Below are 144,179 nucleotides of genomic sequence, written 5' to 3' on the forward strand. Positions count from 1 at the left end.
TAGATTCATCCATGTGGTAACATATGGCAGGGTTCCCATCTTTTTCAATGCTGAATATTATTCTGTTGTATGTATATATCCATTATCTTTATCTATTCATCCACTAATGGACCTTTTTCGTTCTTTCCACATCGTGGCTATTGTAAATAGTACTGCAATGAACATGGGACTGCAAATAGCCCTTCAAGTTCCTGATTTTAGTTATTTTGCATAAATACTCAGAAGTGGGATTGCTGGTGTTACCATGCAAAGGGCTCAATCTGCTTGCTGCAAGAGGAAGCTGAGTTGTTGAGAGGCAAGATGGTGGTAGAGAAAGGACTTTATTAAATGGTGAGCTAGCTGATAGGAAGATGGTAGACTAGGATCCAAAAAAAAAAAAACTTAAGACGGCACAGAATCTTGAAGCAGTCATATAGGATCACTGGGCTATAGAGCAAGGGGTCAGGAATGTTGACCATCTAGCACTGCAGACTAGGAGCCATCACACCAGTCCTTTCAGCTGTCATTGATGATACATACCAGCATAGAGTTTCTGCCCAAAGGTTATTACATTCCTAAGGAACGCAAAGGAACAAAGTTATCTCCTTTTTGTAGCAGAAAGGTTTATAGTAAACAGAGGTCAAGAAACCTCCAGAGCATGCATATTTCCCAGAAGATGGTCATCAATTCATCTAGACTATATGCAGACTCAAGTATTCCCTATGGAGGAAGAGAAGCAAAGGTTATGGAGAGTTATAAGATGGCTTCCCTTAGGCCAAGTCTGGTTTGGCTGATAACAATGGCTTATATGCTAATTCTATTTTTATTTTTTTTTGAGGACTCTCCACACCGTTTTTCATAGCAGCTGTACCATTTTGCATTCCCACCAACAGTGTATAAAGTTTCCAATTTCTTCACGTCCTCATCAATACTTGTCTTTTTTATTTTTATAATAGTCATCTTAACAGGTATGAGGTGATATCTCATTGTGGTTTTGATTTGCATTTTCCTAACAGTTAGTGATTTTGAACACATATTCATATACTCATTGGTCATTTATATGTCTTCTTTGGAAAAATGTCTATTCAAGCCTTTAGCCTATTTCTAAATAGGGTTGTTAGGATTATTTTGCTATTGAGCAGTGAGATTTCTTTGTGTATATTGGAAAATAACCCTTTATGTGATATATGATTTACATACATCTTCTCTCGTTTCACAACTTGCCTTTTAATTTTGTTGATTGTTTCCTTTACTGTGTAGTTTTTAAATTAGATGTAGTCTCACTTATCTATTCTTGTTTTGTTGCCTGTGCTTTTGGTGTCATATCCATGAAATCATTCTGAAACCCAATGTCATGAAACTTTTCCCCTGTCTAGAAGTTTTATAGTTTCAGGTCTTATGTTTAAGTCTTTAACCCATTTTGAGTTGAGTTTTTGTTTATGGTGTAGGATAGGGTCCAGTTTCCCTCCTTTGAATGTGACTTTCCAGTTTTCATTACAATTTATTGAAGAAAATGTCCTATCCATATTGTATAATCTTGTCTCCTTTAAAAAAAATTAATTAAACATACATGTGGGTGTTTTCCCTGGAGTCCCTATTTTGTTCCATTGCTCTCTGTGTCTCTTTATGTTCCAATACTGCATCATTTTGATTACTAGAGCTTTGTAACATTTTGAAATAAGGAAGTGTGATGCCTCCAGCTTTATTCTTCTTGTTCAAGATTGCTCTGGCTATGCATGGTCTTTTGTGGTTTTATATGCATTTTAGAATTGTTTTTTCTAATACTTTAAAAAACACCATTGGATTTTGAAAGGGATTGCATTGAATCTATAGATCGCTTTGTATAATATGGACATTTTAACGATATTAATTCTTTCAATCTATGAATGGATGTCTTTGCATTCATTTGTTTGTGACTTCTTTAATTACTTTCATCAATGTTTTGTAGTTTTTAAGTTTACAAATGTTTCATCTCCTTAGTTAAGTTTATTCCTAAGTGCTTAATTCTTTTTTGTGTTGTTTCATTTCGTTTTATGGATTAATAATATCCCATTGTGTGCATCTACTGCAACTTGTTTAGCCATTTATATGTTGATGACCACTTGACATCATTCTATGTTTTGGCTATTGTGAATAGTACTGCATGTAAATATCCTTGTTTGATTACTTGTTTTCAGTTCTTTTGAGCATTTATCTAATTTAGCATTGTAGGGACATATGGAAAATCCATGTTTAACTTTTGAGGAACTGCCAAACTGTTTCCCATAGCAGCTGAACTATTTTATATTTCGTTTTACATTTTCACCAGTAATTAACACATAAATCAATTTCTCCACATCCTCTCCAACGTTTGCTTTTTTCTTTTTCCCATCCTGTTTGGTGTCAGGTGGTATCTCAATGTGGTTTTGATTCACATTTCCTTTATGATTAATGATGTTGAGCATCTTTCCAGGTGCTTATTGGTCACTTGAATATCTCTTTGGAGAAATTTCTATTCAAGTCTTCTGCCCATTTTTTAATTGTTTTATGTGGCTGTCTGTTGTTGAATTGTAGGAGGTTATTTTGTTGTTGTTTTGTTTTGGGGGAGGAAGATTGGCCCTGAGCTAACATCTGTGCCAATCTTCCTCTATTTTGTATATGGAATGCTACCACAGCATGGCTTGATGAGCAGTGTACAGGTCCACACCCAGGATCCAAAGCCATAAACCCCAGACCACCAAAGTGGAGTGTGCACACTTAATCACTACATTACCAGGCCAGCCTGTGTAGGAGTTTTTTATATATTCTAGATATTCAACTCTTATGAAATATATTTGCAAATATTTTATTATATTCTTTAGATTGTCTGTTTACTTTCTTGATAATGTCCTTTGATGCACAAAATATTTTATTTTGCTGTTGTCCAAATTATCAATTTTTTCTTTCCTGCTTGTGATTTTGGTCACATTTGTAAGAATCCATTGCCAAATCCAGTGTCGTGAAGATGTACCCTCCTATTTTTTCTAAGCATTTGATAGTTTTAGCTCTTATATTTAGTCCGTTGATTCATTTTGAGTTCATTTTTGTATATGGTATAAGTTACGAATCTGATATAAATTGGTAGAATCAGTTTAAAGACATCTTTGTTGTGTCCACTAGATTTGAAAATATTTATACCAGATGATGTAATAATTTTCAAGTATTATCCAAGTATATAGACTAGATATATCATAAATATGTGAGCAAAGTGCAGAATGAAAATACATGAACTGCATTATTGTTCATAACAAAGAAGACTCAGAAGCAACCAAAATGCCTGTATAGTTTAAATGCATGAAGAAAATCCATAACAATCAAGATTTCAAAATCTTATGTGAGCAAAATATAGATATATATACAAGCCAACCACAAAATGATGTAAACATAATAAATTCACTTATACAAAGCTTATATAAAATTTAAAACCACATAACTAGCAACAGTGTTTATGATTTATGTATCTAAGAACATAACAGTAAATTCATTTTATTTACAAAAAAGACAATCTGGATGAAACTTGAGCACATTAAATCAAGTGAAATAAGCTAATCACAGAAGGACACTTTCCGCATAATACCATTTATGTGTGGTATATAAAACAGTGAAACACATAGAAGCAGAGAGTAGAATGGTGATGGTCAGGGACTGGGGGAAGGGGAAAATGAGAGATGCTATGCAATAGGTACACAGTTTCAATTCTGCAAGATGATTAAGTTCTAGAGATCTGTTATACAACATTGTACCTACTGTTAACATTGCTGTATTGTATAGTTAAAAAATTGCTAAGTGTGTAGATCTCTTGTTAAATGTTCTTATCACAATAAAAAATCAAAAGATTCGGAAAAACGGAAAACGATTGCAATAATTAATAGTTGTTGCCTCTAAGACGGGGTTGAGGGAATGGGAATGGGAGAGTTTGTATCAATGCAAATTTAGCTTACATGTAATTATATACTATTTTAAAATAATGAATTCTATAAGGTAAAACTAGTGTTTAATGTGGATGATGGAAATATGGTCTCTAAATGTCATTTTTCTGCATATATATGCATGCATATACGTGTATGTGTGTAGACATGTGTGTGTGATTTCTTACAAATATTTTGAAAGGTGAAATTTTGTGATCCATTGATGACCCCTTGTCTTAGAAATTTCTCTGCTTGACCAAAGTGAGCTCATTAAATAGCATGCTGAAACTTACGATGTGAGGAATACCTTTTGTACAATAAATAATAAACTTCAAATGAGAGATCAAGCTGTAATATAAAGCATCAATAAAAATGAAAAGTGTAAAAGCAATAGTTTTAAAAAAATGTTGACAATGTAATGGTAATTCTAAATAGATAAGGAAACTGGCAGAGCTGATGAAGGAATTGAAATATTGTTAACTTAGCATGGAACAGACTGCCTTTGGTCACGTACGAGAATTTACAAAGGAAATGACAGAGGAAGCAATAACATAAACTTCATGTGGATATTTGGACTCTGGAAATAACTTCAAGGATTTATATCCATTGTAATGAGTAACAAAGTTGGTAAAAAATCTTTGCAATTTCCTCTTTATTGTCCACAATTTTCCGTTGCTTCATTAATTTCAGAGCCTAGAATGTACCGCCCCCTTATGGATATTAGGAACATCAAGATAAAGAAGGAAAAGTTGTATTCTTCCATAAAGTATTGAATATCCTAGAGAGTGATGTTCAAGTTGTCACTGTTTCTTTATCAAAGTTAAAATCGTGTTAAAGACAGATTATAGTACCAAGAATGAAAACCTCGTATTTTATTTCAGAATTGTAGGATGGATATTGTATTCATAGATTCACTCATTCATCATTCATTCCATCAGTCAGTCAGTCATATCTTTTGAGCATCTACTTTTTCCTGCATATTATTTTAGAAGCTGTTAATAGAAAGGCAAACTATTTAGGCATACCCTTTTCATTTATAAAGCTTATACACCATAAAATGCCACAAAAAGTAAAATAAAAGTGTTATCAGTTTTTAATTACTTTATTTGTATGCTTGAGTTAGGACCACAGGACTATAGGAGAAAATATATTTCCATCCAAATAATTTTAATTAAAAACTAAAAATAGGACCAGGTATATGATGGCTGCTTTATGAAATTCAATTAAAAATTGATATTCAATCTTTACAACCATTCACATTTTGAGTTTATGTTATGTATCATCTGGGGTTTATGGCAAATAGACCAGGGCCTGTTCCTGACACAAGAATGGAGGGTTTGCATTCAATTTTATTGCCCATATTCACATTAAAATTGAACATTAGGGCCAGAATCCTGTGATTTCTAACTGCTGGACTTTCTTCCATCTGGGGCCAGCAACAACACTTCCCAGCAAATGTCGGGGTACAATTCAAAACAAACAAAAGCTGGAGTCATTGTGTGTGATTGTTAGTCAATATGATCATCTAAGAGAGTCCCTGATCTATCTCCATGTTTTCATTCTTTGGATGAAATTTTGATTGGAGCCTTGACTAATGAGCATTAAATTTGTCTTTCTTTCCCTAGGAAATTAGACTTTTACCTGGAAATTCTAGTTTTCCTGTTCATAGACTGGGGCCATAAACAAACATATTTCAGTGAGAAGGTCTTCAAGGACTTCAGACACTTGTAAACCTCTTTCACATGCTTCATGCAGCAACCCTAGGAGTGGGTCTCGGCAGATTTCTGTGTACAGGTAGGTTAATTTACTTGTTAACTAGTTTTGGATTTGAAGACCAAGTACCTTGGAAGCTTTATTAATTCAAAACAGACTCAAGACTGAAATGATATCTGCTCTGCTGTCTTTTCCTAGACTCAAATCTCTGTCCACTGATTGCTAAGTGGAAGTGATGTTGATATGAGTTAAATAATAGTCTCCATTATCCTTATCGATAATTTAGACTGATTGAGTATTTATACAGAACAAGGAATAGTCATTACAGAGAGTATATTTCACCTTAGTATAAAAAGGAATATTTTCTGCTTTCAATACGGAAAGAATTGATGTATGTTTTAGAGCAGATAAGAAGTTTCTTAAGTGTTTTTAAAATATAAGATTCTATGTCTCCAAGAAAGACCTCATAAATCACTTAACATGAATAAAAAACGTTTTTATTTTCTCCAGGGTGATAAATCCTAAGATAGAAAGAGTCCTGCTGTCAACAGTCATTGTCTATGTTGCTGATGGGCACCAAGAGCTCATGTCGAGATGCAGTTTATACCTAACACAACCCAGGTTCAGATAAGTTTGAGGCAAATTCTAAAGTTAAAGACTAAAGGAAAATATTCTTGAAACAACTTCAGAAACTATTTAAAAATTAACTTGCAATGTTATTTCTCATCTGTCTTTTAATATAAAATGATGCAAATTAGTTAATAGTTACAGTTTTATTTACTGAGAATTTATTATTTTGGTAGACCTACACAATATTTCTTTTCAAAAACACACTCAAAAAAAATTATGTGTAAAAAAATGAAAATAACTCATAACAGGATCAAATGCAAAATCAAGAAAGATTCTGAAGAAATGGGAGAAAATTGGAACTGTTCTACAGATATTTTATTTCAGTGTCATATACGTACTGAAATAAAAAGAAGCAACCCTAGATTTGCCATCAGTTATATTTTAGTAGAAGAGGGAATTAATAACAGGCAAGGATATATGCAAATAGACCTAGCCCTGGTGGTATAGTGGTTAAGATTCGGTGCTCTCATTGCTGCGGCCTGAGTTACTTTCCCAGTCAGAGAACCACACCACCTGTCTGTTGGTTTTCATACTGTGAATGCCAGTATAGTTCTCTTTAGATGCAGTGGTTGGAACCAAGAGATATGGGATGACTAGGGTAACACCATGAGATCAGCTCAAGATACATATTTGATGTACGGAATAAAGCATCTTTAAATTAAAATAAACAAACACGACAGATTTAAGAGGGAATCAGGTTGTGGGAAAGTACAACGTGATTTGTTTGTTAAACGTATAGCTAGATATCATGTGTCTCAGATTTCTGAATATGCAAAATTATAATTCATTTGCTATTTCTGTTTCAACTCTAAAAGCCCTCAGATAGGTAAAATGAGTTATTAGGACTGAAATAAGAAAGCATATTAAAAAATCATTCAATATATGCTGATAACAATAACTACTGATACCAATTACTTTGCATTCATTGTTACCAGGCTCTGTGATAACTAACCTATACATATGCATTATCTCACTTCATGCACACAACACAAGAACACGAACACTTGATAGGAATCACACAACTAGTAATTGATGGACTAATAACCAACAAACCAACTAACCAACCAAACAAAACCATAAAATCATACCATTAACCAACATCCTTTGAACAACTTCATCAAATTGAGTCTCATTTGTTTCATCAGACATAGAAGTAGTTATATCCATCTTCTAGGACATTCCTGCAGAATAATGAGATGATTATTTCAAAGTGCCCAGCATAGTTCTGAGAGAAGACAACACTAAATAATTAAAACTTTCTCCACTCCTTTCTGGTATCCAAGTAAAACAAAATAATCAAACTTTTACAAATAAAAACTATAAGTAATAAATTTAAAAAATCAAAACAGGCGTTAAGCAATTTAAAAGAAAGAGGTAAAATCTGGGAAGGAAAGGAAAGGATGCCAGAACAAAATAATAGGGAACACCCTGAGCAAGTAGAAGTCAGAATGATAGGACAGGACTGGCTTATTTGGCAGATGAAAGGCAATATGGTTAAATAAAGAGGATTCAGAGTTTCTGAACGATACTAAGAAGGAACAGTATTGAGGTGTTGTGGGTTTGTGGGCAGCTGAAGCAGACTGATGTGGTAGAAACTGAAAAGGAAAAACCTAAGGTACTAAAAGTATTTCCCAAAGAAAAACTGAAATTCTGAAGGATGACAACAAGTTATGGGCTGGAGAGAAAGCCTGTGACAGCTAAGGAAAAAAATACTAGAAGTCATTCTGACTCATCAATTTCTTATAGGCAGCTCTCTTTTATCATTGGAAACACACACAAAGGCATGTGTGTACATATGTAAATGTATACATATACATATATACACATATTATATATTCAAGCAATACCATATATTAATAAAAGGATCAATGCATATAATAATATAAAACATGGATGCATATTCATCCAATGTAAAATTTATCCAGCAGTGGATAAAGAAAATAGTATCTTGTCAAACAGTTCTAAGAGTCTGAAATTGGTCTCTGGAGAGTTTGTATTTCCGAATTTTATGAAAGGATGGAGAGAAAAGCAACTATGATCTGAAATTTTTAAGTGTTTTTGAACAAAAAGTAACTGATTTTAAAAGAAACATTTAACAATCTAGTACCTAACAGAAAAGCAATTTTACCACCTAATAATCTCTTTCTATTTTCCCCATTAAAAGATGAAAGCAATAATATAAATGGCCCCAGGGAATCTCAGCCAGGTGACTGAGTTCATCCTCATGGGAGTCTCAGACCATCCAGACCTCCAGATTCTGCTCTTCTTTGTTTTCCTGGTCATCTATGGGCTGACTGTGGCACCGAGCCTGGGCATCGTCACTCTCCCAAGTGTTGAGTCTCGACTTCAAACTCCTATGCACTTTTTCCTCCAGCACTTGGCTGTCATCAATCTTGGCATTTCTACTGTCTTTGCCCCTAAAATGCTGGTAAACTTCTTGGTTTCAAAGAGAACCATATCCTACTATGAATGTGTAGCCCAAGTGGGTGGATTCTTAGCTTTTACCGTGGCTGAGATTTTCATGCTGGCTGCAATGGGCTATAACCGCTACGTGGCTGTTTGCGACCTCCTGCTCTACATGCTGGCGGTGTCTCCATATGTCTGCCTTCTGCTGGTATCCCTCACATACATCTCCAGTCTGACCACAGCACTGTTTCTTCCTGTGTCTTCTCTGTCATATTGCTCTTTCAATATAATCAAGTGTTTTTACTGTGATAACACCCCTTTGTTAGCATTATCCTATTCTGATACCTCCATTCCAGAAACAGCTGCATTTGCCTTTTCAGGGACCAATTTGTTTTTCTCTATGATTATTGTTCTAATATCCTACTTCAATATCATTCTTGCCATTTTGAGGACATATTCCTCAGAGGGATGACAAAAAACCTTTTCTACCTGTGCTGTCACTGTATTCGGGACTCTTCTCTTCATGTATTTGCAACCAAGGACCAATCACTCATTAGATACTGATGAAATGGTCTCTCTATTCTACACCCTGGTGACACCAATGTTGAATCCCCTCATTTACAGCCTAAGGAATAAGGATGTGAAGGACGCATTGAAGAGATTCCTCATAATCCATGTCAATCACTCAAACTAATGTAAATTTAAAACTACAACTATCTTCACTTGAAGGTTCTCATTTGCCCCTGAAAATCCTACTGTTAAGTGAAGAGGAAGCAAATAGTTAAAAATTCCATTAATTTCAATGAGGGAAGATTTTAATCCTTTTTATCTCAACTTCTAAAACCCAAATTTCCCTATAGAAAAATGCATTAATTGGCCAAAGATAACACACTTATATAATTAACAAACAATAATTTGAAAATAATCACATTTTAAAATAAAACATAAGTTACCAAAGGGTTTTCCTGATTTCTGAACAAGAAGAGAAAGCCTGCTGGCTAGTGGTGGACATATACGAGAATCTATGTTTGGAAGGTGCTCAAGAGTTAGATCATCTTCCTGGCCACGGATAACTTTTGCTCAACTTATTAAAAGTTTTATTATTTTTTGCAGCATTTTATCCATCAATTTCTCAACTATTTTGGACCAATTTTATCTTGCAATTGAAAAAAATGTATATCACAGAAAAAATAAGCCTTTAGGGAAAAATAAAAACTAAGCAAAAAATGCTTAGATATACATGGAAATAAGACGTGGCAACATAGACTTAAAAAATACATAAAAGGCGATTCTTTTTATCCCTCTTATTTGGTGCACGTACATAAAAAATCATAATATTTATCCAAATATCATATATAATTAATTTTTCCACATGATATTCTCATCCTAAGAAGTGTTGTGTAGAGTTGTCTTTGTTATGAAGTCATAAGAGCAATTACTTCTTTCAGCATTTTTATTTAGTGTTTTTTTAGAATGAAAAGTTATTAGACAAAAAAAAATGTCATTGTCCTCAAAGTGACACCAATTCTCAAGGACACTCAAGGCCAAAAAAAGTTAACAGTCATTGTATAACGTATCTCTGACTGTACATGTAAAACACTACTAACATACAGTGGAGTGAGGGAGAGTGGGCATAACATGCAAAATAAAGATAACAGCAATTGGAATGATTTCAGAATTTTTTTAATTCAAAAGTAAAATAAATCTTGAGGTTTCCAGTGGAGATTTTTCTTGTCCCTTAACATCTAGATAAGTTTAGTTTGAGCAAATAATGCCTTCTCCTTGGAAGTCCACAGACATTCACTCCAGTTGTGTACATTGTCATGGGTCATACCTGTCATCTTTGCTTTCTGAAGGAAGATTTCTTCAAGCCAACTCCATGGAAATCAAAATGTTCTTTCAAATAAATCATTCAAAATGAAGTAAACTTCACTGCAGATAAAGGTGGAAGGAGGCAAAATATAGGTATATGTCATAGTATCAGGCCTCCTTATTCTTAGAGTATCTTAATTCTGTGCCACTAAAGTTTCTCACATGCCCTTATATATTCCCCCAGCCTTAAACCATTATACTAGCTCTTCTCTCTAACCCCTTCTTTCCTCTCCTTTCTTTCCTCTCTGCATATCAGCTAACAGCTATAAAATTTTTCTTTCCTTTTATTAAACAAAGTTATTAGATTATGAAGCTTAAGATCCTTTCATAAATCATGCCCCCAGTTGTCACCTTCTATTCCAATCTTCTGTCCAGGATTGGTTATGCCCTTTCAACACTTACATAGGCAATTTTATAAACAAGCGTTTTCTGGGTTGGAGCAATTTTGTTGACAAAAACAGCTGAGATAACAAACTCTATACCTCATATCACAAAATGTACATGAATCTGGGTTAACTAAAATATCAAACTAGATATTATAATATATCATCTATAGTTATAACTAAATATCAAAATATCTTCTTTATTTTTGAGGAAGATGAGCCCTAAGTTAACATCTGCAGCCAATCCTACCCTTTTTGCTGAGGAAGATTGGCCCTGAGCTAACATCCGTGCCCATATTCCTCTATTTTTTTATATGTGGGATGTCTGCCACAACATAGCTTGATAAGCTGTGTGTAGGTCTTCACCCGGGATCTGAACCCTGGGCAGCCAAAGCAGAGTGTGTGAACTCAACCGCTGTGCCACCAGGCCAGCCCCTAAAATATCTACTTCTTGACAAGCAATTCTAACTACAAAAACTGTTTGAGATATAATGGTCAGAAGAGGTTACTAATGGTTTAAACAAACAAAAAACACTTCTTAAACTGTATATTTCAAAGATCTAATAAATATATTACTGAATATTGAGGGTGGTTAATATTTACATAATACAGATTTATGAGATATTATATTAATTTAAAACGCTTTATGAAATATTTAAGTTAGAAACTTTCCTATTAAGATTTGGAGGCTTAAAATATTGCTTTTTGATCACTGAATAAGCAATATGGCTACAAACAGTTCCTTGATTGTGGTGGTGGCATCTTCATTTCTGTTGTAATCACTTTTCTTACTGTTTGCTTTCTGTATCATAATTTTTAACATGTTACCAACATTCTGTGGTTCAATAGCAGGAAACTACAAGCTCTAAAACAGAAAGGCTCTGTGGAAAGCTTTTCAGGACAAGCTCACAGCAGTGAGAAAATATCTTACAGAAAGAGGCTGTGATACCACCCCTAACTGCAGGAGGGTGAGAAATAGTCTCACCATGTGTGTGTCAGTCCACCTCTGCCACAGGGTGTGTGTCAATTTTTTGAGTCACTTCAGCAACTATTTCATCCATATTATTCAAAACTGTCAATCTTGTCACTATTATATACAATCAAATATTAAAACTGTGCTAAGATCATGAGTTTGTCTCTGTTATAAGCTCTGAAAGTTTTGGCTGTCATAGATTGTGTTTAGTGCTTCTTTTTATTTCAAATGCAAACCAATATTTGGACTATTTTAAAAAGAAATAATGTATTAAAGAAAATAAAACACTTTTAGCTCTATAATATTAAATCTGATTTAATTATTTATTACATTATCTTATATATGCATAAGGAGTACCTATTCATAAGTTGGATTTCCAGAGTAGGAAATTCTTGTGTTCTTATGGTGGACTATAAATAGATTAAAAATATCTAGATCCATACTTCTTTAAATAAATTAAGTGTGCTTATTTTTCCACATCAAGGTCCCACTCTCGGAGATATTTCACAGACAATTACATTCATGGATCAGTGGGGACCAAGAGTTAGTAATTAGCTAAATGTTTATTACTGTGGGAACAAACATATTAAATGAAAGCAGACCCAGATTATAACAGAAGACAGCAAACTATTGATAGTAAAATGAACATACTTTAAAAACATTTAGTTGAGTGAGAACCTTTAGGTTTCAACATGAATTGTATAACAACATATGTGTACATTAAGGCATACATTATATTTAATTTATAAGACTGTGTTCCTTTTTAAGGGCATATATCAACTTTCTGGAGGAGGTACCCATGTGGGAAAGGGAAATTGAAGTGGGGATGTGGAATGAGGACTGCTGTTGATTCAGTTTAGTTCCTTAAGGCCCCAAAAGAAATAAAAATGAGTTATACACATATTCATAATTTTTATTCCTTTCAAATCTTTTAAAACACCATAGAACATGTTTAAAGAGTTTTGTCTTCATTGTCAGGCATAAAATTTAAGAAGAAGCCTTTGTGGAAAATGATGAATGTTGAAGTAATTTTGTGGGTGATTAAAGCACATACCCAACAAATAATATACTTACATCTAGATATTTGAGTGGATGTAGTAAAAGTAATAACAGAGGAAAGCAGATGAATTGTACATAAAAGAACATTTCCTTAATGGGAAATTCAAAGTTAACCTGGACAATTAACAAAAATCAGTGGCATCATTTCCTTTTCTCTCGTGCTTTGGGAATAACCAAGAAATTGCATTCAAGCCTCCAGAGGACACTCAAGCTCCCAAAGGAGTGTCTCAAAGGGGAGAGACACTCTTAAATTCTTCTGACTGCAGTTTGGTTATTAATGACATGAGGGAACCAGACTCATCAACATTTTAGGTGAGTAGATGACACTGATTATCACGATTACTAGATGACTATTTTTGATGCCTGACTTCAATTTACATTGTAGATATAAGTATAGTCACCAACACCAGACTCAATATATTATACCGTGCATATTAATAATCTGTTTTCATAACTATGTTTTCTGGAGTAATGATATTTTTCTACCATTATTATTCTGTTCTTTGAAGGTAGTAAGGGACCTTGTTTCCATTCCTTCTTATTTCTATAGTTATACTGGGATTCTAGACAGTAACCATTCTGAATGGGGGAATGAGCATTTTTTTTTTTTAAAGATTTTATTTTTTCCTTTTTCTCCCCAAAGCCCCCCGGTACATAGTTGTGTATTCTTCGTTGTGGGTCCTTCTAGTTGTGGCATGTGGGACGCTGCCTCAGCGTGGTTTGATGAGCAGTGCTATGTCCGCGCCCAGGATTCGAACTAACGAAACACTGGGCCGCCTGCAGCGGAGCGCACGAACTTAACCACTCGGCCACGGGGCCAGCCCCCCCGGGAATGAGCATTTTTTTTTTTTTTTTTTGCTTGGTTTTTTTTTTTGTTTGTTTGTTTGTTTTTTAAAGATTTTATTTTTTCCTTTTTCTCCCCAAAGCCCCCCCGGTACATAGTTGTGTATTCTTCGTTGTGGGTTCTTCTAGTTGTGGCATGTGGGACGCTGCCTCAGCGTGGTCTGATGAGCAGTGCCATGTCCGCGCCCAGGATTCGAACCAACGAAACACTGGGCTGCCTGCAGCGGAGCGCGCGAACTTAACCACTCGGCCACGGGGCCAGCCCCAGGAAATGAGCATTTTTTGAAGGCTCCAGCAACCATGTTGTCTAAGCAAACATGCTGTTCATCAGATCAGGGTAATTGATGCCTAGAGAGTGTCTGTGCCTCAGATAGTAATAGTTTCTCATAGTGCTTCCAGTTGCCCAGTCATATGATACTGTCATTATCTCTTATTGTCATGCATCCGTACAGTGTCATTTGTGCCATAGATATGTGCGGCCTCATTTTACTAATACCATACAGAGATGGGATTATCAGAGTGTAAATTCTCCCTAGACCTGACTCTGAGGCAAGGACTTGATGTTTATTTGGTAGATGTTTATTTGCTATATGATATTTATTTGGTAGATGATTTCTGGAAGAAAAAGATGAGGGAATAGGGAATGTGAGACCGAGAAGGGAGAAAGTTAGAGTGTGCAATAAAGTATAGATGATTGCTGTAAGCAGCCAAGGTTCCATCACTCAAGATACCTTGAAGTATCCTTCAGACCTCTTCTAAGAATTGTCCAAAAGAAAGCCAGGAAAGCTTGGTGTTTATTCATTGATTCCTGTCACTTACCAGTTAAGTACTGCTCTTTGACGCATTAAATCTCAGGCACTTCCAAACTGCCTTGCATATGGTCTGAGCAAGCTCTTAAGACATTTGCCCTCAAAAAAATAAATAAAACACTTGAGCTGGGAAGCTGCCAGTATGCCAGAAAACAGCTACCATGGCTGTAGGCCAAGTCACAACTGGCCCAAAGTGACAAGGGGTGGGGAGACTGATATGTCTGACCCAGTGATATTTGCAATAGCAAGATGATGGCAAAGCCAAAGTAATATAAAATATACTTTTTGTCTTAGGCTAATAAGTCCATGACAGCACAATACTAAGATGTCTATGTCTCTAGTATCATTGTGTTAAATTTGTTTTCATTTGGATAGTGAGGCTAAAGACTTGGAAGCATCTCTTAACATCTTTCCACTACGTAGGGACAAAACCAAGTTTAAAATCATTGCAATTAAAGGGTCAAGGAAGATCAAGCCTTGGAAGAATTATTAGCCAGGTACATGTGTTTTGCTATCAGTGTTGGCGAACTTGCCATACCTTAAACACTTAATTGTTCAAGGCTTACATATTCTCTTTCCTCTCTCATAATGTGCCTACATGGAGTAAGGGAAGTTTTTCTTCTTGATCTGTTGTTCTTCATGTTATAAATTGCACATGCCACAAGTGAACAGGGAAAATTATTTTTGAAGGATGGGAAGAGGAGGGTAGAAGTCCTTCCCATACCTCTGCACAGGTCCCAGTTATATGGCACAGGCATAACGCAAACCATGTTACTCAGCACATAAAATCTGGTCCACATGTTTGAGACTCTAGCATAATGGGATATAATTATAATGAAGTGCAGTTTAAAAAAAATTTTAATGACAAGCCACATAGCAATGGTTTGGGAGTTGGCACTGAATCTTACAGCTAGTGAGCATAATTCTGCACATCTTAAGTTACAAAATTTTGGTATTCACCAAATAAGATTGTCCAAGCAGCACATTTTATCAGATTCCAAAGTTGTAATTAAAAAAGTTTTATATTGACTTTACATCCTCACTAATGTCACTTTATTGCAGAGTTGGTGTTCCCTTATGGAGATAATGCAGTGTATTTTACGAAATAAGGAATTGAAATATATATAAACACTCATGGCCTTATTAACAGTGTTGAATGAGAGAAGCATGGGTATTTGTCCTTTTTCTATAATCAAAAAAAAATGTGTACATAGCTCTGCAATGCTAACTCACTACAAAGACTGCTGAGCCTGACAAATTTTTAGAGCCATTCAAGATTCTTTCTTTTAGTCTTTCTTTCTCTCTCACCTTGGAATGGGAAGACAATGTTCTCAATGTTACTAACAGATTTGTCTCAGTTGAGGCTATTTGCAAGACCTAATAGAATACTAAGTTGAGATTGGGTGTTGGCATTTGCATAGAAGGACATCCTTGGGCCTCAGATCTACTCCCCAAGTCCTGGTTCAGCTGTGGAGTTTGCACTTCCATCAGGTAAAAGATTAGTTGTTCAGTTTCCCTGTTTCTTTCCAGTCAGTGCTTGGGTAGGGGTGATGGGAGGAAGAGTACAAAAATGATCAACTCATTTGTGTTTCAGAAGAACTCAAGGAATTTGTAAAATCACAACACTGTGATGTTGGGATGAAGACGTTGGCCAAACTGTGCAACCTACTGTGGAATATTCCTTACTTTGCGTATAACTTTTGGTAGTTTAAGGCATTAGACTTTTCCATTCTCCTGGTTTGGTTACTACTAATGAATTTTATTTTTACATTTTTCTTTTTACAAATATTTTGTTAATATTGTGAATAGATTTTTGGATAAAGTGATTTTGTGGGGTAGATTTCATCTGCCAAATTGATCTTGAATTTTTCTTCTAATTTTCTTGAAATTTCTGCTTATTTAGAGACATCCAGAGGTTTTAATTTTTAAAGCCATATGAGTTTAAACATTTTCCTATAACGTTAGGTTCTTGATTAGTCTGTGATTGATTTTTATATGGATCAACTAGACATATAATTTCATCATCTTCTATAAGGATAATCGTTTTATCCAACTCCACTTACTGAATAGACCATTTTTGCGTCACTGTCCTGGCATGCCACCTCTGTCATACACAGCAGTTCTATACAATCATGGCTCTTTTTCTGACCCATGATTCTGTTCGACTGATGTATTTGCCCATCACTGTGCCAATTCCACATTGTCTCAATAACTGTGGCTTTATATGTTTTAATACCTGGTACCTCAGGTCTTTTCAAAAGTATGTTGCTTATTCTTTATAATTTGTATTTTCTAAGCACATTTTAAATCAGTGTAAAATTCTACAAAATCTCCTAGTGAAATTTTGAGTGGAAAGGCATTGAGTAAATAGATTAATTTGAGCAGAGCTGGCATTTTTATAACACCGAGTTGTGCAATCCAGGAACATAGTATTTCTACCAATTTATTTACAGCTTCTATAATGTTTCTCAGTTAAATTTTAATTATTCTCCGTTGAGAAGTAAGTTCATCTAACTTTTATAAAGTTTTCTGTCAAGTTATGGAATTTCCCTATTAATTTTTATTGTTTTTGTCCCATCTAAATGGTATTACTTCATCTCTTCAAATGCTTACATTTTTTTAGTTCCATCTGATAATGTGGTGAATTATATTTATAGATTTTCCAGAATTAAAACTATCAACCAAATGTGGGATCAACCCAGCTTGAATATAATGTACCGTAATTCTTATACATTTAAAGAATTGATATCAATAATATTTTAATACTGATTAGGATTTTTACATTTACATAAGTGAAATGATAGATGTGAATACACTGTTTTCTATTATATACATATATATTTTTTAATCAGGACTTTGCTGACCTCCTAGGATGAATTGCAGTGTGGTCCACATTTTTTAAACTCTGAAAGAGTTTGTACTAAATATGAATGATTTTCTTCCGTGAAAGTTTGGAAGTGCCTGCGTTTACAACAATCTGAAGAGTAAAGGGGAAGCAGAGATAGACAAAATATAACCCTTACATTAAAATGTACTGATTAAAAATATTTGATGTATTCTTGATGGAAGATGAAATGAAGGTATAAGGATAACCTTCAGATTGAAATATAGTGCATATACTCCAATTCTATCAATGCCATATCTAATTGGATTTATGTGGATTGAATAATTATCTGTCTTGTTAAAGCACATTTAAACAGGTAAAATGTGAGTGAATTTCAAATGAAGCATGCAATATCTCATTGCCCTCGTTCCCTATCACTTTCTTTCTCTTTCGTCTTTAGACTTCATGCAATGGTATTGTTTCCCAGCACCTGAAGCATTTGAGACAGTGTTCTCTACTTGAGATTGATGTTTCTTTTTATACGGTAAGTATATTCATAGGAGTTTACCAGAAGATTTTAGGTGTTAATTAAAAAATATGTTTTAATAATTTTTTACTTGTCTTAAAATATGTTAGCAAAATATAACTACAGCATTAAATCCATCATTTCAGAGATACTAGTGCTAAGGTCGAAGCAAATGTGGGAATGCCTGCTAATTGTTCTTTTTCAGATTGAATAAATTATAGACACAGGCCTTACTTGATATGTAACATAGCAAAAATCAGAAACTTCAAAAATCAGCATGTGCTGAAAATCAGCATAAGTGCTGAAGTTTCAGATACACTGTTCTAGAAGAAATAAAGAAGAAGTTATTTATGTGCACTAGAGGGGTATGTTGGGGACTTCTGCAAGTTAGCTAAATTATTTTCTATCATTATAAAAAATCATTAAACAATGTTTAAAGTTCATAAAAGCATAGTGGGATGAGAATACAATTTTTTAAAAGATCAGTTGAACAGTGGAATGAGAATACAATTTGGACATGTGGAATCATATGGAGAGAAGTAAATCAAAGTCTATTAAATGAGTTAATTGTAGTTTTCTTTGTAGAGTGGGACTGAAGTTGTGGGGACAAGAAGCAGAGGACTATTACTTTTTATTACAATTAATTCTAAAATTTACTATGTTTTAACTAATTCTGTATATTTTAAATGAAAAACATTTTGAAAACATATCAAGATTCCCACTCTTGGCCAAACTTTTCTAATGATAAGTTGTTGACAGAACCATAAAGGTACGGTATATACCTTGTAATGATAACCAATATATTACACAAAGAATAAAATGACTACTATATATCTCAGGTTGTAACGGTTTCTAAATTGGGTCTAGATTTAATGACGAGGATGAGTCTTGTTCTAATCACTACATCTAAAAACGTTGGATTTATCTTATACATAATGGCTTTGCATACTAAAAGTTTAACAGATGATATTTCCTGAAACCCAATGACTCTTCTGATGGTTTTTCCCTCAGTTATTTTTCATAATGGCCTGGATGGACAAACAAAATATAACAGTGCTAAAAGAATTCATTTTCATGGGAGTCACAGATCATCCTGAGCTGCAAGCTCCATTATTTGGGCTCTTCCTCATCATCTATGTGATCTCAGTGGTGGGCAACTTGGGCATGGTCATGCTCACCAAGATGGACTCCAGGCTACAAATACCCATGTACTTCTTTCTCAGACATCTGGCTTTTGTTGATTTTGGTTATTCAACAGCTATAGGACCCAAAATGTTGGTAAATTTTGTAGCTAATCACAATACAATCCCCTATAATTGGTGTGCTACACAGCTAGCTTTATTCATCTTGTTCATCATTAGTGAACTTTTCATTCTGTCAGCAATGGCCTATGACCGCTATGTGGCCATCTGTAACCCCCTTCTCTACACAGTCATCATGTCACAAAGGGTATGTTGGGTGCTGGTAGCAGTCCCCTATTTCTATAGTGCCTTTCTCTCTCTGATAACCACCATAAAGATTTTTATTTCATCCTTCCGTGGCTCTAATGTAATTAGTCATTTCTACTGTGACAGTCTTCCCTTGTTAACTTTGCTGTGCTCAAGCACACGTGAAATTGAATTGATAATATTGATCTTTTCAGCATTAAATTTGGTTTCATCTTTCCTGATAGTCCTTGTGTCCTACATACTGATCCTTGTGGCCATCCTTAAGATGAACTCTGCAGAGGGCAGGCACAAGGCTTTCTCCACCTGTGGATCTCACCTGACAGTGGTAGTTGTATTATATGTGACTCTATTATTTATGTACTTGCAGCCCAAGTCCAGTCATTCCTTTGATACTGATAAAATGGCCTCCGTATTCTATACTTTGGTAATACCAATGCTGAATCCCATGATCTACAGTTTGAGGAACAAAGAGGTAAAAGGAGCCCTTCACAGGATATGGAAAAATCTGTGAAACTCCCTATATAAAGTTCAGTAGGTAATGTATATAGAATAAATTAGGTTATAGATAACTGTTTATTATATATAATAAGCATTTAGAAGCAGTAATGTATAAAAGGCATGAGAAACTAGAAATGTTTTTCTTATTTTCAACTTATAGCTGTTCAAGTGGTGATCATCATTCTGTTATTAACTTTGATTTGTTCTCAAGTTTCAGTGCAACAGCCTGAAATCTGGACCACTATTCTCACATTGCCAAGTGCTTATGATATAATTAAAGGGAAGTCTTTCTTGATGCATCTCCCATTAGATAATCTTTATTTAAATATTTACTTTACTAAAATATTTGCATTGTGTCTCACACACCATTTAAATCCCAGTGCCCATAATACTAACATACTGACATATAGAACATGGTAGTCACTGTTCTATGTTCTGGACATATATACAGCCATGAAGAATACATCGAAATATCTGTCTTAGTGATGTTTTAACTCTATCTCCCTTGTTGTGGACGGAATCTCAAATTTCTGTTAAATTATGATATGTGAACATGCATATGCTTGGGGAAGCAGAAATAAAAGTCTAATTATTTTCAAGTGGTATATTGTGTATATGAAAAATCCAGAAGAATCTTCAAGCTAAAACATTGTGAATATTGAGTTTTGTGAAGGAGGTTGATATAAGGTCAGCATATAAAATATCAATAACTTTGCTATATAATACAAAAAACAGGTAAAAGTGAAACTTTAAGCTATTATGCAAAAAAAAATCTGTAAAATATTTAGGTGAAAATCTAATGAACAATTTGCATGATTTCATTGCTGTAAACTATAAAGACTTTAATGAGTTATTAAAGAAGACATACAAGTAGCAATATATCATGCCAATTGGTTGAAGACAAGAATGTTGTGATGAGGTCAGTTCTCCCTAATTGTCCTATAGATTTAATGCAATAACAATAAAAATTCCAACAGTATTTTTTAATATGCAAGTTAATATCAAAATTTATGTGAAAATGCAAAGGATCAAGAATAGCCAGGGCAATATCTTAGAATAAGAAAAAATAGAGAAGACTTCCAATAACAAATATGAATTCCTTTAATAAAGCTATATTATTTAAAAAATTGTGCCATGAGGCTGACCCTATGACATAGTGGTTAAGTTTGGCATGCTCCACTTTGGTGGCCTGGTTTCATGTGTTTGGATTCTGGGCATGGACCCACACCACTTGTCAGCCATGCAGTGGCAGTGAACCACATACAAAATAAAGGAAGATAGGCACAGATGTTAGCTCAGGGCTAATCTTCCTCAACAACAACAAAAAAATTTAAAAAGGACAAGATTGGTGACAGATGTTAGGTCAGGGTGAATCTTCCTCAGCAAAAAAAAAAAAAAAAAATGTCGTGAATACAAGTATCGACAGACCAATAAAAGAGGTAAAAATAAAGCCCCAAAACAGACTCACATGTGTAATTTCACTTGATCTTAAGCAAAAACTCCGTTACAATGTAGTGAGGAAAGGAGAGTTTCTCAGAAAATTGACCTAGTTCAACTGGGTTTCATATGTAAAATATGTACCTAATCATTTGTCTGAATTATATGTAAAAATTAATTGAGATATATTATGAATATAAATATGAAAGCTAAAAACCACAAGGTTTCTTCACAAAAAGTAGAATAATATCTTCATGACTTGGAAAAGCAAAAAGTTCTTAAACAGTGTACAAAAAATAATAACATTAAAGTTGGATAACTAGCACTCAGCCAAAAAATACATGAATGTGTTTAAAAAAATCATTAATCATTAGATAAGTGCAAGTTAAGATTATACTCTGATATCTCTACTTAACCAACAGGATGGCTAAAAGTGACAAGCTTGTTTCAACAACAATTCCAAATTTTGATGAAAATGTGGAAAAACTAAAGTTCTTTTCCTTTCTTGCAGGAGTGTACGTTGCTATAAAATAATGGGGGAAAAAAGGCATGGTAAATACTAAATTTTAGTATGTGTATCCTCTATGATGCAGCAATTCCATTCCTGAGTAATGATGCCCACTGGAGGATAAGTGACAGAATGTTCTTGGCAGATGTAGTCATGATAGATGTTAAATGCATATCAAAGGTAGAATGGGTAAATATATAAAGGAACTTTCAGAAAAATGTATTCTGCACAACCCTTTTAAAAAGAAGAGGGAGAGAAGGAGGAGGAGGGGTAAGAAGATGAATGGATATAATATTAAGTGAAAGTCATCAGACTCTCTAAAATTACCACTATATGTACAAATACAAATGATTCTGAGTTGTACTCATCAGATCTGGGCATTTTACATGTTATATATTTTGTTTTAGCAAGTGTGATACAGTTAAAGAAGTACTTCATATAAGCAAGAATGCAAGGTTGATTTCATATTTGAAAAACAATTGCATAAATTAACATTGCTATAAGTTAAAAGAAAAAATAAAATAGGTTAATAATAAAATTTGACTCCACTTTGTAATCAACTATTTAGCAGAGCAGAATAGAAGAAAACAGTGTTATAAATGATATTTTAAAAATCCTAAATATGGGGGAGAGAAGGAATAGTTTTACACAGAGGATTTTTAGGGCAGTGAAAATACTTTGTAAGGTATCATGATGATGGATACATATCATTACCTTTAAAAAACCTCTATAAAACCAGTAATGTAATGTTGAAAAATTGCAAACTTCCCCTCTGAGATTGGTCCCAAGACTAGGAGACCCAGTCTCACCATTTATATTCAGTATGTATTGGACTTGTAGCTGGTTTGCTATGATAGGATAATAAATAAAAGGTATAAAGATAGGAAATCACAAACTGCCATTTTTAAATAATTTTGGTATATGTTATGGTTAAATACATAGAGGAAAACCTATAAATAATTTATTATAAATAATAAGGGAATTTAGCAAATTTGCTGGATGCAAAATAAGTTCAGAAAAATCACGTTTATTTCTACATCCTACCCACGATTAGAAAATAAAATTGAAGGAAATACATAAAATTTATGAAACCATTAAAAAACAAACTCAATTTAGGACTATGTCTAATAAAAAAATCTAGGTCTTCATTAATGATATGTATAACAAGGCATTTAAAACAGATAAATTGATAAAAATTTATACAAAATATGTTCATGCAATGGAAGACATGCTATTGCAACAATGTCCAATATCTTTAGATTGATCTATAGATTAACTATCATCCCAACATAAATCCTTTCTTTCTGCTTTCCTTCCACCCTCCTTCCCTCCCTCCCTCTTTTTTTCCATCCTTCCTTTTTTTAATGCCTTTCTTCTTCCTTTTGAAGTTTGGAAGCTGACTGTAAAATTTATTCAGAAAAGCAAAACACCAAAAATAGCAAAGATAATCCTGAAGAAAGAGAACAAAGTTGCAGGAGTTACACTACAGGTGCCATAGACTATTATAAAGATATAGTAATTAAGAAAACATTTTCCTGAGGACGGACAGACTGATCAATGGAACAGAATGGTGACTCCAGAAACATTTACACATTAACTGATACCTAATTTATAATAGAGGTCTCACTATTTTACAAAAGATAAAGAATAATCTTTTCATTAACTGCTATCAGATAGCTTGTATATTTATTTTGAGAAAAAAATAATCTAGACACCTACCCATACCTTATACAGAATCAATTCCACCTGGATTAAAGATCTAAATGTTCAATGAAAACAATAAACATTTTAGAGGAAAACATAGCAGACATCTTTGTAATATAGGAATATGTACAAATTTTCAAACAGAACACACAAAGCAATAAATATATAAAATTTATAAAGATTGATCGAACAATTTCAAGAAATTCTGTTCATCAAAATTAATGGTGTGAAAAGGGAAACACTCAGAGCGAGAGAGGATATTTTTTTATCAGACCTGCATAATCAGACATAATCTGAAAGAGAACTCATATGCAAAATATAAAAATAACTTACAAATCTTTGAATAATTTACATGAAATACAATACAAAGATGACAAAAGACATGAGCACTTTTCAGAAGAAAATATCTGTTAAACATATGAAAGTTTCTCAGTTTTATTCCATTTTATGAGTATACCACAATGTCATGTGGTTGATAGACATTTGGAGTTGTATGTTGTTCCTTTTATCTGTCTAATCACTGTGGTGGGCAGACTTTGAGCATTTACTTGAATCAGGACAATATCCAATATATTGTACACCTTTGGGGAGATGATTTTCACATCTGTATGAATAGCACCCTGTGGGGGACTGGACTTGGCCACCCCAAGATATGTCTCTTTGGCATGAGGATTATTTTGGGCTGGTTACTTTTAAAAACTGCAGACAAGAAAGAAACTCGGAAAAGTGGAATTTCTTTACCCTTTGTTAAGAGACGTTTACATTTGTAAATAAATCTCCATCTGTAAATGTGTCTCCCTCACTGCACCAGGAAGAAGGGGGGATGACCTTATCTCTAGAAACTCTTAATCAAGTCTTTGCAAGCAAGGACTTAAATCTGCATAATAACCTTATTCTTGTTTACTGTGCTTTTCTGTAATCTCCCATAACTGACTCCCCCTACACCCAACATCCTTTTTTGTCTTTAGCTGTGGGTGGTATTTAAGGTGAAAGCCTCTGCCATTTTGGCAAGTTGCTCAGTTTGCCTGAGCCTCTCTCCAGTATACCTGTTATAAATCTTTGTTTAATTTTCTCCTGTTACTCTGTCTCATGTAAATTTAATTTCTTGTCTGGCCAGAAGGACCCAGAGCAGGTAGAGGAAATGTCTTCTTCCCCTACAACACCCTAAAATAACATGGTGCCCAACCTTGACAACTGCATTGGCACTGTGCCTTTCCCCATTGTATCACTTAGGAATGCTTTTCCCATGCATGTAATGGATCACTCAACAAATACCAGTTCAAGGAATGGGGTTTAATTTTTTAAAAGAATGATCAGATATTGGATCTTCATTACAGGTGGACAGATACGAGAGTTTGAAGACCACAGATGGTTTCTACTGACACTGCAGTGGTGGTGGCCTCATTACCACTGGGAAATGCCCTCACTTGACACCACTCTAGCAGACATGGGGAGGGGCACCTCAATACTGCCAAAGAGTTAACTTCCAGGCTCTATACTTGGTCTCCATTTACATCATATATTTGAGGTGACATATTCATTGCCAGAAGGAAGAAATGAAAGTCCTGGCTCTCTGCTTGACCTTCTCTGACATCATTCATTCCTATAGTAGGGTTAGGACACTTCCTTACAGCTTTATGTGGGTGGAAGTCTAGGCTCCCCCTTTCACCTTTGCTTCTGTGATTGGGGATGTGGCAGCAGTTTGTGTGTGTGCGTGTGTGGTGTTTGGCTGGAATAGAGAGAATATTATCTAAACCTTTCCTGCCTTGCTAGTCTGCCCCATTCCTGGTCCTCTATCTTGAGGAAGCTGGGTTTTTAGGGGTGCTTTTCTTTGTCTGCACCTGTTGGAATGTCTGTGTTTCTGGTTTCTTCAGCTTCAAGTCTGGGATATATATCATAAAAGAAAATGTAGGGATGTCACTACTGTGTTATTCCTTGAGTTTCAGAGTCCCTAGCATGTCTACCTTCTTCTTTCCACTTTTCAGTGTCTTCTTAAGTTTGCTTTCTGTATTATGTCTAGGGTCTTTAGTGGTTGAATAGGGAAAAGTAAAGTTGCTTGATCTTCATGGAAGCAAAATTCTCTATTTCTGAGTTTTTTTATAAGTTGTGTGAATGTCAAATGGTGAGCAATAATTTTCACACATTTTTGTCCATTCCACTCATTTCCACTACTCATCTTAATGAAGTAATGCTCACGGAATACTCATTGAGTCCAGTATTTCAGTAACTTAGCAATAGGAGTCAGACACAGAATTGACAGTTTGAATTCCAATCTGAATTGTTCTACTTCTGAGTTGTTTGATTTTGAATATCATTTTTTGCATCCTATTTACTAAACTGCTTTGCTACCCATATAAATTCTCAAGATAAATATTAGTAGCTCGCTTTAGATGTAAGAAAACTGAGACAAAATTAAGACAACTTAATGTATATGATCACATCATTCTGCGGTGAATTTTCTCCAGTCACATACACCACCGGAGGACTGAAATGTTAGCAACTCATATAAGGTATGCTCTGCTTGGTCAAGGAAGCCATGTAGTTGCCATGACTCCCAACATTATACTTACACCAAAATATTCATAAATATTGGTATCATAACTTATATGAAGTAAAACATAAGCATAAACCACTATAAGTACATATTGTTAAAAAGTCAAGTGATTTATTTAGGCCATTAACAGTATACACTGGGAAATTAATTACTGATGTCCCCATCATTAAAGCATCACTATAAGCACCAAGTGAGAAGATCAATGTAAAGAGCCTGGCCCAGAGTAGGTGTTCAACAAAAGTGTGCCTCACATCCAAATGAATGACCATCAACTTAATCACACAGAGAGTAGACAGCAGTTTATTGTTTGTTTTATAATATTTATATATAAATCACTTCTTCTTTCTTTGAGTGTTACTGAATATCTCTTGCTTTACAGAATAGATTTTTAATCACCCAGACGTGTATGAAACTTTTTCCTTTTGGATTCCTTTATACATATTTTACCCTTTTGTCAAACTATAGTTTACAGAATCAATGGTCCCTGGAAAAACTCATAGAATGCCCTTGTTTCTGTAATCTGATTTGATGAGGCATTCTTTTTTTAAAAAATTCAATCAAATCAGTAAAGTATTTACAAAGTGTGAAAGTATTGCTTAAATGACCATATTTACTTAACTTAAATGTCAGGGATATCAACATATTAAAGAGCAGGGACATCAAGATATTTAGTAAGATGGTTCAGGAACCTACAGTAATGACATTTAAAAATACCAAGCAGTCTGGCTTCTGTGACCATGGGAGACATTGCGTGGCAACATCTAATTTTGAAGCTCGTGAAGTAAAAGCTTGTTTCTTGCCCATATCTATTAAAAGTAGCTGGAATTTTTCCTTTGGGACAGCCTTCCCCAGGTTCATGGTGGGAGAGCAGCCCTAGAAGGTCACTAACTCTGACATTTTCTACCTTCAGAACTTCATTACTTCTGGAAAGAGAGAGAGTCCAATATCTTGTATACCTTGATGGAGGCTTCTTGCATTTTCTGAGATCTGAAATAATTTTAGAAAATTAAATATTAATTCAGAATATGACTATATGTATATATACACACACACTCAGAAAATGCTCTGTGGCACTTCGTCACATTCCTTACCCTATAATAGACAGTATAGACAATTTAATGCTTCCTAAAAGTACAATTTCCATTGGGTGGTTGGATACCTATACTTTATATTCAAAGCTGTTCACATTTGTTTCAGAATTAACTGTCTTTCTCTTCTCAAAGTGTCATTTTAGAAATGATGAGAAACAAATGATGATTATTTTGGCTCATCTATAATTTATACCACTTATTTATTTTAATGAAAACATTTCAATTGTTACAGTGGTGAGAAGGTAGGAGTCCATTACTCCTGGGTCAAATTCTCTTGTTGACAATAACTAACTTTATTTCATTGGACAAGTTATTTAACTTCCTGGATCCAAAATATAATTGTGTTTGCTTTTTAAGATTGCTTAGAGTATTGAAGGAGATAATTCCAATAAAGTATTTAGGGTTCTTTGACTATAAATTAAACACAACAAATTAGATACATAGTTGCATAGCTAGATAGGACTGTGAAATACATTTAGTGTGTGATATCTTTTGGTTCACAGTGATCAATATTAAACTTTGAAAACTTTGTAATTGAACTGTTTCTATTTTGGAGCATTTCTGTCATGGTTATATAGTATTTATTTTTAATAATTTGTTTACTTTAGTAATCAAATGGACATCTCAAGTTTTCATTTACAAGCTAGCCTTGTTAAAAGTGAGACAAACAAAATAAATACCTATATATTTTTTTGATATCTCCCATGCTTTTCAGAGATTATCAGCAGATTTGACAATATTGAGAGCACTTTCAACAAATATTGTCTGAATATTTCAAAACTACATTTTTACAGATCTGTCTTATACTTGCTCTTTCTTCTGCTACTCTAAGAGAATTAACTGAAAATTTTTTCTTAATAAAAAGATCGCTTATAAATACGAAACATTGTAAAGTACAATTTTACTTAAAATTATGGAAACAGCATATTTAAGAATAGAGAGTAAATTAAATATTCAAATATAAAACTATATAACTTTAGTAGAAAAATTTGATGGCAATGTTGTAAATTGAATTACATAATAAGATACAGATTTTACTTACATGAACTTTAGGATTCAAAAGACTGATAGGATTCTATCATATTTGAAATTTTCAGTTATCTGCAGAATGAATGCTAAAATAAAAAATAAAAGAAATAGGAAGATACTAAAAGAAATTAATTTACCAAAAATGAAAAAATGTTTAGTATATCAGTTTATTTAGAATACTCATATCCATCTCCATGGTTTTTTACCCTTTTCTTAGAAATGAAATCAGTTAAGATTTTTTCTGAAGTTCAGAATGACCAATATATTAATAGCAGATAACTGAAGATCCTTTTTAATGTAGTGAAGTTTACTTCGTGAAAGAGAGTTGATCTTAAGTGTTCTGATCTCAAAAAGGGAAAAAAAAGATAACTATATGATGATTGAGATATTAATTAGCTTGATTTTGGTACTCTTTTCACAATACATACACATATCAAAGCATCATGTTGTACACCTTAAAGATATATAATTTTTATTTATCACTTGTAACCTAAAGAAAGCTGGAAATTTTTTTTTAATTGCAGTAACTGGATTATAACATTATATAGCTTTTGGATGAACATCATAAAATATTTCGAATTCTGTGCAGATTACACCATGTTTACCACCCAAAAACTAATTATAGTCCATCCCCTCACATGTGAGCCTAATCACCCCCTTTGCCCTCCCCCCTTCCCCTTGGTGACCACCAATACAATCTCCAATGCTATGTGTTTGTTTATCGTTTTTATCTTCTACTTATGAGTGAGATCATATGGTATTTGACTTTCTCCCTCTGACTTATGTCCCTCAGCATAATACCCTCAAGGTCCATCCATGTTGTCACAAATGGCCGGATTTCATCATTTCTTATGGCTAAGTAGTATTCTATCATGTATGAATACCACATCTTCTGTATCCATTCATCCCTGGCTGGGCACCTAGATTGCTTTCAAGTCTTGGCTATTGTGTATAATGCTGCAATGAGCATAGGGGTGCAAGTATCTTTATGCCTTTACATTTCCAATTGATTGGAAAATATTTAAATCAAAAAATAAAATAAAACATACATTGAACACAATAAAAAAATACAAAATTACATTCCCTAATCATATAAATTTGTTTACCACATTAGTATAATTTTCCCCAGATTCCATCATTTCTATTACTATTCACAAACCAGAAGTTAAGTTAAATAATATTAACAGCATTTTCCAATATTATCCATATAGAAAGGGCTTTAAAAAATCATAATACATCATCTTCCTGGTAACTTACTTTTCTTACATGAGAATTCACCATGAACATCTTTCTTAGCCAACAAACATTAAATATTGTTTTTAATATCAACATAAATGTCATTTTAAAAATACAGTTGAGCATAGATCAGTCACTTTGTATTTGGCCATCCTTTGGTTGATGAACATTTGATTGTTTGCAGCTTTTTAGTTCTTTTGCCACTATAGAAAATGCTGGAATGAATAGCCTTGTGATTATAACAAGATATACTATTGCTTTTTATGTCTGAAATATATATATAAGATTTATTCCACATGCTAATGATGTGCTGTTGGTTCAACATTTTAAAAATATCTATAATAATGAAATAAAAAAGAAAACGTTGAGAAAAATTTCTATGCTTTGTGATTTTTTACCAAGTGATATTTCCTGTTTTTTTTTCAAAGAAAGGATACTAACATTTGCTGACACATCATTTTCATTGTATGATGATAAAATTGCAAAATGCTGATACTAGGTGAGTAGCATCACTTATTTGATATCATAAATACAAAAAGAAGAGTTCTAAAACATTACCTTCTTTTCAACAGAAAGCTTATGGTATTCCCAACTTTACTGGATAGGGCCATTTTCCCTTATTGCCACAAAATACATTTTTTCATCATCATTGTATTGATGAATAGTTTAGAAATAATGCTGCCAACCTATGTGAAAATCCTTTAGTATTTGTACACTCTCAAATTCTTCCCAGAGCAAGAAACTTTAGTTTTCTTTTGATTACTTATTTTGACTCCATATCTAATTAATGGCTTGATATATCAAAAGCTTTTAGTTAGCAAATTGTAATATATTTGTATTAATTCTTAAATGGAAATGCTTGCAAAGCACTAATGACTCAATTGCATAAACTCAACCTCTGATTATTTACACAAATCCTCAGTGTGGATTTCCTACATGGACTCTGCAATGATTTCCTCAATTCATATCCCATGACTTCCTTGTGAAGATAGCAAAATATATTCTTTCTTGAAGGGATTTTCTCAAAGACTTAAAATTTTCCACATGGAACAGGAGGCCTTCTGGCTTTAAGGTGATGGAGAGAGATTGCTTAGAAAAGAATTATCTCTTTTAATACCTTATCCTAAATTCCCAAGTTGCTCATCCCTTAATTTAACACCACAGTGTTGAGACCAAATTACAATTTTTAACAAGACTCAATGTTAAGTTCGAATCAATTTTTTTTCTTTTTCCATTTGAAACATACCTTTTTTTTTTAGATAAAGTTAAAGTTTATTTTGTTTGAAGATGTTTCTGAGAATTTTGCAGCCTCCTTACAGATAAGTAGAAAACATTCATTTGCAAAACCAGGGTTAAGAGAGCTGCCTTTGAGACCTCCCAAAAGGATGGAATGTTGTTTGTCATGCAGCTGGCGGGTGTATGACAACTTGTGATTCAGTGGAGAGGGTGGTTGAGTATGCTAATTTTAGCACCTGCTTTTCTTCATAGACGAATTGTCTCTTCTTCCTGCCTATTATCCCTGCCAAATGACTAATCCACAAGGTGCTTTGGAACATTTAGGTTGGTGTGTTATTAAAAAAAGAAAAAGATGACAAAAATGTTGATTGCCTTAATGTACATATGTGCTCAGCAGCATTTCTCAGTAGATGCACTTTTCCTGAGCTAATTTAAGTAGATCAAGCTGCTTCTAGCTGATACCTTTGCTGAAGTCTCAGGGTCATAACTTGATTGTCTTTTCTTTATATAGGGTAATAAATCCAGAGGCCTAAAGGAACATTCTGCCAGTCTGGATCTGGACAGCTCTGTGTCCAGCACTTTAAGTAACACCAGCAAAGTAAGCACAGTTTTCTTTATATGACACCTTGAAGAAACCAGCAAATGGGTCTTGTTCAGTTCCTATTGTGGGGACCTGAAATTGGCCACCCCAAGATATGTCTCTTTGGCATCAGGATTATTTGAGGTTGATTGCTTTTGATAAACTGGGACAGGGAAGGAGGCTCTGAGAAATGGAACTTGCCCTTCCTTAGGACACATTTACATTGTAAGGTAAATCTCTATCTGTAAAAGGTGCCTCCCTCTCTGTACCAGGAAGAAGAAAGGAGATGACCTTCTCTCTAAAAACTCTTAATCAATACCAAAGGCAAGGACTTAAATCTGCATTTTATTGTGGTAGTCTGGTAACCTCCTGTAACTGACTTCCCTCCCCCTCCCAACTTTGGCATTTCTTTAAGGATTAAGCATCTTTCTTTAGGCTGGGAACCCATTGCGGCGCTCATCTGTGACCCCCCCAACCCGAGGCAACACACCTGCCACCCTGCGGCGCTCACTGAGACAGCAGACCTATCTGCCCTTTCCTTCAAGCGCTGTGCTGACAGAGCAGCCTCGTGACTATTGTAAAAGGGACTTTTCAATCACATGTGAAACACCCCGTTTGGGGGCTATATAACCACTCTGTGCACCCCACTTCTTCAGTGCCCTTTCTTCCTTCCGGAAGAAAGGCCCCGGGCCATGGTTCCTCATAAAGCTTTGTTTAATTTTCTCTTGCTATTCTGTCTCATGTGAATTTAATTCATTCTCCAGCCAGTCGAACCCCCATTTGGGGAGAGGAAATGTCCTCCTCCCCTACACTATCTATAGAGGTGATCAAAAAGAACAAAAGAAACCTTGTATCTCCAATCATGAAAAGTTTGGTGCTTCCAGACTTCTTGGTGCAGATGGAGGGCTGGTCTGCAGTTCTACTGTAACATAAAAGTTTTACATAACAAAGCAGATGGCCACTCCATAGGCAAAGAAACAAGACCACAATTTTAGACCACTAAGATCTAATTTATTGCAAGCAACCAATTGAATTTTTTTCACAAGTTGATTTTCCAACATTAAAAATAATTAAAATTGGGAAAATCTTAAAAGTGGGTTTGTGAGGGGCCGACCCCGTGACCCAGCAGTTAATTTTGTGGGCTCCGCTGCAGCAGCCAAGAGTTTCACTGGTTGAGATCCTGGGCGCGAACATGGCACTGCTCCTCAGGCCATGTTGAGGTGGCATCTCACATTCCACAACAAGAAGGACCCACAACTACAAAAATATATACCTATGGGCTGGGCGGATTTGGGGAGAAAAAGCAAAAAAGAAAAGAAAAGAAAAGAAAAGTAGATTGGCAACAGTTGTTAGCTCAGTTGCCAATCTTTAAAAAAGGAAAGTGGGTTTGTGAGTTCTGAGAGGCACTCAACTTCCTGAAACTTACTTTATCCAGGAATCAAATTTTAATATTCAAATAATTTAGTAACAGACACCAAATGTGATTGTTCTTAGAGTAGACAGGTCTGGACCTAATCACATGAAATACAATTTTGGGGGCTCAGGGCAGACCACCCTAAAATATCTCACAATGTCATATTGATTATTTTGAATTAAAATTACTTGAGAAGCAGTCAGTGAAAAAAAAGAGGCATTTTGACTCTCTTCTCTCTCTTCTTCCTGAAAACAGGAAGTAATTCCCCCATGTGAAAGATAATTTCTCTACATTTTTTATCACCAAAGTGGGAAAGTGAGAGCTGAGAAGCCTAAATAAACAAACATTATTTCTTTTCTAATTTGTTGCCTCAAACCCAAACTCTGCTTAAATTCCTTAATAGTTAAACACTCAAGCCTACGTTTCTTCGTCCTCTCAAATCCTCACAAGTTTATTGTTACTTTGTGTAAAAAATATATATATTAGCTGCCTGCTTTGTTTACTCTCTGAGCATCATTTTTTATGCTCTCCCATGTACACATATTAAATTGTTTTCATTTTTTCCCATAGATGTAGTCTTGTGTCAATTTTGTTATTAGTCAAGCCATAAGAACTCAAGAGTGGTAGAGGGGGAAATTTCCCTTTCTAACACAAACAAGGTCTCCCATGTATGGCTTTACATCTGCTTCTGTACAGTAAAGAAAAGATCCAGAATAGCTAAAGCATCTTGAAAAAGAAGAAAGTTATAGAATTTATAATACTGTTGTGGGGACCTGGAATTGGCCACCCCAAGATATGTCTCTTTGGCGTCAGGATTATTTGAGGCTGATTGCTTTTGATAAACTGGGACAGGGAAGGAGGCTCTGAGGAATGGAACTTGCCCTTCCTTAGGACACATTTACATTTGTAAGGTAAATCTCTATCTGTAAAAGCTGCCTCCCTCTCTGTACCAGGAAGAAGAAAGGAGATGACCTTCTCTCTAAAAACTCTTAATCAATACCAAAGGCAATGACTTAAAATCTGCATTTTATTGTGCTAGTCTGGTAACCTCCTGTAACTGACTTCCCTCCCCCTCCCAACGTTGGCATTCCTTAAGGATTAAGCATCTTTCCTTAGGCTAGGAACTGATTGCTGGGCTCACCTGTGACCGCCCAGCTCCAGACATAGACTTGCCTCCTGCTAAGCCCACCGAGATAGCAGACCATTACCTGCTGTGTCCATCAAGCACTGTGCAGACAGGGCAATCTTGTGACTATTGTGGGAGGGACATTTCAATCACATGTGAAACACCCCGTTTGGGGGTATATAACCACTGTCTGCACCCCACTTCTTCGGTGCCCTTTCTTCCTTCGGGAAGAAAGGCCCCGGGCCATGGTTCCTCACAAAGCTTTGTTTAATTTTCTCTTGCTATTCTGTCTCATGTGAATTTAATTCGTTCTCCAGCTAGACGAACCCCCATTTGGGGAGAGGAAATGTCCTCCTCCCCTACACTGTTTTCAAGACTAACCATAAATCTATAGTAATCAAGATAGAGTAATATGCTATAAAGATAGTAAATAGATCAATGGAAAAGAATGAAGAGACTAAAACGTGTGCATATATATGTTCAACTGATTATCAGGTAAGAGGCCAAAGTAATTCAATGGGATCCAACACCTATATAAATAATCTCTACAAATCAATAATGAAAAGGTGAACAACTTAATAAAAATAGAGGAAAAGAACTGAAATACATTTGTGTGACAGGAAATTTATAGACATGTTCAAATATAACAAAAGAGTTTCATTTTTAAATATTCTGTTTGGCTCTTCTCTAGTAGTTATATCCTATCTTTTTCACCTAAAATGCAATCATAAGGAAAAAAATAAAATAGTGTTTTCATTGCCTGAAAACAGTTTTTTAGATAACACATCCTCCTTTTAACATTCACTTTACCCCATTCCTTGAAATAATGACTATGTGAAATGCTGACCCTTTATTAACATATTTGATTGAAAAAATATATACTACTCATGAATTTATATTCCGAATCCTCACCAAATATGATTGAAATTATTTTATTCCAATTAATATAATTTATATGACTTTTTAATGAAAGACCCAGAGTACCAGCATAGAATATGCTTTCATGTTAGCTCATACACTTAGTGGATTCTCTAAAGATTTTCCTATCTCCCTACTATAATATCAGTCTCCCTTATTGTGTGCAATAAATATATTGTATTGTGATATCACTACACATTCAATGGACCATGCTTGTGAGAGTTCCTTATATCATTTGAGAACACATTTAATTGTTTTTATAATAGTCATTGTTCTATTTTCTGATAGTTTTTGAACAGAAATGTACTCTAAAATCTGTTGTACAATTTTGAATAGATAGAGGTGACCAGACTATATCTCAGACTTAGCAAATGGGAATCACTAGATACAGGTCAATAAATCTACATTTTAACAAGCTCCATGAGTGCTTCTGACATTTAGCCTTAGGAATGAGTCTTGACAAATAGTCAAAGAACTCAACTAGAAAAGGTATATGAAAAATCATATTAACATTCTATGAATCTGTTTACTTTATTTATAAATGGATTACAGTTTTGAAGAGCTTCAAGTAGAGGCACTAAATCTTCAGTCATAATAGTTATGATATAAGAAAAGAAATGTAACCTACAAGACAAAACTAGACTCATAGACATGGAAAAATTGTTAATTAAGATATCCTCAGATTACCCCCCCAAAATCTGTTTCAAACTGTTTCCTACTAATTCTCTTGCTAGTTAAGTTATCCAAAGGGTTGTCTTCTAAATTATTCATCTTAGGGAGAAGGAATATGAGGCATGTCAGAGGATGTTTTTTTCTCAATTACACTAACATCGTGATAAAGCCTTTAGTTGAACTTTGCATTGTCTCTTGTTTCCTTTAATATTTTATAAAATTATTAATAATTTCAGAATGGGCAGCTAGAGAATATGCTTTAGTAAATGAGGAAGCTACCACAGTTCTTTGGAATATTTTTGTTTCCCTGAAATTAGATATGAGAACTCATATATCCACTAAAAAATAGTAAAGAATGAAACTATGTAGCATCTTTTAGTATACAGGCTCTTGCTAATCACTGTTAAAACACTGATATATTGATGGAGTCTAATGTTGCAAGATGGAAATCCTTAATTTATTACTTTCCCTTTGTTTGTCTGAGCAGCCAAGCTGTGTTTACTGGGCATGGTCCTTACTACATGTTTATTCACCAATGCTATGACCTATAAATCTTGTTAGTGATGAGACATGAGAGCAAGGAAATGGATGTTGCAGGATGAACTAAGCCATGCATTACATTTGGATGCTTGCAGTGGTTGTTACATCTCTGAATAGAAATCTATGAATTTACACTGCACAAAACCATGAGATGAAATATATGCAGGACTCACTCGCATATAAAATGTATTTTGAGTTTTCCATGGCCCTCTATAAAATGTCCTCTATCAGTTATGCTTTATTTAAATTTTTAACCTGATATGGTATTTTTATATAAAGAAACAGAAAAAGAATTGGGAAATCAAAGGGACTCAATATTTCTAATTCATCAGTAAGGGTTTCCTCTTAATTACATTTAGTGTCAAATGGCTTGTCCAGGGACAATACCCGTGCTCCTAAAGACTGTTTTGCTTGTTGTTTAAAAAGCATTGTACTGTACATACACAATGAACATGCATTGCAATACCAAACCACAAGTCATGGCATTTTATAACAAACAAAAGCAGAGATGGGACATTTAGCCAAGCGTACCAGATGTGTTTCTCAGTTGGAAAAAAAAGAGAGACATTGTATATTCATAGAATAATTAATTAATATTGAAAAAATATAGTTCAAACATATTTAACTTCCTGTTTTGATCGCCATTTACGCAATGTAGCCAGGTTGTGATTTCCAAGCTTTTGCTATATTTTCTCTTTCTGTCAGTGTCCTGTTCATACACCATAAAAAAGAAATCTAAGATTCCATCCCCCCTTCGTTATATTGCAACACAGTGTTATAGTTAAAAATTTATTTAATTTGAAACTAAAGACAAATTTTAAATTCATCATCAGTATAAAAACACAAGTCCACCCTTCTTTCTCCACACACTAAATTGATGATGTATTTCTTATTCATCATCTGGTTCAGAGTGACTAGGATGTAAGCTAATGCCCAGAGATTTTACCATACATACAGTACATACAGTGTTGGGGAGTAGGTACTTTAAGGAATTGAATGCACCTTTCACAGAAAGCTATTTGTAAGAATTTTAAAAATGTAATTCCTACCTGCCTTTAAAAGCCAAATGAAAAACTGACACTAAGAATCTACAACAACAAAAGTATTTTTAAAAAATAAACTAATGATAATATTTGAAGAGTTAGGAGAACCTTAGACCAATAGTATGCTAAAGGCAGAGCTACAGATATGTTCTTCAAAAACAGGGAATCAAATCAATATTTTCAGCCTACCTTAGGATCTAAACTGAGCACAAACTGTAATTTTTCTCATAATCTTACTTACGTCATGCTTTGAGGTAAGTCCTTTGGGACAGAGACACTGACAAAACCATGCAATCAGCTGCTAATCAGACTCATTATGAGGATAAATAAGAGCACCCTCTACCTGGGTAGATTACAAGAGTATATTTCAAAATGGACTTTGACTCATTGATGTCTGTTAACATCGCTATAGTACCTCAAGATAAGAATTTTAAAATGTAAGTAGAGTATAACACAATGAACTAGAATTAAAAAGTTTGGAGTACATTTTGTAAAATAAAGTGTTTTAAAGGTCTTTCGGAGTATTGAGGTGATGATAAATAAAGGTCAGAGTTCAGCCATCAATAAGCTTACTTACAGTCTAAAGAGAGGAAGATAGCAATCAAGCAGGTTCAGAATGATGAGTTACAGTAATGTGATGGAGTTAAGTACTGGATACAAAGGGAACACATGAGAGGAGATCCTGTAACTAGAAGAATTTGAGAAAGGGAATGTTATGAGAAAATTTCTCTTGGTAAGCATTATCAAAACCAATATGGAAAACATTAAAGCAAAGAAAGTTTCAAGCATATTGATTGAAACAAACAGAAAATAACTAAATGCATATTCAATAAAGTAAACAATAGTTGTAAGGACAAAAGAGCTATTAGTAAATTCTGAAGAAAATTTGAAGAAACACAGACTATTATTTTATTTGTATATTTATTCTCGGTGTACTTTCCTGACTCTATAAAGTAATTTGTATGATTTACCTAATAAATCTTTGTTTTCATTTTTCAAGTATAAATGTGAGACAGAGACACAGAAAAGGAAAAGGAGTAGACGGGAAACATGACATTTGACATTAATAAGAAGAACCTAGTTCTACAATTTTTACACTTTCCTAAAATAAATTTAGTTTTAATATTCAATAATTGAATTATTAAAAACAATGAAAATGAATAAGAATAAATAGCAAGATATCCAACTTAAAGAAGAAAAACAAAAATTAATACACACAATAAAATTCAAATCTATGTTTTTTTAATAAAAGGTAAAATATTGAAAGAGACTTACAAACTGGCTTTTATTTCCAAATCTTTTGGAAAGAAAATATCAATTTTATTATAAATGACAACATATTATAAAATTATATGAGGATGGGGCTGGCCCCGTGGCCGAGTGGTTAAGTTCGCGTGCTCCACTGCAGGCTGCCCAGTGTTTCGTTGGTTCGAATCCTGGGCGCGGACATGGCACTACTCATCAGACCACGCTGAGGCAGCGTCTCACATGCCACAACTAGAAGGACCCACAACGAAAAATATACAACTATGTACCGGGGGGCTTTGGGGAGAAAAAGGAAAAAAATAAAATCTTTAAAAAAAAAAATTATACGAGGATCATTCTCTTTGATCATGTAACTTCATGTTCCAGAGATAAAATGTGAGATATTTTAGCAAGCAAAATCAGGAAATAATTTAAGTTTCTAACCACAGAATAAATAAGATATTCTATATTGAGAACATAATGATGAAGTGTGGACTCTTGACTCAGAAACACATGGATTTGAAATCCAACTAATTGCACTCATCAGCCATCTGATTTTGTTTTGGATGTTTCTGTTTCAATCTCCTATTCTTCATCTGCAAAGCCAACAAATAATATGGCTTTTACATAGAGCTTTAGTGAGATTAAATGAGGTAAATAAACACCTGATTCTACCTTCTATACTCACCTATTTTCAGTATTTGCGTTATTAACATAACTATGAAGATCGTTTTGCAACCTATAGTGACCGTTATGTGATAAATTATTAAAGTAAAATAGAAAATACACCCCAAAACTATATTTCTGCTACCTTTGGGGCAATGTGGAGTTATGTCTGTACAGGTACAATGACAGATCTGTCAAAGTGATGCCACTGCAGAAGCTCTGTTTTCTTTTAAGTTATTAATGTTAACATCTTTTCAGTAAAAGCAATAGCTTAAACATTTTAACAAGTCAAATTACAGTTTTAATTAGCTTAATGCACAAGACATTTGAACAGAAACCAAGGCAATGTGGACTGTTCCATAGTTCCCATCTTTGTATTTTCAGTGGATTTCAGAGTAGAGAAATATGCCTTTTCCACATATACCTCTTTCTGTTCTCCCTCCTATTCCCAGAATCTCAGTATGCTAATGATCTCTATGTTAGCAAAAAAAATTTCTTTACAAGATATTAAAGTGTAAAAACACCACTTATAGGAATGGCAACTTGAACTTAACACTTTTCTCTACTTCCTTATGCAGATGCCTTGAAGAGATATGACTCAGACAAATTGCACCTCCATAAATAAATTTATTCTCGTGGGCCTCATGATTCAAAAGGAATTGAAGATGCCCCTGTTTGTAGTATTCTTATCCATCTACCTCTTCTCAGTAGTAGGCAATCCAGGTTTGATCCTAGTCATTAGAACTGTTACAAGACTCAACACACCAATGTACTTCTTTCTAAGCAATTTGCTTTTGTAGATTCCTCTTTCATTTCTGCCATTACACACATAATGCTTGGGAATTTCTTGTAGAAACAAAATGTAATCTCTTTCAATGCTTGTGCTGCTCAGTGAGGCACTTTCCTCACCTACATGTTATCTGAGTGCTTACTCCTGGATTCCATGTCCTATGACTAATACATGGTCATTTGTAACCCTCTCCATTACATGGTCACAATGTCCCCATGAACCTGCATTCACCTTGTAGCTATCCCTTATTGCTATAGCTTCCTGATGGCACTGTTTCATACCATCCTCACCTTTCACCTCTCCTATTTCCTTTCTAACATCATCAATCATTTCTATTGTGATGACTCTCCTCTCTTGAGGCTAACTTGCTTAGACACTCACTCCAAACACCTATAGGTTTTGCTCTGTGCTGATATCATATTCATTTCTTATGTTCTGATGATCTGTGTCTTCTACAAGTTTATTATTTCTGCCATCCTGAGGATGCACTTAGCTGAGGGAAGATGCAAAGCCTTCTCCACATGTAACTCCCAAATGCTGGCAGTCACCGTATTCTACAGTGCCATAATATTTATGTACATACAGCCAAGCTCAGACCATTCTCTCAACACAGATAAGATGACATCTGTCTTCTCTGCAGTTATCATTCCCATGTTGAACCTCTTGATCTACAGTCTTAAGGATAAGGATGTGAAAGACGCCCTGAAAAAAGTCATCACCAGTAAGAACCAGGCTTTTGTGTTCATGAAATTTAAAAAATGATTTGAATAAATAAAAGTGGACTTTCCTTCATGATCTGATTTTTCTTCTATTAATAAAACTAGTAGAGTGGCTTGATCTTATTTGGTGGTCAATAAAGTTTTGTTATCTGTAAAATTAAACCATTCTCTGAATCTTTGTAAGGAAGTTTGACTTAGAATTATAATTTATATATAGAAAGTATCATAAGTTACATTGTGTTATCTCTCAAAATAAAACATATATTTAAAAAATCTATTATCTCATCTGATAGCTACATAACTAGGAACGGGCAACGCAGAGACAAAAGTAAAGATACCATGAATGACCGTTTTAGAATTATGAGTGCTTTAGTAGTATATTTTTAAGAGTGTTTTAATAATATATTCCAAATTAAATGCTAAAAGACAACTATAAACCAGTGATTTCAACTGGGAGTGATTTTCCCTCCAGGGCGCATTTTGCAATGTCTGGAAATGTTATTGATTTTCAACATTACAAGGTATCATAAAGGAATACTATTTCTATCTAGGGGGTTGAGGCTGGAGATGCTGCTACATAACCTACAGTGCATAGGAAATTCCCTCACACAAAAAATTATCAATCCAAAATAGTAATAGTTTCAAAGCTGAGAAAACTTACCCTAAATAATTGTTTCCTAAACAATCATAGGTTTCATATAACTCTATAACAAGCTGGTGAATAGCGTTGCTCAAGTTTTCTCTAGCCTTGCTGGTTTTCTCTTTCTTCATTCTATCAATTTCTGAGTGACATTAAATCCCAGTTGAATTAGGTTTTTATGTTTCTTATCTGTAAGTTTTTATTTCATAAACTTTGAGGTGCCCTTGTCAGTTTTACGTGAATTTGTAATTGATAAATTTACTGACATTTTTTCCTGTTATGATTATTAAATAGCCCTCTTTATTCCTAGTAGCATTTCTTGTCTTAAAGTCTATTTTTTCAGACTTTAATAGAACCATCTCAGATTGAGCCAGGCAGCTCAAAATTCTTTTGAGTTTATGCCAGGCAGCTGAGCTCCCTCAACCTTCTGATATCAAACTTATACCTACCCCACCAAGGTGGGCAGCAAATAAGGGAGATTTAATTTAAAAAGATGTACCAATTTTAAGGCAGTTGTTAGTTAGGATTTAAGTCACTATAATCTCTGTAGTAGTTCTTTAGCAAGATAGTATTTTCAATGGGTACTGCCAATGTTTTTTCCAAACTCAAACATGCATTAGTCTCATCCAGAGGGCTTGTTAAAACAGATTTCTTGGTTAAGCCTCCAGAGTTTCTATATCAGTAGGTCTAACATTGAGCCAAAGAATTTTCATTTTTGGCACGTTTCCAAGTTATCTTGATGCTGCTTGTCCAGGGTTGTACTTTGATTATTATTACTTCATATGATCCCTTGACCATATTTGTAGACAGATCCTGGTGTGTTTTCCCTCTCAAGAGCCAGTGCACACATCTCTTTGATGGAGAACAGTATCAGTCTTCCTGAAGCTATTTTCTCCATGCCATGCGTGCCAGAAGTTACTGAGAATTTACACCCAACATGGGACAGCCCTTACTCAGTGACTGATATGTGCACAGGAGTATAAATACTCAAACTCCTTCACCTACTTATTAGAATATTTCTGGGGTTTGATCTGTCAGTCTCCAAAACTCTTCCATGGGATTTAACCAAAGTTAATATCATGAAACTTTGATACTACACCCTTGCTTGGCTTACCTTTTTCCAGGTTCCACTTCTCGCTCAATCAAATGACTGTTGAGGAACAATTCCTAATAAATCCCATTTATCCAAATCATTGACTTAATGTTTCTTTTATGGAAACTTAAGTTAAGAAGGTATTATAATTTCTATACTCCACATTATTTGCATAATTTGACAGAAAACAATGTGATTTTAAAATAAATGTTTTTTTTTAAAGATTTTATTTTTTCCTTTTTCTCCCCAAAGCCCCCCAGTACATAGTTGTATATTCTTCGTTGTGGGTCCTTCTAGTTGTAGCATGTGGGACGCTGCCTCAGTGTGGTTTGATGAGCAGTGCCATGTCCGTGCCCAGGATTCGAACCAATGAAACACTGGGCCGCCTGCAGCGGAGTGCACAGACTTAACCACTCGGCCATGGGACCAGCCCCTAAAATAAATGTATTTTTGAAAGATTAAAATTGTTTGACATTCACCAATCTTTCTCAGTCTGTTGAGTCTTACTGGAGTACTTCCAGCAATTCTTTCTGTCACAAAATGGACTTAGAAGTTTAAAAAACAAAACTTTAGTAAATTAAAAGTCTGAAGAATTATTTAGGGTATATAGTCAGGCTTAGTTTGGTCCTTACCACAAAATTCTGTGTACTTTTTCTCCTGGGCGAAGGAAGACAAATGTATAGATGTGGATGTCAGGAGACATGAACCTGACTCCTGATAGAATGACTGGCTGAATTACATTTGGAAATTCATTACTTCCCTCTTTGGGTGTGAGTTTTCTCATTGGTAAAATGATGAAATTGTGCTAAGTATATGGTTTTAAGTTTTTTCTTTTACAGGATTATTTTGCTCACAAGTGAATTCTTAATATTATTACTACTAATAATAGCAACAATAATAACTACAGCTACTCTTGTAGAATGAGGTGGCATGCACAAAACTTTGCCCAATTGTTCTTCTTAACATATTTTCCAGACTTCTTCCTTCAGGTCGCTCAGCAACACTTGAGTCATCTTCACAGAATCATATTACTATTCAAAACACTGTCTGAAAATTGTGGGACTAAACGCAATCTACTACTCCCTGAAGCCCACTAATTCTCTGATTTTCACTTTCTCATAGGCATCCCAGGAGCACTGCTTTGCCAGTGGAGGTCTCTCTCACCAGTACTATTCCAGACCCGTGCTCGAAGCCCCTTAATTCCTTATGACAATCATGTCTACTTGGCTCGCCAATTGTGAATAATTGTATTAACTGCAGTAGCCCTCATGAGACTCTAAGGTCCACTAGGGGTTCTAACATCCTACAGTTTGTAAAATCTAACACTGAAAAGGAAATGCTGTCCTTTGGAAAATTTGAGATCTGAATGTCTTGAAATGTGTTTATTCTTTTCCAAATGTTAAGAAGTAAAATTTTTCTTTAATAATGCTGCTAGAGAAAACATGAAATTGTAGTGTAAGTCTGATTTAAAATTTTATTTCTTATGTTATTGAAATGAGGATAATTTTAATGAAATGCTTGGAGATCCACGGTTTCCATTGCCAAAATTGATCATAATTTGTTATAATTTATTCCACAACGTGAAGAATTTTCTAAATAACTATATTAACATATTTACTTTATTTGTAGAGGCTGAACCCCCAAGTTCTCACAGATCACTCTTTAGTAATAACTCAGGAAGGAATGTGAAATAGAAGTAGCCCGATGATACTTTCTCATTGGAGATGCCATGAAACATTCTTTTAAGTTCTCCTGGGTTTTCAAGTGAGAATGGGAGAAAAAGCAAAAAGAAACTCCCAAACTCACTCTACACAAGTGAAAAACACAATGTTGAGGAACATTTTCCAGGGGAGGATTGGAGAGAGCACTGTGTGTATGTTAAGCTAAACGTGAGTTCATTCTGATAGCATCCACTCTAATCTAGTACCACAAGCTTCACTGTAGACTTAATTTCATGCTAGTCTGTAAAGTCCCTCTCCAACAGTGAGTAACCTGGATCCTTCCACATAAAAAATTTAATTATTTGTTCAGCTCAAATATACATGTACAACAATTTCACAGTTGTTAGCTAACACCACAAAGAGAAACAAATCTACAAACGAGGATACAGAGTTTGTGTACAGTTCCTTTTGTTTATAATTTTACATTTTCTGATCAGAACACCATTGTCCAAAGTTAGTTAGGTGAGTTAATCCTTCAGTGTGGCTATATCATGCATTTAGATACAGTTACATACATTTATCATAGTATGCATTTCTTCCTGACATTTGCCAACAATGTGGTTAATTTTTCATTACATATAAAATTTACTCTTTGTGATGTACAATTCTATGCCTTTATGGAAAATGCATAAAGTCAAGTAACTACCACCTCAGTAACATGTGGAACAGTTACTTCACCCTCAAAGTTTCCCTATGTGTCTCCTAATCAAATACTCCCCTGTCCCCCAAACTTTGATCATCCCTGCAGAACTATTTTCCCTAAAGATTAAGAAATGGAAAGATAAAACATTCATTGAGAAGAGGCTGGAATAACTTACATAAAACTAATGTTGAAAAAACCATTATAAAAACACAATCTTAATAAATTGTGTTTAATAACTTCTTTTCATTGTTATTTGAATTCAGTATAATTCATTTACATGCATTAATTTACATAGAATATTTCTTCTTAGTTATTATTCCAATATCTCAATACCGAGTACCAAATCATGGCATTTTACAGCAAGACATAAACAAGGATAAAACATTTTACCATCTGTATTAAGTATGTTTGCAAACTTAAAACAAAATCAAGTACTGCCTATTTATAAAATAACTTCATTATTTCAAACATAGTTCATGTTTATACATATATTCTGATTAACTGTGACACAATGTGATCATATCAGGCTCTTATCACTAAGGGATTGCTGCCTTTTCCTCTTCAATGAAACAGGTGTGTTAATGCATTATTTGTAAACCATGTTAGATACCGACTCTCCTCCTTCATTATACTGAAACCTAGAGTTATAATTTGAAATTTATTTCATTGGAAACTATGTGGCAAATAGTATATTCAAAGCTAGTATATGAAACAGACAAGTCCACTCTAGCCACCCCTGACACAGGAAGGGTTAATAATCACTGGAAAAGGCTTTCCAACAAACTGTGACCCATAGGTGAGAAGGCTGGTTAGCCAATGACTGGAAAGACCTCCAAGGCGGGGCAACCTAAGCCAGGTGTGGTCACCTGGGGGCACAGATGGAGACATGATATTGGGAACAGGAGGGGCCATTGCCTAGGAGGCCTTGCATGCTCCAAGATAAAAATATAGGAGCACAGCAATAACATGATAATATCAAAACAGAGGCCGAGGGAGGGTGCCTTGAGAAATCGCTAAGAATTCTTGGCATTCACTAATTACATTGTTCAGAACAGCCGTGTATGTTTAACAGCTGTAAGCTATGTATATATTGAAACGCTGGTTATAATAAACTCAGAGTGGCCATCAGCCCTCTCCACATCTATCCTGATGTGTACATTGGATTGTGACACCGACAGTCCACCCTATTTTCCCACAAGCCATATTCACATCCTTTGCTTATCTATCATCCAATTCAGTGTTCCAGGGGATGTAAGCTTCTCCTTGCTTTGGATCCCAGGATTTATACCAAATGCGTTACTTACTTATATATTTTAAGGTCACTGTGTATAAGCTCAGTTGTGTTTTTCACCTCCTGTCTATTTGAAACCTCTAGAAGATATCTCAGGGAAATCTGTTTCACCCTTATTTAAATGCTGGTCTCCCTAAATTACTGAGAAGACAACAGAAAAGGCAGTATATTGCAAAAAAGGAAATAATTCCATAATTTCTTTCCCCTCCCCTACCAAAAAAGCCTTTTGTAGTTTAGAGGATTATTTCATTTCCATGGAGATGCTGTCTTTGTCATCTTAAACTAGCATAACGAAATTCAAAAACTGGGTAGTTTAAACCACAGAAATTTATTTTTTAACAGTTCTGGAGGCTGGAAAGTCCAAGATCAAGGTTCTGGAAATTTAGCTTCTGGTGAGAGTCCTCTTCTTGGTTTCTAGGCAGCCACTGTCTCATTACGTGTTCACATGATATCTTCTTTTTCAGGATGTGTGTGGGGAAAGAGAGAGAGAGAGATTGAGGTCTGATGTTTTTTCTTATAAGGGCACTAATTCCATCAGGAGGGCCACATCCTCATGATCTCATCTAACCCTAATTTCCAAAGGCTCCAACTCCAAATACCATCACATTGGGGGTTAGGACTTCAACATATGAATTTTGGGGGTGGCAGGTGGAAGTGAGGGGTTACAATTTAGTCCATAGCAGATGCATTGCTCACTAATAACTATTAAAAACATGTCCTTCCTGCACACCCTTGCTATGACCACAGATTGGCTAGAAGAATGCTCCTTAGACGAAGTAACCAAGGAAATTAAGTAGTAAAAGTTAGAGACAACCTGGAAGAGGAAACAAATACTTCATAAGCATTTCAAAGAGTAAGACAAAGAGAGAGCATTATGTATTAAAATGTTCAGGGATACGTTCTTGGGAGTATTAGATATTCAGTTCTTTGAAAGACATGTTGGAAGAAAGCTCACAAGGCAATTCTTATTTTTCCTTCAAAGATAAGTAAAACTCCTGTCACTAAGCAACAATAACACTACCACTATGAATAATTAAAGCAATAATAAATAAATAATAGCACTTCAAAAATTAGGGAAATTTAGGGGGCCAGCCTGGTGGTACAGTGGTTAAGTTTGCACGTTCTTTTCCACTTTCATGGCCCAGGGTTCAAAAGTTTGGATCCCGGGTGCAGACCTAAGCACTGCTTGTCAAGCCATGCTTTGGCAGGTGCCCCACATATAAAGTAGAGGAAGATGGGCATGGGTGTTAGCTCAGGACCTGTTCCTCAGCATAAAGAGGAGGATTGGTGGCAGATGTTACTCAGGGTTAATCTTCCTCTAAACAAATAAATAATTAAATTAGAGAACTATGGGGAAATAATGTCATACTAAAGAAAGAGCTGTAGATGTCTGGTTCTGCAAAAGCAGAGAATAGTTAATTGATAGTTAATTGATCTCCAGGCTGCCTTTAGATTCCTATGGGGTGTGGACTGTAATTTTTCTGATGATCTTACTTGCATCATATCCCTAGGACAGATTCCATGGGATAGAGTCACTGAAAAACCCTGCTGTATGTGGTTGCCCAAACCCACTTGGAGAAGAAATAGGAACACCCTCTACCCAGGTAGTTTTATAGACTGTAATTAAAACTTGAGATCCAAATGAGTATTTTAAAAATGAGGTAGAATAGAATACAATTGATTCTGGAATAAAACATTTTACGTGGCATTTCCCTAATTTTATTTAATAAAATAATAAATAAATAAATAATTTTATTTAATAAAATAAAATTACAGACTCAATTATAGATTATAAGATAGATTCTATTATATGCTCCAAGAAGACTCTAGCAGACCATTTGGAAATGTCAGGCGCTTAAATGACTAGATTGTAATCTATGTGAAAAATTCCTTTCCCATTTTTGTGAAAGCTAGACATTTTACCCAGGATGAGAGGTGAGCACATTAAAATCAAGTCATCAATACGCCCCTCAATATATCTGATGTAAGCAGCGTTTACATGGGCAAGGGAAATAAGTATCAAAATATTACTCCAAAAATTAATCTTTGATGCCCCATTACCAAGCATCTAGAAGGGGCTACATTAGGAATAGTTATCAGTCATTAGAAAATAAATTGTTCATCACAGAAATGCTAAATGTGCTAGAAACTCCAGTGCTTTTTCTTTCTAACAGGTGTAATAGAATGAGTGAATGCACATGGAAATTTTACATTTACTCTTTAAGAAGGAGATTGCCTATGTTTTATATTTCAGCACACAAGCCAAAAAAGTTTGAATAATTTGACTAAGGGACACTATTACTAATATATGGCATTGCCATGATTTAAATTCTAGTCTCATATTCTTTTAATGCTATAGCACACTGCCTTTTAATGTGAAAGATCATTATCATCATGATTACATAAAATTGTTTGTTTGTTGTATTTTTACTTTCTTTTTTTTTTGAGGAAGTTTATCCCTGAGCTAACATCCATGCCTATCTTCCTGTACTTTATATGTGGGACACCTGCTAAAGCATGGCCTGACAAAGGGTAAATAGGCCTGCATGCAGGATCCGAACCAGTGAACCCTGGGCCTCCAAAGCAGAACGTGTAAACTTAACCACTGCGCCACGGGGAAGGCCCTGAAGTAAAGGTTTTAATGTAGCATTAGGATAAAAGAATCTAAATACATGGGCCAAGTATTGTGTAAGACTATAACTGATGATGGAAAGAAAGCTTATTGATATACACAGTTACGATAGAAAATTCAGTCCAACTCAGCAGGCATTTTCTGAGGACCTTCTGAATCCTGACTACAGACGACCTATATAACTTCAACGTAGACAATGAAGACATTGAATTGTTGAAGATTTTGTCTACCTTTGTTCAGTAATAATTTACATGTAGACTGTAGCCGATAAATCAAGAGTAGACTGAGATTTGGAAGGGCATCAGTAAGAGAATTAGGAAAGATCATCAAATGTAAGGAGGTAACATTAGAGATTCAGGCCCAGATTGTCCACACCCCCGTATTCCCAATTACTATGTATGGGTGCAAAAGCTGGACAGTGAATCAGGCTGACAGGAAAAAATTGATTCATTTGAAATATGGTGTTGGAGGAGAGCTCTAAAGATGTCCTGGTCTACTAGAAAGATGAACAAGTGTATGCTAGAGCAAAGTAAGCCTGAACTATCACTACAAGCAAAATGAGAAAACTGAGGCTGTCCTACTTTGGGCGCATCATGAGAAGAGAGGATTCTTTGGAGAAGACAACAATGCTGGGAAAAGTAGAAGGCAGGAGGGAAAGGGGAAGACCAAATATAAGATGGATTGACTCCATAAACAAAGCCACAGGCATGAGTCTACAGAAGCTGAGTAGGGTCGTTGAAGACAGGACGTTGTGAAAATCCTTGTCTTTGCATCCCTAGGAGTCAGAGCTGACTTGATGGCAATAACAACAAACTGAAAGCTTAGTGGTGTGCTGAAATTTCTAGAGGGACAAAAGGAAATAATATGGATTTCTCCAAAGATAATCAATTTCGTTTTGATTATATGTTAGCAGATACTTGATAATCAAACATGTATCTCTGTGTATATTTATGCATATATATGTATATATACACATACATACATTTACATACACATAGGTACACGTATTAATATAGACATATTTCCTCATAACAGAAGTATAGAATAAAAATGTTTGGTGCAAGTACTAAGTGCAAGAAAAAAGTGACACTTTATTTCAGAAAAGGAATAAAAGAAATGCTGTAGGAGCAAGCAATATTTCTGTTAGGAAGTAGTTGTAGGTAAGCAGAATATATTTGCATTTCTGAGCTGGTGGCTGTGAAAGGTAGCTTTGTGTGGGGGGAGCTAAACTACCCTAAGGAAATATTATTAGATGGTGAATGTGCTTTAGAATATTGTAGCCTGAATTTTTTAATGAAATTGATTTTTTAGAGAAAATATTAGTGCATTCTGTTAATCCTTCTGGATCTGTGCATTCACATATACAGACGTGAGACTGTCTTTTTAGATATGTGCATGTGCTTTATGACATCTGATACACATATTTCTTTCAGTAGGTCATGGCCAAAAATGTCTTAAAGCCACTAGTCAAGAAAAGGATGTTACTCCGAGTAGCTCTATAAACAAATGCATACTTTTATCTTCCATATTTAATTTTTTTCTCACAATGGACTTTAATTTCTTTGTATATAAGTTAGAATAAATTAGAATGAAGTTTTCTAGGTCTATATTTTCCTCCCCGCCTTTATTGCTATCATTAGATACTGAAAATCTATCTCTGCATTAGGGTCCCAAGATGGAATATAAAACATAGAGAATAAACTTTCCACAAAGTTGTTGCTCAATAAACATCTTAAATTAAAGGAAAAGAATAAAAATAGCAATAAAATCAAAACTTTTTGACGTGACCTGAGAAAGAGTTGTGCCATATAACAGTCACTAATCATTAAAAAGACAGAGAATATGAGTTATCTGTGCAATATTTATGCCCTCTAAAGTCTAGTGTGTAGAAAGCAATTTATGTTTTCTCAAAATTGTTTTTAATTTTTTGAATGGAAAAATAAAGAGAGAAATATGGCAGATGACATTATGGGATTTATTAACAATAAACTATATTTCTATAGACGTTATCTTGTCCTAAATTAAACCTTTTATTGATATTCACATTCCAATTATGAACAAGAGTTCAAAACGTTATGTAAAACATATGAAGACATTCCATTGAAAATAATACAGTAAAGAAAAAAGTAACACAAAAATAGACCAAATCTATATGTTTTTAAGTGTAAGAGCCATGCAAATTGGTTTAAATCTATTAGAAATTAGATATCATTTTTATTTAAATTAAACAAAATGTTCTAAAATTTGGAGGTATTCATTGGATTTGATCAGGTAAATTGATTTTTTACATATAAAGATGTTGTGAAACATTGTGTCAAGAAATGGTTGGAAAAATTTAGGCATGCGACAATGAAATATATTGGGTATATTGAGAACATAACAGTGGGTGAGCTCCTGCATCAGAAAAACGCAAGTTTGAATAACAGCTGTACTGCAGACTAGCTGTCTGGGCTTAATACAGGTGCTTAACCTCTCAGAATTCTCTCTCTCATTGGTAAGATGGGCATGTAAGAAAAGAAGTAAATAAACACCTATAAAGCATGTCATCATGCCTTTCATAAAGTTACCCATTCCCAGTGTGTGTCTTATTAATGCAACCATAAAGATTGTGTAGCAACCTATGGTGACCTCTCTGTAGTAAATAATGAGTGCTGAATAGACAGAGCCTTCAATAACTGTCAGTATTATTTTGTATCACACAGGCTCGATGACCCGTCTGTCAGAGTGATGTTACTGCAGAAGATTCATTTTCCTTTATGTTACTAATGTTAAGATTTTTTTCAACAGAAACAATAGTTTTGAAGTTTTGAAAACTAATGTGAAATTTTATATAATGCACAAGAGTTTTGATCAGAGAGACAATGTGGACTGAGTCCTCATACAATTCTTAACTTCATAAATGCAATTTATTTGGGCAAGGGATGTAAGCCTTTCCCACAAAATATCTTCTTTTGTTCTTTGTCCAATCCCCAGACTCCAAATAATTTTAATATTAGCATGTTCATATTAACAATAAAATTGTTTTTCAGGATATTAAGATTTAAATTTAATTTAATTAAGCAGAGCTTCATTCTTCTCTCTTTATCCAGAAACACTGAAGACACATGGCCCAGATAAATTATACCCGGGGGTCAGAATTTATTCTCATGGACCTCACAGATCATCAGGAGTTGAAGATGCCCTTGTTTGTGATATTATTATCCATCTACCTCTTCACAGTAGTAGGCAATCAGGTTTAATCCTAATCATTAGAACAGAAACAAGACTTAACACACCAATGTACTTCTTTCTTAGCAACCTGGCTTCTGTCGATTTCTTTTATTCTTCTGTCATTACACCCAAAATGCTTAGGAATTTCTTGTACACACAAAATGTAATCTCCTTCAATGCATGTGCTGCTCAGTTAGGCTGTTTCCTGGCCTTCATGACAGCTGAGTGCTTGCTCTTGGCTTCCATGGCCTATGACTGATATGTGGCCATTTCTAACCCTCTGCTCTCCATGATTTAATGTCCCCAGGAATCTGTAATCAGCTTGTGGCTGTCCCCTACAGCTATACCTTCCTGGTTGCAGTATTTCATGCCATCCTCACTTTTCACCTCTCTTATTGTCACTCCAATATCATTAATCATTTCTATTGTGATGACATGCCTCTCCTGAGGCTAACTTACTCAGAACCTCACGCCAAACAGCTGTGGATCCTTGCCTGTGCTGGTGTCATGTTCATTTCTTCCCTTCTGGTTGTCTTTGTCTCCTACATGTATATTATTTCTGACATCCTGAAGATGTGTTCAGCTGAGGGCAGGCACAAGGCTTTCTCCACATGTGGCTCCCATATGTTGGCACTCACCGCATTCTTTGGGACCCTGATCTATATGTATTTACATCCAAGCTCTAACCATTCCCTTGACACAGACAAAACAGCCTCAGTATTCTACACAGTGAGCATTCCCACGTTGAACCCCTTAATCTATAGCCTTAAGAACAAGTTGGTGAAAGGAGTCCTGAAAAAAGTCATCTATAAAAACCAGGCTTTTGTGTTCATGAAATTAAGAAAGTGACTTGAATAAATAAAAATGGGATTTTCTTCATGGTCTAGCTTTATTCCTCAAAAAACTACCAGGATGTCTATTCATAATATGCGATTTCTGTATATCTGTTCACTATATAATGAAATTTTCTAGATTTACACTTAGAATGAGATTTCAGATGTAAAAGTAACTGTAAAAATTTGCTCCCCTTCTTTCATTTTTCAAATGGAAATGTAGTAAAAGTAATTAATTCTCTGGCCCTAAGAATTTATACCAATTCTTTTCATCTCTCAAAATGAGAATTACACCAAAAACCATCATCTGGATATACAATTAGTTATAAGCAGAATATGGACAAAAGTTCAGACTCTCCACCCCTCCAAAATCCCCAGTTCAGGATTTTCTGGCTGTATTAACAATATGTCAGGAGAAAAGTAAAGATGCATAGTCTAAATATTTTCTTCTTGATTTGCTAATTTCTTGAAAACAATTATTACAGTGTAAAACTGTCCCATATTCACATTTCAAAAATTGTCTTTATTAATGAAAATTGTACTACATCTTAACTTTATCTATTTCACAGATTTAACGTGGCCTTCCACTGGTCTGGAAGTCTGGTTTGCTCTGGAATGACTAACTCTTTAAGTTAACTGCCTTTTTTATGCCTATGAGACCTCATTATATTTTTTCTGGTTATCTAAAATAAATTAACAGTGTAATTCAGAGATGGAATCCCATAGGGTATCATACATTGGAAAGAAACGTACTCAAGATAACTGAACCATGAAAGACCATTTCACCAGTAACAAGGATTATATGCAGTTACACTAGGAAAATCTTGGGTAGATTGATCATTATTGATTAAGGTACAGTTTATACCACAGTGAACTCAGCTGGCAATGTATCCTAGTGAAAAGAACATATGCTTTGTAGTCAAAAAACATGCTCAAGTCCTAAACGTGGCATCGTGCTATGTGTGGGCTCTGATCAGTTTATTTATCTGTTAAAGGAGGCCAATATTTCTCAATTTGGAGTATTTTTAGGATTAAACAACATGAAAAAGGATAATAGACAGTGGTAGATATTTGCGTATCATCTCCCTTTCTTTCATGAGCCTAAAGACATCAGTTCTAGTCTCAAATCTACTGATGAACTTGAGAGTACAATTTATAAATGAGAATTACCATACACAGCTGATAACTGTGACATAGATAAGATATAGATATAGGTATAGATATAGCTATAGCTATGTATGTATATCTTTCAAATAAATGGAATAATTTTACACGTTTCCATTACCCAGAAAATGGTTTTGAGTTTGCAACTAAAACATATAATTTGATATATTTTTTCCATCTAGGGACTATTAGAATACTAAATAACAAAATATCAGGAAGAAGCTATTAATGTGCAGGGAAAGGACATTATATTCAAGTAAAATTATTCCTTACAAATCTTGCCTTAGGCCAAGGCCCAAAATATACTATACGTATATTTTGATGGATCATAGAGACACAGGGCTAGTCTGATCCACAGTTTTCAAGTCTCTTTCCTCATCTTTTCTTTAAACTCATTCACCTACTATTTGAACATTTCAGTGGCTCTCTGTTTTCCTACAAAGCTCCTTAGCATGTTTTAAGTCTGTATTCTACATACTGAAAGATTGTCATTAAGGTGCTTGAATTCACAACCTCCTGTCTCGGCAGGGTGGCACATTTACTGCGCCACAGCTGTTTCTTTTAAAGAGCACAGATTCCTTGGAGTCTGGATACCTGAATGTGAATGCTGGGTCTAACACTTGCTGAGGCAAAAGCTCTGTATTGTCATAGGATCAAAAAAGAAAATGAAGGGGCGGTCTCGGTGGCGCAGCGGTTAAGTGCGCACGTTCCCCTTCGGCGGCCCGAGGTTCACTGGTTTGGATCCCGGGTGCAGACATGGCACCGCTTGGCACGCCATGCTGTGGTAGGTGTCCCACATATAAAGAAGAGGAAGATGGGCACGGATATTAGCTGAGGGCCAGTCTTCCTCAGCAAAAAGAGGAGGATTAGCAGCAGATGTTAGCTCAGGGCTAATCTTCCTCAAAAAAAAAAAAAAAAAGAGAACAGATTAAAGAAAATTTGAGTTAAAGACTTTTTAAAATGATAAATTTTAGATTTCTTACTCTCAATTTTAAAATGTTGAACATTTAGAAAACTATCTAGTCAAAATAAAATTTAAGAGTTTCAGGTTAAAACAAAATTTGCTACATAATTATTAATACAGGCTAAAAGATTTATCATGATTTTTATTTAAAATTTAATGATGATTTTGTAAATTGGTCCTGTTCATTTTGAATACAATTGCTTTCAATTAGACAATTTTTTAAAATTTGTTAACAAATTAGTCCTCCTGAGGAATATATCACAATGAAACGTTTTCCTCAAAAATGTGGAATTATGAAGTTATTTTTAATGGTAAATAATTAGGAATACTTCAAATATTCATATGGGCACTAGATAAGCTCAAATTGTATGTATCTAAATGTGAAAAATTATCAATATTCATAAGCATGGAATCCATTGAAAAATGGAAATATATGTATGAAATTAAAATCAAGTTTGTTTGAAGTAGAGTATAGCACAAAATGTAAAGAATCAGTTATTTATTTATTTTTTAATTTTATTTTTAATTTTTTTTATTGCAGTAACATTATAACATTATATAGCTCTCAAAGGACATTGTAATATATTTCAGATATTCTGTAGATTACATCATGTTCACCAACCAAAAACTGATTATAGTCCATCACCTCACATGTGAGCCTAATTATCCTTTTTGCCCTTCTCCCTGCCCCCTTCCCCTATGGTAACCACCAATCCAGTCTCTGTTGCTATGTGCTTGTTTGTCATTGTTTTTATCTTCTACTTATGAATGAGGTCATATGGTGTTTGACTTTCTCCCTCTGACTTATTTCACTTAGCATAATACCCTCAAGGTCTATCCATGTTGTCACAAATGGCCAGATTTCATCATTTCTTATGGCTGAGTAGTATTCCATTGTGTATATATACCACATCTTCTTTATCCATTCATCCCTTGATGGGCACTAGGGTGCTTCCATGAAACTTCTAGAAGAAAACATAAGCAGTATGCTCTTTGACATAGGTCGTAGCAGCATCTTTTCAAGTACCATGTCTGACTGGGCAAGGGAAACAAAAGAAAAAATAAACAAATTGGACTACATCAAACTAAAAGTCTTCTGCACAGCAGAGGAAACCATCAACAAAATGAAAAGACAACCTAACAATTGGGAGAAGATATTTGCAAACCATATATCAGAGAAGGGGTTAATGTCAAAAATATACAAAGAACTCATTCAGCTCAACAACAAAAAAACCAACAGCCCAATTAAAAATGGGCAAAAGATCTGAACAGAGACTTATCTAAAGAAGATATACAGATGGGCAACAGGCAAATGAAAAGATGCTCAACATCATTAACTATCAGGGAAATGCAAATAAAAACTACAATGAAATATCACCTCGCTCCGGTCAGAATGGCTATATCAACAAGACAGGAAACAACAAGTGTTGGAGATGATGTGGAGAGAAGGGAACCCTCATACACTGCTGGTGGGAGTGCAAACTGGTGCAGCCACTATGGAAAGCACTACGGAGTATCCTCAGAAAATGAAGAATAGATCTACCATATGATCCAGCTATTCCACTGCTGAGTATTTATTCAATGAACTTGAAAACACAAATGCATAACGATACATGCTCCCTTATGTTCATTGTAGAATTATTCACAGTAGCCAAGACTTGGAAGTAAAGAATCATTTAAATGAATAGAAAGGAAGGATGGAAGGATCAACCACAATGTCACCTTATAGGCATAACTACTATTAACATTTTACCATATACAATTTGAGTCTGTTTCCTGTGTGTGTATATGATGTACAGGTCATAATATGTGATGTGAACATTACAGAAATAATTTCTTACTACATAATTTGGTTAGAATGCTGCTCTTTTTAACTTGCTATATTTTTAACATTTTTCAATATCAGTAAATGCAGACATTTCAGCTTTTTTATGGCTATTTAGTATTTTAATAAAAAGCTGTGCAATAACTGAACAGTTATTATATATTTAGACAAATTCCATTTTTGGTAAGTAAAAATTGGATAATTTATATATTTGCATATTTATATTATTTCCCTGAGTAGCTAGCATTAAATCATTGTATCAAGTGGCAGGCATATTTAACACTTACTATTACACTGCCTTCCAGAAAGATGAAGACAAATTATATCTCTATTAGCTGTATCTGTTTTCCTACAACTTTACCAACAGTGGGTATTATCATTCTTTTAATTTGATCAGTCTGATGGACAACTTATTTCTACCCAGTCCTTTCATATTAATGAGATGGATGTTTTCTCTTTGTAATTACCATGTAGGCTGGGGAGAGAGACCCATAAATATAGGTATAAATATGCTGTGGAAAGAGACGCATCATAGATTTTAAGTGCTGCTCTAGCATACAGTATACTCATATAAATATGTGTGCCTCTTACTAAACACTATTTTCTATTATTTTCCTTATAATACCAACCTACTTTTCATAACTACCACCAGTGCAGCTCCTACTAACTCATAAAAGCCACATCTGCACATCTCTCCCCATCTCCAAATTCAGATAGGTTTAGATCAGCTGTGGTAGGAATATTTACCCTATAGGAATCAGTAAATCAACTGATGCTACAAATCAGCAATATTTTGTTTTTCCTTTTTTGAAAGCCAGTTAATAAACATTCACTGGCATGCCACTGATTCTCACTTTGTTTTATATTATGTAGTTTATAATATGGTTTACTATTTGTAAGGAGTAATAACCCTCCATTACATATTATTTTAAGAAATGCCCTGACTGTTCTTGCAAGTTTATTTCATAGATTTATTTAGGATTATCTACCATACATTACATGGTTGAATTAACTTGTGAAGAATTTTGTTGTTTCCTAAATGTCATTTCACTAAGAAATGTGAAACAATAAATTTATTCAACTTAAACATAAACAATGTGACCATGTAAAACCAGCATTTTGCCAAGTTTGATAGTATATTAAACCCTAGGTTTTAAATGTTTTTGTTTACTATTTTAAATGGAATCTTGAAAATTCTATTTTCCTATTTCTTTGATGTTACATTTTTATTATGGCATCATTTTCAATATATAGCTCTGTAAGAGAAGACTTTACTATAATCATAACAAATCTAATAATATCTTTTTACTGACCTTATTGGTTCAGATACAGTATCATATATTTTATAAATAATGATGTTTTTACCGCTTCATCCCTTGCACTGACTAGCACACTAAAATAATGTTTAGTCTGAGTCATGGTTGTCTTAATCTTGAGGTTAGTTGAAATGTTTAGTATTTCATCTTTGTATATTACTCTGAAATATGCTGTCATCTCTTTTATCATTGAAATATTTATTCTTCTATACCCGTTATGCTGGTTTTTCATTGTGTTTATGAGATTCCACATTTAATTCAAAAAATTCTGTCTTCTTTAACAATCCACCAGATTACTGAGTATGGTCAAATTTCTGTCTGGAGCAAATCCCTTCAGATCAAAAGCAGGCAGAATAGAAACATGAGAATGGCCCACAGGACCAGTGAGAATTATCTTTCCAATACAGTCCTCATAAAATAAGCATGACTTAAGTTCTTAATCTAAGAAGTGGAAGATTATCCAGAATGGGCGTTCTGGAGATAACAGTCAGATATGCTTGCACATTCCATGGCCAAAGACAATAATTCAGATGTGACTGAATTCATCCTCTTAAGACTGACAGCTAATCCAGAGCTTCAAACCCTTCTTTTTAGTATCTCTCTAGTGGTCTACCTTATGAGTGTTATAGGCAATCTTGGATTAATTATGTTAATTCATATCAGTCATCATATTCACATACCTATATATTTTTTCCTCAGCCACCTGACTTTTGTTGATTTTTGCTATAGCTCTTCTATTACTCCTAACACTCTGGTATACTTCCACCAAGAAATTAAAAGGATATGCTTCCTTGCTTGTGCCACTCAGTTGTGTTGCTTTATAATGTTTGTGGTTTGTGAGATGTATATGCTCTCAGTCACGGGTATGATGAGTATACGGCCATGTGTAACCCTTTACTTTGTATCATTGTCGTGAACGGAAGGGTCTGTATTTGAATGGTGATTAGTACATATTTGTATGGGTTTCTGCGGACTCCTGCAGGCAACTCTTACATTCCACTTGTCTTTCTGCAATTTAAATATAATAAATCCTTCTACTGTGATGATGTTCCCCTGGTTGATGTGGCCTATCATAAAACCCATTACAAAAATATCAAAGAACTGACATTTATTCACACTTGCTGGTTTCCCGTCTTTTTGTCATCCACATCTCCTACATGGTCATTCCATTGGCTATTCTGAGGATTAATTCAGCTGAAAGAAGACAAAAGGCATTTTCTACTTGTGCCTCCCACCTGATTTCCATCACTATATTTTATGGTGCAGTCATTTTCGTGTATATGCAGCCCTAAACAAGGCTGTCTTTGGATACTGACAAAATTGTTTGTTTTCTATATTGTCGTAATTCCTATGCTAAATCCTTTAACATGCAGCCTGAGGAACCAGGAAGTCAAAAATGCTTTGAAGAGAATTATGGAAAAGGTATGTTCTAGTATAAAATAAATGACCTGAGGTCTAACCAAAAGCCCTCAGAGTTAGGATGCAAAAAGAAAGGAAATGACAACAACAACAATAAAAAACAGACTTCAAGTTTTCTTCATTAGCATTCTATTAGTAATATGCTTTCTAATATTACAACACAAAAATGTTAATATTGAGGCAGAGAATACATTACTTTTCTGATTTTATTTTCTATTATATGAAAATAACTCTCATTAATCTTGAAAAGACTTGAGAATGAAATAAATTGAATCACAAACAGTACCTTAAATTTTGATTCATAGATCATTTAAAATCAATCTTTTTTTATAGCACTTTAAATTGAATGCTCCAATTCATGAAAAAGAAGAATAATTCTCTCCTGCCTCTTCTTCCCCTGCAGCCCTGACTCCAGCTGAGAAAGGTTCGCTGCTTTTAGGAGTTCACATAATTAGATTAGGCCCATTCAGATAATACAAGATAATGTCCTCATCTCAGTGTCCATAACCTTAGTCATAGCTGCCAAGATCCTTACACTATGTAATCTAATATATTCACAGGTTCCTGTGACTAAGATGTGGACGTCTTTGGGGTGTCATTTTCTTTTTTTTTTTTTTAAAGATTGGCACCTGGGCTAACAACTGTTGCCAATCTTTTTTTTTTTTTCTGCTTTATCTCCCCAGACACCCCCTGCACACAGTTGTATATCTTAGTTGCAGGTCCTTCCAGCTGGGAGACGTGGGACGCCACCTCAACGTGGCCTGACGAGCAGTGCCATGTCCGCGCCCAGGATCCGAACCCTGGGCCACCGCAGCGGAGCGAGCGAACTTAACCACTTGGCCATGGAGCCGGCCCCATGGGGTGTCATTTTCTTGCATACCACAGTAATATCCAGCTTCAACTGACAAGCCAACACAGCCAACTTGTTGAAACTAAAAATCTATACATAAATTAAATGAAAACATTATTGTTTTCCCTATGGGAAGCAGTCTTTCTTTGAAGATAAAACCTATAATCCAGCAGAGCACAAAGTTATGGGTAAAGGAGGCAAATGTTTTGATAGAAGATCCTTGATTTTAATAGTGAGATAGACAATTATATTAATGATCTTCTGATTTCTAGACCTGTATATTCCATCCAAGAGAAAAATTGCATTATTACAGCTATTGTACAACTGCTACTTTTATTTAATCTTCAACAAACTGTTGTAAAATTCTATCACATCAACTCATTTCAGTAAGACAAGTGAATTCCATGTGCACAAAACTATTTTCTACTTCATTTCGTATAAAATAAATTCCTTGTCCAGAAGTAATGTTGCTCAGAATATAATAATATTAAAGACAGTACTCCCATAAATTGATTGTTTTAGCAGAAACATAGCAAACAGGAAAGGAAAATCCATGACCACAGAAAGTGTCCATTTTAGTGATGATAAGTTGCTGCTTTTTCTGTTTTGGAAGTGGGTGATATAATGAACCTGGCACCAGAGGTCTGGCTGGTCCCTCCATCAAACATTGTCAAATTGGACATACGCTATTATTATCTGCTGCTGACAGGTTGGATTCTCAGCAGTTTAATATAATAATTGGCAATATAAACTGGAAGCCCATGTTACTGAGTCAAAGAATAACCACCATCCATCCTGCCATGGCTACCTTATTCAGGAGCACATGGCATAAAGGCAGAAGTGGCTAAAGTATACCATATCCACAGTATGATGTTCCTACTTACCTGATTATTGAGGGCTTCTGTGGTAAGGATGCTTTTAGGTGAGCAAATACCCTCCCACCCACATTTTACATTCAGAGGAATGTCTCCACATACCGTTTATCCAGAACTACTTGTATCAAGTTTTTATTTGTCACTTCCAAATCCCTGATCATCAAACTAAACTATCATCCAATAACCATGAATTACTGTAGAGTCATACTTCTGGATATCTCTCCTTCAAGAAAAGTCAACAGCCACATGCATTGCTTGGAATTAAGCTTCATGAGAGGATCTCTATTCTCCGTTGTCTTTTATGGCCACCTCTGATGGAGCACTATCAATGAAAAAGTCCCATATATCATGGTCTGCTTGAGAAAGGCAGGTGATTTTCTCTTGAAGGTTTTGCAATGACGTTCTCACTTGCCCCAAGGCATTAATCTAGGTACAAGAGGATGTATTAGCAATTATATAGATTCCACCTTAGCTCACTTGGAGAAAATCTAAGACAAATTAATCAGCAACCATTATTTGCCTCCATCATTTGTGGCAACAAAGAGATGTGTCTTTAATCTACCTGTATGAAGCTTTCCAAGTAGCAGAATAAACATCTAGGCCATTGGCAACAGCACAAGGACCAAAACTATAACATACATAATAAAGATTTTTTTTAAGGAAGTTCAGAACATTTCACTTAAAATCAGCCCCATACCTTGGTCATCAGTGTCTCCCCATGGCTGGGCCATGTCCCTCCATTTCTCTGTGGGCAGGGAAACCCTGGGGACAGATTACCACCCCCCATACTGCTTGCTGTGGGCTCTGAATGCTTCACCTGCCCAGCCTCGAGGCAACTAGGTGCCCTCCCCTCCTCTGGAAAGAGACCACCAGTGGACCAGGGCATCCTGGACCTAGCAGGGGGAACCCCAGTTAAAGAACTGAGGAACACAGGGCTGACAAGCAGTCAGACTGTTGCACAAGCTAACATTAAAGCCTGCATGAGTAGGATCCTCTGGGCCTCAGAGATCTTGGCTCAGGTGTCCATCTGGACGTACACACCCACCAGGAAGGCCCGGTGCAGCAAGAAAGCCAAGGGATCTTGTTAGAGGAAGGTGAACTCGGCACTTTCCGGAGGGCCATCTGCACCACCTCAAATTTCAGGCTGCGCAGACATTACATGAACATGGTCAAGAAGTTGGCTGAGACGCTAAGGTTGTTCTGGATGGAGTGCATGGCCTGGTTAAAGGCCTAGTTGCAGCAGGACTTCTTAGTTTAGCTTATCAGCTGCTGCAGGTTGAGAAGTCCAGGAAGAGAGTTTTACTTTTCTACATGGTAAATTCATTATCATACTCTCACATTCCTCAGTCTTCTCCCCTTTTCTTTATTACTATGCAAAGGATGATCTGGCATATCTATCAGATATGGAACCAGACATATTTGAGTATAGGCTTTAAGGAGCCATCCCAGCAAATTGTTAGGGCAGCCTTCAGGTGGTGTTGCCCAAATAGTGCATCCTAAATGGGTGAGCACCTTATGTTAATGAACTTTCCTCTATCCACTCATATATTCTATACTGGTACAAAACTCCCCAGATGTACTTTTACAAGTATCCCCTAAGTACCTACTAGTACATGTCAGTGCAAATCCATTGCCTTAGGGATTATTTCTCCACACAGAGTTGCTTACAATTTTATACCCAGACTGTGCTAAATTCCTCACTATTTATATAACCTTCCTGTTTTTCAATTGGATTATCTGTAAAAGATTTTTTTTCTTTCCCTTTTTCTCAGAACTCATTATCATCTCTGGAAGCCCCTTAATTCCAATATGTATCACATTTTCACTTGCTCTGGTTTATATATTTCATCTTTGACACTAACATTATTACATTTTCCCATTTAAATCACCTCTCTTTATGAATCCTCTAAACATAAAAATAATATTATCTTTTATGATTATTATTCAAAAACATTCAGTGTATTCTATAGCAACAATTTGAGGGTACTTTACGAAACAATTAAAAATCTCACATATGCTCAAGATTTTTTTTGTTTTATTTTGTATTACTAACATTGAAGAGAGAATATGGAACATATGAAAGATGATCATATTTAGTTTTGTCTGAACTTAGTGAATATTTCACTGTTTTACATATTTTTACTTTTCTTTTAAATACCTCACTCAAAGCAGTAGTCAGATTTCTTGAAAAATGTGTCCATGTTCATTGTTTCCACTGTTCACTTTTGATTCTCTCTTTAGCCATTTCAATATAGTTTCTCTATTTATTACTGTACAGATAAGGTCTAAGTTCTCAGGTTTCTTCCATCTTAATGAGTTCAATACACATTTAAAAATCTTCCTCTTACTGAAATATTCAACAAGAAAGTGTAAGAAAAACTTATGACTTTGCTTTGGGCAAAGACTCCTTACACAAGACACAGTAAGCACAAAATATTAAAGAAAAGTTTGATATAGAATTAATTAGTATTAAAAATGTTGGTCTTTGAAAGATAGGAAAATAATAAGGTAAGCCACATACAGGGAGATAAATTTTGCAAAACATATATCTATATACAGTATGTAGGAAGAATTCTTACAACTCCATAATAAATATAAAGGCAACACATTTAAAACTAGACAAAAATTTTGAATAGGCACTTCACAAAAGAAGATATGTGATTGATTGGCCAAGAAGACGATAAAAAGATGCTAACATTACCATTCATCAGAAAACAGAAATTAAAACCACAATGATGTACTGTTACTCACCCATTCAAATGGTAAAGTTTTAAAGACTGACAGTATGAGTTAATTAGAACGTGGAAGAACTGGATCCCTCATATATTGCTGATAGGAATCCCAAATATTACAGCCACATTGGATTTGTCAGTATGTCATAAGTTAAGCATATATTTGCTACATGACCCAGCAATTCCAGTCACAGGTATTTACCCAAGAGAAATGAAAATATATGTTCACATGAAGATGTGTATGTAAGTGTTCACTGAAGCATTATTTTTTATAATCAAAACTGCAAGCAACCATGTCCTTCAATTGGTGAATAGATAAGCAAATTGTGACATAGTTACAATATAAGATACTACTCAGAGATAAAACTCAAATATTAATATTTGTACATGCAATAACATGGATGAATCTCAAAAACATTGTGTGAAATGAAGGAAATCAAACACAAAGAGTGCATTTAGCTGAAATTCTGGAAAAGATAATACTATAATGACAAAGCAATTCGGTGATTGCCTGAAGCCATTTGGTGGGAGAAGTTTGACAACAAAAATTCAATTAAGGTAGTTTGAATAATGAATAAGCAGAGAGATCACAGAAGTTTTAAGTCCAGAGACAATCATAAGTAGATTGAATTTTTAATATATAAATAATTTTGAAATTTACATTTATTGCTAAAGTACAAATTGTGTTTGGTATTTTGTATTTATTTAAAAATTAGAGAAAAAGTCTCACATAATGATATCGACCCTGATATCAGTTTCCCCACATTAAACCCAGCATATATGGGGTTAAAACCAAAACACTTATTCCCTGCTTACTCTCTGGCTTCCTGGCTCCAGAATCCACTATCTTGCATGGAGACAGACACTGTCAAGGACAAGCACCTGGACTATCTCCTCCAGCAAAGAGATAGGGCCGGTGGGAAAGCTGCTGACCAGCAAGGTCATGAGCTCCCTCCTCTCTGCAGGTAGTCTCAAGGCCAAAGACAGGCTGGTGGGAAAGCTCTGACCAGCAAGGCCATATGCTCCCCCTCCCCTACCTAAAACCCCAAATAAAAATCCTTCCTTTTAGCTTTTCTGGGAGTTTGGGATTTCAGCATTAGCTGCCCTCTCTCCTTGCTCAGCACTGTGCAAAAATAAAATTCCTACTTTCTTCCACCACACCTGGTGTCAGAGATTGGCTTGCTGCGCAAGGGGTGAGCGAACTCACTTCAGGTTCGGTAACAATAATACGCCATGTGTGCATTCCAAAATATCAATGCATTACTAGTACAAAATTATACTACATAGAACTAGATGTAAGTATAAACAATTACCTACCCACTTTGTGGGTTGCCGTTTGATAAAAATTCAAAATTATAAAAACTGAGAATATCTGTTGGAGACAATGATTGAATAGACCATATGTGAAAATATACAACACACAAAATTAAGATAGAAATAAATCTGGTAAAATATTGTCAACATGTTTTACAAATGAATATTAACACTCATTATACAAAAATGCCTCAGTATTAATAAAAATGATTATTAATGATCGTTAAGAAAAGTGCCAGCAGCAAGATAATTCATCAAAACTTTGGCATCCAATAAATTTGCTTTAAAAATGAGAAGAGTAGATCCTTGCTAATCATCAAAGAGGTTTTACTTTAAATACTATCTTACTAATACTATCTTATACTATCTTATCTTTTACACATAAAACAAATAAATCTATATGCTTGGAAAATTGGTAGCATTTGTTTCTCTCTTTCAGGTGTGATTGGACAAATTTTATTATCATGATAGTGCTCCTCATCTGGCTACCCGCACTTTGAGATCAGTAAACAATCCTTGTACATCCAAATATATCCTTTTCTGTCCTAAACAGGAAGAATTCTTTCTTTCTGTGAGAGAAGGAAAAATTATCTCTATAATAAAGCAGTAGGAAGAAGTTAAGGAAGAGTAAAAGAGAATATTCTAAGAGCTGGAGATGACTGAGGTTTTGATAAAGGTTTTGAGGAGAAAAGGTATGTAATAAAACGTCTGACTTCGTTTTGATGTTTGACTACTCACAGCTTTCAAGCTCTACCACTTCCCCTCCCCCTTGTACCCTACATATGGATAAACTGATAAAAAACTCACTGCCCCACCTTTTGGTGCCAAATGGAAGGTTGAACCATGCAAGCCTTTTCCTGAACGTGGGAATCCTCACCCACTCAACACAATACAAATCCCAAATCCGACTACCATTCCCTGCTCCCTCAAGCCATTTTCAGACCAGCTTGGGAGCTCACACTGCTCACATGAGAAAGCCTCACTGTGTGAGCAGTAATCTTTTCATCCTCTCTTGGTGAGTGTGTGGCTTTGTGAATCTGGACATCTAAAGCAAATTTATATAGAAAGCTTCATCCATTTCTGTGGAGTGGCTACAACAGTGTGTCAATCGACCTAGGACTTACATGCATTCAGTTTCCTAGAAACTGAAAAGGAAAATGAACATTAAATTAAGCCTTGCTATTGAACTGGAATATCAATCATAACAAAAATTCAAGATATTAATCTGAGAAGGAAGGTTTGAATGCTAGTGATTGGAAAATTCATTTTTATCTAATGGTTTCCAAAAGCTGTTACTAAATCTAAGGCCCATGAACTGAAGATTTATTTTAAATAAATACATAATTTTAATGTGAAACCATTGTGACAAATATTAAAGCAAATATAGCAAGTAAAGCAGAGATGGCAATTAATCAAGCTGTTTTCCCAAAAGAGATCATTAATATGTTCCTCTACTCTAGATTTTTTAATTGACTAATAACTGAAAAAGTGATCTACCATTTCAAGAGATATAATTTGGTCCCCAAACACTAGCCATCAAATAACTGCATATTCTTGAATAGAAAACTATACTGTTGTTCAATGTTTGCTAAAAATAATGTAGTAAAAAAAAAGTTTCCTGAGGGATCACATACACACATTCGTCAAAATGCAAAGTTGTCTCATAATATCCAGGTGATTTTAAACTGTACTGGCTTCATAAAGATTCCTTCCAGGTTCACTAGATCATTAAGGAATTTCTGGTTGAACTTTATGACAGAGTATTGAACACTGAAAGCATCAGGTAGTAGAAAAAACTATACTCAATCTCTCTTGGGTGGGAAAGCCTTTGGATTTGCAGAACTATAACTTTTATTCACTTAATCATTTAACAGATAGTTATGGACCATCTTTGTACTGTATACTATTAGAGGTAGATGATTAAATTGTGTATAAAATAAGTAATATTCCATAAAAATAGCAGTTTTAAGTTTAGAATTGATTACAGATAAGTTAGCAGTCTGTTGCATTATGGTGTTGTAACAAAAAACTCAACACTATAAGTCCTATAATAAATAAATCCGGGGATGCAAAACCATATATATGAGGAGGACTTAATCTGGCCTGAAAAATACTGAAAGCCTCCAAGAGGAAGTGATTCAACAGAGTACAGAGAGTTAACTAGAAGGAAAAAGTTCTGTCTCACATTTGAATAACAGTGGTAGTTTGGAATATCTGCAACGTGGTGATTATATGAAGAGTATTGGAAGATAGCCTGATCTGAGATGCAGGAACTAGATTTTTAAGAGTTATGTCAGCCATGTGAAAGAAGTTAGAATTTATCTGATGGACAATGGGAAGACATTGAAGGATTTCATCAAGAGTATAAAAGAATGAAGCTGTGTCTGAAAAAGTTTATATAAACTGAAATGTGAGGAACAGAGAAAAGTAGGAGAGATTGGAGGCAAAAGTGAAAGGTAGGTGCCATTTGCAAAAAATGTCCAGCAAAACAGAAAGTCATTGTGGTTGGATCAAGGAAACAATATAAGTAAACAGATTTGAAAAGTGTATAGGTTATAAAATTGGTAGGAATTGGGGACAGATTGAATATTGGCAGGAGGAACAGAAAAGTACAGTAAACAAAAATTTGTCTCTGATTTGAAAAACTGAATGGATAATGGCCTTATTCATTGAGATACAAAGTATATACTCCAGGTCTTGAGTATCAGGTCCAATGTGCAGAGACACCAAGGTCTTTTCTGAATGCAATACTTTCGATGAACACCTAGAATATCTAAGTGGTGATTTCTGGGAAGCATTTAGATATATAAAGCTGGAACAGAGAAAATAAATCTGGAATAGAAATATGTACTTGTGCATAATCAGCAAGTAGATACTTATTGAGGACATTGGACTGGATAAGATTTTTGAACAAGAAGCTGTAAAGAAGGAAAGCTGGAAGGCTTTGGAGACGGCCTGAAGAATGTGTCATCTAAAGCATAGATAATGGGAGCAGAGCCGCCAAGGTGCAGAATCAAATGGACAAATAATGAATTCAGAGATTGCTTTCTTCTGGAATCCAAAGGTATATCCAATAGAGTTCGGTACTACAGAGCTGCCAAAGAAAAGGAGGCTTTATTGGATTTAGGAATAGGGAAGATGACAGTAAACTTGGTAAGGGGATTTCTTGATTGAATAGGAAAGGAAAGTGGATTATACTTGCTTAAGTTGTAAATATGGTTGAAAAATTGGGAGTAGATGCCCATTCTAAGATATTTGCTTGAAAAGTGGTGAAAGGAAGAGAAAAGATAAAGGAGTAACAAAAATAAGGTTTACAAGGAAATGTCGATCAAAATTTAAGAGGGCAGATGCTTTTTCTATTTTATTGTTTTACATGTCTTGACTGTCTATAAGGTGCATGCAAAGTAACCTGAGACAATGTAGTGATAATGTCAGAAAATCAAGTTGATTTATTTTCTGCTTTAAGAATGGAGGAAACGGGGCTGGCCCCGTGGCCGAGTGGTTAAGTTCGCGCGCTCCGCTGCAGGCGGCCCAGTGTTTCGTCGGTTCGAATCCTGGGCGCGGACATGGCACTGCTCGTCGGACCACGCTGAGGCAGCGTCCCACATGCCACAACTAGAGGAACCCACAACGAAGAATACACAACTATGTACCGGGGGGCTTTGGGGAGAAAAAGGAAAAAAATAAAATCTTAAAAAAAAAAAAAAAAAAAAAAAAAAGAATGGAGGAAAATGGGTTCAACTCTGCTAACTTTCAAGTGTTCAGAATCCAGCTTGGGTTTATGGAAATGTTCTCTGGAATTTAGATGTTCTAAATGCTGCCCAAATGCTATTCACTTGAGACCACTTAGTTACTGAAGATAGAGGCTAAAATGAAGTCTCTTAAACATTTACAGCCGTTTTACAATCTGGAAAATTATTCACTGGTGTGCATTTTGCCAAAAGACAAAGCCAACAAATTCACAACCCTATTTTACCTTAAAGTCAGTATTATATATGTATTAGAAAAAAAAGTAGAAAATGGAGATGAGCAAAAGAAAATTTTAATGTTACATCAAACAGGACACCTAAAGATAAAGTGTTAATATTTTGCTTTTGACTTTCATTTTACATTTTTGCCACATAGTTTTGGTAATTTTTAATATTCTGATGAAATTATGCAATAATTTTATTAGATAAACTTCTAATTTAAGAAAGTATTTTGATATGCATTATCATAGGCACTTGCATTCTTAACGTTGCTTTTTTCTTTTGTATTTTAAAAAAAGTACAACACAGACTTTGATTATAAAATTTTAATTGAAATATTCTCTGTTTTTACAGCTCTCAAGTGGATTTTATATCCTGGAATTGATGCTTGGACCAAATCCTTTCATACTGAAAGTATAACTATAATCCTCACATACTTCAGAGTGCTTATCAGGATTCTACTTTGACTGAACTTAATATAACATCCTGGTGAGCCAGGGCTATCTTCTCACATTTAATTGACTATTTCCTACAAAGTCAAGGGTATTCAGAGACAGTGCTCTGAAGGAGTTTATTATAGAATTGGTTATCTATTTCATGGCAAAAGGCAATCATTCAGCAATCACTGAGTTCATCCTCTTGGGCCTCACAGGTAATCCCAAGCTTCAAGCCATTCTCTTTTGTGTATTTTTACTGATTTACTTAGTTACTGCTTTGGGTAATCTTGGTTTGATTGTGCTAATACAAATCAGTTCTCAGCTTCAGACCCCCATGTACTTTTTCCTCTGTCATCTGGCTTTCATTGATTTTTTTGGTACCTCTGCAATCACTCCAAACCCCCTGGTGAATTCTTTACGTGAAATTAAAAGTACGTCATTTTATGCATGTGCCACTCAAGTGTGTTGCTTTATCACATTTTCAGTTTGGGAATTATTAATGCTCTCCATCATGGCCTATGATCGGTATGTGGCCATCTGCAAGCCTTTACTCTATGTAGTTCTCATGCCTAAGAAACTCTGCATTCAAATGGTCACTAGCTGTTACATTTATGGATTTACTGTGGGACTCATACAGGCAGTGGCTACATTCCACATGTCTTTCTGTGACTCTAATGTGGTCAACCAGTTCTACTGTGATGATGTTCCCTTGATTGCTCTGGCCTGTTCTGATACTCGAGTCAAAGAGTTGATGTTGTTAACTATTGCTGGGTTTAATGTTTTTTGTTCTCTTATTACTGTTCTCATATCCTATGTATTCATTGTCTTTACCATCTTAAGAATCCATTCTGCTGTAGGAAGACAGAAAGCCTTTTCTACCTGTGCTTCTCACCTGTTTTCTATTACTATATATTATGGGACCCTCAGTTTTATGTACTTGCAGCCCAAGTCAAAACACTCGCTAGACAAAGACAAATTTGCCTCAGTGTTCTACGCAGTGGTGATTCCCATGCTAAACCCATTGATCTACAGTTTGAGGAATCAGGAGGTAAAAAACGCTTTGAAAAAAATTACTGAAAAGTTGTATTCTAGTAATCGATAATGAATTGTGTTGTTATCAAAGGAGTACTGGATCCTGAGTTAGGAGATTTTAAATCCAGGCATGTACAATGATGCCAGTAAGTGTCAGAAAGTGCCAGTAAGTATAGGAGCCTTTGTCCTCTGGGGCTTAGTTTCCTGATGCCTATTTCCCTGAAAATCCCTTGAAGGCATTCCTTGAAAATTCCTTGAAAATGTTTTGACTTACACATAGTAGGAATTTCAATGTCTGTTTGTTTAATAGTCGAATTATAAAAAAGAGATAAAAATCATTCATTCTCTTTGAATGTGAGATGCTTCCACAATAGAGACAAAGAACAAACCACCTTAAAATCATAATTTTATCTTGTTTCACTATGATATTGAGATTTTTAGGTCATCTTGAAAGACATGAACTATGCAAATAACATTACAAATATAAGTAATATTCTCTTTCATAGTTGAACTGAGGGAAAAAGTAACAAGGTGCTTTGTTAAAAGGTTTTGGATTTAAAGTGCCTGAAAAGTGACCTTACTCTTCACTTTACAATGTCGTTATTGATATGGTTGAACATTTTTTTAAGACATTATTTTTTTAGGGCAGTTTTAGGTTTACAGAATTATTGAGAGGGAGGTACAGAGATTTCTCATATACTGCCTACTGTCTCACACGCCTAGCCTTCCCATTATCAACATCACTCACCAGAGTGGTACATTTGTTACAATGAATGAATTTGCATTGATGCATCATTATCACTCAAAATCCATAATTTACCTTAGGATTCACTCTTGACGTTATACATTCTATGGGTTGTGAAAAATGTATAATGACGTATCCATCATTGTAATATTTTTTTAATTTTTAAAGATTGGCATCTGAGCTAACAACTGTTGCCAATTTTTCCCCCCTTTTCTGCTTTTTTCTCCCTAAATCCCCCTAGTACATAGTTGTAAATCTTAGTTGCGGGTCCTTCTAGTTGTGGCATGTGGGACGCCGCCTCAACATGGCCTGATGAGCAGTGCCATGTCCACGCCCAGGATCCAAACCAGCGAAACCCTAGGCCACAGAAGCACAGCACTCAAACTTAACCACTTGGCCACGGGGCGGCCCCTCATTGTAATATTACACAGAATATTTTCACTGGCCTAAAAATCCTCTATGCTCTGTCTATTCATCTCTTCCTCACCACCTCTACCCCTAGCAATCATTAATCTTTTCATTGCCACAATGGTTTTGCCTTTTCCAGAATGTCATAGAGTTGAAATTATATAGTATGTAGACTTTTTAGATTGCCTTCTTACACTTAGTAATATGCATTTAAGATTTCTTCGTGTCTTTGTTATGGTTTAATAACTCATTTTTTTTTTGGCTCTGAATAATATTCCATTGTCTGGATGTACCACAGTTTATTTATCCATTCACCTACTGAAGGACATATTATTGGAAACACAAGCTAGACACATGGAAACATCACAAGGATAAAAGAAAGCACTTTGGCTGACAGCCTCACCAAGTGTCAGTCATGCGACTGAGGTCAATTGGATCACACAACTGTCCTACTGCCCCAGCTGCCACCACCTGGAGAAGGATTATCTAGTTAACCCACAGAAATATGAGAGATAATAAATCATTATTGCTTTGGGCCACTAAGGTTTGGCGTTGTTTTTTGTACACCAATAGATAGTTGAAACAGTCATGATCACAGAATTAATTCCAAATTAATCTGTGCCAGTCTTCTTCTATTTTGCATGTGGGACACTGCCACAGCATGGCCTGATGAGCGGTGCACATGTCTGTGCCCAGGATCTGAACCTGCGAACTCTGGGCCACCAAAGTGAAGCATGCAAACCCAACCACTATGCCACTTCCAGTTTTGATTTTTATAACACCATCTGTCTAAAATAATAATAAAAACTCTTAAATATAAATCATACAGAAGTCTCTGTATTTTTTTGCATTTTTATGTGTATCTAATCTGAAATGATTATACTAATTGCGATTTTCCTCAGAGACTTGACAGAAATTCAAGTAAGCTTGAAAGACATCTATCAGCATGTACACAGCCACAGGCCTCTGAGATTATGTTCATCAATTGTTTTAGAAAGATATTTTAAGTTTTTTCCTTCTGTCAAAAATTATAAAATCTATTTTTAGAATTTCTTTTTAGAGATAATTTAATTTTTAAAAATTTGCAATTAATGTGGAATCAAGTAGTTTTGTGTAACTGGTGACAAGAAGTTAAGAAAGGTCCAGTTTAGTTCTTTGTCTTCTTCTGATGTTGGACTTGTTAGCAACTACTGAGAGAGTATGGAAGCATCCAAAGAGTTTAAATAGCTACATACAGACTGGGAAACAAAATACTGGTTTGGGAAAAAGCAGTTCAAGTAAGCGACTACTTGATTTTCAATGTAAGTTTGTAACAACTCACTTTTACCAAGAAGGTGTTCTTGATAGTTCAGGACCAGTTGCAAAGAGAATAATATTTCAGAATACCTAGATTTTAGTATATCTGGGAGGAAATAAGGCAGGAAAGTTTTGGATGTTGGAAAGAGAATTTGTAGTAATAAATCACAGAGTCTAAGCTGTCTAGGGTAAGAATAGAATAAAGGAGTAACACAGGTAAAGGGTAATTAGTGGAGTGAAAGGAATAGTGATTTGAATAGGTTAATAAAAAGTTAGAGTGTCTTAATCAAGGTGAAACGGAAAGAGCGGAGAGTTGTAGTCATCAGATAATGTTTTAATTTTGGATACTTAGCATTTGATCAGTTTCCAGATGAAACAAGTTTCAAAATGGAGCCACGGGAATGAAAGCTCAAGTCGAATTGTGGTGGGGTCACTGATATCAAGATCAAGAATATGAGAAGCCATATTATTAAACAGGTGGTCTTCATGGGCACTGATGACAACTTTGTGGAAGAGGAACAGAATAATCTTAGTATCAGCATCTTCAATGAATCAGAGGGAGGGACCTAGCAATTCATATGACAACAGTGAAAATGAATATAATCTTGAAAGCATAAGGGGAGTTTACATGAACACTAGATGTAACAGTAAATAATGACAATGCTCAAAACATGAATAATGCTTAATCTCACATGCTAGACTTGAAGAATGTAGAGTTTCAAATGGAGCCACACACAGAGAAGTGACCTAGAGAGAAGTTGGTTTTCAAGGAGAAGCCAAGTTTTAGTTCAGAGAAAGGAGAATAAAGTGATTGAAGATGTGGAGGAGTTTGCTAGTATCAGGAAAAGAGCTACACAGGTTCCAATACATCAGAGAAATGCAAGTACTAGAAAGAATAAGAGCCCAGACAGGCCAGGGATTTGAGATCACAAGTTAGCGAGGTGATGCAAGAACACTTGGAAATATTTCAAAGAGAATAACCTCCTACAGTTATCAGCACGATGGGATTACACAGAGATTTCTGCAGTGGAAACCTCAATCTAAATACTATTAATACTATTAAGAGCTAAAATTGTTTTATTTAACACAATATATAAGATAAGGACTATTCTAAACCTTTGACAAAGACAAAGTCTTAGATTGTCTTTCCAAAATTGCCCTCATCTCTGGTTAATGGAGAAGTTCTTGCTTCTCTGAAAAGTGATCATTTCTATAAACTATCAATCAATGTTAGGGAATCAAGGACTAGTTTAATGAGTTATTCTGCTTCATCTCACACTAATGCTGAAACATAAAGAGGGCTGAAGCTCTCACCGTCCATTTCCATATCTGAAAATGAAGATGATAGCCATATTGCCAATCTATATGGTTGGTATAAAGACGTTCTGAGATGAAATAGTGAAAAAAGAAAATCAAGTTTATCTCTCTTCTGTTCACGTAAAGATCATGAAAACCTGCTTCTTTTTTCTACAAATTCGTCCTTGAATTTTTTTTCTTTTCCTGCTTTGTATTTAGATGTTTGAAAGTTCACAATAAATATGTTTTCTGAATCACTTATGTATTTTTAATCATATTATGCCTCTTTCAAAAAAACCAAGACTATCTATATTCCTAAATATTCGTTTTCTCTCTTTAATTTACAAACACCACATGACAACTGAAGGAAAATTAGAAATCGTAACTAACATAAAATAAAATAAAAATTATCCTGAATACTTGGTATAGAGATAATCAGTATTCAAAAGTTTGTTTATGACCTCTCATATTACTTCTTGTGGAATCATTTTTTTTTAGTAATTTGTCACTTCCCGTTAAGTAAAAATTTTTGAAGGGATTACTACAATTTTTTTTTTTTTGAGGACGATTAGCCCTGAGCTAACATCTGCTGCCAATGTTCCTCTTTCTGCTGAGGAAGACTGGCCCTGAGCTAACATACATGCCCATCTTCCTCTACTTTATATGTAAAACGCCTGCCACAGCATGGCCTGACAAGGGATGCCACTTCTGCACCCGGGATCTGAACCAGCGAACCCTCGGCTGCAAAGCAAAACATGCAAACTTAAACTCTGCGCCACCGGGCCAGCCCCACTATAATTTTTTAAGGTATTCCAAGAATGTAAAATATTATTTTTATTATCTGTTTTCAAATAACTCTCCATATCTCTTATTAAAATAGTTATGAGATAGACTATTCAATCATGTAAAATTTTAAATAAAATACCATCCTTCTATTTTTTACGTATCTACATAGAGTTTCATGCTTTGGAATTTCTGCGTGGAAAAAATCACTTCACTCTGAAACCAGAAGTAACATGAAGATCCTCCTTTGATTGTGTTCACCATAAGATCATGGTGAGTCAGCCAGCTCCTAACATTTGCTTCATTATTGCCAGTGGAGACCAAAAAACTCAGCAGGTATGGAGGGTTTTAAAAACAAACAAAGAAAAATAAACTTTTAAATCTATTCCATGGCCAAAGGCAATCCTTCAGCTGTATCTGAGTTTATCCTCTGGGACTCAAAGATAATCTAGAGCTTCAAGCCATTCTCTTTGGTGATCTATTTAGCTAGTGTCCTGGGTAATAATCTTGGTTTGATTGTGCTAATCCAAATCAGTACTCAGCTTCATACACTCATGTATTTTTTTCTCAGTCATTTGGCTTTTATTGATCTTTCTTTTACTTGATCTGTTACCCCAAACACCTTGGTTCATTTCCTGTGTGACATTAAACATGAAACATTTTATGCATGTGCCATTCAGGTGTGCTGCTTCATCATATTTATAGTTTGTGAACTATAGTTGCTTCAGTTACGGCATATGATCGGCATGTTGCCACCTGCAGCCCTTTACTCTATCTCATTCTCATGCCTAGAAAAGTTTATTACCAAATAATTGCTTAGCATATATATTTACGGATTTACTGTGGGTCTTGTCTAGAGTGTGGCAACATTCCACCTGTCTTTTTGTGGTTCCAATGTGGTCAACCACTTCTCTGTGATGATGTTCCCTTGGTGGCTCTGGATTGTTCCGACACTCATATCAAAGAACTGATGTTGTTAATCATTTCTGGGTCCAATACTGTTTGCTCTTTACTTATTGTGATAATTTCTTATGTCTTCATCCTCTTTGCCCTTCTGAGGATCCATTCTGCTGGAGGAAGAGAAAAAGCTTTTCTACCTGTGCTCCTACTTGACTTCCATCACAATATTTCATTGGAAACCGTTTTTATGTATGTACTGCCAAATTCAAGCCATTCTCTAAAAACAGATAAATTTGCTTCAGTGTTTTATGTGGTGGTGATTCCCATTTTTAACCCATCGATCTATAGCTTGAGAAATCAGGAGGGAAAGAATGCACTGAAAAGAATGAAGGAAAAGTTGTGTTTGGCTATAAAATAACTGAAGAGTCATTGGACACGGAGTGATCAGAGGACTTAAGATTGTGCTTTATTTAGAGTTGCAATGCTGATAAGTGATGGAGCCAAATTCCTCACTTCAAGTGCTCACATTCACTCAGAATATGTCTCACCAGCTGTTTCATTCTCAGAGATTTCCACATGAAAGACGTTTTGTAAATTTTGAGGTGTTGAATTGTAAAAGGAGGTAAAAAGAGAGAGATGTGAATCCTGTTTAACCATGATTTTGTCTTCATAATTAAAGAAAGAATTGGGAAATATTGGCTTTATCTTAATTCTGTGTCATATTGAGAAATTTGGGTAGTACTGAAATCAATCAACATCCGGTATCTTCTACTTCAGGCTTGCTGCATAGATAATCTAGAAAACATGTCAAGGTTTGGTAACAAGGATTTTTGTTTTTAACACTCTCGGTAATCTCCCTAACACTTCACTTTCTGCATTTAGTTGATAGGATAGCACCAGCAGAGCTACATTGGCATGGAGCGTTTATTGGCATCAATTCTGTGTCACTTTAGTTCATTGGAGCCACTTCACACAATTATAATTCATTGCCTATTAATGTAGGTTAGGAACATGGACTCTTCATTCACACAGCTTGATGAACAATTTTAGCTTCTCCAAATAACAGCTATTGTCATTGGTAAATTATTTCACATTTCTATATGTTAGTTTGCTCATTTGCAAAAGGCAGTAACAGTTCCTTTCTCTTGGACTGATTGTGAGGATTAAATAAGACCATAATTATAAAAGGCATTGCACAGTTCCTAGGACACAGGAAGCACTTCAGAAATGTTGACTATTATACTTCATTATTAACATTGTTATAGGAGCCATGATCTCTTTTTTTATTTGGTTTCAGGTAATGGGGTAATAGCCTTTTTAGAAATAGTTGGCAGCATGATATGCTTCATTTTAAAATCAGCAAAATGAGAATATAAAAGCTAGGGAGTTATTTTTTGGAGATCTTTAAAGTAATTTAATTATTTCCTATTTCTTTTGGGGTGTGTTTATGATCATGTTTTAAGCTAATTCTTTTTAGGGTCTCCATTACTGTTATTAAAAAAATCAGCTTTTTTCTTGAAGAAAGAAGACACTTTTGCTACATTTAATAAAGATTACATTAATACATTATCAATTTATTTTGTTCTAAACTTTTCAAAGTGAAAATAGAACCAACATCTATTTAGTGTTTTTCTTTGTGTCACATGCTGGGTGATGTAATTTACATGGACTGTCTCAGTTAATTTTGTAACCCCTACTAAGACGAGTATTTAAAGAATAAAGAAATTCAAAACAGTTTATGTCGTTCATTAACACACCATGACTGATAACTAGAAAAAACAAGATTTGAGCTCAATTTTGTCCAACAGTAAAGCTAAATTTTTTTCAATGCGTATCTTATATTTCCAGTGATACAAACTGTACAACACTGGGATTTAAAAAAAAAAAAAACATGAATGGTGATTCACAAAAATGTCTGCCCCAAACTAGATTTAAATTAAATTTTTCATAAGTTGGAAAAGTAATTGGAAAGATATGTGAGCCTGAGTATGGCACAGAAAATGGATCGCCCACGTTGTTCATATACTCTAGAGAAGAAAACAAAGGAAAATTCACTACATATGGGGTAGAGGACGCTCTGCCTTTATCACCCCTTTGCCTATCAGTGGCCCTAACTTCAAATCTTTCTAAGAATCTCCCATTTCCCCCAAAAACCAGATTCATAGCTGTTTCTGTAAAGGCTAATCACATTTCACTTTGACACTTTGATGTCACAGGGTCCCATGTGCTATTACAGTCATATGTCACTTAATGATGGAGATACTTTGTGAGAAATGCATCATTAGATGATTCCATTGTTGTGGGAACAACATAGAGTTTACTTACACAAACCTAGACACTATAGCCTACTACATACACAGCTAGGCTATATGGTACTGATCTTGTGGGACCACCATCATACATGCAGTCTGTCGACCAAAATATCGATGGCATGCATGACTCTGTATAACCGCCTTTGTTTAGAACCTAAGGAAAAGAACTTAATAAACACACACACACACACACACGCACGCACTTTTCACATCTATAAATGGAAACTTTCTTGAGAAATGATCTCTGGTTGTCCTTAATTTGTGTGATTACTTATATAATAAGATGCCAACATTCTATGCTAATTTATTACTTACAGACCAAATTGAGTGCCAAGAAGAAGCCCTGAGGAAAAAAAATAGTGTATAAACATGTAATCTCTAGAGGTTCTTCTTCATAGATTACTTTCTACTATTACTTTGATGAGTCAAAACATGTAGGAAAAATACAATCTCCTCTGAACTTATACATAAATAAAAAATATAATTGATAAAATATGAAGGAAATGCAACTAAGCATCCAAAAAGTGTAAAACTAACTTCATCAGAGTACTTACATTCTAGATATATTACTGAAAATCTTATGCTTCTAAAAAAATGAATTTTTAATTAAATTAAAGCATATTTTCAAGTTCTTTCTTTGTTTTGTGAAGAAGATTGTCCCTGAGCTAACATTTGTGCCAATTTTCCTCTATTTTGTACATGGGGACACCACCACATCATTCCTTGGTGAGTGATGTGTAGGTCTGCACCCAGGATCTGAACCCATGAAGCCGGGGGCACTGAAGCAGAACATACATGCGCAGCCACTACACCACTGGGCCCGGCCCTAAGTTCACATATTTTTAAATGATCCCTTTTTGAAAGTAAGATGGGTTAAGGATCACTTGATTAATCTATTTTTTGAATCTTGATTTTCACGTATTAAACTTGAAAATGTGACATTTCCTAGTATTGATAAGAGCATTAAATGAGTTGATAAATGCTAAATACATAGAATTAGTCCAAACAATGGCAAACATTCAATAAATGTTAGCTATCCTTATTCTTATTCTTGTTACTGTAGAATATTTTAGAACTAGGTGGTAGTATTTATTCAACTAAAGGATTTAAAAACAACTTATACAGAAAATGTGACGTCTTCTTTAGAACATTTCAGTCTTCATTCAATAAGCTGAAAAGAGTTGAAGAGTATCTAAATCAAAGAAAATCTAAAACAAAGTCTAAAAGCTTCTAATATCAATATGCAAAGACAACTGCTTGGACTCTTATTCAAAGTAGACAATTAATTGGCTGTGGTTACAGAAGAAAACTTTATTGACAAGAAAACTTCTTCAGGATTGTCTACATCACTGACAATAATGATAATAAAGCTGATATTTATCAATCCTATGTATTAGATGCCAAGAATATGCGACGGCCCTTACATATATTTCTATCTAAATGCTTATATACCAGTTTGTGAGATGAGATTTTCATTATTTTACAAGTAACTGGGGTTTTGTATGCAATAAAACTAGGAATTGAAAATCCCAAATTTGGGGCCAAATTTTTCTGAAATCAGTCACGCTCTTCACTAATCTTGGACATTGAAGAAGTTGGATTATTTCCTACTTTCTTTTTCTTCACCCTCCCGATTCTGTATCCGGATAAAGACAAAAAAAGGAAAACATTGTTGAGACCACGGAAGGAAGGGTGAACATACAAATATTCTATTTAGGTATACCTGCAGACAAAATGAAGAATGTTTTGACTGCGGGACTGGTGTTTCAAGAGATGAGCCCAGTCACCTAGAGCAATTGCTGGAGTCCACTTTTAGAGGTTGCATCTGCCCACGAAGAAGTTGGATGACATGTCTATTGATTACACTTGAATTTCTTAGCTCATTTCCCTGAGAAAAGCCAATTTTACCTTATGAAATGATTGCTAATAGTAAAGAATTAAAATTGTGTAAATACATGAAAACTTCAACTCAATTAGTGTCTAAGCCTTCTGTAAATAAATACTTCTGTAAATAAGTTTATGAAGAAGAAAGGCGCAGGGAGATCCCAGATCAGTGTTCCTCAGGTGAGGTATCAAGACTCTATAGGACTGGGGGCCGGCCCGGTGGCACAGTAGTTAAGTGCCCACATTCCACTTCAGTGGCCCTGGGTTCACCGGTCCAGATCCTGCTGCGGACATGGCACCTTTTGGCAAGCCATGCTGTGGTAGGTGTCCCACATATAAACTAGAGGAAGATGGGCATGGGTGTTAGCTCAGGGCCAGTCTTCCTCACCGAAAAGAGGAGGATTGGCAGCAGATGTTAGCTCAGGGCTCATCTTCCTCAACAAAAAAAAAAGACTCCATATGTCTTATTTCTTTACCTGTTAAAAAGGAGACTGTCTATGATTCTTCCATGCATTCTTGTATGTGATGTGAAGATGCATGTGTGCATTTATCCACGTAAACATACTCTCAAAAGATAAAGTGTGGTGAATAGAAACACCATGTTTCCCTCAAAACTACCTTAAAAATTTGAGAATTCGTTCCACTCACAAGGTCCCCAAAGCACCTCATGGCAGCACATCTGAGTTATTTACAAATTAAGTGCAGAAGAGGAAACACTCACATGCATTACAAACCTCAAATTGTATTAAGTATAATGACTGCCACCATCACAATTTCCTTCTAAAATAGGGATGATAAGATAATACTAAATCACTAATTTCATCACTTTTCATGAAGTATCAAAATAATAAAAGCATAACAAATTTCTAATTTTTAAAGTTTATGTCATGATCCTATCAGGGTAATTGAATAAATAGAAGACACAGACAAATGACGTTGTTACAGCCTCTTAACACCAGCCCTAATATCAGTTCCCCCACATTGAACCCAACATATATGGGGTTAAAACTAAAACCCATCATCCACTTTCCTGCTTCTCTAGCTCCACTCATATGTAAATACCTGCTTCTTTAACCTTGGACTCCTTGAGCTTTACAACTAAATAGGACTTACAAATTGTCAAAAGCCCAGGTGGCCTGGAGTTGGAGGCACACTAAAGTTTGGCTAATCATGTGTACTTGAAGTTTGCCAGGAAAGCTGCTGTCTCAAGAATATCAAGGAGCGGAGGCTTCCCAGACCTCAACTCCTCCACTCCCTGCACTTGAACTGCCTCAAACAGGAAGGCAAGACAAAGGCAAAGGATGCCCATCTGCCATCCTCCTATCTCACCATCTCCCTGCCTCCCTGTAAGCAGCCTCTGAAGGCCAAATGCAGGCTGGTGAGAAAATGCCAAACTGCACAGCTACATGCGCCCCCTCCCCTACCCAAAACCCCAAATAAAAATCCCTACCCATTCCTGATTGGGGAGGTAGCAATTTTTGAGGCATGAGCCGTTGCTTTGCTCCCAGGGCCTGGCATGGTAAAAAAAACTTTCCTCTTCCACTCAAGACACCGTTCTCCTTATTTGGATGGCATTGGGTTCAGGGACCGAACTTTCAGTTACAACATTATAATTTAAGATTTTTCTATTTGAACAAATGTACAGATGCATTGAACTTATTCATTTAACAACACAATTTCTTAACAAATGTCTTTCAATTTTATTTAAAAATCTGATAATGACACGTTTAAGTTTATATTATCTATATTACAACCTTCTTTATTCTTAACACCTATAGTATTATGAAAATAAAATTTAAACAGACATGAATTTGCATTTAGAATTTTCATATTACTAATTATGTGACCTTAGACAATTTATAGATAATTGGGGCCCAGAGTAAAATCTCACACGTCTCTTAGGTTTGTTTGATTTTATTAAGTTAGACTACTTATTTAAGTACCTTGCAGGTAGTAGAAACCTAACTAGGCTTTGTCTTCTTACTTAAAGACTGATAAACCTTTGAGAGATGAATGAATTAACCTTTAATTATATATAACAAACATTTATATAACAAGCACACAGCACTTATTATCACAGTATATTGTTCTAAACATTTCATAAACATTAACCTGTTTAGTCTTCAAAACAAACTGATAATTTGGGTCCTATTATTCTCCAAAATTGACAAGAGAGTCACATAGAGTTCAGATCAAGGAGATAGAATTCAAATTCAGGCAGTTCCAGGGTCCTAAGTTCTAACAAAAACATGCAGTTGCCATTGTTTGAGATACACATATGTGTGTGTGAGAGTGTATTTGAACATAGTTTCAGTGGTCTGTAAAGGCTGTAATGGCCTGAATGGGACTTTGTGTCATACAGACTTTCCAGGTTTGGCTTAGGTCCTTGTAGAAAGTGTCAAGCTCTTTGAAGTAACAGTCACATTTTCAGTCAATTAGGGAAGAATTACAAGAAATTTCAGCAACAGAAAGCTTGATTGCTTTCCCTTCTGGTATTTAATAAAGCATTTATTACTATTATTTTCTTAATTTTAATATCTTTGAGGTTTCACAACCTTTATCCATAGCTTTCTTAAAGGCATCTTTCACCTCTTTGTTTCTTAGACTATAGATTAAGGGGTTCAACATGGGGATCACCACTGTATAAAATACAGATGCCATCTTGTCTGTATCCAGGGAGTGGTTTGATTTGGGCTGTAGGTACATAAAGATGAGTGTCCCATAGAAAATAGTGACTGCCACCATATGGGAGCCACAGGTAAGGATGGCCTTGCATCGCCCCTGGGTGGAATGAATCCTTAGGATGGCGGCGATGATAAAGATGTAGGAGGTGAGGACAATGGAAGAGGAACAGATCATATCAAAACCAGCAAAGGCAAAGATCAGAATTTCCTTCATGTGTGTGTCTGAGCAGGACAAAGCCAAGAGAGGGAGGTCATCACAATAGAAATGGTTAATTACATTGGGGCCACAGTAAGCTAGACGGAAGGTGATAATGGTATGGAATAGGGCAACCAGAAAGCTGTATATATATGGAACTGCCACTAGCTGAATGCAGACTCGTTTTGACATCAATGTTGAATAATGCAGGGGACTACAGATGGCTACATAGCGATCATAGGCCATGGAAGCTAAAAGAAAACACTCGGTGGTCATGAAGGTGAGAAAACAGCCCAGTTGTGTTGCACAAGCATGGAAAGGAATAGTGTCGTGTTCCACAACAAAGTTCACCATCATTTTTGGCGTGATAGCAGAGGAGTAACAAAGGTCAACAAAGGCCAAGTAACTGAAGAAATAGTACGTAGGTGTGTGGAGTCGAGCATCAATCCTGATTAAGGTAATCAGTCCAAGGTTGCCCAGCACTGTGACCACATAGAGCACTAAAAACACCACAAAGCATGGGGCCTGAAGCTCTGGCCGGTCTGTAATTCCCTTGAGAATGAATTCAGTGACATAAGTGATATTAACTTCAGCCATTTATTCTGATAGATTTTGTGGATTTTGCTGCAATTGAAAAATAAAAATGACACTTCTCATGGCCTCTGCCAGTGTTGGGGGAAATTATCACTGATATTTTATCACCTTGAATCATGCCATCATGTGGGCAAAAAGGGCACCTTACCTCTCTGATGACATGCCATTCTTGCCCCAGAGAAAGACGTAATTTACTCTCAAAATAGTTTTTTTACAGTTACGTAGCTTTGTACTTTTAGAAAATATGAGAGAATTATGATTAAAAGTTAAATAGTATCTGAAAGAAACCACTTGAGACAAACAACACTAATATTTTAGTGTTTTTCCTGCCTCTATCATTTCTATGCATATATAAATATGGTAGCACAAAAACATCTAATTCATAAATAAAACTAAATTTATTCTTCCATCTTTTCAATTGTGTGCATGTTCCCACAAACTTAAAAAAAATACTAAAATAATCTATTATGACTGACTGACTTTCCTATATTCCTTCTCCCACTTATAAAGAATAAACACTTGATGCTATAGAAGCCAAAAGAAAATTAATGAAAAAGAAGATAAAATGTAAAATTTTATTTGCATACAAATTAAACAGAATTATGATTTTTCCAATTCAACATTCACCACATTTTGAAGTTTATTGCCCAAGGAGTTAACATGAAGTAATCTACCAGATAACTTACTACTCTAAACTATGTGTAGATAAACATCTTTCCCCCTAAATATGTGTCAATACATTTCAAAGGCTTAAAATATCCAAAGCGTTTACTCTAGTATTCACGTTTTAGCAATGCATCCTAAGGAGGTATTCAGTTGTAGATAAAGTTTTATGGAAACTATGCACAGGTAGGTAGAGTTCTTGATGTGTTTCAGAATAATTGTAATTATTTGTATACCTGCCAAAGAGGCAGAACTTATGTCTGTAAAAGACTCATTAAACCCAATATTATCCCATTTAAACTTTATGTTTTTCTCCTGGCTTTATTTTCCACAAAGTGGAATCATAAAATGTTAAGAAAGAAAGGAGTGTTGAGAGATCATCATATGTAAATTCTTCATATTTCAAATTGTGTTTATTACTATCATTAATATTTATCTGTGGCAATTGAGTGCTGTTCTTATCAGATACTCTACTTAGTGCAATATGTGAATTCACTTATGATAGTCTGTTCCTAATGTTATGAAGAAGGTTCTATCCCATTATTCCTGATTAACAATTGAAAAATCTCAGGGTTTTGGCTGTGGTCACAGAGAATAGATGGTATAGTATGAGTGTGACAGTACAGCACATATTCGTTTTCATCAAGCTATGCTGTCCAAAGTCTAGTGGCCTGCTTGTTCAGCGTCAATCACTAAGATAGAAAAATAAGGTTGGCTAATGCATCCATTTTGCTATAGTATCAAGCAAAAGTTTTATAGCTTAGAGATGACAAACATGAAAGCTGTAGTTTACCGAAGATTGCTAAGCTTTACATAAACTTTGCCAAGGTAAAATTGCAGGAGCCTGAGCTTTTAAAAAGTTATTATGCAATGCTTTCCTGCCTGGTGAACAACTGTTTCATTCAAGAATATTTAGAATTAAGGGTTATCTTACTTGCATATGGGACTTGAACATACTCAATTTTTTCTCACAAAGTCTTTTATATCAATTCCAGCTGTGAAGACATGTGAAAATATAATGGAGAATAACAGCAAGGCTACTATACAAAGTAAAAGTAAAGCAGACCACCTTCACTGAAAAATGGTGTCAGATGGAAAGGTTTATTTATGATTTATCATAATATTTTACTTAAAATAACAAAGACCATCTATGCATTACAGGTTCTTTTGCTATCTCTTTTATATAACTTCAGGATTTATGGTGGCTCCAAAGTACATGTCAAACCACCTCAGAGGGAACCATATGAGAAGATAAATGCCTCAATGAGAACATTAACTATGGAGGATATTTACCATCAAGTGGAATATACAGGCACCAAATTAATGATAGAAAAGCAAAGTTTACTGTGGAGTTGCTTATTGAGGTAGAGTTTGGATTTCAAAATTCAAAAAACTTAAAAATCACGTGAAAACAAAATTGCCTATGAATGTCTGTTAAACTACTCATAAAACACATCACTTACGGCTTTGCATCTACCTTATAACTCTCTACATTATTTTATGAATTCTTCTAGTTTTTTAAAAGTAGTTTTTCTTCATAACTTCCAATTAGTTTCTGTAGGTTGTTCTGAAGCGATAGCTATTCCACAGTCTAACCATTTACTCAATCATTTCCTCACCTCTTTCAATTGTGAGGGAAAATTCTTGAAATCACTGACACATTTTACTCAAAGATTTCCTTAATAAGCACGATTGTTTCTTGTGAAACTTCATCTTTCCTAACGCAAGTTTTGACTCTAATTTTACTGCACATTGGGATCATCTATGGAGTTTTTAACATCCTAGTGTCCAGGTACCCTCTGCCAAATTAATCAGAAGGTTTGGGTAGCACCCAGGCTTCAGTATTTTTAAAACTCCCCGGGTGGATCCAGTATACAGCCATGTTTGAGAAACGATAATCTAAAGAAGAAATTCACTGATTAGAATGACAAGCAGAGCACAGCCATACTTTCAAACTTATTTATTTATTTTTTTTAGTTTTGTTTTCTTAACTTATGGTTGAATTAGTTGAGTACATGACTCTACCGTGCTGGTGGAATTCAAACTGGAGTATGCCTATCTGTGTTCATATAAAAAGACCCATCAAGTGTTATGAGGACAAGAATAGTTTTAAAAAATTACTTTACAGTTTCTCCATTTCCATACTTATTTCTTTCTGGAAATGATTTGCCTTGGAAGGCACCTGTGCTCTTGTATTTTTGCTTTGTTTTGGTCTCCCCTTTTCAAAATCCACCCTTCTCCTACTTTACAAGTAAAAATATTTTTAACTCATCGAATCTCATGATTCCTTGCTCCAAGTTGTAAAAATATTCAGAGTTCTAAACAATTTTGGCATTTAGATAATTCCTTTCATCAAGAGACATTCTCATCTCAGTAATAAGACAAATTTCAAATGAAAGTTAAAATTATATTTAAAGATTATTCATCAAAATTAGAAATACATAGGTTATTTTAATCATTTTATACTAAGGAGAATTGTGATTATACCTCAAACAGAAATATTTTAATATTATAGCATATAGAACCTATAGATCTTTATGTTTACAAGAATAAAATTCCAATCAGCGTGAACATATATGTGTGTGTGTGTGTGTTTGTTTTAGAGAAATAAGGTAAAGAAGGTAAAATAACCAAAGAAATAATTTCAGTAATAAAAGTATATTACTTTTGCACAGAAATACTTTGCACAGAAAAAATGTTCAATCATAGGGAAGAAGAAAATGGTCCTTAAGAAACCTCCCCTCTCCTATCCTCTGCTCTATTAGTCAAGATATTTCCCGATTTACTCACTGCCTAGTGTTATCCAGGTCCTGCTCTGTGCTTTATCAGACTCTACGAGGCTTTTTGAAGCCAAGTATGCTTCACTCCAGGACTACATAAGCTTGGTCTCTCTACCAGAGCTTACCAACCAGACCGCAGAGGCACACTGTGTACCACCAGTGTACTCCAGGTGTGCAGGCATCCTGACTTCTTAAGCCATCAGATGCTCCCTCCAAAAATGTGTGTATGTTTCCCAAATACGTATAAATAATATCCATGACATGAAAAAAAGTTTAGGATGAACTGGTTTGAGTCTGATTGCCTTAAAGTCTTGTTTGAGACCAAACTCTTTTCTGAGAAGCAATATTAGAGAAGTGAAATACCAATACATCATGCTTTGATATCCCCCTGGGGATTGGTTCCAGGACCTCAACAGATACCAAAATCTGGGGAGGCTCAAGTCTCTCATATAAAATGGAGTAGTATTTGCACATAACCTATGCACATTCTCCCATATAATTTAAATCATCTCTAGATTACTTATAATACCTAATACAATGTAAATGCTATGTAAATAGTTGTTATACTATATTATTTAGGGAATAATGATTATAAAACAATTCTGTACATGTTCAGTACACACAGAACTTTTGTAGGTCTTTCAATCCATGGCTTGTTGAATCCAGGGGTGCAGAACCACAGATACAGAGGGCTGACTGTAGACTTCTATTTTATTTCAGGATTCAAAAATTACAGTGAGTATCCAATCTTTATTTAAGAGGGAAACTCTTACCTTATGTTTGTGTCCAAAGACCAAGGATGGACTTTAAAAAAACCCAGTTATCGACACTTATGTGTGGAGTCATTCTTGGTGACCCATCCTCATAAGAGAATTTTAAACAGAAAATCTCACTTGCCATATAGTAACAACTCACTTTTGTAGGTATAACTGCAGGAAGGAGGGTAATTCTAGGAGATTATCTAGTTAAACCAGTTTGAGGTCATTAAAGGAGTGTGTGACAGAGAGAGAGAGTTGGAGATGAAGTAGAATTTTAAGTACAAATCGGTATCCTTTAGAAGCTGCCAAAAAGCAGAGAGCATGAAAGTGGGAAATACAATCAGGATGTTAACAGTAGTATCACCAAAATCAGACTGATTCCATTTAATACCACAGTTTACCAAGGAGGGAGATTTCTAAAGGGAAGCCAGATTATGGGTGGAGGATTGGCGATTCATTCCACATACAAACTCCACATGACTCACCTGTTTAGCAATGATCCTGGCTCCCAGTGAGCTCATTGTGAAGTTGTTTGGATGATATATTGGTTCTAAATCCCTTCGGATCTTAACTTTAACCTCTAGAGATATCAAAGGTCTAATTTTTCCCTCCATGTTTCTCTCAAAGTGAGATGAGATGGACAAATTATATTGTGGAATTAAGAAAACATCTTTTAATTACCTATATTCCTGAAGGAACCATGCCTGAAGTGTACCAATCAGACAATCTTCATGAGGGCAAAGGTAGTCTATACTGTTGGAAACATCATAAAAAGACAACGAACTTTGGTTCCTTTGAATAAGAACTCAAGTTTTGTGAAAGGATAAGACCAGCTGTTAAGTTATGAGTTACTTACTTATGAAACATTGGCCACTGTCCATATTCTTTTTAAGCCTCAATTTCCTCACTTGTAAAATCAAGTAAAAATGGTACATCTTGTATGTTTTCATGAGTATTGAATGAATGAATTTACGTAAAGGACTCAGTAAACTCCACTGTAAGTAGTAAGTGTTCAAATATACTTGCTTAAAAAGTAACACAAATCAGAACTATAAATCGTATCAAGATGCTCCAAAAAACTCCCTGAGAAAACACAACTGTTTCTACTACAGTTTCAGATTCTAACTCGATGAATTTACACAAGAAGGGAAATGTGTTGTTATTAATGGTAAAATCCATTTCTTTCGCAAATTTCAAACTAGAATTTTTTTTCAAATCTAATATATAGAGAGTAGATCTGTGTGTGTGTGTGTAAAACACAGCTCATATCAATAGCCAAAATTCTTGAAAAAGTTGTCTAATCTTTCTATTTCTCATAATCTTTTGCCTTTTCCAATGCAGATTTTCCCTCCACCATCGGAGCCAGTCCTTCCTAGCTTAACTATCATACTTTGATAAATACAATGAACAATTTTCAAGTTTTGGTTGGGTTTCTTCTGAAATTTGACAGTGTTGTACACTGTTTCAGTCTTTGTCATTTGTGGCATCACACTTTCTTTTTTTTTGGTTTCTTTTTTTAATTGTAGTGAGAACACAACATGAGGTCTACCATCTTAACAAAATTTTAAGTACACAAAATAGGATTGTTAACTATAAAGAAAGTGTTGTACCGCAGATCTCTAGAACTTATTCATCTATTATTGGCCCTTCTATCCATTAAACAATAACTTTCATTCACTCCTCATCCCAGTCCCTGGGAACCACTATTCTACACTGTTTCTTTGATTTTGACTATTTTAGATGCCTCATGTAAGTGAAATCATGCAATACTTGTCCTTCTGTCACCGGTGTATTTCACTTAGCCTAACCTCCTCCAGGTTCATCCACATTGTCACATAGGCCAGGATTTCTTTCTTTTTTAAAGTTGAATAATATTCCATTATATGTGTATATCACCTTTTCTTTATCCATTCATTCATTGATAATTAGGTTGTTTTCATTTCTTGGCTATTGTGAATAATGCTGCAATGAATCCAGGAATGAACATGTCTTATAGGTCCTGATTTTAATTATTTTAGATATATACCCAGATGTGGGATTGCCAGAATCATATGGTAGTTCTATTTTTACTTTTTGAGGAGTCTCCAGACTGTTTCCCATAGAGGTTACACCATTTTTTATTCCCACCAACCATGTACAAATATTCTACTTTCTCTACATCCTTTCCAACACGTGTCTTTATAAATATCTATCTATATATGGGGCCGGCCCAGAGGTGCAGCGGTTAAGTGTGAACGTTCCGCTTTGGCGGCTCTGGGTTTGCCAGTTCAGATCCCGGGTGTGGACATGGCACTGCTTGGCATGTCATTCTGTGGTAGGCATCCATGTATAAAGTAAAGGAAGATGGGCATGGATATTAGCTCAGGGCCAGTCTTCCTCAGCCAAAAGAGGAAGATTGGCAGTAGTTAGCTCCTGGCTAAGCTTCCTAAAAACTAAATAAATAAATGTATAAAGATAGATAGATAGATAGATAGATAGATAGATAGATAATAGCCATCCTAACTGGTGTGAGATGATAATTGAATTGTGGTTTTGATTTGTGTTTCCCTCATGATTAGAAATGTTGATTGTGTTTTCGTATACCTGTTGGCAATTTATAGTCTTCTTTGTATAAATGTCTATTCCAATCCTTAGCCCATTGTTTGATTGTGCTATTTGTGCAGTTTTTTTGTTATTGAGTTGTAGGAGTCTCTTACATGTTTTGGGCACTAACCCCTTATCAGAAATATGATTTTCAAATATTTTATCCCATTCTGTTGGTTTTCTTTTACTCTGTTCATTTTCTTTGCTGTGTAGAGCTTTTCAGTTTGATAGAATCCCACATGTCTAATTTTTATTTTGTTGTTTGTCCTTTTGATGTCAGATCCAAGAAATCATTGCCAAACTCAATGCCGTGAAGATCTTTCCCTGTGTTTCCTTCTGGGTGTTTTATAGTTTGGGGCTTATATTTAACTAATTCATTTTGAGTTGATTTCTGTGTATGCTGTAAGATAAGAGTCTAATTTCATTCTTCTGCATGTGGATTGCTTTGGCTGTACGAATTTTAGGATTGTAAAAAATGTCATTGGGATTTTAATAGAGATCACATTTTCTTTCTTTTTCTCCTACTGTACTGATATAAGTTCCAGTCTCTACTTTGCTCCTGGTATTGTTTTCAGTTCCTCCGTATTCTAGATCTTTTTTTATGCCCACAACTTCAATAATCAATAAATCTCAAATTTATTTCTCAAATTCCATAGAATTTTTTTGCAGGATTCTGCATGATCTGACCCAGGTTTTCCTCTCTAGCCCTGCTTTGCTCTCTCTTTTGAATTCACTTTTCTTCTAACCCACACTAGTTTTATGTCAGTTTGTCTTATAGGTTTATTTCTGCCTAGAAAACTTGGTATATTGTCTCTTTTTTCTTAAATGCTGTCCTTACCTCACATCCCATAAACCTGAGCTATGTTGGGTTCCTCTATATATTCTAATCATCATGTACCTCTACTTGGAAGGCATGATCACAGTTTATGATTATGATTATGCTCCCTTGTGTAGCTAATTTTTTTTTCAGGTCTCTCTCCCAAAAGATTATAAGCTCCATGAGACAGGGACAATGTCTGTCTTGCTCACTACTGAGTCCCTGCCAACTACTGCAATTCCTAATATTAAAAAAAAATGTTAAATAAATATTTGTTAACTAAACTCATATAATTTATAAATAAGTACTCGGAAAAATATGTTATAAGCAAGCACAAACACAGCTTAGTATCAGATGGCAAGAATTGTGTTCTAACTCTCGCTTTCAATTTCTCAATGTTTTACAACTAATTATTTGCATTACCCTCAATCTAGGCATTTGAGGTCCTCTAGTTTAACGTGATGATTTAAACAGATGAGGGAAGTAAGGCTTCTCAATCTTATATAATTCTCTCTCAGTTTCTAGCTATGAGTGAATAAAAGAGCATCACAGTTTTTAATAACAATAATATCCACAAATACATATTTAGGGTCACTCATATTGGGCAAGGCACATTTCCAAGCATTTTATATATTAGCACCTCTAATCCTCATCACAGTCCTGTGATATAAGTAGTGTTATTATTCTTATTTACAAAGGAGGAAACTGAAGTACAGAGAGGCCGGGAATCTTGCTCAAGGTCACACACCAAGTAAATGAAAGACCCATGCTTTTGACTTACTGCAGAGGTATAACCACTAATGTACATTTCTCTTTCATGCTCTGCTTTAAGCATAGGCATATTGACTGCATCCCCTTGGGTATCAAGTATGCCCGGATCCAGTCAAATGCAGCCAATAGGCAATTATGACAGGAGGTCATGTGGTACTAGGAGATGGTAGGCACTTTGTCCCTGCTTCTGCTCTCTCTCTCTGCTTTGGCAGCCTGTCTCTGGCAGTAGATGCATCCCTCTATCGAGATTTCTTCAGGCAGCCTTTCATCCACAGCCCTGTTCTCATTAGACTCCTAATTTTCTCTACGTTCTTTAAGTCCTTGAGTCGTGATAAGTTTGCACTCTTTTTAGATGCTAGGTGCGTTACTATTCCTTTCTTGTTCACATCTCTTTATTTGAATTATATAGGTTGATTCTCAGGAATCTGATCAATAATTCTCTGACTCCTTTGCAATACATCCCATTTTTGCTTGACAATTAAATGTGTTGGAAATTTGTTACAAAGAAGAATCACTTCTATGTATTTAAGAGAGGGTGGGTGTATTCTAAGACATTGGGAAAAATGAAACAAGCCAGAACTTAAAGAATGGACAAGATAGCTATTCTTAGAAATAAGAAATTCTCTGTATTTCTGTATATTCTTATTTCTAAGAACTTCTCTGCATGGATCTTTACTATCTGCATAAAATATTAACCCTTGACATTTTATTCATGAGATCAAAACTATATATTTGAAGTGAAATACATGTGGATGTGAGGAAAGAAAAAACATCTCTTGACAATTGTTCACTGGGATCTGGTCTGGCCCTAAAAGCTAAGCTGTAGTATTGTGTTATAGAATATCAATAATTTCACAGAATATCAACATGAAATAAGTTTAGTTGATAATGGTGGTGAAGCAAGAGAAAAATGATATTACTCAGTAATAATTTTTCAGCAGAGACAAAATCAGGAACATCATCTAAACCACAAAAGTAGTCAAACACCCTTTTCACCTGGCTAATATGAGGGACTCTTTCCTCTTTAGAAAGTAAAGCTTTACCTGTACTCCAATTTGTCCATGTTCTAAATAAGAGCAACTAACACACTGAATCACAAAAATGCTGGCCACAATCTGACAGCACCCAATCCAGAGTGCAACCATGCGTTATTGAACCCTACCCTAAATAACTACACAGGTTGAAATCCTGTAGCAAGCTGGGTCCCTAAGACCTCTTACTGAGGTGCTCCTGTTTTCCATGGTGTATAATCTCCCTCGTTGAGACAAGAATAATAATACAACTTTGACTAGAGATTTGTTCCTGGTGCTCTTTGCCTGGAGAACATCAACAGATGACATGGTATAAAATCTGGTATATACTTCAAAATAACTTTGGGAGTTAGTGGGTGTGGTAAGAGGATGGATAAAGCACATCTGACCATAAACAGACGTGTTGAAGCTGGGCAATTGTTATGGGGGGATTATTATGTAAATTATTTGAATTTTGTATGTTTGAAATTTTTCATTAAAAAATTATTATATAATAATTCATTTATTTAGTAAAAAATAAAAACTTTTAACAATTCATAAGTAATTGCACCAATTTTGGATTAGAACTATCAGTATATCTCTATTAAAATATTTTTATAGAGGCCAGCAAATCTGCACAAATGAAAAATAGGAAGTATGGATTTTTAAAAGGAAGAAGTAAAAATATGCTTCACAAATAATGTGATCAGCAAAACCCAAGGAAATCAATGAATCGGAATAGTGGAACTTTGCCAAAATGGTATCCTAGAAATGTAAAAAATACAATGGACAATAGCCTATTTATAATAGTGTGAGATCTATTATTTACGTCCATATTGAACTAAGACATACATTAAATATATTCAAATAAACAAAGCATTAAAGAAATACATTTTTTGGCTTAGAAATTTGATGAACATGATAATATTCTACTACATTGATGATTTCTTTTAGATAATTTTATTTGCATTAGTCCACTATTTACTGAAAATATTAAAAATAATAGCCTGAACTGCCGTTCTGGTGTTAAAGGTATGACTCTGTCAGACTCCCTGTCCTGAAGTAACTCATAGTCTAATGAGGTAGACAGATACGGAAAATATGTATTACAATACAGCATCAAAAATATAGCAGTGACACAAGGAATGCACAGGGTATACTGAGAAATAATCAAACATTCTTTTTTCCCTTCTGAGGGATCGGGTAATTAGAAGATGGAATGAATTTGGTGAAAATCCCACTAAAATGCTAACTTTTGAACTTGTCCTAGAAGGATGAGAAGGACTTAGACATTACAGAGGGAGGAAAAGCTGTGGAAAAGTATTTCAATGACACAGAATGTGCAAGGACAAGAAGGACAGCCACAATCAATGAAAGAGAATAACTGTATAGTGGACAAGGAGGGAAAAAGCAGGAGAAAGAGTGAGAAAGACAGTAAGGGCCATGATCTCATACAGCATTATATGTCATACTCATGAGTCTGGACTAAATCCTACAGTAGAGAGAAACTATAGAAATGTCTTATATACAAGCTTAATATAATCAGATACATTTCAGGAGCTCCCTCAAAGAAAATGTTGGCTTAACATGATGAAATAACATGCAGGAAATTTGAAAGAGACTAATACGTTGAAAAATTAATAGAAAAAGAATGGAATTCAAAATGAAAAAATTTCATGTTGTTGATGGCGTGTATACTGCTTAAAATAAAATGAGAGAATTTAGAGATGTACTTTTATACTTTAGTATTCCCTGAGTTGTGTTATTGGTGTCATATGGAATCATAGTTACAGTGAGATTCTTGTTTGGAGGAAGAAAAAGAAGTGCTTTGGTTGAGATATATAAAACAATTTAATGATACATGTACATATATATATATACATGTACATGTATTTGTCTGTCTATCTAAGGCAGTATTCTTATTGCTACTACAAATAGCAAGAGTATTCAAGATTTTTGTTGCAGGTACTAAAAGACATTGCTATAATAATATATTCTTGAGAATTTTGGAATTAGATTAATTCGTATATATATATATAAATATATATAAATATATATATATATACAGAGAGAGAGAGAAGACAGAAGAGTGGTTAAGAGTATCCATTCTACAGTTGCACATTAAATCTCAATTCTAGCTAATGCATTTATCGTCTGTGACTTGAGACAAATTATTTAAGTTCTCTGAGCCTCTCATCTGAAATGTGGGAATATTTTTCCTACATCATAGTGTTTTGTAAGGAATAATAATATAATGTAAGTAGATTTTTTAGTACCTTGCCTGGCCTGTAATAAGCACCCAGTAAATTTTAGGCACTGTTATTATTATTATCATTCTACTTGTAATCATTACAGCATCAGCAATTTGCAAAGTAATTTAATATCCATGATAGGTTTACTCCTTAAAAATGTCCTGTGCTATAACTAGTGTTCCATGTCTTAATTGAGGCTCAGAGTCTATGATCTTCCCAAGAGTACATGGGTAGATAGTAGAAGGGCCTGAGCACAAACCTCGGTCTAGCTCCAAATCCTCCTCTCTTCCTACTACACTATTTTGTCTCCCAAAGGAAACCTCGAGGTAGAGAAAATTGTCATCCCTGGGGAATCAGATAATCAGACACACTCAAACTAAACTGCATATTCATTAATTTTTATTTGAAACTTTATGTTTGTTGAGATTGGTTTCAGTTAAAACGTACCCATGATAAAGCTAAGAAAGGAGTAATTTTAATAAGGCCCTTTGAAACTTATTAGCAAGTCAACCCACTTTTAGCAATGACAGCGGGGAATTCTGTTTGCGATAAAGAGTTAGGTAACAAGACCCAGAGAGACAGTTTCATCTTCAACACTTAGGAAAACTCTGACTTCAGTTTCTTTTTATTTAATGGTCAGCAATTATTTAATTAAAATCAACAGATGAAGAATGGTAGCTGCAGAAAGTGGCATTTTTCTTAATTTTCTCAGATACTCTGAACTTTTATAGCCTGACTAGAAACGGAAAGGCTAACCTAATTACTTTCATATTATGTAGTATAAGCAGACAATAGATGCACTGGAACTTGTAAGTTCTGTGGTGAGACACTGTATATTAACCAGTATCAAATATTTTGGAAATATAATCGCTGATTAAAATTTTTCAAATCAATGTCTGACTAACACTTTTTTCACAATTAGGGTTTTTGACATATGCTATAACCAGAAGGCCCTGTGAGATTCATTAAAGAATACTAATGGATGTTTAATTCTTCCCTGAGTAAAGAAATCCAAAAAGGTCTGCTAAGTAGAGCCCTATTCAAATGAAAATAGGATAGAAATATCAAATGTAAAGTTACATACTAGTAATATAAGAATGACATATCCCATGTATGTACAGTTTGGATGTAGGTGATGGTCACTGAGTTGCAACAATTAGACAAAATATTGGTCTCTGAATATCTTCAGAACATGGATTATTAACTGAACTATGACGAAATGCTTGCAACTATAGTTTGATCATTTTCTAGAAATAGGACAGGACACAAAAATCTCATCGCATTGCAAACATTATATTAAAGTACATCAAATTGAGTTACTCCAAGAAAAAATAAAATAAACTTGCTTGAAAGAATAAATAAAATTTTCAGTTTAAAATTATCAGAGATACTGCACATGCTTAAACAGAAACTTAAGGAATACAAGCAAAGGCATATGTAGAGGATTATTCATGCATAATCACAAACATCTTTGCAGTTAAACAAGAAAGATTGAAACTAGAGACATCAGAAATTAAGGATCATAAACTGAGTAAGAAAAAAAAACTGATGTAAACTGAGTTAGGAATTAGAAATAAAAGGAAAAATAACTCAATAGAAGTCTCTTTTTTTAGTTACTTTATCTGTAGTTCTTGACATAAACTGGAGAGTCGATAAATTATTGTAATAATAAATGAATCTCTCAGAAAGTTTTTGGCAATTTGGATTCCAACAGTTCCAGGCTTATTATTTTAAAATGAAGTTTTCTTTTTTATGTGCATTTATTTAATCATTAGTGAAACTGAATAAGCTGGCCATTGTTGGATTTCTGACCTCAATTATTTTAATCTCTATCTCCCCCATTCCCATCCTTCTATCCATACTGACTTCAAATAGTTCAGGGCATGCCAGCCTTAGGTATCAGTATTTGTTCCTTCTACATGGATACTTTTTCTTAGATATCTTTACGGCCCACTCTTTTACCCCTGGACACTTTCACAGTGGGGAAGTGTGAGGACTCTTGTGACAGATGATCTGGGTTCAAATTCTGGTTCTGCCACTATGTGCCAACACATTACTTGGTCACATAATATCCTGTGTCTTGTTTCTACCATCTTTAAAAGAAAAATAGTAATAGTAAGTGCTTCAAGTACTGTTTGAGGATTAAATGAGTTAAAGTGGTTAAAGATGTAGAATTATGCCTGGATGATCCTAAGTGCTAAATAAGCATTAGTTTCTACTACTGCTACTCCCTTCCTTGATTTACTTTTTTCTCATTATCATTTATCACTATACAATAATGAGCCCTTGAAAGAATTTTGGATTTTACTCTGGGTGAAATGGGCAATCATTGCAAGATTCTGTGCTAGGGAGTAAGACAATCTAATTCACTGTTTAAAAGAATTACTGGGTGTTAAAAATCAACTGGAGAGGGAAAGTGTGGAGACAGTGAATCTAGTGAATGGATGCTAGATAAGACCACAGAGTGGCATTTTAGCTGGTAAAAATTAGTTGGACTGGATACACTGAAGGTAGCACCAACCAGAATTTCTACCAGATTGGGTGCAGAATCTGAGCAAGATGAGTCCAGGGTCACTCTAAGGATTTTGCCTGGAGTAACCATAGAGTTACCATGTGCTGAGATAAGAACAGTTTGAGAAGAGCAGGCTTGAGGTGGGGAGGGGCAGGGTATTAGGAACTCAGTTTTGGACACTCAATCTAAGATGCTTAGTGCACATCCAAGTAAAGATGTCATTAGGATGTTGAACATGGGACTGTAGAATTCAGAGGAGTGAACTGGGATGAAAAGTTGTATTGGGCATCATTCTCAGATGACCATTGCTAAACGGTATAAAATTGAATGAAATTAACAAATAAAAGAAGACGTATAGATATAAATAGACAAAATGACAAAGACCTAATCTTGTGGCTCTCCAACATTTAGAGGTGAAGACAAAGAGGAGGAACCAGCAATGAAACTGAGAAGGAACATCCAGGAGGAAAACCAGGAATGTGAGAATCCAAGTGAAGAAAGTTAATCAAGGAATGATTAACTCTGCAAATATTACTGATAGATTAAATAATGTGACCTTGCTAATGAGGCTTTCAGTAGCAAAATGGAGGTTAAAGTCTTACTGGAATGATTTCAAGAGAAGTCAGAGGATGTAAATTGGAGGTAACATGTTAACAGAAAAAATTTTACAAGAAAGAATGCTGGAAAAATACAATTTAGCAATAAGCAAAAAATTTTAATGTACAGATTCTCTTCTTCAATATTTCTATCTGTTAGTACTTTATCCTGAAAATACTGTATCATTCTAAACAAATTTTGAATAATAGAATTCAGCACTAATTAGAACAAAAATCACAAAATTTTAAAATAGGGACTGTTACAGATTATTAGAAGGCTTTCTTTGGGAAGAATATTAAATAGTTTGTAAAATTCTGATATATTTCTGGTCAAAAATTGGAGATTATAAGCAGTAAATTGTCATATACTCTATGAACACAATTTAATAAAACGCATAAAAATATGAAGGGTAAAAGAAAATAACTTAAAAGGCAGTTACTTCTAGTGGATGATTTATATATATGTTTTTGTATCTTTCTATATGTAAAATTTTATAATCAGAATACATACTCTTTATTTGTATTCTGGAAAAAGATACTTTTTTACAAAAAAAAGGATATGTAACAATGCCCCTGAACTATCAAGGATTCTAAAACTCCAAGGTTTTTATGATATATAGAAGCTGGTTGATTTTATTGAGTTATTTTAGTAAATAAGGTGATATTTTTAAAGTCTAAATTAATTGTAAATCAATAAGAAAGAGATGCTTTATTTAATTAATAATATCAGAGCAACTAGCTATTTGGACAAGCAAATAGTTTAGATCCTTGCCTCAGCTCATAGAACAAATTAACGCTATGTGATTTTAAAAACGTAAATATGAGAGTTCTCGTCAAGATGGCGCTATGAGCAGACGTTGAACTCGCCTCCTCCCACGAACACAACCAGGTTACAACAATTTTCGGAAGAATCACCGTGGATTGAAAACTGAAAACTGGATAAAAAGAACCCCAACAACAAGGGACAGTCCTGATGTAAACAGAAGAGGCAGTAACTCTGGCCGGAGAGGAAAAAAGCCACCTTTGGGAGCAGCTGAGCTTCTCAGCTGGCCAGGCAAGAGCCAACCTAAGGTACGCAGCCCTCCCTGGAGGAGTGAGGTCCGGAGCAGGGGCAATACTGCTATAACCATCCTTCGGACTCAGCCCAACTGAGATGGGGGTGTTACTATCTGGCTTTGCTGGCTATTAACTGCAGCGAGGACACCCCAGAAAACTATTAGCCAAAAGCCGAAAAGATCCAGGTCTTAAAGGGCCCATGCACAAACTCACTCATTGCAGCAACCTAAAATCTCCAGAGAGAAGGCTGACTGTCCTTTGGTGAAACAAGACTCACCTGGTGGGCTCTTGGGGCATCTTAGTGAGAGGAGGATCCTCTCCTGAGACTGAGACATTGGTGGGGACCGTTGTTCTGAGCTGGTCCAGGCGTGTTGATATGGACACAAGTGGGGGCCATTGAGGTGCATCCCTTGGGCTGTTAGCTCAGGGGTCTGCCACACCCACTAGAGCACAGATTTAATCCAGTTCAGCCATGGCAGGCAACCAGCCCTAGGGACTGGCCCCACCTAACAGCAAGCCCTCAGGCTACTTTTCAGCCTGCATTGACTGAGTTCCTTGATCCTCTACAGGCAAGCAAGGGTGTCTGCCTCTGTGGGGCAGGGCTTGTGTGAGGACCAGGTGAACTGTGGGGGGCATTGGGGCAGAGGTGGGGGCCTCTGCAGTGTGGCACTGGGGTACGCTCCAGGGTGTTGAGAAGTGTGCATGGACCAGGACTGTGTCGACAGTGTATGTGGTCCAGAGAGGGGTGAGGCTTATCAGTGGCAGAAGACTTGTGCTTCACAAATAGCCATAAAAAAGATCAGCCCCACCTTCCAAAGTCTGAAACAACTGAGTGCCTCCATGACAAGGGCTAGCCCCACTCAGCTGCACTACTAAGAGAACTGACATCAGCCTTGTTGGCCTCAGGCCTATCACAACTTTACGCCCCTGAGCCTAGCAACCAGCTACACTGGGTACCAACCCAATTAAGAGGACACTTGCAATGAGAGTGTGCTAATAGACTTTGTAGCCAACAGTGCTGAGGCCCCTACAAACTGGATTTACAAACAGCTGGCCAGGGAAGGAAAGATCAGACTCGCTGGGTACCTGCAGTGGGAGCAACCCGGCCACAGCAGAAGAACACAGCAGAAGTAGCCCACAAAGGGGTCACTGCTGGTTCTTATGGTCTGGTGACGAGAGGGAAGCACACTGCTGGGCCTCATAAGGCATCTCATACATAAGGCCACTTCTCCAAGTTCAGGAGACATAGCTGACTCACCTAGTACAAAGAAAATAGCACAGAGAAAGAGGCATAATGAGGAGGCAAAGGAATACTTTCCAAGCAAGGGAACACTACAAAACACCAGAAAATGAACTAAGTGAAACAGAAACTAGTGACCTCCTTGACAAGGAATTCAAACAAAATATAATGAGGATGCTCGCAGATATGCAGAGTAGAATGGATGAACACAGTGAGCACATCAGCAAAGAATTGGAAGATATAAAAAAGAACCAATCAGAAATGAAGAATACAATACTTGAAATGAGAAATTCACTAGACAGACTCAATAGCAGAGTAGAGGAAGCAGAAGAACGGATCAGAGAGCATGAAAAATTAGAGGAAATCACCCAAGCAGAACAGAAAAGAGAAAAAAGAATTAGACAGAATGAGAACAGTGTAAGGGAATTCTGGGACAATATCAAGCACACTAACATTTGGATTATAGGGGTCCCAGAAGGAGAAGAGAGAGACAAAGGGGCAGAAAACTTGTTTGTCAAAATAATAGAGGAAAATTTTCCTCACCTGAGGAAGGAAACAGACATCCAAGTTCAGGAAGCACAGAGAGCTCTAAACAAGAGAAGCCCAAAGAGGCCCACACCAAGACATATTATAATCAAAATGTCTAAAATTAAAGAGAAAGAGAGAATTCTAAAAGCAGCACAAGAAAGGCCACAAGTGACATATAAAGGGAAGCCCATCAGGCTGTCAGCAGACTTCTCAGCCGAGACCCTACAGGCAAGAAGAGAATGGCATGACATATTTGAAGTAATAAAAGGAAAAAACCTACAACCAAGAATTCTCTATCCATCAAGACTGTCATTCAGAATGGAAGGAGAGATAAAGAGCTTCCCAGAAAAGCAAAAATTAAAGGAGTTTATCACTAAGAAACCCGTTCTACAAGAAATGCTGAAGGGACTTATTTAAGTGGGAAAGTAATGACCACAAATAGAGATAAAGGAAAAAAATTATCAAAAAAACCCCAAAACAACAACAAGAAAAAACAGGCAATAAAATCACTTGTAAGGTAAAAGTATAGTAAAGGCAGCAGATCAACTACCTGTGAAGGTAATATGAAGGTTAAAAGACAAATGTACTAAAATTACCTATTTCAATGATAAGAGGGTATTGGATATACACACACTAAACAAAAGGCCATATATGATGTGAAAAACATATAATGTGGGAGGAAGGGAGTGAAAAAGTAGAGCTTTTAGAAAGAGGTCAAGCTAAAGAGATTATCTACTAAACATAGACTGTTATTTGTATAGTATATTAAATAGGATCCTCATGGTAACCACAAACCAGAAACCTATAACAAGCAGGAAAAAAAGTAAGACAAAAGAAATCAAACATATTACTAAAGATAGCCATCAAACCACAAGGGAAGAGAGCAAGAGAAAAAGAAAGGATTAGAGAAGAACTACTAAAACACCAAAAAAAACAGAAAAAGTGACAAAATGGCAATAAATACATATTTATCAATAGCTACTTTAAATGTCGATGGATTAAATGCTCCAATCAAATGCTATAGGGTGGCCAACTGGATAAAAAACAAGATCCATGTATATGCTGCATACAAGAGTCAGACTTCAGACCTACAGACACTCACAAACTGAAAGTGAAAGGATGGAAAAAGATATTCCACGCAAATGGCAAAGAAAAGAAAGCGGGGGAGCAATACTTATATCAGACAAAATAGACTTTAAATCAAAAACTGTAATAAGAGACAAAGACGGGCACTACATAATGATAAAGGGAACAATCTAACAAGAAAATATAACACTTGTAAATATCTACGCACCCAACATAGGAGCACCTAAATATATAAAGCAATTATTAACAGACATAAGAGGAGAAATAGACAGTAACACAATAATAATAGGGGACTTTAACACTCCACTTACACCAATGGATAGATCATCCAAACAGAAGACCAATAAAGAAGCACTGACCTTAAAGGACACATTAGACCAGATGGACTTAGTAGATATATACAGAACATTCCATCCAAAAACCACAGAATACATATTCTTTTCAAATGCCCGTGGAACATTCTCCAGGATTGATCACATATTAGGCCACAAAACAAGTCTCAATAAATTTAAGAAGATTGAAATAATACCATGCATCTTTTCTGACCACAAAGGCATGAAACTGGAAATCAACTACAGAAAGAAAACCAGAAAAGCCACAAAAATGTGGAGATTGAACAAAATGCTACTGAACAATGATTGGGTCAATGAAGAAATCAAAGAAGAAATAAAAAGAAATTCCTGGAGACAAATGAAAATGAAAACACAACATGCTAAAATCTGTGGGATACAGCAAAAGTGGTTCTACAAGGGAAGTTTATAGCAATTCAGGCCTACCTCAACAAAGAAGAAAAATCCCAAATAGACAATCTAAAAGTACACCTAAAGGTACTGGAAAAAGAACAACAAACAAAGCCCAAAATCAGCAGAAGTAAGGAAATAATAAAAATCAGAGCAGAAATAAACGAAATAGAGACTAAAAAATAATAGAAAAAATTAATGAAACCAAGAACTGGTTCTTTGAAAAGATAAACAAAATTGGCAAACCCTTAGCTAGACTCACCAAGAAAAAAAGAGAGGAGGCTCAAATAAAATCAGAAGCGACAGAGGAGAGATTACAACAGATGCCCAGAAATACAAAAGATAATAAGAGAATACTATGAAAAGCTATATGCCAACAAATTGGATAATCTAGAAGAAATGGATAAATTCTTAGAAACATACAACCTTCCAAAACTGGACCAAGAAGATGTAGAAAATCTGAATAGACCGATCACCAGTAACGAGATCGAAACAGCAATTAAAAACCTCCCAAAAAATAAAAGTCCAGGACCAGATGGCTTCCCTGGTGAATTCTACCAAACATTCAAAGAAGACTTAATACCTATCCTTGTCAAACTCTTCCAAAAAATTGAAGAGGAGAGGAGGCTTCCTAACTCCTTCTACGAAGCAAACATTATCCTGATACCAAAACCAGACAAGGACAACACAAAAAAAGAAAATTACAGGCCAATATCACTGATGAACATCGATGGAAAAATTCTCAACAAAATACTAGCAAATCAAATACAACAATATATTAAAAAGATCATACATCATGATTAAGTGGGTTTCATTCCAGGGATGCAGGGATGGTTCAACATCCGCAAACCTATCAACGTGATACACCACATTAACAAAATGAAGAATAAAAATCACATGATCATCTCACGAGATGCAGAGAAATCATTTGACAAGATACAGCATCCATTTATGATAAAAACTCTAAATAAACTGGGTATAGAAGGAAAATACCTCAACATAATAAAGGCCATATATGACAAATATCATTCTCAATGGAGAAAAACTGAAAGCTACCCCTCTAAGAACAGGAACCAGACAAGGATGCCCCCTGTCACCACTCATTTAACATAGTATTGGAAGTCCTAGCCAGAGCAATCACACAAGAAAAAGAAATAAAAGGGATCCACATTGGAAAAGAAGAAGTGAAACTGTCACTCTTTGCAGATGACATGATTTTATATCTAGAAAACCCTAAAGAGTCCACTAAAAAACTTTTAGAAATAATAAAGGAATACAGTCAAGTTGCGGGATACAAAATCAATGTACAAAAATCCGTTGTGTTTCTATACACTAACAACAAAGTAGCAGAAAGAGAAATTAAGAATACAGTCCCATTTACAATCGCAACAAAAAGAATAAAATACCTAGGAATAAACTTAACAAAAGAGGTGAAAGATCTGTACACCAAAAACTATAAAACATTGTTGAAAGAAATCGAAGAAGACACAAAGAAATGGAAAGATATTCCGTGCTCTTGGATTGGAAGAATTAACATTGTTAAAATGTCCATAATTCCTAAAGCAATCTATAGATTCAACGCAATCCCTATCAAAGTTCCAACAACATTTTTTACAGAAATAGAACAAAGAATCCTAAAATTTATATGGAACAACCAAAGATCCCGAATAGCCAAAGGATTCCTGAGAATAAAGAACAAAGCTGGAGGTATCACACTCCCCGATTTCAAATTATACTACAAAGCCATAGTAACCAAAACAGCATGGTACTGGCACAAAAACAGATACAGAGATCAATGGAACAAAATTGAGTGCCCAGAAGTAAACCCAAACGTTTACGGACAGCTAATATTCGACAAGGGAGCCAAGAGCATACGATGGAGAAAGGAGAGTCTCTTCAATAAATGGTGTTGGGAAAACTGGACAGCCACATGCAAAAGAATGAAAGTAGACCATTCCCTTACACCATGCACAAAAATCAACTCAAAATGGATTAAAGACTTGAATGTCAAACCTGAAGCCATGAGACTTCTAGAAGAAAACATAGGCAGTACGCTCTATGACATTGGTTTGAGCAGCATATGTTCAAGTCCCATGTCTGACTGGGCAAGGGAAACAAAAGAAAAAATGAGCAAATGGGACTACATCAAACTAAAAAATTTCTGCACAGCAAAGCAAACCATCAACAAAATGAAAAGACAACCTAACAATTGGGAGAAGATATTTGCAAACCACGTATCAGATAAGGGGTTAATATCCAAAATGTACAAAGAACTCATACAGCTCAACAACAAAAAAACCAACAATCTAATTAGAAAATGGGCAAAACACCTGAACAGAGGTTTCTCCAAAGAAGATATACAGATGGCCAACAGGCATCTGAAAAGATGCTCAACATCATTAGCTATCAGGGAAATGCAAATCAAAACTACAATGAGGTATCACCTCACTCCAGTCAGAATGGCTATAATCAACTAGACAGGAAACAACAAATGTTGGAGAGGGTGTGGAGAGAAGGGAAAACTTTTTCACTGCTGGTGGCAGTGCAAACTGGTGCAGCCACTACGGAAAGCAATTTGAAGTATCCTCAGAAAATTAAGGATAGATCTACCATATGATCCAACTATCCCACTGCTGGGTATTTATCCAAAGAACTTGAAAACACAAAGGTATAAAGATACTTGCACCCTTATGTTCATTCCGGCATTATACACAATAGCCAAGAGTTGGAAGCAACCTAGGTGCCCATCAAGGGACAAATGGATAAAGAAGATGTGGTATTTATACACGATGGACTACTACTCAGCCATAAGAAATGATGAAATCCAGCCATTTGTGACAACATGGATGGACCTTGAGGGTATTATGCCGAGTGAAATAAGTCAGAGGGAGAAAGTCAAATACCATATGATCTCACTCATAAGTAGAAGATAAAAACGACAGAAAAAAAACACAACACATAGCATTGGAGATTGGACTGGTGGTTACCGTTGGGGAAGGGGGGAGGGGGGAGGGCAAAAGGGGTGATTAGGGTCACATGTGAGGGGATGGACTATAATTAGTGTTCGGGTGGTGAACATGATGTAATGTATCCAGAATTTGAAACATGATGTACATCTGAAAAAAATAAAAATTAAAAAAAACAAAAATAAAATAATAATACTAACAGCTAAAAAAATAAAATTAGGAGCAAAAAATAAATAAATAAATAAAAACGTAAATGTTAACTCTATAGGACATACATAAAAAGGATTTGCCATTGTTCTCATGTCTACCCTTAGCAGACAAAAAATAAAAAGACTTGTCTGTTTAAAAATTTATAGCTTCTAGGTATAAAACACACTCTGTTAGGAAACAGTAAAACAAAGATTAAATCAGAATCCCTCTGACTAAGAAAGTCAAGACAAAAGGAAGGGACAAATGTAAACAAATGGTGACAATACATTAGAAGTGTTTGTGATATCTAAAATTTTCATCATTTGTTTTATCTTTTCTTTGTTTTGTTTAAACAAATTAAATTGGACAATCTTAACCAAGGTCTAGTGATTTCATGGTGAGATAATTCTAGCTCAAAATGACCTAATATCACTTTTGTTTGTGTAGGGAAATCTTTTTCTAACTGAAGCTTTCTAATCACAGTTGCACTCCAGAGGGTCAGCAACTCTGGGGTAGTCATGTCTGAGGAACATTAGGAATTAACTCTCTAAGGAATAGAGACTTGTTTATTTAAAGGCATATATCATACATTCACAGACCCTCACTATCCCAGAGTCATTGAAAAGGAGACTCCTGTGGAAATATTCCAATTTTTTCGACAAGCAGGTAGGTTAACAGGTACAGTTGGTCATCACCACAGCCCTCTTCTCCCAAATCATCCACAATTTTCCCCATTAAAAAGAAAATGGAGGGGGCCAATCCCAGTGGCCTACTGGTTAAGTTTAGTGTGCTCCACTTCAGTGGCCGGGCTTCAGTTCCTGGGTGCAGACTTCCACTGCTCTGTTAGCAGCCATGCTGTTCTGTCAACCCACATACTATGAAATATAGAGGAAGATTAGCACAGATGCAGGCTCAAGGCAAATCTTCCTAAGAAAAAAAAAGAAGAAAGAAAAGAACAGAAAATAGATGACCCTATCTAACTCTGCTTCAGCTGAAGCTGATGTCTATAAACAAGAATGAAATAACCCTCTCAAAATAAATTCTCTCTCTCAACTGCTAGCTGAGGCTTGCGCTTCCTTCAGAAGAAAACAACACTTTTTATCTGTTGATAAACCTTCAGAAGCCAATTCTTGTGGAAGAAGAGCATTTGTGTGTGTGAGAGTTGCATTTCTCTTAGGAGAAAAATTTAATGGTTTAAAAAATGTGTATCAAAGAGACATTCATAAGCAAAAGTAATATAAAAAAATGGGAGCTGGTCTTTTCCAATTTGAAATTGATGAGGATGTGTGGGAGTTTTTCTTTTTTTCTTTTATTATGGATACACAAGGAAGGAAAATCAGCCTGATTCCAGTGTATGTGCAAAGAAAAGTAACTCAATACAAAAACTTCCACTAATTATCTCTAAAACACCCAAAGTGATATTTATCACAGAAGACCAAAAGTGGGACCAGAGTCAATATATCCCCATGTCTGTAAGTGAACAAATGCTGGCTGAATCAATACTTTCTCATTTCCTCTTTTATTGTATTTCCAGAGTAGTGAGTTATAGTACCAATAGGTGTGTTGAGATTCCAGTCAAGGAAGACAAGTCAGTTCAAACACACCTCTCACAAGGTAGGCTTTGACTCCACCAAGAGAAAAGTAAATGGATAAAGGAGAAAATTGTTTTCATGTCACATTTTATGCACACATGTACATATACGTATGTGTGTTTGTATATGTGCATATACATATATGTATGTATGTTATATATTTGTATATATATGTGTGTCTGTGTGTGCGTTTGTTTTCTTTTTGGAGAAAAAATTCGGTAAAAGCTATAGTATTAAGCTGAGTCAAAACAGGGGAAAGAAAATATTAAAAGAACAGAATTTCTGACCTCTCACATAAAATCATTAGAAAAAGAAAAGTTTCCCTTTGGGCAATATGTTTGGGGATGGAAGGGAATTTTTCCTTCTATTTTACACATTTTGTTTTTTAAAATTGAGATGCAGAGAGTTTCTTGTTTTCTACTTTCCTCTCAAAATTAAAGTTAGCTTTTACAGCCTCAAAAGTGGAGAGAGGCATACAACTCCCAATAACCACACTAAGCAGGTTAAACATCATCGGACAGAGTATTACCTCCTGAAAATTATTCTTTCTCTTGTCAGAGAGATTATCACCTTTTGAAAGCAGAATCTATGCTATTGTTTCAATGACAACTTACCAGATATTTTAGAAAATATTCTTGATGGTAGATATTGGGAGTAATTAAAATACAACACTATAGAACACTTTAATATAGAGAACTACACTTTTTAAAATATCTATATTCTAGCCCTACTAGGAGTGTATTTTTTTAACTTTTAGAACGCAGTATTTGAAAATCTATTAATTACATATGAATTCAAAATTTGCCTGATCCTACAAGTAGAAATATTTAATGGCTCCCTTTTTTCTCCCCATTGATATCCTGTTTAACTTTTCATTTAGCATGATACATATTTGTTAAACTAGAATTAAAAAATCTAACAAAAAGCTATAAAATTAGTACATTAAAGTTTTGCTTCACCAAGAGAAAATAAGGGAGCAGGAAATAAAAATGCGTTTTCTTCTTCTTATGAAATATAAGTTTATATCATCTAAATATAAAATATTAAATATCTTTACAAACATATAGAGGTTTTTTTTTTTTAATCTTCACTGTGTAGCTTTCAGTTGATTTATTTTTACTGACCCTCAATTTTTGGCCTCACAAAACTGTAAGTAGCAAGAGAGGAGAGTTTGAAATGGGATGCATTTGTTCTGATATTCTACTTCAACGAACAATAGTTTCTCAAGCTAAATCACACGAAAATTGGTGTCTGATGACAATTCCTTAGTCCCAATAATTTTTCTCTGGCTCTGTCTTGTCTTTTTTCAGCAGTTGAGAAACTGGACTAAATGACTGAAAGGAATAGCACCAGGGTGATGGAGTTCATTCTTTTGGGCTTTTCAGTCGATAGAGAGATTGAAAGAATTCTCTTTCTGCTCATTTTAGTAGTATATACTCTAACTTTGGTAGGGAATGGTGGGATGATTTCACTAATCCGATTGGATACTCAGCTTCACACACTTATGCACTTTTTTCTAAGTACTCTGGCCCTTGTAGACCTATGTTACTCCTCATCAATAACTCCCAAGTTCCTGGAGACTCTCCTGACCAATCACAGGTCTATATCTTTCTATGCATGTGCAACACAGCTGGGCTTTTTCCTGAACTTCCTGATATTGGAGACGTTCCTTCTTGCAGTAATGGCTTACGATCGCTATGTGGCTGTCTGCAATCCTCTTCTCTACATGGTGATCATGTCCCAAAAGGTGTGTATACAGCTGGTAATGGGCCCCTATTTATACAGCTTTTCTGTTGCTTTGCTCCACACAGTAGTTACTTTCCAACTGGTCTATTGTGGCCCCAATATCATCAATCACTTCTATTGTGATGACGTCCCACTGATGACCCTTGCCTGCTCAGACACCAGACTTAAAGAAATCTTGATTTTTATGTTTGTTGGATTCAACATGATCAGCTCTTTGGCCACTGTCCTTATTTCTTACTTATACATTGTGGCTGCCATTTTGAGAATCTAATCTATAGAAGGGAGGCGCAAAGCTTTCTCAACTTGTGCTTCTCATCTGACCACAGTGACTATATTCTATGGGACTCTGATCTTCATGTATCTGCAGCCAAAATCAAACCATTCCTTTGACACAGACAAAATGGCCTCTGTGTTCTACACAATGGTCATTCCCATGTTGAACACCATGATCTACAGCTTGAGGAACCAAGAGGTAAAACAATGCCTTGAGGAAAGCCATTGAAAAGTGTGATGTCCTGCCTCTAACAAAGTTTAAGAAATGACTTAGGATAGTGCCTGACATGGAACGATGTTACATGTAGCTATGTTGTTTTTATAATCTTTCGATGGAATAAATTCATTGTTACCATTCGTTATATGAGTAAAATTATTTTGTATGAAAGTTCTATTTTTCATATAGTCTGTAATAAGATGAAATATTTGAATGGGTGAAATTTAATTTTTTAACAAATTGCTGCTGTTTGGCTATGTAACACTGATAGCTTTGACCTGGATTGTTCCTATTCAACGGATAATGAGATTTATCTTCTGCTTACAAAACTGTTTCTGTTTTGTAAATTAGTGGAGGACAGAGAAGGAGGCAAGGAAGGTGATGAAATAATTTCTTGTCCATCTCCCTGTCATTTTATGCCATAACCTGATTCTCAACTGCATCCTGTCTGTTAACATTCATGCTTCACTCCACTTCTGACCACCATTAGATTCACTACCGATGACTCCTTGAAATTACTCTATTATTATGTACTTGGAAAATACGTAACTTTTCACTATGGGGATCTGATAGTCAGGATTCACTTTTGGAAAGACATTCTCCCTTTTATTACCCTATCAAAACAAAAAAAGCAGGCCTATCCTTAAATTCCCTAAGCAAAGCTGTATTTTACAAATATCCTTTGAAGTTTTGAGGATATGCAGAAATTGCAATGGACTGGAGGACAGGAAGGAACAGCTTAGTACCAAATGATAGATGTGGTTGCTGTCAGATTCCAAGAATGTAGCTCTATATTGGGGTGATTGTAAAGCAACATAATCCAAAACCCACTTAAACCTTCAAGTGTAAAGTAATAGAGTTATTTTTTCACTTAGAAATTCAAATGTTCAATGTCTACCATGTGCTTGATATTGTGTGCCATCCTTGGAAAGCAAAAACAAACACATTCCTTGTCTGATAGTGCTTAATAGTCTGGTAGAAGAGGCAGATATCCATCAAACAATTACAAAAATAAATGTTTAATTTCAATATGAGTTAGTGAGACTCAGAGTGCTAAAGTGTCAGAGAAGAGTGATTAAGACAGTTAATGTGCAATCAAGGCAAAAATTCCAGTAGCTTGAGTTACTAGCCACAGGTACCTTGTGGAGTCCTTTAATGTAGGATAAAGCAGTACCAGTATGGAAAAGAAATGTCTTAAATCTGTTAAAAATAAACAAAGGACAAATTATCAGTCCTGATTATTTTTCTTGTGAAGTCTGCCAGACTCTAGTGCAAATATCACTTCTGCCTCACTGATCTGCCAGTGTGTCATGACATGCTTAAATTTGGCTTGGATACACAGTTTAGGCTTTCAACCTCACATGCTTAATTCCTGGGATACTGTAGGACACATTTGTCTTCTACAATTTTTCACTCTTAGTGTCTAATATGACCCCATAACCATTCTGAATGATGGTGGAAAAGTGAGGGAATGAGTCAGTAGCAAACAAAATGAACATAATTTAGACTTCTTTCCTGTTTACAATGACCCTTCCCCTCTGAGAACCTCCCTCCTCACAGAAGTCAAATGTGACATCCATTGTTGTACTAGTGATTCTACCCCTATAAGCACAGTATATTGGAGTGGTCACTTGACTGAGGATAAGCCAATCAGATGTCTTTCAAGGAAATTCGAAATTGTAATCCTGTAATTCTAGTGAGTCTCAACCGATCACTTAGGTTAAGCCTGGGCTGAAGCTGAGTTTTCCATTACAATGGAAAACTACAGACTTCCTTGTGCACTGAGAAACAGAAAACTAGTCTGTAGAGAAAGAAAAATAAATTTAGACAGGAGAAATCCATGTGGGCTCAAAAAATGAAAGAGTGTAGCTATCTTTGTACCTACTGTGCAAGGCCCAAGTACTGGTTTCTTGTGAAGTCTGGTTACATTTTCTGCTCTTAAGTCTTGTAACATACCAGTGTAATTTTATTGAAAAATAAAAACAAAACAACTTGACTGTTATTTAGTTTTAATTTATTTTATTTTTTTTTATGAGGAAGATTAGCCCTGAGCTAACATCTGCTGCCAATCCTCTTTTTGCTGAGGAAGGCTGGCCCTGAGCTAACATCTGTGCCTATCTTCCTCTACTTTATATGTGGGATGCCTGCCACAGCATGACTTGCCAAGTGGTGCCAAATCCGCACCCTGGATCCTAACTGGGGAACCCAGGGCTGCCGAGCAGAACGTGCACACTTAACAACAGCCCCACTGGGCCGGCCCCTTTTATTTATTTTTATTAGGCCATTTTGAGTTGTTTCTGTGGCTTTAAATTGAAACATTTTTCTAAATAAGTGTTAGTTCACAATCTCAGGAGTTTCTCTGGTGAAATCCGAAACTAGTCCCTGTACAAGGAGGGCAAAGAGAGACCAAAGAAAGAGGTAGACCTGTGGCTGGCCCAGTGGCCCAGAAGTTAAGTTTGCACATTCCACTTCTCGGAGGCCCGGGGTTCCCTGGTTTGGATCCCGGGTGCGGACATGGCACCGCTTGGCAAGCCATGCTGTGATAGGCATCCCATGTATAAAGTAGATGAAGATGGGCATGGATAGCTCAGGGCCAAGCTTCCTCAGCAAAAAGAGGAGGACTGGCAGTAGTTAGCTCAGGGCCAATCTTCCTCAGGAAAAAAAAAGAAAAAAAGAAAGAGGTAGACCCCCTCCAGATTGATAGGTGGCAGTTTTAATAAGCAAGGGAACTTACATATGCAGCTTGCCTTGGGTGGCTGCAAGATGAGATCTCCACACCCATCCACCAGAATCTTAAATGTTTCTGTAGAGGTCTTAACTGAGCGAGGTCACATATACCATCCAGGTGGTCTTAACACCTTACTCTCTCAAGGCTATTTTCCTTGGAACAGTTCCCACTGTGGGAATGGTGAGAAGCCATTGAAACATACATTCCAGGACAGAATAGGACATGAGGAGCCTATGATTACCCAGAACCAGCTGGAGAGTCAACTGGCAGTTGCATCCTCTGGATGACCTCCTCCAAAAATGAGACAAGTAGAAGGTGAATGGATTCTAAAATCAATGGATTGAATTATAAGACTGTGTTACTATAACCTATGTACTATAATAGGTATTAGAACGGATCTAGAGACCTAGGAAATACATTTTGTTCATTTGGCAATGAAGTCATGCACAATAAACAATGAACAAAATGAACAAACATGAGAAAAATGAATTTCCTCATCAAATGAATAAAATGCCATGCCAGTGGTACATGCCAAGGTTACCTATGAGCCCTTTCCTATCATGAACTGATCCCCCCTGTTTATTCTGTCACTCCTGCTTCCATCTCACTAAAAGGCTCACAACTCAGACCCAGTCATAGCCAGCAATCAAAATCTGCCTGCATTCAAGCTATGGCATCTCAGTGAAATAGAAAGAAGCTAGTTCTTGGACTCTTATGGTCTTGAGTTCAAACAAAAGTTTCATCACTTCTAGCTAAGTGACATGAGATAACGTCTCTATCTTCTTCTTCAAAACCACCTGTGAGTAGTGGGAAAAAGATGAAAAGTTGCTTTGACATCATTCATTTCTGGGTGAGTGGTACTCATAAAGCTCAGGAACTCAAAGTTGGTTCTATTCTAGAATCACAGTTCACTGAACAATGCAGGAAACATATTGGATATCTGAGTTCCCTCCAAATCTGGTTGAATATTTTATGACTAAAATTAACCAATAGTATAACAGCAGAGACTTTCACAACAGACTTACAGAATTTTCAGTCTCATTTGAATCACTTAATAGTCTTGGACAATTGCAGAAATTACTGTACTCTAAAAAAACTAAAATGTGGGAGCATATATAAACCCCATAGGATGTAGTGTGTGATAGGCAATTGTACCCCAAGAAGTTGCTGTACTTTATGTATATATATATATATATAATTGTATATTATATATACATATATTATACTGTATAATATGTATATAGTAACTATATATGCATATATATGATAGGCAGAGATTGTGCATGTGCGTGCACATGTGTGTCTGTGAGATTGTGGTGACTTACCATAGGGTTGTTTTTTCTCTCTTTTGTTGTTATTATGCTTTATGATTTTTCCTGCATTGACATATCACATTTATTATTGGCTTAGCATATTTTTCTTAAACTGACTCACAACTTTATTTAAATAAATCTGAAAACTAAACTTTATATAACCACTGCAAATGGAAAAAATCTGTTCCAAGCACCATAAATAGAAAATTAAAAAAACGTAAACACAAACATTTCAAATAAGCAAAGGTCTGTGTAACGTATAAAACTACATTATGCATTGTATTTTGGGAAATACTGGCAGAATGAATTACTGTATAGAAGCCAATCTGAAGTCTGTGATAACCAGTTTAATTTAAGTCATTCAAATTATCTTTGTATATTTTTCATGATTAAGTTTAGATTTTAGGTTTATGTGAAGACATCAATATTGTCATATTAAACTATGTATTTTAGAAATTTACATAGGCCTCATCTTACTCCACGGTCAACATTAAAGCAGCGATGAGATGTTTTCAGTGGATACAAATGGTATTAATACTGGAGAGAAAGCAATGTGTTACAATTATGACTTTCAAGTTCTTAAATTGATTTCTTTTTTGGGGGAGAGAGCACCATAGCAGAGAAAATAATCTTAAAAGTCATGATTGTCAATTGCTGAGGACACAAACTCAAGTAAGGAAAATATCTTTGTTGCTGTTTTTTCAGTTTTGCTTATTTTGTAATTCCAAGCATAACATCAAATAGGTAAGAGAAGAGCATAGAGATTATACAGTAAACCGAAAAGTGGGAAAAAACTCAGAATGATAAATAAGCCATTTTCTTGACAAGTAGTAAAGTCTCAACTTGAGATTGGCAGGCAATGTAGGTTTTAAAGTTCTTGAATCTTTGGAAAGGGACCTTGCACCCCTACCTCTGTGTAGCATACCAGAATAAGGTGAGCTTGTTACAAAACCGCACAGCTATCAGAAGAATGTTCAGATAAATTTGAAGAACTGAAAGGATGATAGCTTACCTTCCTAGAGTATAGCCCTGGAGACTAAAAAAAAAGCCTCCTAGAAAAACCAGAGTTCCAATATGGCAACGAAACAGTGATGTATTTGTTTTATCAGCCTGCCTTAACAAAGTACTGCAAACCAGGTGGTTTAAAACAACAAAAGTTTATTCTCTCACAGTTCTGGAGTCTAAAATCTGAAATCAAGTTATTGGCAGGAACTTGCTCTGTCTGAAGCTCTAGGAGAACTTCCTTCCTTGCCTCTTCCAGCTTCTGGTAGCTCCAGGCACTCCATGGCTTGTGGGAGCATGAATCCAATCTCTGCCTCTGTCTTCACATGGCCACCTTCCCTCTGTGCCTGTGTCCAAACTTTCTTCTTGTTTTGAGGACATCAGTCATATTGGATTAACAGCCTACCCTACTCCAACATGACCTCACATTAACCAATTATATCTACAATGCCTTTATTTCCAAATAATGTCATTCTGAAGTACTTGGGGTTAATGCTTCAAAATATCTTTTTTGGGGACGCAATTCAACCCATAATAAGTAACAATAACTTATTTAGTCTATACTTACAAATACGTTGCAAAGAAATGGCTAAGAATTCCTAAGTCCAAAAACGGAACTTGTACATATCTGGAAATGCTAGTAGAAAGATGTGGCCTACAAGTTGGGACAAAAGAGATTCATAGCCAACTAATGTGACTATTGGAGACCATGACAATTTCAAGGACTCATCAGGCAGTGAGGCAAAAAAGATACACTTAATATCTAAGACCAGAAATTTGAGTTTTTACCTCCTTCTTGTTTAGGCAGAGAATCAGAAGCACTTCACTCGATACCAGGAGACCAGGCAAGCATTTGAGGAGACTCGATCATCCTCAAAGCAAAAGTTGCCTTAGCAAGTAGTAGGATGTAGAGGTGAGATGTCAATGATCATGTTTCTGGAAAATATTATGAGAACACTTGGAGGGAGAATTAGGATTCTGGCTAAGTGCTATTACAAGTTAACCCCCCAAATATAGTGACTTAATAAGATAGAATTTTATTCCTTTCTCAAGCAACAGTGTGAATGAAGGCTTTGGGTAAGGCAATTAGATCCTCAATATGTGGCTTCCACGTGTGGGTGTAGGGCAACCATTTCAGTAACAACATTTTCAAGTGGGAAGGGGGAGGAAAAAGTCCAGATCTAGTGGTTTTAACCTTGAGGAGATGACCATTAGGTCTTGCAGATAACTTTCTACTGACAGCTCATTGCCAAAATTCCATTAAAGGGTTATATACTTGGCGAGGAAGGAAAGATGGGAACTGTGGTCAATAGCTAGATGGCCAGTGCTTTATTTCCAAAAGAAAAAATGAAATAGCAGAGACTGAGGAATATCTAGCATTCGTAAGAATGCCAGAAAGTATAGTCTTAGAATGTCAGGTTATAATGTTAGTCTCTGTGAAAGCAGTTGTTATTTGAGCAGACTTACTTTTGTTCTTGAGGTTAATTCTTTATAAGCAAATTTGGGTGGCTCAAAAACATAAAAAGCTTTGTTAACATAATTTCCAATACCAGCCAATGGTGCCCTTTCTGTCTGCCCAGAATCTAAAGTTATGAAAGAGAAGTCCCTTCCCCCCACCACCATCTGCCTTTCTTCAGTTCCATTTAAGGGATAGTTGCTTACAGTTAATTAGTAAATTAGCGGGGGTAACAATACGGTTGTGAATTAGTCCATCTTGCCAGTTGTTTTACCACAACAATATGCTACTGCTCAGTCCTCCTGCACAGAATCAATTGTGCATCCCCTTTAATTGGATTAGCAATTACCTGCAAATAAACTCACTCATCAGGAATCACTTCTAATACCCATTTGCCATTATGCTGGTAGGTTAGAAAAAGTAATGAAAGGTAGACAAATCTGTATTCTACCTGTAGCAAGAATGGAAGGTAGTTTAAGTATTCTATAGATGCACCAATCTAGATAAATTGAACAGTAATCTTTTGAAGATTTTCAACCAGGCCCAAATGGGATACTATTTTGAACTGCATTGGTCAAATATGAATGCATGATCATTTAGTTAAACAGTGCTTCTCATCTACTAGATCCACTCTAGGCACTGAAAGTTTGATTTAAGCTGCTAAGTAAAGAACGAAACAATGTAACATGAGAAGAAACTGGGATCAAACAATAGTTTCAAATCATTATCAATCAAAGGTTTAACAAGACAATGCACTGTGACCAAAAGTCAGATTTTAAACATCAGAAAATTCACACTGGTTCATTTTTTTATTATGAGGACAGGAAAGCCATTTGTTAGAGAAATTTCACCCTTTTAGCATCAAGAAATATATACCAGATTCCAAACCTAGGAGTAGAATTAGGATAATTAAACAGATTATTAAAAGACAAACATTGTTAACTATTGAACAAGGCATACCGAAGATAAATCTTGTGATTGTATTGAGACACTAGTTAAAATTTCTGAGTACAATTTCATTTTCAAAAATCCATGTATGTATAATCATTACAGAACACTTTAGGTAAATCAGGGTCCATCGACATCCTGTAGTCATGAAAGATAGAGGAATTATTATTCTTTTTCTCATGAAATTATATATTTCATGTGAAATCTAGGTCAAGGAACATGTGTATATAGAAAATAGTCTAGGAAATCATGTTTGACTCCAAAAAGGGTACCTCAAAATTAATATTTCTTTACTTGAACTCATTTATGAGTTCTTCCAATAACTACACTTACCACAATTTTACATACACTGTGAATAATATTATGTCCAATTGGTGTACCTATGAATTTTGATTCAAATAATCTTTTAAGTTAATTATTATTTTTTAATTAATCTTTGCTACTTACATCTATAGGAATGAGTCATTCTAATTTTTTTCTTTGAATTTGAGAGTTTCTCTTATAACTGAACAATATTCAGTTGATAAACAGATATTTATCAAACATAGAAGACAAAATTAACTCAATTTTATTTTATTGTGTCAAACATGTTCTGCTGATCACTTTGTTCATGGCTTCTTTCACATCTTTGTTCCTGAGACTGTAGATCATGGGATTCAACATAGGGATCACTGTGGTATAAAACACAGCCACCATTTTCCCCTGTTCCACAGACTCCTCTGTGGGACGTCTGAGATACATAAAGATAAGAGTTCCATAAAATATGATGACAGCTGTCAAATGGGACCCACAGGTGGAAAAGGCCTTCCACCTTCCTTCTGCTGACTGCATCCGTAGAATGGCAATGAGAATGAACAGATATGAAATGATCACTACAGTCAGAGAATATGTGAAGTTAATGCCTGCAAGTATGATCATTGTATATTCTTTTACAAAGGTCCCAGCGCAGGCCAGTTTGATGAGAGGTGGGTCTGCACAGTAGAAGTGGTTGATCTCAATTTTCCCACAGAAGTACAAGCCGTAAGTCCATAATGTTGCTGCCAGACTGGTCAGAAAACCATATATGTAAGGGAAAGAAATCAGTCGAATACAGACAACCCTTGACATTTTGCTGCCATAGAGCAGAGGGTTCCCAATTGCCACGTATCTATCAAAGGCCATCACAGCAAGAATAAAAATTTCTACATGGACAAGGGCAATGAAGAAGAAACACTGGATCAAACAACCTGCATAAGAAATAGTTTTTGTCTCCGATAACAAGTTTTCCAACATTTTAGGGGTGACATTGGAAGAAAACCAAACATCAACAAATGACAAATGACTGAGGAAAAAGTACATGGGACTGTTAAGCTGTGGACTGACTTTAATTAACATGATCATGCCAATATTACCCACCATGGTGATGAGATAGACTACTAGGAAAATGATGAAGAGAACTTGCCATTCTCGATGACCGGTTAGTCCCAAAAGAATAAACTCTGTCACATCGGTGAAATTGAGCATTTTCTCAGTCATTAGTCAGTATTAGCTACAAAACTTGTTGTAACTAAAAAGAAATAAATTTTAAAATCAGATATTGATTATTTATAATTTGTACCTTTATCCATGCTCCCTGTCATTGCTTCCTTTATTAAATATTTATAACTGCACTTTGCAGTTCTTTTCAGCAAATCTTTTGTGAATACTTGCTAAATAACAGGCTCTCTGAAGTTTGCTAAGATGAATAAATACACAGGCAGTTATACAAAATATTGTGATTGAAATATGCCAGTACTAAATATTGTGATTAGGCAAATTTCCAAGACTACCTCTTAGACATTCCTTGTTTCCAATACTGGCATGTTTGGTAGTTTCACATTTTTAAGATATTTACAGAGGGTTATAGCAGCTTCCATCTGTTCTCCATTATTAGAGAAGGAAGCCTCTTAACCAAATAATTCATCAGCCTTAAATGCCGTATGAAAAATTATGTTTAATGTAACTTCATACTTGCAGTCATTTAAATTGAAGAGGGACAAACTCATCACAGTTGTCATCAAAGCCAAGTCTAAAATGGTAAACTACTTATAAACATTCATACATTATGCATATTCCCTGAATATAGACTCTTTGCAAATCAAACATCTACTTATAATCTACCAGATATCGTTATCTGTTATGTCCTGAAGAATCAAAATGAGTAAACCAAAAAAATTAGTGTCCTTATTTATAGCAGTATTAATATAATTAAACTCTCTAAAACCATGATATGTTCTTCCAGAGTTATAATGGGGGAAGAAATTGGGGAATGATCGACTCTTCTTTGTAGATTCCGTGGAGTTTTAGAAAAGCTTCTTGAATATTTTGCAATTATACTTTCAAATATGGCTGGTAGCATATCAACCTTTTCCCAGAACAATATTTCACAAATTATTTTCCTGCAAAAAGACAAGTGACTTGCATGATGTTAATAGGTATTATGGAGAACTCTTCACAAGTGTTCATTCATCAAACAACAGTGAGAAATCTCCATATCCTATCCAATCTCTTAGAGATAGACAATCTTAATAAACTATGAGAAGTTTAGTGGGAAAGCTGTTACATTTAGTCTAGCTAGCATTTACTTAACCTGCAAAGGAGAAAGAGAGATTCTATCAACATCAATGAACTTTCACTTTCTTTAGAACACAGAGTATAGTTCTGTCCAGTAAGAATCTGGAGATAGCTTTTCAACAGGACAATGAATTTGTTGGAAATGGGATTTTGACATCCACTGAAGAGGTTAAATATCATTTCCAGGGACAATGATTATTCCTAAAATGCTTGTTTTAACCTCCAGGATTATAGTTTAACTACAGCTTGATGGACCTAATCCATAGTTATCACTGGGTATGAGCAGGAAAGATAAGAGAAGGCAGGAAGGTAAACTTCATTGCTATATGAAAATAAACAGACTCTTATCACAAAGGTAATCCATTGCTTGCCACACACTTCATTTGTAAAGAGAAGTTTTCCAAGGAGAAAGAAGAAAGTTACCAACCAAAGTATATTAGATGGAGACTAGATACTCCAGAGTTTCAGGCTAATTATTGAAAAACTGAGGCTTTAAAGTTTTTTAGAATAATAGCAAAGTTGTCTAAAATTGGATTAAATGCCTTGGAACTTATTTACGTGTAGGCTGAAAACCTCGTACCTAGTTGATAAATTTATCACTAAAATTATTTGGTTTGTGATTAAAAGATGGTGATGATTTTTTGGACCTGACTCCAAAACCAAAAGAAACAAAAGCAAAAATAATTAAATGGGACTACATTAAAATAAAACGCTTCTGCATGGCAAAGGAAACCATCAACAACTGAAAAGACAACCTACTAAAGGGGGGGAAATATTTGTAAATCATATATCTGATAAGGGGTCAACATACAAAATATATAAAGAACTCATTCAACTAAAGGGCAAAAAAGTAAGCAATCCAATTTAAAAAAATGAACAGAGGATCTGAATAGACATTTTTCCAAAGAAAACCTACAAGTGACCAATGGATACAAGAAAAAGTGCTCAATATCAAATATCATCAGGGAAATGCCAATCAAAAACACAGTGACATATCACCTCACACCTGTTAGAATGGATATTATCAAAAAGATGAGAAATAACAAGTGTTGGTGAGGATGTGGAGAAAAGTGGACTCGTGCACTGTTAATGGGGATATAAATTAGTGTAAATTGGTATAACCAACATGGAAAACAGTATGGAAATTCCTGAAAAAAATTAAAAATAGACCTCTTATATGATCCAGAAATTCCACTTTCTTATCCTAAGAAAAGAAAAACACTAATTCAAAAAGTTATATGCACCCCAATGTTCATTGCAGCATTATCTACAATAGCCACGACATGGAAACAACCTAAATGTCCACTAAAGGGTGAATGGAAAATGTTGTGGCATATATATACATATACAATGGGACATTACTCAGCCAAAAAAAGATGAAATCTTGCTATTTGCAACAACATGGATGGGCATTGAGGGCATTATGCTACTTGAAATAAGTCAAACAGAGAAAGATACAGGATGGTCTCACTTATATGAGGAATCTTAAAAAAAGTAAGTTCATAGGTAGGGAGAACAGATTGGTGGTGGACAGAGGCTGGGGTTGGGCGGTGGACAAAATGGGTGAAAGCAGTCAAAAAGTACACGCTTCCAGTTCTCAAATCAATAAATCACAAGGATATCATATACAGTATGGTGACTATAGTTAATAATATATTGCATATTTGAAAGGTGCTGAGAGTAGATCTTAAAAGTCCTCATCACAAGAAAAAAATCTTTAACTATGTATGGGGACTGTTGTTAACTGGTCTTACTGTAGTGATCATTTCACCTCATATACAAATATTCAATCATTATGTTGTACAACTGAAACTAACACAAGGATATATGTCAATTATATTTCAGTAAAGTAATTTGGCCACATATGAAAAAATTTATAAATAAAATACAATCCTTTGTTTCATGATGTAAAGAGAACCACCATTCTGGATAATCTCACTATCTTGTCCCCATCCGTCCCAGTCCCACAGTTTCTTGTTACCTTTATGAGCTTCATTCTCCCTTCAAAGAGTATTTCAATAGTCAATTTAACATGACCATTTGGATTTAAGCATACACAGATATTAGAGATAAATTAAGCTTTGAGAATACATGGGATCACATTGAGTTGTAGGTGAGCATCAATCTATTATGCATAAAGTAGAAGTTTTTTTAAAATTATATTAAAGTCAGGCTGGCCCGGTGGCGCAGCGGTTAAGTTCGCACATTCCACTTCTGCTACCCAGGGTTTGCCGGTTCAGTTCCGGCTGGGGACATGGCATCTCTCGGCATGCCATGCTGTGGTAGGTGTCCCATATATAAAATAGAGGAAGATGGGCACAGATGTTAGCTCAGGGCCAGGCTTCCTCAGCAAAAAGAGGAGGATTGGCAGCAGATGTTAGCCCAGGGCTAACCTTCCTCAAAAAAAAAAATAAACGAATAAAAATGAAAATTATAATATAAATAAAATTATATTAAAGTAAAAATCAATAGCAATCACTTTGTTATTGTTGAGCTCACCATTCATATCATAGCATGTGTATTAAAAAATTGACCAAAACTCTTTATCTACGAATGAATCATTCATCTTACAAAATTAAAATTGCCATTTTAAAGGAATATATTTGTGAGTCTCTTAGAAATAAAAATGTGAAATCACAGGGTGAAAAGTAGTAATATGAAAGTCTCTTTTAATTTGGGTTTATTTGTTATCCTCAAATATATGCAGTAATCACGTGTGGCACTAATGCAACTTTCATAAAGCTAAAAAATGAATAACAAATGCAAATAAAATTATAAATCAGTTTCATTATGACCAGCAATTAAGTGAATATGATAGATGGTGCTGCTTTGCTCTCAACAGTGTAAAGTAAATGTATTACAAACTGCTGCTGTGCATGCATATACCACCTGTGATGACTCAATTCTTCCTAATTTTTCTATTGAAGTAATATTGGTTTATAACATTATATAAGTTTCAGGTGTATATCATTACATTTCAAGTTCTGTATAGACTGCATCTTGCTCCCCGTCAAAAAAAATAATTGCCCTCCATCCCCATACAAATAATCTTGTTTACCCCTTTCACCCTCTCTCAACATCCCTTGTCCTCTGGTAACCACCGATTGCCTCTTTGTATGTATGCGTTGGTTTGTTTTTGTTTTTTTATCTTTATAACTCTTATCTTTGCTATTTTATCTTCCACATATGAGTGAAATCAAATGGTATTTGGTTTACTCCATCTGACTTATTTCACTTAGCATAACATCCTCAAATCCATCCATGTTGTTACAAATGGCAAGATTTCATCTTTTTGTGTTTGAGTAGTATTCCATTATGCATATATCACAACATCTTTATCCATTCATCTGGCAATGGGCACTTAAGATATTTCCAATTCTTGGCTATTGTGAATAATGCTGTAATGAACATAGGGGTGCGTACATCTTTTTGAATTAGCATTGTCACGTTCTTTGGATAAATACGCAAAAGTGTAACATTTCTTTTCTCATTTGAACTTCTGTGAAATCTTTGTGATATAAACATAAACAATTTTAAACGAAGTTTTAAACATTGAAGTCCACAAAAATTAGAAACTGGTTGTTAAGCCTTATCTTTCACCCTCAAAAAATTGTTTTAATTTTCTTGGGAAAAAGTAAACAAAAAAATATACCAAGCAGGAAAATAACTTGATAAAATATTCTCCTTCTCTGTTGGATATATGCTCTGTAGTGTGTGTTACTATGTTCTCAGCTTAAGATATACTCATCAAAGTTCTGGAAAGGAGGCGAAATGTGTTTTGCGCATTTGCCCTGGCTTTTCTGAAACATTATTGTGGGCTGCTTGAGCATGTGCAGTCCACAGGAACAGGGACAAGAAAAATAGGTCACAGATAAACTGCCCAAGCAATGCTAGTTTATTAAAAAAATGTATTAACTTTTGAGACACATGAATTCCCTAAACAAGAAAACATTGTATTTTTAAAGTCTGACAGGTTCATATACAAACAAAAATTAATAAAATATGTATTTTAGACACCATCATAGATAATAGAGGAAATGCAAAAATGAAGAGAGATTCTGGACCTGAAAAGAGATCACAAACATGTCAACAGATCATACTTATATCTGAATCAACAGAATATGGCTGCAGCTGCCTGTGTTTTTCACTTTTATGCATTTTTCAGAAATTGGCAACAGAGGAATTCTTATTTGGAAAGTCAGATCTGATTGCACAGTATCAAGGCTGGCTCAGCACAAAATGATATAAAAGATGGTGGTGTTAGTACTTCACAGAAGCTAAATACATGAAAACCTGAGTGGTGGTTAGCCAGGTAACAGGGAGTGATGGTGGACTCAAGCAGAAAGTGGAATATTTAGGTCTGATCTTAGAGGGTATGAGGTCTGGAAAAAAGCAGAGGGTTTGGGGACCTCATAAACACTTAGAGGAATTTCCTCACCATCTAAAAGCAAAAATATATACGCAAACTTCCCATATTGTATCCCTCTGTATTTCAAATTAAATTACCAATAAATGTGGATTTTTCCCCCAGACTAGGCATGAGGAAATATTAAATAGTCCAGTGAAAGAATTCTGTTTTTATTTCAGACCTTGGTTGGATATTGGCTCCATGACTTATTTTATGAACTTGGGCAGGTTTTATTTTTGTTCTGTTTTGTCTTTAATTTTATTATGCCTTAATATGATGGAACCGTAATAACAGTATTAATTTCATTGTGTGTTTTTTATGAAAATAGATATTACACATTAACACATAAATATACAAGGCATAATTATTATTAAGTGCACTCCTGGAAATTGTAGTTTGATTTAATAATTTGTAATAACCAAATAATCAAATCTCTATAGAAAATTTCTCTCTCTTTCTCTCTCTCTCTGTCTCTCTCTGCTTCACATACACAAATACACACCTACACACACAGATAACATATATGGAATAATTAATGTTAGTTACTGGTAACTAATAAAGAATAAAAAAAATAAAATCTAAGAAACATGTTTCACCTGATAGTTCCAGATAAGATGTATTTTTATGTGAACCTCAGAATGAAGAGAACTATTCCAAGTAAGGATGCAGAATTGAAAAATGAATGCTATATAAGTGATGGTAAACAACATATAACAGAAAAAGACATACTGGAAGTCCGCAGTGGAAGTTTCCTTTAAATGTTTACCTTAGGAAAAGGAGGCAATTAAGAAGCTTCCCCTAGACACGACCCTGGGAGTAGTAAGTCTCTAGAGAAAGAGTCGACAGTTGAGTTTTGTTTTTTTAATAACAGATTTGCACAATTTTATTTTCCCAAAACTTGAGTTATTTTGATTGTGTCCTGGGATCAAATATGGAAATTTGCTTTGGATTTGCATCACACTAAACGTGGTGATGGTGTTACTCCACCTGCACGAGACAATCCTGTGTTCTGTACTTCACATTCTGTGCCACTTAGCTTTTCCAGTGAAAAGGGAAACAGTATCCCCTATGATTAAAATTACAGCGAATCAAAACAGGAACTCCCTCACCTATTTTATAAATAAAAACTCCCTCATTTCATAAATAAGGAAAACCGCAAAATTAAATAATAGTGACAACAAAGCATTTATTGAAGTTAGTATATGCCAGACACTATGCAAATTTAATTCTCATAATTACTTCCTGAGGTAAATATTGCTATTCTCACTTTAAAGACAAGAAGCATAGAGTCTTAGAGAGGTTCAGTGACTTGCTCAAGGTCACACTTTTAATGAATCAGGGACTAGATTCCTGATTCCAGCGTTTGTACTGGTAATCTAATCCTAATGCCCAAGAAGTAACTGTTAACAGGGCCAATCAGAAATCTCAATTCCTGACCCAAAAGGGGTATTATTTACACTATGTGACGGATGTACACGGCATATTCTAAAATGGTCTTTATGGTCAGGGAACAAAAATACGTTCTTATTATACCCCCCAAAAATGTGTATAATTACAGCAGTACATGCACTTGATCATTTTAATTGAGTGGTTTGACAATTTATATCCACTCCTCAATTTGTTTTCCCTCTTCTGGCCTGACCAGGATGCTACACTCACACTGGGCCTCCTTCAGTTCCTACAACAAGAGTTTGTTTCTGCTTGTTAAGAACTGTGGAGGAAATTGCTAGTTCGCCCCAAATTCATTCTTCTTCCATTGCAATGAAATTTTTATTAGAAGGAAATCAATTGCCTTGCTGTTGGCCCTTCTCCAGTACCTGTAATGATACTGGGCACATGGTAGATGTTCAAGAAATATTTGTTGAATAAAGAAATGGTTAAATGGTTTTCCATAGGTGAACTGCATAGGTTGGAGAGGCACATAACTAAGTATCACTTAGACACTTTGTAGAATAGGGTTGAGCACCTCCTGACTTACAATGAAACCGTATTTTGGAATTTAAGAGTATGGGGTAAGTATGTGTAAGTTAGAGTTCTGTGTGGATGTTGAAAGAATAATTGTGTGACCTGGAACCAGGAGTTTATTACCCTCGGGAGTCCTGGAGCCAAGATCTTAAAGGTAACCTATAGTTCTCTGAACCCAAAATTAATTTCAAGTGCAAATAATTATTTTTTATCCATGTAAATGTTGTGTTAGGTTTCATTTTTAAGGCAAACCTCTATAAGACACTAAATAGCCTTAAGTTATTCCTCTGACCTTTAGATTACAAATGTGGTTCTCAGTGTAAGAAGCTGTGAGCAACCATTGAATACTTTCCAAAATTCATGTTGGCAAAGCACAAAAGAACCAGCATAATACCTGAAAGATATGAATGAGTACAAGGATTTTTTAAAACCATAAACATTTTTAAATTAATATTAAATTATTAAAACAATTTATAAACTAAAATATGCACTTATATAACTATTGGATCTAAAGAGAAAGCAAAACTAAAATTGAAATTTAAAGCTTTTCATGTTAGGAATTATGCATTTCAAAATATATACTATGGTTCATATCTGAAATGTAATCTCAAATATTTAGGATTATTAAATAAGATAAAATATAAAGTGATCAATCAAGGGTTTAACTCCAAATGTTAAGAAATAAATATAAAAATAGAAAAAATTAGGTTCATAAACATAAAAGCAGCAACTGACAACAGAAAACAGTAGGGTTAATTAAAAAGAATCAAAGGTATAGTTCTTGAAGATCTGGTGTGGGGAATTACTAGCTACAATAATCAACAAAAAGAGAAGTATTAAAATATATACTATTACGAATTTTGTTTCTCACTCACAAGATTTATTAACAGGTACTCCAGATCCTGGAAGGGTTTTGTTTCATGCTGTCTTTTAGGGTCTCAAGCTGCTAAGTCCTCTGCCTTCAACAATATGCAGTTCACTAAGTCCCTCGAGCATCTATCTCCTGTTGTCACATGTTGGAGAAAGGATAAGGAAACCATCTATACTTTGTAAATACCTCAGTCTAGAAGTTTCACATATAAAATATACTTTCATTGCATTGGTGGGAGCTATTCACATGGTGGTTCCTAGATACAAGAGTGATGGGAATTTGTGGTGGACTGCCACCTCCAAACAACTCTACCTTTTGGAGAAAGAGCTCTATATTGAAAATATTTTCAGAATCTGAGGACCTCTTACCGCCTTTACTGCTATACCTAAGTCTTAGCAACCATCTTTCTCGCCTGAGCTATATAACTTTCTCCCATTCTATACTCCATTCTAAACTCAAAAACTGAGCTGATCTTTTTAAAACAGCATTAATTTCATGTTGCTGCTTAGCTTGCAACCTTCCCACAGCTTCCCATTTTTCTGAGTAGAAACCATCCAGTGGCTGAAACAATATTAAATAATTGGCCACTCATCCCTCAGTGTGCCTCTGATATCATATCCCATTATTTTTTTTCATTGTCCAAGGCCATAGTGACAATGCTTTAGGTTGGAAACCTTGAAATTTTTGTAAAGCCTTTCCACTGGCTATTCCATCTGCCTAGAACACCGCTCCTCAAGCACCTGCAAGGCTAATCTCTAAACCACCTTTATGAGATTTTTGCTTAATTCTCACCATCTCGATAAAATCTACCCTCACTCTCACGCCTATGCCAGAGACACTCCTTTGCTCCTATATCCTACAATAATTTTTTTCCAGATTTTGTATAGGATCACTGACATATATGATTTCCTTATGTATTGTGATGATTGTTTGTGTATATCTCACATCACTGGAATATAAGCCTCATGAGATCAAGGATTTCTTTTTCTGTTTTGTTCTTTAACAACAAATGACTAAAACAGTACCTAGGACATAATAGGCACTCAGCTAATGAGTTACTCACTCAGTTAGATGAATGAATGAATGAAACAATAGGTTAGAATGCTGAGAAATATAACAAAGGAAATATACACTAGTGTATGTATAATATTATTGAAATTCTAAAATTAGTGAGGGAAGATAGATTATTAAATACACAAGGGTGGTTAATGTTTTATGAAAATTAGTGTTAGATTTTTGTCTCAGACCACATACAAAAATAAATTCTAAATGATTAAAATTAAGTGTAAATATTTTAAACATGTATGCATTACATGAACTTTTATGTGAATGGTTAGGCAGTCTGATCATATTAGTTAAAAGAACGCTAGTGGCCATAACAATTTCTGAAATCTTATGTGAACAGACAAAAAAAAACAAGAAAGATAAAATAAACAATGAACCACGGGACAATTTTATGGCCAGGCATGGACATGGTATACAGTACTGCCGCTCATATGCCCTCAGACACACCTTAGACACCTGGCCACAAAAACTGCAAGGGCACCTGAGAAACATGTCTAGTTTGTTTGTTTGTTTTGTTTTGTTTTTACTGAAAAAAGACGAGAAGATTGGATTTGAGGACAACATAAAATACTCTACCACCTTATATTTGAAAAAGGATCTTTTTATTATAACACTAGTGAAGAAACTATCAAGACAAATTTTAGTTTATCTGACTTTATCATCCTTTAGGATATAAATATATTTTAAAACATCATAAGCTAACTTAGAAATTAAGCAACAGTTTTTAAAAAAATATGTGGCATATATAATAGTCAATTCATCGATGTAATTAACAAATATTTAATAAGCTCCCACTATGCACAGAATTTATGATACTGGTATTAAAGTGATGATCAAGACAGAAATGATTTCTTCTCTCATGGAACTAATGTACAGTGAGAAAATATTCTTGAAATACACAGTTATTAACAAATACTTATTTCAAAAAAACGAATTCCCCAATAGAAAAATAGACAAACCAAAACAAATTAAAATAATTTCTATGCCCAAAGAATATATTCTAATGTCTGACTTCACTAGTACTCAGGCATATTTAAATTATAATAATGAGGACATGTTCTTACTTTCAAATTGACTAAGTTTTACAATTTATGGTGAGGATATAGTTAAATAGAGAAACCAGTTCTGTTGTAGGTGAAGTAGAGAGGTTAGAGTTATAAACTTAAATGTAGTAGAAGGGGAAAAAATATACTACAAAAAGATAGTATATCATAATATACAATATTATGAAAGACATAATCATGCTGGTAATTTTACATAAGAAGTAGTTTGGTCATAAGGGAAATTCCTAAATAGAAAGTTCTGGAAAGTACTGATCAAGCTGACTATGCTGAAAAAAATAAACATACATAGATATAAACACAAATATACAGACACACAGATATATAGGCATGTACATATTCATGTGCATACATGCATATAAAATGAATGCATAATTATGCATTCCTAGTGAAAAATCTAGCCATATGTTTTAAATATCCTGATAGAATATTGATAAGTAAAATAACATAAACAAGATTTGAATCCTGACAGGAAAGGTTATTGATTTTGTGCATTCATAATCAAACTCAGGTTTTTGTGTCCTGAAATTTTTCGTCTTTCAAATAAAAGCATTTTGATAATGAGGCAGCAATATTGTAAAATAACAAAGGATAAGACATCTGTTATATATCAACGATAATGCGATAATTTTAAAGTCAAATATGACATATATCACAAGTTGCAAATGTGTGTGCTAGAACTACGAAGGGATAAATTGGTTTCTACTACAATTAACCCCCCAAAACATACTTTAAAAAAAGCATAAAGAAGACAAAAAAGAATAAATATATTTCTACATCCCCCCAAATTTTCTAAAAATAACTTGTTGATAAATATTTATGGAAACACATTCTAAATTCCAAAGTGCCAATGAGATTATGTTACCACTTTCTGATAGTCATTGTAAGATAAGACATAAATAATATCTTAAATGGATACCATGGAATTGTAATTATGTTCACATGTAAATGAAGTTTATTTAACTGACTAATATACATTTGAAAATGTAAACTCATCTACTATATAGTTCAACTAATTAACATTGCTTACATAAAGTTTAAAAGACATTCTTCATAAAATATACCATTGTCAGAGATGTTGTCTACAACTATAACAGTGACTTATGGTGAAATTGTATTCAATTTAAGCATTTGAAAACAATAACACATAATTCTGAGCCATCACTGATTCTAGGTAAAGAGAACCTAACAGTTCTTTTAAAATCAGAATTGAAAGTGTAGACTTGTGAAATGTGGAAGAGCCTTGAAAAAACTTTCCCACTTACAAAGTAACCTACTGAATTTCACATTGTGTGGAAGGCAAAAACAGTAGATGATATCATCCACATGTTTTCATCATATCAGATTTCATAGACCCAGAGAGTTTTCTTTACAATATGCTTCTCTTATCTTTATATCATGACTTTATACCATTTTCCTTGTTGATTGTGTATTATTATTATTTATTCATTGAAAGCATAACAAATTTCCTCAAAATTATTCAAAAGAAATGGTTAATTTCCACTCCTTCTACTGAACTATAAGTCTCCTTATGCATTTTAATTTTCTATTTTATTTAGTCAAAAATGTTCTACTGATTGCTTTGCTCATGGCTTCCTTTACATCTTTGTTCCTGAGACTGTAGATCATAGGATTCAACATAGGAGTTACTGTGGTGTAAAACACAACCACCATTTTTTCCTATTCTGCAGATTCTTCTGTTGGACTTCTGAGATACATGAAGAAGAGAATTCCATAAACTATGGTGACAGCTGTCAAGTGGGATTCACACGTGGAGACGGCTTTCTTTCTTCCTTCTGCTGAACGAATTCTTAGGATGGCAATAAGCATAAGTATGCAGGAGATGATAATGACTAATAAAGCATAAGAGAAGTTGAGACCTGCCAATGTGCACATGGTGTATTCTTTAATGAAGCTTCCTGCATAGGCCGTTTTGATGAGAGTAGAAATGATTGAACTCAGTGTTTCCACAGAAGTACAAACCATGGGTCCACAATGTGGAGATCAAACTAATAAAGAAGCCATATATGTAAGGGAAAGAGATCAATCAAATACAGTCAGTCCTTGACTTTCTGCTGCCATAGAGCAGAGGGTTGCCAATCGCCATGCATCTATCAAAAGCCATCACAGCAAGGATGAAGACTTCTACAGGGACAAAGCAATGAAGAAAAAACACTGCACCGTACAACCAAGGTAGGAAATGGTTTTGGTCTCAGATACCAAATTGTCCAACATTTTAGGAATGGCATTAGAGGAAAACCACACATCTGCAAAAAACAGTAGACTGAGGAAAAATACATGAGGCTGTTAAGCTGAGGTCTGATCCTGATTAATACGATCATATCAATGTTCCCAATTAGGGTGATAATGTAGACCAGTAAGAAAACCACAAAGAGGAGGAGTTGCAATTCAGGATGACTAGTTAATCCCAAAAGAATCAATTCTGTAAGATCATTAAAATTGGGCATTTTCTTAAAGCTGATCCAGGCAGAGATGCACTTTTATCTAATAAAATAAATAGAAATCAGAGACTACACATACCAAATATAGCATTCTTCATTTACATTATCTTTTCCTAACCCATTCTCTTACCATTCCTCTGCTATTTTTCTTTATTCTCTTTTTTCTCATGGATCTTTTCTTAGCAGTATATCTTTCTCTTATGTGTGTGTATGTACATGAGATATTCTCTATTGAGAAATTGGTAAAATAATGTAAAATTACAGACGAATAGTGACAGAACTTATTGTATGTAGATCGACTTGTCTACAAACAAAAAATTCACAGGGAGAATTTTTGTTCTTATTACCTCCTGAAAAAGGAAAGACCTTTTACCACTGGCCCCTACTTTTAGAATGTGCATATATATTTTATATTCACTATATTTGTAGAGTTTAGAAGGTCTACAATATATTAGAAGTTTAATCAAAGCCACAGACAAAGAAATGCCATTCTGTAATTGGAAAGTTAAATGATACCTCCATTTATTAATTTTGTAAATTTGAGATAATAAGTATTAAAAATGGCTTAATAAAATTGTATAAAATGCTTTCATAAACTAATTATTCTTATCAGCAAAAAAGAAAGGAAAAACCACGTCAAACATCACATTGATTTAACAATTTTAACATTTTGAAAATTAACCTAAAAAAGAATTGAATTCTCGCCAGCCATTGTCCACAATGCAAGCAAGTCTAACAAGAATAAATCAAATGTCGTCTCCTCTTTTTAGAATCTTCTCCTCCTTTGGGTCTTGAAGCATTAATAAATTATATGATAGTCTCTTATTTCCTTTACTTCTGTCTTAGACTTTTGAATGAAATAACAGAAAAAATACTGAGTGAAAGTCTATATTATTAGTCCATAAATATTTAAGCTTTAATTAATAAAATTTCTACAATGACCAGAAAGATAAGAAAAAATTTTGAGGGGTTGCGTAGGCAGCTATTTTTATTTATTGACTGTATCTATGGCTAGCTGTCTAGATTCTGGATACTATCTAGCACATTCTAATAGTTTAAATATTTTGAGCTAATTTGCCAGCTGTTATGTTCTACTTATGTTCCTTTTATTGAGGGGCCAAAGGACAACTGATGGCTCTTCATAAAACTGTCCTGCATTTGCCACCAAAGTACAAGTTAGAAAAACATCATCATCATCACTTTCATACTTATTTCTTTGTTTATTTTTTCATTCATTCATTCACTAACTTACGTAGTTAATACTTTACAGAAAAATCATTGGTTCTCCTTTTATCCATAATAAACTGTTCCAACCAACCTGGTTTTCGTCTACAAAGAAACACAACTTTTCCTGTTCATTATTATCTGATGTCTGCTTATTCCCTAGGATTTTCCCCTACCATAATTTTCCTGTCATATCTATTTTATTATTATATTCACTACTCATTTCCTGATTAAAATTTATGTTATAGAAATCAAAGGGAGATTGGAAAAATAATAGATGACTTTCATCCATCCCTACAGTCTAGGTTGCCTCTGCTAAATCCCAAGTACAAAGAAGCGTGATCTCACTCCATGATGAATTTTCAAAAGAGAGAAATACAGGGTATTGCCAACTCTATATCCTCTTGGCTCTGCAGGGAGATGTAAGATCCTCTGCCGGATTCTTTTGCCTTCTTGCAAACAGATAGCCATTTTACACACACTTAGGCAAGAAATCTGTTTATGTTCTCAGGTATTCTATTTAAGCACTCTTAAAACATAATTTTTACAATGTATTTATGTTTTGATGAATAACAAACCTTATATGTAATGAAAATATTTTAACTGCTGCTTTTTCACTTACGGCAAATGTAGTCAAGAAATAGAAGAGAAAGGTAAGTGGTATTAGGCTTCAAGCACTTAAGTGAGGAGTCAAGTGAGTAAGTGAAGCCATGTGAGCTGAGTCTACAGTGCTGATAAGGCCTCAAATTTTAGTAGTTGTTTAGTGAAGTAGTTGTTTAGCAGCATGAGATTCAAACCATTGACGTCACAATGAAATCCATCAATGTTTGCCACCAGCTCAGACTGTGGTGGGATCTATGTGGCGTGTACAACTACCAACCAGTTTGCCCAGGAATTTCCTGGTTAGGAAGGGAAGTTTTGCATCCTGGGAAACACCTCAGTCCTAAACAAACCAAGATAATTACTCTAGGAAATCTCTGGGCCTGTTATTTAAGCTTCATCGTCTTACAGAGATCTTCGGAGTGCTATTTGTAAAAGGACAGAGAATTCTAGAAAATCATATACAGAGTCAAGCTGTTCTCCTAGGCTGTCTCCATGTTAAACTCCAACCATTTAGGATGTAGAAGGAAGAATGATGAAAGGTCCTGGTGGTTTCTAAGAAGTACATTGTCATTTACTAAAGTCTTGAGGATAAATGGGCTTGTCAATAATTGTGCTTGAACACATATTGTTGGTATTGTATAGATGCTAGTACTTTATAAAAGTTTGATTCAATGACTTTGTATATGTGTACGAGAGAGAGACGGAGAGGGAGATAGAGCAAGAGAAATTGAGAATGACAATAGTACTAAAGAGAAAATGTCTTTAGCAGAGAAAATGGAAATACAATTATTTGATTACCACTTAGTGACACTTTATGGGGAGGATTCCAATTGTTTGTTAGGTAAAGTGGTGTACGTTTCTGCCACTGCCTGATTGCAGTTCTTAGACGAGACCATCAGGCCAAAGCCTCTATCCACAACAGACACTCATTGCCACAGTGAAGCCTCTCTAATCTCACTTCCTAATAATCTTTTCCAGAACATTCTCTCCCTACTGAGAACCACAAGGACAATCCAGAAGGCTAACACTTCAGACTGATTTTATAAAAACACATAGATTCTCCCCGTGCATGAACCTACCAGTCTGTGAAGACAAAATGTTCTTGGAAACATCTCATCTGTCATCATCAATGGATAATTCTGAAGGATTTGTAAAGGTTGGATTTCCCACTAGGGGCCTTCTCCCTGGAGAATATAGACAGAAACCTGAAGAGGTCGTTAAAATGCTACATGTTGCATCATTTATAATGGAAAATGAATCTCAACAGCGAAAAGTTCTCAGCAGGATTAGAACTTTTAGAATAAATGAATAAAATAAAAAGGCCAGAAGGACTTGGGATTTTTCGGTCTTCCTGTTTTAAAATGTTTTCTCTATCCTGGCAGTCGCGTTGCCTTTATTGGGGAGGAGGAAGAAGGTTTCAGTTTCCTCTGTAATAATAATCATGTCAATATTGCATGTGTCACAACACGTTTCAAATATTCTGTACTTCATGAGCACAATTCTTTGCATTAATGAAGCAATTTTCTTCCATTTTTCAATAAGAAAGTGTTGTAAAAAAAAAAAAAAAGAGGGTGCATGTCATATACACACATCACTGAACAGCCCCAAATGGACTTCTCCTTGTCTGAAAGAATTAATATACTTCTCTAAAATAAAACCTAATTTCCAGATTGAGATTTATAGCTTTGTATTGTTGTTGCTTATGTTGTTTTTTTCTATTTTTTAACATTGTAAAAAAAGAAATCCCTTAATGATTTTTATCCATATCAGATGATTTCTAATAGCTATCCTCCTCATGTTTATGGTTTCTACCCATTCAGAAGTGAAAATAAATTAACATGTTTGACAAATTTGATTTTAATTTTTATTGACTTAGATAATTGTTTGCAAAGGTGGTGGGTATAATTTTCAGTTCACAATCTCTACATTATGAAGCATGCAAATTTATTCTTCTGATTGAACTTAGTTACTATTTTGATGTTCTATTTTTCAAAGTGGAAGAAATTTAATTTGAGTAATTCCTCTTCCTCCTTTCCACAGGGCTGTGCCTGAGTTCTAGGGGATAAATATACTCCAAGACATTGGAAAACAGGACAATTCTTGACCTTGGTGTGATCATCTACAGATATTGACATGCAGTTATCTATTTATTTATCCAAAACTTAATTATATCCTCAAATGTCCTTGCAAGTGAGTCTAAGCAAATGTTTATTCCAAAACCCTGTGTATCAGGCTAAAGGATGGAAGTTATACCTCCACCCCATTGGTGAATAGCAATCTCCAACCTACTTTTTAAAATACCTCACCTTCACTCTTCATTCAAAGGATGACTTTCTAATCCACTTCCAATATTGCCCAACACTTGAAATTGATTGCATTTTATTTCACAGATGATGGGAGAATCTCAGATACCTGAGAAAGCCTCCACAAATTTTGTTGAATGAAATCTCTTTTAAAATATTTTGTCACATACACATCGTTCCAAAGGCTCAGTATTACAACTAAGTAAGCTTTTTCTTGAAGTGTTATAAAAGTGCCCTCAGGGAAGTGTTTTCTAAATGCATCTGGCTGTTTTAGAAATCAAAATTATACAGAAGATTCCTTTATGTGGGCTGATGGTGCATGGTATCTAAGTTTTAAGCTTTCCTGAAAGTTTATTTATGTTCAAGGACATTTGTTTTAATCGCAAACAAGTCGTGTTTGATAGCCATTTAACTGAAATTATTTTATAAATCATAATGTTTATGTTTAATTGGGTCTAGACAGCAACAGACGCAGAGAAGTTTACTCAAATGCAAGTAAGAGATTACTACCATTTTTACCTTCCACCCATTTCCTTCACCATCCTAATGCACATTATTCTAATATAGCCTCATCCAGTTTCACACCCTTGTTCCTGAGGTCATAGATCATAGGGTTCAGCATAGGGATTGCTGTGGTGTAACACACAACTCCCACTTTGCCTTCTCTACAGACTTCTCTGTGGGACATCTCAAATGCATAGAGAAGAGGGTTCCATAGAAGATTGTGACCAATGTTAGGTGGGAGCTATATGTGGAAAAAGGTTTTGTTCCTTCCCTCTGCAAAATGGCTTCTGAGGACAGCAACAAGGGTGAACATGCAGGATGTAAGAATAATCAGGAAAGACTGGACATTGCTGTAGCCAGATTCTATGTACATTGATAACTCTTTGCTGTAGGTGTCAGAGCATTCCAGTTTTATAAGAGGAGGATCAGCACAGTAGAAGTGATTCATTTAATTGGTGCCACGGACAGGTTGTTGGACCTCAAGGTTTCCATCACACTGAGGAGAAGACCATAGACATAAGGGACAATGACCAGGCAGACACAGACTCTCTTAGACATCTTGCTACTGTAGAGCAGAGGATTACAGATGGCCATGTAGCTGTCATATGCTATCACTGCCAGTATGCAGTGCTTGGTAAGGACCGCAGCAATGACAATACAGCACTGAACCAAACAACCTGCATACTAGATGGTCTTCCTCTCTGATAAGAAATTTTCTAGCGTTTTGGGAGTGACGTTTGTGGAGAAACACAGATCTAGAATAGCCAAACTTGAGAGAAAAAAGTACTTGGGAGTGTGAGGCCAAGAATCGATTTTGATTAACACAATCATGCCCAGGTTTCCTATCACTGTGACTATGTAGACCACAAGGAACAACACAAGAAAAGCAGCTTGCAACTCTGCACTGCTGGTTAGGCGCAAGAGAATAAATTCTGTCACTTCAGTATAGTTTCTTCTGGACATTTCTTTGTCTCATCTGTGAGGCATTGATTTGATTATCTAAGGAGAGAGATAAAAGTTTTTTTAATCACTGAAACTCTGGTTAAATATTGTACCAAGTTAAATATTATAAAAAGGATCCAAAAGGCTTTAGTTATGTTATCTCAGCAGCTTTCCCGTAATTAGATATGAATAGATATGCCATCAAGCAAGTCTAAAAGTTTTTCAACACTTGATTTTCATTCAGGTTGTATTTGTCATAACACTGTGCAATTAAGTTGGAGACACTAAAGACAAATTATAAATTTACGTATCTTGGTACTTTGGGAAATTAAAAAAAATAGATGACATATGTCAAAGAAGAAATCACAATATAAATTCTAAATGCTTAGATTTCCTGACTACATGCATTTGCGCATAGACATAGAATATGGAATGTTAGAAAGGACTTCAAAGATAAGACAGGTAAAGTTCATTCTGAACACTGAGAAGCTGAATGCTAGGGAGAAGATATGACTTATCTATTAGACTTTCATCTCATGTTTCCTGGTTCAGTCATCTACTGATGTATTATATATCTCATCAAGTTCAACTCATTGTCTGAAACCCAACAAGAAGCTTTATTAACTTATTTGCTGTTGTTGTTGTGATGGTGATGGTGGTGGTGGTCATGCTGTTGGTGCAGGTGGGGAAGTGTTCAGCATTGAGAGAGGCCAAGGTTATCCGTGCATTTGTTGAATAGCTAACTATTAAGAGAAGAATTATGATGAGCACGTTGAAACTAGGAACATAGGAACACCCTGAAAGGGTTGCTCTAAAATCATGGAGAAATCAGAGATCTGAGAGTTAATAGCTGTCAAGAAAAATGAGGAGTAGGGACTAATATAATATGAAGATAAGAGATTAAAGGTGCCATCTGAATTCATGGCCCATTATCAGCACAATCTATTATATCTTAAGCATATTCTCTTAACATCTGCTTCAACTGCTTCCCTGTTTTATGCAGAGAACACTCCTTTGTAGGGAGTTTCCTATCAGATATCAAGACCTACTATAAAACTGCAATATTCAGGACAGTATGTTATTGGTACACAATTGGGAAAAACGACCAATGTCATTGAGTATAAAGTCCACAAATAGATCTACACATGTCATAACCTGATACAGGATGAAGAAGGAATTTCAAATCACAGTTAAAAAGAAGAATCTTTTCAATATTTGCTGTTGGCTTAATTGATTAAATAGGAAAAAAGTAAATTTCATCCTTATTTACAGAAATAATTTCTAATGCAAGGTGGTGGTTTAATGTGCATTCCTTATTTTTTCCTTATAATTTATATAAAAGGTATGCATTTTATTGAATTTATCACAAATTATTTTAAATATATTACAATAAATTAAAATATTATGTGTTAATGTCTCCAAATTTTAATTTACAAACAATTTTCTCCATACTAAGAATTACATAAAATGAATGACACATCTAAATATTCTTTTTCTGTCAAACAATTTTGACATTAGCAAATATCATTAACAGAAAACTTGTCAGAGGCTGCGTAAAACTTCTTATATCCTCTGAATAGGCTGAGGACACCAATGTGAGTAGCACTTCATTTTTAACCTGAATAAAAATGAAACTACCAGACCTGGTTAATTTGCTGCTTGGAGGTATAACAACACAACAGCAATAATAACATTTGTTGAGTTCTTATGTTTCATGCACTGTATGAAGGTACTTTCCATGTATTATCTTATTTAATTCCAGGAACAACACTGTGAAATACATACTGTATCATTCCATTTTACAGTCAAGAAACAGATGGTTTCTTTGAACTTCTGGTTTCAAATGTCATTTTCTCAGCTATTAAACATTATGAAGTCTTTCAACAATTGTACCCATCTTATTAACTTTAAATTTTATAGTTCAGAAAACACTTTGTCACTTTGTAAAACCTGTAAGCCATTCATTCATCTATGTATACATGCCTATAATAGTAATTATTGCAAATCTTTCAAGTTCTAGATACGGTGCTGGATGCTAGAAGCAAGACAGTGGACAAGATAGAGGTGATAGGTTCGGTTAGGTGAGTGATCAAGTTCAGAAAATTTAACACTGCGACCCTGGCTCACAGCTCAGAAATGGAAGAACAAGCAGAGGAATCAAGCATCAGAGTTTCCCAGTTTAGTGTTCTTCTGTAACATGATACTTTCCCAGGAAAGCCCATCATTTCCTCTCATTTGAATCAAGTGCTTGTGAAAAGATAATAACTGTTGTCAAAAGTGTTAAGTTCAATTGATCTAATATTATCACCTCACTATTCTGCATCAATGATTGTACTACAGGCTACTGGAAAAAACAAATATGAATAAAACAGGATCTGAAAATACAGGTTTTTTTTGAGGTGCAGACAATCGGGATGGACTTTCTAACAAAGATAAAGGATGAAGGAGTGAGAAGTAAGACAGGCAGCCAAGGTATCCATGCCCTAACTTTTAAAAATAGGAAGAGGCGCTGGCCTGGTGGCACAGTGGTTAAGTTCTCATGTTCCGCTTCAGTGGCCAGAGGTCTCCTGGTTCAGATCTCGAGTGTGGACATGGCACCGCTTTGCAAGCCATGCTGTGGTAGGCATCCCACATATAAAGTAGAGGAAGATGGGCACGGATGTTAGCTCAGAGCCAATCTTCCTCAGCAAAAAGAGGAGGATTGGAAGCAGATGTTAGCTCAGGCCTAATCTTCCTCAAACAAACAAACAAACAAACAAAAGAAAAGGAAGAAATTTGGGCCCAGCATCTAGGATAGTGGCTAGATATTATGATTCAATTGGGAAGAAGGAAGCCAAGAGCTCTTCTTTTAACTCTCTGCCCATGAGCAACTTCTGCAATACAAGATCCAGATTATAGTACTCACTCAGTCTCTAAGGAGCTTTGCAATTTTTCTCAGGTCTTACCGGTCATGGGCACATGTCATTTTTTGGTGGAAACCATTATCACTAACCTTATTTTAATTCTTGAATTGTGTGACTATGAAAACAGAGGAAGCTAATATAAAGATAGAGCCCATGGGAGATCTGTCAGACTGCTGCTAAGAATTAAGAAATGTAGTAAATGTTCAGATGCAGTCAGGAATTGTGATGAGTGAAGCGACTACATATGCAAACTGGCAAAACAGGGATGAGAATCATCTTCATTAACTTATTGTGATAAGGTCCTTGACCTGGTTTAGTTCTTTGAGTACTGTCTCATATTTAAAGTATCTTGATTGGAAAAAAAAAAAAGAAGAAGAAGAAGGTCAATATTCTTAAAAAAATTTTCCCTGAACTACAAGTATGGCTTATGAAAAATCAGGTCCTAGATAGAAACAGGAGTTGGAAAAGAATCCAGATTCTTATAAATAAGAGAACCATAAAAAATTTAGAAACCTTCTAGTCCAAACTTCTTAGCTACATATACTGAAGCTTACTTTTCCATATGCTTAATGGTCACAGGGAAAAGCCTGTTTGAGAATATGCTTTACTTCTTAGAGGTCAGAAAAGTTTTAAACAGTTAATAAACTACATAGATATAAATTTCCAAATTTTGCTTTTTGGGGAAATTTGTGGTGGTAGACACCAAGACATTAGGCAAATGGAAAGCATAAAAAGAATATTATTTGAAATTAATTACGGTGAAACATCTCCTAGAGATCTATACTATGGAATTCTCCCAGAATGATTCAAAAAACACTGTTAATATCCAAAAAACACAAAGATAGAGTTGAGTAAATACCCTATAGATCTTCTCTCATTGAAAGTGCATTGTCTGTGCAAATTCCTCTTAAAACTACCTATTTAAACACATTGATATCTAAAAAGTATGCAATTTAATGAAGAGAATACATAAATTACTATATATCAAAAACTAATATACAAACACATTTCCTCTCCTGCCTGTGAAAAGAAGAGTGTCAACTTAATGACCTCAAAGATCAAATTCTGACCAGCGCTATAGGATTGACACCCAAGTTATTGACATCAGCATATTTCTTAGGAGAATCCCCAAATGTTTCAAGAAGCAGCAATTATAATTGGCATCCCAGAGGAAAATACCCTTAAAGGGAGAAATACTAATTGGTAGCACTATACTTTCTCAAATCAAGATAACTTTTAATTAATATTTTATATTTCACTGGAGTTCAAACCAATTGTCTTCAATGAGTACAGGGCAATACTTTAGACATTACTAAAGGCAACTTTAAAATACCCTGATGCACAACTTCCCATGAAACTAAATTCAGGTAATTACTTTCATCATTTCAAGATCTCTAACATATTTCCTACATTGTTTGCCCTTTAGGAAATTCACACAAGGGTCTGGTCCTGTGGCACAGTGGTTAAGTTTGGTATGCTCTACTTTGGTGTCCTGGCTTCGTGGGTTAGCATCCTGGGTGTGGACCTATACCACTGGTCAGCTATGCTGCAGTGTTAACCCACGTATAAAGTGGAAGAAGATTGGCACAAATCTTAGCTCAGGGGTAATCTTCTTCAAGAAAAGAAAAGAGGAGGATTGGCAACAGATGTTGGCTCAAGGCTAATCTTCCTCAGGGGGAAAAAATTCATACAAAATATGTACTAATTGCAAAGTTCATGCTGTTTAATCTTCAGAAAACAAATACAAAAGATATATCCTTCCCCTAAAGGAGTTTGCACATTGATGGGATGCTTACGATATGGAAATAAGTAATACTAGGTATCAATGATTGATTTCCAGGAGAAAAACTCATGGAATGTGGCAGGTGGAAGACGCTGATCATTACCAATGATAACAACAGTGCCTGACATGTACAATAATCAACAAGTATATTTTAAATATATGAATAAGTAACATATTTAAATTATTGTTTCTATCATGTCTATCATGTTTGGGAAAGTTTTCTATAATTGAATCTAAAATTGAATTCAGAGCACCTTCGCCTCAAAATTAAATTGAGGAAGAGATAGCTGATAAATAATATTTGATATTCACAATAATCCCATGAACTGACTCTCACTAATCATGTTTTGCAATTACATAAACTGATCCTGAGAGGTAACTTCTCTAAGATTACACAAATAAGAAATAAATAATAGAATTGAGATTCAATCTCACGTCTGATTAACTCCAAAATCAGTTCTTTTCCCACCACACCATTCCGTCTCGATATGAAGAGGTTTTTTTTTTTCAGTAGACAAGGATCTGAAGAGAATCTTGATTTTTAACTCATAGCCAACAATTTAAAGTAGATATCATGAATCTTGGGATGGCAATGAAAAAGCAGCACACAAAATTGTTATTCACCCTACATAATGGAATTTGTGAATTTCCACTCTGAGTCAAAAGTCAAAGCTTTCTTAGTGAGGCCAGAGGTATAAAAAGTATGAAAAGAGTGCATTCTTTTCCAGGATTGGAACTTTCCTGGTCTTAGTAAATGCCTGTTTAGTGATTTCCAGGAAACATTTTCTCTGCCTGAGCAGGAGGGGAGACCCTTCTGTCCATAAATTGTACCCCCAATGTAATGTGTAATTATGAATGGATCTCAAGGAAGATGCATTGTTACAAACATTACTCAGAACTAGTTCTCTTAAACCCTTTCACTATGGCTCAGCATTCACTTTTATCTGTTTCTCTTCAATGAAAATGGACCTGTACTGTAGGATCATTCCTGTCTGGTGCCAATAAAATCATAATCTCAAATTCCTGCTCAGAAAGAACTCCTTTTCATGGGTTTGTAACAAGACATTTGTGATAAAGAGAGTTAATGTGATTTTACTAAACCAAAGTAATCATCTATTGTTCTGCCTCAACTATATATTAGATTGGAATAAGGGAGAGTCACAGAGAAGAATCTGTAATTGGCCATAGGCAAAGGCAGAAAGAGGAAAGGATTAGCAAATGCTTACTCTCTCACAAAACATGAGTTGAGCATCATCTCTTTATGAGATACTGTGCAAAGGTCATAAAGATGAAAGGACATGGTTTCTTCTCTTAAGAACTTCTTAGAACAGTGGAAGAAACAAATGTATATACATATAATTTGAGCATCATGTTATAAATGCAATGATAGAATTGTAAACTCATGGATAAGGAATAATGTGGTACCTACACTGCCTGAATGCATTAGAGAAGACTTCTGGAAGAGATAATGCTTCGGCTGAGTCTTCAAATATAAGGGTAAAGAAAGGTATAGAGGGAACTTGGAATTGGATAGTAGAAAAGTCCATCAAGTGGTAAAACATCTTTCCTGAATAAAAAGAACAATAAATTTTTTTAAAAATTAATCAACCAAATTACAACTTCTCCTTATGTCTAAGCTGAGGGAATATTGGCCACACACAAGGTGACAGCAACTGAAATGAGACATCAAAGAAAAGCGTGGCAGTCTGTTTGCCTTCTCAACTACGGGAATCTGCAGCACCATCCAATAAAGGAGCCACTTTCCTGGCATCAACTCTTCCTATTGTTTCTCTCATTTCTTAAGCTCCAGCCACACGTTCTTTCTTTCTGCTACTCTGACACACTAGGCTTCATCCCTAAATCTTTGTACTTGCTATTGATTCTCCTGACTATATTTTCCAATGCTCTGTTTATATTTGCCTACATGTGATCATGTAGGCTTCAATTCCCAAGAGTCCTTCCCATCCACTGAAACTGACACATTATCATGACCCTCACTTCTGATGTTGCCAGTCACTGTCTTCCATATTGCCTGGTTTTACCTTTTCCATGGCACTTTGCAATACCTGAAATATTTGATTATCTGTTTGTTTAGATGCCTTGCTATCTAACTTCCTCCCCTAAAATGTAATGAAGGACGTTTTTGTCTTGCTTATTGCTGAATGTCCAGTTTGTAATATATTGCCCAGTGATCACATAGGTTTGATGAATGAAACA

At 35.2% G+C, this 144,179-nt stretch overlaps 4 protein-coding genes and 8 pseudogenes across 4 annotated transcripts; 8 read left to right on the forward strand and 4 right to left on the reverse strand.

Annotated features, from left to right (window-relative positions):
• OR8J21P (olfactory receptor family 8 subfamily J member 21, pseudogene) lies at window positions 8,431–9,348 on the forward strand (annotated as a pseudogene).
• OR8K74 (olfactory receptor family 8 subfamily K member 74) lies at window positions 18,967–19,902 on the forward strand. Its single transcript, NM_001391226.1, is given in 1 exon segment — window positions 18,967–19,902. A coding segment is annotated over 1 exon segment (936 nt).
• On the forward strand, window positions 39,482–40,440 carry OR8U32P (olfactory receptor family 8 subfamily U member 32, pseudogene; annotated as a pseudogene).
• Window positions 51,522–52,470, forward strand: OR8U36P (olfactory receptor family 8 subfamily U member 36, pseudogene; annotated as a pseudogene).
• On the forward strand, window positions 58,238–59,166 carry OR5AL19P (olfactory receptor family 5 subfamily AL member 19, pseudogene; annotated as a pseudogene).
• OR5AL2 (olfactory receptor family 5 subfamily AL member 2) lies at window positions 69,485–70,426 on the forward strand. Its single transcript, NM_001391228.1, is given in 1 exon segment — window positions 69,485–70,426. A coding segment is annotated over 1 exon segment (942 nt).
• OR5AL15P (olfactory receptor family 5 subfamily AL member 15, pseudogene) lies at window positions 75,274–76,202 on the forward strand (annotated as a pseudogene).
• OR8U3 (olfactory receptor family 8 subfamily U member 3) lies at window positions 82,498–83,457 on the reverse strand. Its single transcript, NM_001391231.1, is given in 1 exon segment — window positions 82,498–83,457. A coding segment is annotated over 1 exon segment (960 nt).
• On the forward strand, window positions 108,924–109,841 carry OR8U10BP (olfactory receptor family 8 subfamily U member 10B, pseudogene; annotated as a pseudogene).
• Window positions 117,850–118,791, reverse strand: OR5M3 (olfactory receptor family 5 subfamily M member 3). Its single transcript, NM_001391234.1, has one exon. It carries the CDS (start codon window positions 118,789–118,791, stop codon window positions 117,850–117,852), a length of 942 nt encoding a protein of 313 aa, NP_001378163.1.
• Window positions 130,790–131,706, reverse strand: OR5M54P (olfactory receptor family 5 subfamily M member 54, pseudogene; annotated as a pseudogene).
• Window positions 136,405–137,297, reverse strand: OR5M56P (olfactory receptor family 5 subfamily M member 56, pseudogene; annotated as a pseudogene).

The sequence above is a fragment of the Equus caballus genome, chromosome 12 (genome assembly GCF_041296265.1).
Source record: "Equus caballus isolate H_3958 breed thoroughbred chromosome 12, TB-T2T, whole genome shotgun sequence".
Classification (NCBI taxonomy): Eukaryota; Metazoa; Chordata; class Mammalia; order Perissodactyla; family Equidae; genus Equus; species Equus caballus.

Excerpts from the sequence above, each read along its gene's own strand:
- OR5M3 (NM_001391234.1), bottom strand. The coding sequence starts at position 118,791 with ATGACTGAGAAAATGCTCAATTTCACCGATGTGACAGAGTTTATTCTT.